The sequence below is a fragment of the Rhipicephalus microplus genome, unplaced genomic scaffold (assembly GCF_043290135.1).
Source record: "Rhipicephalus microplus isolate Deutch F79 unplaced genomic scaffold, USDA_Rmic scaffold_24, whole genome shotgun sequence".
Lineage (NCBI taxonomy): Eukaryota > Metazoa > Arthropoda > Arachnida > Ixodida > Ixodidae > Rhipicephalus > Rhipicephalus microplus.
Window position 1 is genome coordinate 4,436,937 of NW_027464597.1, and position 144,179 is coordinate 4,581,115.

General features: G+C 45.6%; 1 long non-coding RNA gene across 2 annotated transcripts; it reads left to right on the forward strand.

Annotated features, from left to right (window-relative positions):
* Positions 1 to 24,052: 24,052 nt before the first annotated feature.
* On the forward strand, positions 24,053 to 73,435 carry LOC142786459 (uncharacterized). Of its 2 annotated transcripts, XR_012889053.1 has the most exons (4): positions 24,053 to 24,305; positions 27,874 to 27,945; positions 68,764 to 68,975; positions 73,184 to 73,435. It is a non-coding gene; the product is annotated as an uncharacterized LOC142786459 (long non-coding RNA). The 2 variants fall into 2 exon arrangements; XR_012889054.1 differs by lacking the exons at positions 68,764 to 68,975; positions 73,184 to 73,435 and adding an exon at positions 45,625 to 45,772 and having other exon boundaries at positions 24,054 to 24,305.
* The last annotated feature ends 70,744 nt before the right edge of the window (positions 73,436 to 144,179 follow it).

The window sequence follows — 144,179 nt, forward strand, 5'->3', positions numbered from 1 at the left end:
GCGTCGAAGAGCTCTGTATCCCGGGAGTTGTGGCGGTCTGCGGAGTCTCGCGCGACTGGCTCGGCGTCTCTCGCACAGAAGGATCGGCGTTCGTACCGTGGGTCGCGTTTCGTGTTTCCCGGAGGTTTGCCTGTGCTCTGAGGACTTGGGTCCAGTCCCGAGGGTCATACTGGCCTGGGTCCATGTCCGTGCCTTGTACTCGAACCTCCATGCTGGCCTAAGGTGAGGAGGCTGCGGCACAACGCGTCGCAAGGCCTAGGACGGCGGTGGCGCGACGGGGCCTGGTTTTTGGGCTTGGTGGCCCTCCTGGGGCTCGCCGAAACCTCAAGAGGGGTTAGTGGAGAGCGCTCACCTGTATGAAGGCGTTCGTGTTGTTGAGAGCACTCGAGATACCAGCGATTGGCAATTTTCGCTGTCGCGGTACGGAGCCGAAGCGAAGTGCTGCTGCACTCCAAGACCCCTAGTGGCCAATCTCCTGGAAAAGCAAATTTTGTGACGGCAGTAAATTCTGATTTCGAACTAATAAAGGCTGGGAACTCACTGCTTTAGCAAACAGAGCGTTGCATCAAATAAACTGACCATCCTGCTGTCTGTGGCTTCAACGCAAACGTTGGGATGAAAGTATAACACGTAAAAACGCTATCCACAACGGAGAAGTGCTCGAACACCACGCGCTGTAGACGAAAGTACGGAGTCGAAGCCCAACTTCGGTGAAAGATGGTCGTGGCGGCGACCTTTAAAGCCTGTTCGTGGGCCAGGGGTGGCCAAAAATATTTTTAAATCGTAACGTGATACGAAACAAGATACTCGGGCAAGAACTATATAATATACAGATACAAGATACTTCTGAAATAATAGTATCCGATACTTCCCAATTTTGTTCTTAGTGTTTTGCTGGGAATAGGTGTAAGCCCTTATTGCCTCGGCTACTCAATATGAATAAGTTCTGCAGCAAAAAAAAAATAAGCAGAATAATAGTAAATGGTACTCAAAAATCAACAATCAGCAAAAACACATAATAGTACACTGAAACTAGTTGAAATAACATGTCAATGTAAAGTTTGCTTGTATCAGTTCACAATGTCATGAAATGTTTGCATGCACATCTTTCTATTTCTACTCTCAGTATATGCACCAACACATCATTTCACATATGTAAACCTCTAGCTTATCACAAGCGATTATACTGCCCTGTATGTCCACTGTTCGCGTTTTAGGGGCGAAGCTCTTTAAGCCGTGATTCGTGCGTTCGCGACGATGCATGTAGTAGTAGTCGTAGTCGTTGTCGTAGTAGCAGTAGCAGGTAGCCACCTCTCGTTTATTCCTTGGAATGTCCGATGCATAGCGATACTTCCATATGATGAATATATGATGAAAAGATGTGAGATGGCGGTACTCGAAGTGTTCACTAGATGGACGGACGTATGGACGCAAGGACGAACAGACAGTCAAGCAGACGGATGGACGAATGCGCAGACAGACGCACGTACGAACGGACGGTTGCAAGATCGAACGGATGCACGGAAGTGCGGACAGAATGAGGGACGCTTCGCCCCACTGACCATCATTCACTACGTAGAAATTTCGTACTTTTTTTTTCTGAAAATCCATTTCCAGCCACGGTTCGTTAATTTCTCTAATGTGAGGTCTGTCTGTCCTTACTTGCTAGTTTCTTGCTTAACTTTTAGGTTTCGTTTGCGTAGTTTAAGCACTGCAAAAAAAATGATGAACATTTTGTTCTGCATGATCACAATCGCACTCCGGGGAATCGTATCGATGTATTTTGTGCAGGAAGTGGTTTGTGTAAGGTACTTTCAGTCGAAGACTGTGGATTAATGTCTTTAAGTGCCGTGGGAAATCTGTCTTTATTCAAATTTTTTTTCGATTGTATTTCAAGACACCCCTACATACATATACATATCAGCTATTATCGATGCACCTAATGAAGGAGAAAATGCATATGTACGAATGTGTTGAAATGAAAGTTGCTTATTTGCGGTTAACTTTGCTTAAACCAATTTTAACAAAGTACATGTTTATATCCTAATTTTTGTTTTCCTTGGTAATCGTATATTATTTTCATTTTAAAGAGCTTACTGGAACTTGTTTGACTGCTTAACATGACAGCTGATTAACGTCTGCGCTGTTAGCGATTATTGCATGGCACTTGTGTATTTTATACTTTTGTACTTGGCGGCTAACTAGCCGGCTGCTATATGCTTACAAGAGCGTTATTAAGAAGCCTCTGCCCGAGGATGCAAATACCGTTGTGCAGTCTTTCATTGTCTGCAAGTATATTAATATTTTCGTAATACCGAGTCACCCAAAATGTGCACACGAGCGAACACGTTGGTTACTACACTGTTTGTGACGCATCGTGTGAAGACAATGAAATTCATAGTGAGCGCTCAATATTCATTGATGACATAAAATAACATAGATTTTTTTCCTATCCTACGCCTCTGTCAACCTAAAGCTTCCAATCGCGTCGGATTCACTAACGTGCAATATTTTTCTATTTATTCTCCGAGAGAATATGAGCAACCTCTCAGACGAGTTGTAGTCGCACAAGGCACCAACAGGAAATCACTGCTATTCACTACGCGCGCATCATAATATAGAGGAGCCCTCATAATCATATAGTGGTTGCGGTGCGTGTGGCCGCAAGAAACATTATCAATATTACTTGATGATGTTTAATGTTTGCGTTGTGAACAAAAAATATTGCGTTTTTAGGGGAAGGCACTGGCGGCTGTTCTGTCGGCATTTATTGCCTCACTGCGTCTACCAGAGGCACTGTTTCGACTAGTAGTTATTCATCACTCTAAAAAACAATTAGTGCAGATCTAGGAAGTGTATGTTGAAGATTAGGCCAAGCTAGCTCGTAACTTCATATATTCTGCGTTGAAGTCATGTACTAATGTGAAGGACGGACCGATAGATGGGCGGATGAATGAATAGGCGGACAGAGTATGGTCTGCTTTTAGACCTTAAGCGTCTTTGAACGTCCTATGTACGGTATATGTAACACGGATGAATGTTTATAATAATGGCTATACTCAGCAAACAACTAACAAAACGTAGGCATTTCGCCTCAAATGCTGCTTCTAGTTAATCCATCATAATCATGGAATAGTTATCGTTGCCCCCTACCGAATGTTTATGGCAAGACCTATTCTTTCTTCAGACGTTATTTTGGTACTGGAGATGCTACCAAGATAGGTATCGAAATGCCTGCTTTGTCATCTTTGTTGTACAGTAAAGGCAGTGATCAAAAGAGATGAATTTCTCGGGCTTCTGAAATATTTTTTACCTATAGGTATTACGGGTGTCTCCGTCCGACGGGTATACCGAAAGCGACGACGGTGGCAACGGACATTGTGCGAGACTAATGAGCTTCGCTCCCCAAAACAAAACTGTGGTCAGCTTGGAAAAGCAAACACGCTAAAAGTCCAATGTGAGACATCAAACAAGCTTGGTTTTGTTGTTTTATGCATGTAAGAAGTGCTTGAAACGTTAAAAGACCATTCAGCTGCATGCTTGTTGCTTTTTGTATTTTTTTCATTGTGACCACGCCTAAGCATCATGTAGCAGGTGTGGTAAACTCTGCGACTTTTTTTTTTTGGAGCATTTGGCCTTGTCAGGCTCGCGAGACCGAGAAAATCACTATGGTCCGCGTCGTTGGCTGAAAACAGCGCCCGTGAGGTTCCGACCATTCCGTTTCTCTTCTTGTTTTCTCTGTTTTTTTTACTTTTCCCCCTTTTTTGTTATTAAATACCTTGAGCTCCAGAAAGAAATGTCGTTTCTATTCGCGGCCATGTAGTCCCGCGCAAAAGTGACCTTCGCTTTGCTTTATTTATTTATTTTTAGTGAGTTATCATTCTTTCTAAATAATTGTGCACTTGATGGAAAACGCTGCACCTTCTTCCCGTAATTAATGACACGATATTTTAGGGGAGAAGCTTCTTAAGGCGTCACGCGATCGTCCTCTGTAGTAACCACTTCTCTCGGGCATGTGCCACAGCGGAATTTAGTTCTTGGAATTTCCGCTTCATGGTGGTACTTGTATGCCATCAATATATTCTCGCCGTGGTATGGGCGATTACAAAATTTCGTCCGTATTTATATGGCCGCTTCTTCAAAGTAAATAGCGACCACCACTCAGTGTGTTGATTAACAAGTCTTAAAGACACTACAGGGTGATTAGCGCGTTGGAGTCTTAAGCTGCAAGAATTCGATATGGTAGTCATACATGAGTCAGGCAAGCGCCATGTGGACGCTGACTGTCTTTCCCGTTCATCCATTGAGTCGGCAACCTTACCCGAGGATGAGGAAACGGCATTTCTCGGTGTCCTCGACACGACCACCGTTGCGCATCAACAACGGGACGACGCTGAATTACTTGGCTTAATTAACTACTTGGATGGCAAATCTCAGAAGGCACCGAGAGTTTTTGTAATAGTGCTGTGATCGTTTTGTTTACGGGACGGAGTACTCTACAAAAGAAACTTTTCGTCGACGGGATCCGCCTATGTGCTCGTCATCCCAGCAGCCCTTCGCACCAATGTACTCAAAGCATGCCACAACGAGGTGACCTTTGGCCATTTGGGTTACACTAGGGCGTTGGCCAGAGTACTGCAAAGGTATTACTGGCCGAGACTAACCACATCCCTGAAGCACCATGTTCGTACCTGTCTCGACTGCCTGCGCCGCAAGTCACCACCGAATAAACCAGCTGGCCTCCTGCAACCCGTGCAGGTCCCAACAGCTCCAATCTACCAGATTGGCATGGACATTTTGGGCCCACTACCTACTTTTACTGCAGGGAACTGCTGGGTTATCATCGCGACGGATTATCTGACCCGTTATGCCGAGACAAAGGCAATCCAGAGAGGTACAGCAGCGGAGGTGGCAAGATTTTTCATCGAGAATATTGTACTGAGGCATGGTGCACCAATAGTCGAGATCACAGACAGAGTAACCGCATTTACGGCAGCTCTTTTGGATCACGTCCTGATGCTGAGTGGAGCAACGCATCGTAAGACCACCGCCTACCACCCACAAACTAACGGGCTGACAGAGCGTCTAAACAAAGCCAGTGAAGACATGCTTTCGATGTGCTTAGACGTTGAAAACATAAAAATTGGGATGCAATCTTGCCTTACATAACGTTTGCGTACAACACAGCCAAACAAGAAACGACCCGCATGACCCCATTCAGCCTCGTTCATGGGCGAGAAGTACGAACTATGATAGATGCGATGCTACCGCACGAAGGTGACAACATCGACCCAGACGCTGACACGTTTACGGAACGCGCGGAAGAAGCTAGACAACTGGCACGTTTACGGATCCGCCAGCAGCAAGAGTACGATGCAGGCCGCTACAGTGCTCACCGCAGAACAGTCGTCTATCAAACTGGCAACAAAGTCTGGGTTTGGACACCCGTAAGGAAACGATGACTTTCCGAAAAGCTTTTGAGAAGATACTTTGTGACATGCCGTGTGCTGCGACAACTGAGTGATTTCACATACAAAGTTGTTCCCGACAGTTATTGTAGTACGAAGCGTCGCCAACACCATCCTGAACTCGTTCACGTTGTGCGCATGAAGCCTTACGTCAGTGAGTGATTGTGCGAGACTTTCCTTAAAAAAAACTGCTATATTGACTTTACATCGGGTCGATGCTATTTGAGAGGGAGGCAAATGACCCGTGTCTACATGTAAACGAAAACAATGATGGGGGGATTTAGCGGACAATAGGTAGTGGGCCTCTGGCTCGACTCAAAAACTAAGAGGACAATTTTGCGGCTCAGCTGTTCAGAACACGCTGCTTTCGCTGTCTCAAGGCGTACCTGTGCTTTGTTCGCGTTGTACCGCGACAATATCATGAAAAGATGTGAGATGGTGGTACTCGTAGTGTTCATTAGGCAGATAGACATACAGACATACCGACGCACGGACGGACAGATCAACCCATGGTTAGACGGACGGACGGACGCTTCGCCCCACTCATTATCAACCGGCCCGTGAATATGCTGTGATTTTTTTCGTACGCCTAAGGAGACCCCACCTTTCAACGAACGTAGCGTTATGCAGACATCAGTGTAACTGAAATGCAAGCATGTTATCGGCCAGCACATTTCACGACATGCAATGTCAATGCATGCTTTTCACCCTCCACGGTGGTCTATACTGGCTGAGGCACTCGGATGCTGACTTGCAGAGCACGTGATCGAATTCCGACCGCGGTGGCCTCATTTTTGATGGAAGCAGGAATGATTGAGGCGCGTGTGCTTAGATTTAGGTGCATGTTGAAGAACCCCAAGTGGTCGAAATTTCCGGAGCCCTCCACTACGGCGTCTCATATTCATATGGTGATTTTGGGATGTTAAACGCCAACAGTTACTACATTTCGTGTTTTACGCAGTGTGAGCGTATTTTTACTATTGAGCTTCAGCAAATCTTCTAGCGCATTTACGCTTACGCCATGTTTTCCTTTCCATAGAATAATATATTCAATAACGTGAATTATTCTGTCATTTTCAAGAGAAAATGGGAAAAGAGCAATGCAGAAAAATGTCAGCATTCACGACCAAGACTCTTCTCGCACGTCGTCGTAAACTCTGTATTGGATAAATGGAACGAGAAATGAAATAAAATAGTGTACAAAGTAGTTCTACATTGTTTGCGTAGTGTGCGTATTTGTGTGTTCTATTTGTATTGCACATTGTTCTGTGCGTGGCGTTCTATCCAGGGCTCTCGCTTTGTTAATTCACACGTGTATTACAATTCGCTTGTGATCGCGAACAAGCGCACTAAGATGCGCTGTCCTGGTATTTGAGTTTGAGTTTGAGTTTAGTTTATTTACCACGCACAATTCTACAATAAGTGGCTGGGACATGGGAAAAAAGCTGTATAAAACAGCTTGACAAAGCCCCATATCCCCATGGCAACTGTGGCAGCAAAAACGGCAAAATCAAATTAAAAACAGAACAGTTTAAACCAGCAATGCATATGCTTTGCATCAGAACAAAAAGTTATGTTTGTTATTCGAACGTGTATCCGTAAGAGGCACTCGGAATAATATTAACGCTGTTGACCACTAAATTAAACGTATTTTAATCCACGGTGTAGCAGAATGACGTCCATCGCTTCTGGAGTTGTGTGAGGCTACTGGAAGTCAAATGGTACCATTTTTTCCCTTATTTTCAGTCGATTACATTGATCCTCCCTCTCGACCCGGCCACAAAAAGGCTGTGCGCACCCAACGTGAATTCGTATGGACCCCGGGATCGCCGGTATCGGAAGGTTGTTGCACTTCACACGATTTTTTCGGGCCTCCGTGATTGGTGCATTTCTCATCAAGCTGCTTTGCAGTGATGATGTCAGCATATGTCGTCACGTTACATGATGTCAGAGTGCAGCCGTCAAGGAGGTTATACCTCCGTGGGAAGTGCGAAGGCGTCCTGCTGACGTCACAAATGTTGGCGACCTGTGACGTCATGATAATAAGATGTCCTGAAGACGTCATTTTCGTGCAACGAACTCATAATTATGTGTCACGTCACCCACTGCGCTGATCTTGAGGTTATGGTGCTCGACTGCTCACCCGAAAGTCGCGCGATTGAGTATCGGCTACGGAGGTGGGCTTGCGATGAAGGCAAGTCCCAGAGGACCACGTTCTTTTCGATATGAGTCAAATCCAGAACAGAAACTTGCTCAAATAAGGGTCTTTTCATGAATCTGTAGCGCCGCGCTAGTTTCGGCTAAGTGGCCGCGCCGAAAAAGAAGGAGCCGCGTAGCTCGTGTGGCGCGAGCCACGAGAGATTTTTAGAACGGCGTAGCTTCGGAACCTGGCTGAACGCTGCAGTGGTGACTCGGCCTACACCTGCGTCCCGAATAAACCTGTAACCTCGGCACGGGCTCGTCGCCGCCGTCTCACATCTCCTTTCTCTACAAATGCATGCAAGCATCTTTTCTCTAAACCAGTGCTAATGCACTATAATATAAGTGCAAACTTATCCCTACTATTGTAGTGTCGCTCCAGTCTTGGCCAGACCACGGACCATCAACCAAGCAACCAGCGCTGCACTACTGCCACTAAGCTTCGCTGCCATTTTCAGCCAGCTCAAGCCTTGCAGCCGAACTTTGACCCGTCCTCTACCTCTGTTTCAGACCTCATGCATCGAGTCATGGTTCTAAGAGTTCCATGCAGCCTTGGTGCTCAACAGCATATGGCTCCGAGAATTCATGTTTGAGGTACTGGAATACCCTTCCCGCATGACCTCAAATGCCACCTCTCGTACTACGCGTGGAGCTCTCGCCCTTACGATCAAATGCGTGACGCTGTGCTCCAAAATTACGGCATTAAACGTCGCCTTCCCAAAAGCGATACCGTGATGCCTGGCTCATCTTCATTTAAGTCTCCTACACCACGGCCAGTTCAGACTATCGCCCTGACATCAACCCTAGGCTATACAGGTGACGGATATCAACCTGCCGCTACAAGCAGCCCGTCGACCGAAATGCCCGCCACCCCGGTGTCTCCACTTCCTGTCTCCAAGGTGTTGGTTCGGCCACCAGGGCCACTTACATTTCTCTCCGTGGCAGATTCGATGCCGGCTACGGCATTGAACACCACTTGATTCATCGCAGAATCCTGTCCTGCAGCACCGATTCCCGATTTGCCGATTACAGACGAGCTAGCTGATCCGCCTGGAGACTTCTCAGGCGCAGCCGCTGAGCCTCCCACTGGGACGGGGACGACCGCGTACAACGCACCGGGCCAGCGAGGATTGCAACTACCCGCGTATGCTACGACAGCAACGCAAGCAGTCAATCAGCCTGCTTACCCACGCATGTGCTGCTCGTCACCAGACTTTGAAGGGAATCTCACCACCCCTGGTGCAAAGTCCGGTCCTATCGCAGGGTCTGCGCCTCCTCTGCATGACATCCCCTTAACGAGTCTCGGACATGCCAATGGCAAAATCCCGGAAAGGCAAGCACTCGGCTCCCAATACGCCAACACCCGACCACGACTTCAAATGTCTCCCGGCTGGGACTCAAAGACACTGCGAAGTCATCGTACCCTGAGTCAAATTCACTAGCAACAATGCACCCGCCCCTCCGACCTACCCTAGGATGTAGGCCTCCATCACAAAAAGGCGCAGGTACGGCGAAGACACCACCTGACACGTCATTAAATGCGAAAGGCAGACTAGTGTTGCTACTCCCCACATCAGCTGTTGGCATTACGCTGACGACATCATGCGAAGCGCCAGAACTATCAACGCCGCATTTTCAGCGCTGCCCCACCATTTGATGTGCCACCTACCACGTACGGTACGCCTCGTGGGAAAATTACTACACCACGTTGCAACAAATGTCAACCTGTGTGCACATGCCTGCAGCATTGATGCCATGCAAAGTGGCATTTTGGCGACAGGCCATCGACCGAACCCATGCTTCACGCCTGCATTGTGGGCACGCGACTTGCGTCGCCCGCCCATACGGGCGACCATCATTGCTTCTGCCAGCAGTGTCCATCTCTCGCAACCCTCGTCCACTCCACTGCTGTCATGGCCGCCCACCGAAGCTACGACACGGACCCTCAGGCCTTTTTTATGACGACTCGGACTTCCCAACGGACAACCCATGAACTTTCGTTCATGTATAGCATGGCATCTGTTACTCTTGCTTTTTCTTTTGTACAAATGTTTCAAACCGCGCAAAGCGCTAGGGGGGGGGGGGGATGTATCGTCGCGCCAGTCTTGGCCAGCTACCGCGCTATAGAAGTTAGCCACGGCACGCGGCACGTCCCATGAGGAATATAGAAGGGCCTAGCTCCTAGCCTGCTTGGACGCTGCAGCTGCGACCTCGTCTACGCTCGCGTCCGAAATAAAAGCTGCGACCGCGGCACGTCCTCATCGCCGCCGTGTCGTCTCTTGTTTTTCTCCACTATTTTCTATAAAATCTCAGAGTTTGTATGTGCCCTTGCAGTCTTAGTTGAGTTCCGGTTCTAGATTCGGCTCATTTTGAAAAAAAAAACTACTGACTCAGTCAGATTAAACATCGCCTGGTGGTCGAAATTTATCAATTTCTAACGTTCGGTTTCTGTCATAATCACATTATGGTTTTAGGAAAATGAAGCCCAACAATTAGCATTCGTGCTGCCGCCAAAAGTCGAATTCTTTAGCTCGAAAGTGTTTGGTGCCAGGGTCCACCATGGCTCCGTTGACGTATTTCCGTGAGGGATATGACGTTTCGAAAGGCGTCCTAACAGATTGCAAAAAATGAAAGCAAAAGTGCTGTCCAGAAAATGCAACAAGTTTAACACAAGTTGTCTAATAAATAGGTGCACCAACCAGAGACCGCAAACTGGCCTAAAAACGTTGTCTCGTAGGAGTCAAGATTACTAAACACAAGCTTTTTATATACACCATATACTGTTTAGCGGTCTTCAGAGCTCCGCAATCTCAGCGCCTTTTCGTTGGGATTAAAGAGATGGCGCGAATACATTGCCTTGGGACGGGCTAAGCCTTGGGCGCGCACCGAAGGTCGTCGCCTCTCGCGTTTCGGAGAGCGCCGCCACCACGGAGCATGGTCTCTCCTGCGCGTGCGCTTCGTAGACGACTCGCACACCAAGCCACTCGTCAAAAAGTTGGGGCCCCTGAGGGCCATTCTCGTATTCAGCTGGTCCCGGGTAATCAAACTTGTCTTCGTAATGATAAATTTCTGATTATCGGGACTGTCGAATCGTGCCCACAAGTCCATGTCGCTTACGCAGTCGCCCGCACGAAGCGTGAATGGGTCCAGTCAGCAAAGTTTCATCCTTTTCGTACCGCCAGAGGTCTTTTTGGCACAGCGTTGTGGTGTATAGTCTTCCAGTAAGGATGACATTGTGCACGACACTCCTTGGATTTAAACTTGCGTCACGTTTTCACCCGATCACGCCTGAAAGCTACGCCAACGCTCGCAAACATGACTGTGCTGCACTCCCCGGCCGCCTCTGAGTAAAAATGGCTACCTACCCATAGTACATAGCGTCGCCACCGTTTGTGCAAGCTCTCTATGCGCATGTGTAGTTAATGCCGCAGACCTTTCATGTTTTTAGTAGTGTTAGAGACAATATTGTCTTTTATTATCGACCTTACACAAGTAATAATGTACGTTAAGACCCCATGGAAGTAGTCGTCATGAGTACGAACACCTTCCGAATACGGCGCCAGCTGTAGTTGATGCATACCGTTGGGCGCTCATGGGCTTTTTTAGCGCTGCTGACAATATGGCACACAGCCATTTCACTTGAGAAAACGCGGGTCAGCCTTTTAAATAAAGTCACTGTAAGCACCGAGCAATTACCGCTGTGTACCCATCTGAACTGGCTACGTCCAGAACACAAAGGTTCAGTATTACCTCACTTACTACATGATAACGCACCATAATAACAGGAGTAAGCGGCTACGCTGGTTGCCCCCAACGTCGGCGAGGTCAATGACATGCGAATGACACGTGCATACATGATAATCATGACATGCGTGTCATGTAACAACATGACTACATGCTACGCTCATAGCGTGCTCGCAGCCGTTTCACTAGTTACCCATATACCAAATTTGGTATCACGTGACGTGTATGAACGACGAATGTAAATGACTCGTTCAAACATGATAATCAAAATATGCGTGCCATGTAAAACTGAACTACATACTACGCTCATAGCACGCTCGTGATCGTTTCGCCAGCTCCACATATACCAAATTAGGTATCAGGTGACGTGAATAGATTATGAACGTATATGACATGTGCAAACGTGATATACGTCACTTGAAAGGCATATACAGCATATTTTACCTCCGCCTCGTAACGTTGTGCTGATTTTAAAGTGATATATCAACTTTCTTCATTTGTGCTTCGCATATCATCGATTCCCACTGTACGTGGGACCTGCCAACTTTTTTAGATATAAAAAGGAATTCCCCTTGCACCTTGATTAGCGCCGTGTGGTTTATCTCGCTGAACAGCATTAGGGTAAGCTAAATGGTTCCTTAATACAGTCCGAATGCCAGCAAAAAACAACAAGAAGATGGTGTTTATTGAAAAGGAGGAGGAGGGGTCGGCCTGGAAATCGGGTTTCTAGCCTGCTACTTCTCATGAGGGTAAGGGAAAAAGGGAAAGAAGGAGGAGGGTATGATGAGGGGTGATTGTGGTATAGCACAATGAGTCACTGCACACGAAGTCTCGTTCGGTGTAGGACACACACAAAAGTCTCTACATTAGCAGATGCTCCAAAGACGGGAACCTAAACTTGTCTTGCTTAAAAATACGAGCAGGTCCTTTAGGCTTCGTTGGGCGTGATCCACAGTATCCCAAGCACTCAGAAGTTTTTCTTCTGAAAAAGGTCGGCACTCTAGGTCATCTCGGAGACGCTTAATAGATTGTCTTTCGACTACGTATAAAGGGCACATACACAGGATATGAATAATAGCCTCTGGCGTGTGACACAGGTTGCAGTTAGGATTTTGCTCTTCTCCAATCTTGCATAAATGCCCCGCCGCGGTGGTCTAGTGGCTAAGGTACTCGGCTGCTGACCCGCAGGTCGCGGGTTCAAATCCCGGCTGCGGCGGCTGCATTTCCGATGGAGGCGGAAATGTTGAGGCCCGTGTGCTCAGATTTGGGTGCACGTTAAAGAACCCCAGGTGGTCAAAATTTCTGGAGCCCTCCACTACGGCGTCTCTCATAATCATATGGTGGTTTTGAGACGTTAAACCCCAAAAATCAATCAATCTTGCATAAATATCGTCACGCGTATGGAACACACAGCCGCAGTCTGTTATTAGCGTTTCCTTGTCTTAGACGGAACGGAAGGCGAAATGCACGACAAGAGTCAAGCCTATAAATGCGCTCGTGGCGATAATCCGGATCATTCCACAGTCGTCACATAGATGCGTTGATACTTTTAGATGGCAGGGCGTTGATGTCATATCGGGAAAAGTGAACTGATATCCCTTTTCCGCTAGTGCGCGTGCGCCATTTTCGCTTCTGCATCAGCTTGTTCATTCAAAGCTACGCCACAAAGACTGGGAATTCATTGCAACGCAATGATATGTCCGGATTGAAATGCCTCATTCAACATATTCATTGTGTCAAACACCAGAGGACTGTTTGCAGTGTCTTGTTTCATGTGGTTTCTAATTTGCGGAAGTTCCGGCTTGGGGTCGCAAAATGTTTATTTCGCTGGAATCTGCTGTAAGATGTAGCACGCAGCTTGTCGGACGCTGGTCAGCTGAGTGGTAATAGGTGATGTTTGGTGTGCTATTTTGAAGCGTTCGGTTATTCTTATTTGAGGCACAGTGAAAGCTGCTGCTGAGGAAGTCTGCGTGACAGAGCTGACTTCCTCAGCAGACAGAGTATGATAGCATATCACGGGGAGACTTGCCTGGTTTCAGCAATGCCACGATCTTGCTAGCTTTTCAGTATGCCGGTACAGTTCCAGATGCCCAAGAAAGGTTGTACAAAGACAGCAGTTCTTCGGTTTCCCTAGGACCAAGGTGGCGCAGGGTGGCACAAGTAATTCCATCAGGCCCATGCAGGTGCACTGGAACGTTGCGAAGATGACATAGCCGCACGAAGATCTTGTAGCGTAAAAGGATGGTCGAAACGGACGTCCGCCGTAGGAGGTGCGCATCAAAGCAGTGAGCCATTCGTTGTTGCAGACCAAGAGAGGTGCACGCGGGATTCTTTGGCGACCTCTTTCTCGCTGCATGTCCTTATTAGGGCCAATGCACGGAAAGGACGTAGTTGCTGAGGAGAAGGTTGTAGAGCTCGTACGACGTGCCATATCTTAGACAGTGGTTTTCATAGGTTTAGGGTGGTGCAAAATGACTTCCGGTTTCGGCGTTCAAGCTTTTCTAAGCACCTCTGAATTTTCTTTTGCACGTTACGAGAGGTCCTCAGGTCTATGGCCGATTTCGTTAATGCACCTGTGTTTGCGCTTAGCTCGACGACGTACTGCCCGCAGCTCTTCGTATACCACATAAACCGGCTTCCTGGAATTGAATGTTGTGACAACACGTGTAGTGGTCTGTACTGCTGTGGCAATTCTTTCTCCAATTTCAGTCGAAGGAACTGGAGAGCTACAAGGTTTTTCAAGCTCCTCTTGAAAAGCCTCCCAATCTTTGCATCGAACGCTTCCAACGCCGGTATACCATCGTAGTTTTACGTAAGTAGGAAGGTGATCACTATCATATGCCTCAGAGTTTGCGCACTAGGCGGCGGATGTTGAAAGACACTGAGAAGCGATAGCTAAGTCGAGACAGCTGCTGTACGTTGATCCACAAAGATAAGTAGGTGATCTGCCGTTAACAATATGAAGGCCACTGTTGCTTGTGAAGTTTAGAAGTTGTCTTCCCTGAGAACTTTTGACGCTGCTACCCCAAAGATGGTGATGTGCATTGATGTCACCTGTGATGACGTGAGGTCCTTGAATTGAGTCGATGACAAGTTCCAGGTGTCCAGCGTCAAATCTCCCACTCGGTGAAACGTATCCACCAATGATCGATATTGTAGGTTTTTTTAACTTCAACGAGATGGAAACGTACTCATTGCTGCTATACTTAGGTATTTGGTTATGTGAATGCGTGAGGTCACAGCGCACGAATAGTAAAACTCTGCGGGGTTTTTTTTCCACTAGTCTGGGAAGTGAATTGTTCATATCCAGACAGTCTGATTGAAGTCAAATTCGGCTCGCATATTACAGCAACATGGAATTGATATTTCAACATTCTCTGTTTAAAATCTCCGCGGTGACCTCGTGGCCCTCGAGCGTTCCATTGAAATATAACAGAACGACCAATCCTTTCACTTAGTGATGAAGGTGAGGCTGCCGAGGCCATGACTTTTGTTGGTTTTTGGTAGCACCAAGCACTGTTTCTAGTCCATCTATAATTTGCACTGCAGCCTTAGCAACAAGCGTCTTGACACCAAGCAGCATTCTCAAAGCACGGATCAACTGCGTAAGCATTGCTTCGATTCGCACATCCTATGACTAAGTCTCATGTTCGTGCCGGTTCTCTGGTCTTTGCACTTCAGCACTCCGAGGCGGCAGAGAAGGCCATGAGGTATTATCCGTCACGTTCTTCAAAGGAAGTGTGACTCGAGGTTGAGATACCGCTTCAGATATAAGAAGATCTCTCACTGACTCATCAGGCAATACAGGCTATCGTACAATTGTCGATGCTGATCTCCTCCTGCGGTTACGGGAGCGCCTCTGACGATGGTGCAGCTTAGAAGCCGCTACTCTATGCGTAGAGTGATCTCGTACCATCTTCCTAAGTTCAGTCTTTATTTTAGGACAATCTTTCGACCTCGACTCATGCGGGTCATCGCAGCTAGGGCACTTCAGGTTAGGTACCCCGCATGACGACTTTTCATGATCTCCGCTGCAGCGGGGACAAGTCAACTTGTTCACACACACAACGCTAACGTGCCCAAGTTTTTGGCATTTGCGGCACTGTAACGGCCTTGGTACGTACGCGCGGACGGGATGCCTCACACAGCCCACTGTGACATTTCATGATAATGTGTCCCTCTCAAAAAACTATCTTCACACATTTCGACAGTCCAAAACGATTTATGCCTGCGGTAATGACAGCCGAGTATATCAGCGTAGACAGATCCCTATTATCGATGTTCTTATCCACATCAGAAATCACACCAGCAATGGTGCAGCCTTCATTTAAAATGGCCCCGCCGCGGTGGTCTAGTGGATAAGGTACTCGGCTGCTGACCCGCAGGTCGCGGGTTCGAATCCCGGCGGCGGCGGCTGCATTTCTGATGGAGGCGGAAATGGTGTAGGCCCGTGTGCTCAGATTTGGGTGCACGTTAAAGAACCCCAGGTGGTCGAAATTTCCGGAGCCCTCCTCTACGGCGTCTCTCAAAATCATATGGTGGTTTTAGGAAGTCAAACCCCACATATCAATCAATCAATCATTTAAAATGAAGGAGAGCACAGGTATGTTGCCCATCTGAGTCACAGCCTTCAATGTATTGAGGTTCGCTCGTGTAGAAACGTCAACAGCGATTATGTTCCTTCTGGAATTAACGCGGACCTATTTTATTTGTCCTGGAGCTATCCTTACAAAACAGGCCGAGAGAGCGTGTCTATTCAGGGAATTCAGGTTTCCTGTAGCTGTGATAGGGACGTAAACAATCGCCGTGCACGTCTGCGGAGAGAACGATCCATTGTGATTGAGGTCACTCACGCTTGACGTCTTGCGAAGCTTCCCCTAAAATCGGCGGTTTGTGGCCTCAGCATATCCACCGTCAGATTCCATGTCATCCTCATCAGAACAGCTCGATGGCCTTGGTAACGCCATGCTCAGATGCTCAAGCGCACCAGTCTTATTTGACGCTTGCAGGTCACACCTCGGCCTTGATGGAAGAGGGGCATCCATCCTTGCTGCCGCCATCGCACCCGCCATGGAGGCGACAATACGAGAAAATTCGAATAAAAAAGCAGAGACGAACAGTAACAACTTGTTTGTTTGTTTGTCCCTTTTTATCCTGGCGAAACCCACCATGGGGGATAGGCCATGAAACGAACGGTGTCTGGCTGTTTAAAAGAAAATGTTCATAATTTCAAAATGTTAGGTTTTTAATAAATATGCTTCATTTTGATATTTTTAACGATAAAGTTAGCATTTTATTTTATTCGTCTTCCAAAGAAAATCGCAAACGGCTTCGCAAACGCTCCTGTGGCTAAAACCCCGCACGGTAGCCCCAAAGGAGAGAAGAACCGAAAGAGATAAATTTAATCTCAACCTTCGAAGCAGTTCTTCTAGAAGTCTCTTACTCTGATTGATGAATAATCTGCACGTTAGAAAGAAATTGTTAAGAAATTCACACTCATTGCAATGGAGGCATAAAGGTGACTGTACCAGACCAGACCTGTGTAGGTGGAAATTCTGTGGGGGGACTCGGCATCGTATTTTGGTAACTGCAATCTCGGTCCTTCTGGAGCAATTCCATCGATTCTTACAACGATAGTTGAGGTGAGGGAACTCAGAAACTGACAACGCAGACTTTGCGAAGTTGTCCGATACGGCAACTTTTTCAAAACGCCCCGCAGTTACAAACGACAATGTCGGCAAAATAGATATTTATATATTTATTTATTCAAAATACCTTACAGACCCAACAGGGCATTGTGTAAGGAGAGCATAAAAGGAATACATACATGAATTGGTACAATTTCCACATCATCGGACCATTACATGGTAAAAGTGCGAGTGCATCCGCTTGTTCATTTAGAGGTATACTTTTTTGTCCAGGTACGCATACCAAGCCAATAACACGTATATGTCTTGGAATGAGGGAATGAAATATTTCTAAAGAAATTGAAAAATTTGATGCAATTAAGAGGAACAGACGGGTAGGCTGTCTGTCAGAATGACGGCTTCTGATAATGATAGGGATGATTTCCTTAGAGCTAATATAATGGCGAGTGATTCCGCATGAAAAATAGGAGTAAAGTTAGGAAACCGAATTGAAAAAGAGCAATCTAAGTATAATGATGCAATTCCCACCCCTGACTTTTCTTCACAAACTGAAGCGTCAGTTGATATCACTTCAGCCGTGTATCTACTCAGTAAATGTTTGCGATTCTTTGGAACTATGTCATCTAATTCGATTCAACTTGTTTTTACAGATCTGCTTATGATTAGTATCTCACAGAGCTGCACTTGTAATGTTTCCAATTGTGTCTGTGCGAAAATGACTTGGGGATACGGTAATCGTGGCCACCGATGGCCGAAAAATTCCGTCGGATGTTAAAAAAAGTATATTGCGATCTACTCAATGGCGATCCATAGATATTTAGAAATGTACGCAGGTTAGGATGCTAAACCGAGTACGAAGAGAAGGCAGGCGTGCTTCTTTGTATAAAATAGTATTTGATACAAATTTTGAAAGTCCAAGGCATAATCGTAGTGATTCGCATTCTACAAGAACCAGTGGTCGTAATTTGTATGCAGGTGCACCAGAAAACAAGACGCAGCCGAACTATAATATCGGGCGAATATCCATGCAGTAAATCACGATGAGAATATCACGGCGTAAACCTGAACGTTTGCTGCTGAGTCTACGAAGCATCCCCAGCGCACGTGCTCCTTTGGCAGCCATGTTTTCTATATGTGGATTCCAATTAAGTTTTTCAGTATAATTGATCCCTGAATACTTAACAAATTCTACCTGCGAGATAACGTCTTGCCGGTAATTCAAAGCCATATGGACCGGAATACTCAGAGAAAAAACTACCATGGTACTTTTTTTGACATTGTTAAAATAATTTTTTCTAACCACGTTTCTAGAGCATTCAGATATGTCTACAGACTTCGATAAAGTGAATGTATACCTGCAGCTGTAACAAAAAAATGCGATATCGTCGGCATATACATACACTTGCACGCCCATCTGTACAGGAATAGTGCATGTCAAATATTAACAGTGGCGATAACACTGATCCTTGTGGATGACCTATAGCTTTTTTTGTGCCTTAGGGACTACAAACCAGATTGAGAACAGTAAAATTTCCTGTCGTTTATAAAGGAATCTTCCCATGCTACAAAGTATTGTGGTAGACCTATGTTTTAAAGTGAATTTATTAGTTTTGAATGTTCCACGCTGTCATAAGCCTTTGTGATGTCTAGGGTTACTAAGGTGGCATATTGTTTCTTACAACGGGCAAGCTGTATTCTATTCTCTAAATTGACATGGGCACACCAGATTGAGCAACCACGCCTGAAGCCAATTTTGCATGGGCTCAAGACCATGTTTTTATTGAACCAATCATCTATCCTAGTGCGTAAGATCCTTTCAATTAGTTTTACCAGATTAGATGTAAGTGCTATAGGCCTGATGTTATCTATTGTAAACCCAGCACCTTGTTTTTTAAGTAAAGAAATTATCTTAGCGATTCTCCAATCAGGTGGAATCCATTAGTGTCTGATAGAGTGGTTAACTAATGTCAGGAGTTCCTGGGGTAGAACCTTATGGATGATTTTTATTGTCGAAGTAGTTATGCCATCAGGACCTGGCGCAGTATTGGGCGAGTTTCTTATTATTTGTTCTAACTCCGAAGCAGGGATCTGCTCAGAACCGTCACTTTTCTCGGATGATCGCGAGTGTTTTGAGAAGGCAGACGTAAAGTGACCTTCAAGTCCTTTTGCAATATCTTCGAGAAAACTAGACAGTTCACTTGGAGTAGAAACCACTGATTCAATGTTGTTGGATGAAGGTATAAGCTTTTTGGTTCTGAGGAAATGAAAGAGGGATTTCTTGTTGCTAGGTTTTGACAGAAACTGAGAACGCTCACTATCATAGTTGTCTTTCGCAGCGGCAACTGTTCTCTTAAAAAATGGCAGCCGCATATATGTAATCACTCCAATTTTCAGGGCATTGGTTGTAAAGTAGTTTACGCCACGCAGCTCTTCTTAGTCTGCAATCGCGTGCACAAGCTGAATTCCACCAAGGATTAGAAGGACTTTTGTTAGATACCTTTACGTATACGTTGAATTGCGACTTATTTAACTATTCCTTTATCACGTTGCTTAAATTCATGGCCGTTTGCTCTTCACTTTCAACTATTCTGTGTGGCCAGGCGGCCTGCAGTGATTTTTCAAATGTACTAAAATTTACTTATTGAGTGGCTGGTTACAGAGGTAAACGGACATACAATCTCAAAATATATAGGCAAGTAGTCACTACTTGTACAAGTTCAGGGTAGGCCATGTAGAGATTGTGAGGTTAGGACTGTAGAAAGTAAGGTCAATCGTGGAACGAGACCGACTACTAACAAAAGTGGGTGTTCGTGTGTTAATATATGTTAGGTTATACTGTGAAACCAGATTCCACAAACGATTCCCACTCATATCGGTTCTGAAACGCCACGATGTATAGAGAGAATTGAAGTGACCCGCTAATACTATTTGTTTTCTACATGACGAAATTACAAAATTAAGCACAGAGGTATCTTGAACACCCACTGGAAAATAAGCATTCACCAACGAAAAGGTGGGATATCCCGGAAGAGAGATATCTAACGCTAGAATTTCATTGTCTAAATTCATTACTTCACCTGTAACTTTAACTCGATGAGCAATTTTTGAAGTATATAAATACGGCTAAGCCTCCACCCCTAGAGGGCTGGTCTAACCTAAAGATGTGGTAATTTTTTATATAAAAACTCTTTTCTTGTGAAAGCCAAGTTTCTTGCAAAAGACTTACATCAGGAACATATTGATTACAAAGGTAGTACAAATCAGTTGTTGCAGAAAAAATTGACCGGCACTTGCACTGTAATATTTTTAATCTACCTATTTTGACGAAATACCAGCAATATGAACTGCCTTCTCCAAGATACTATCTTTCAAAAAATCCTGTTTTGAAGCGCTTTCCTTCTGATATTTATTACTCTTGATCTTGTGATTCACTGGAGAACCCTGAGTTACAGGCGACGCACGCCGTTTCATGTTTCTAGATTTCGACTCCATTGGCGATTGATGGGAACTTGAGTTGGAACTACAATCCAAGTCCTGCTCACCTGTAATTATTAGCTGATAGTTCATGTTACCTGGGGAGCACACCTCTTCATCGACAGGTATCATTTACTTCCGGCTGGTTACCGTTGAAGCTGATTCTATCGACCGCGCATTAAGCTCCTTAGGTGGTGAGGATGGCAAAGAAGTCATACTCGGTTGTATAACGCTCTGCAGCATTTGTGTCATCTGCGCGTTCACTATTTGTGCCAATGATACGGCTCAAGTTAGGAAAAGATTTTCCATAGCCTTCACCATTGACCTTTCAAAAGTTGATGCAATTACTTGTGGGAGAGAGGAATCTATAGCCTGATTGAGGTGACTCGTAGCACTGGCATATCCCCGAGACCACTCTACAATAATGATTCGAGCTTTGCGTCTGGAAGAATGTTTTTGCTGAACTATTTCCATTATTTGCATTTCCTGTGCCCTTGCAGGACAGTAATGTCGTCAGCTGCGTGAGACTTGTTGCACAGACAACAACGACTTTAATGGGCTGTACATTCTTAAGCGTTATATTGCCCTGCACACATCTGACAACGGATTACCAATTTTCACCCCTTTATGCTGTGACCGTAACGCCAGCATTGCCAGCATTGACGCATTGCAGTGGACGAAGGGTTATCGATTCAACTCGGTATATGAGTGGCCACGCCTTGATTTCGGTTGGTCGAGTTGTACCGGCAAACGTAACTATCACGGACTCGGTCGGGATCTTCTTTTTGTCGATGATACCCGAGCACCAGAACACTGATACGGCTCCTGCTACGGAAAACATTTTTAAAATTTCTGGGAGACTTAAGTCTACCCCGCGACTAGACCTTTGACACATGTCAAGTGTGGAGGTATGAAACAGCTCACCGGTAGAGATGCAAAAGTGTTGCATTTGAGGAGATCTGCTACACAGGACTGGTCCGGCGAACAGCAAAGAATACCTCCACAACCAAACTTTCGCACCTCAATGATCAACTGGTAGCGTTCAGTCTCCTTCCGGAGGTCTTCCTGAATGGTTTTTGGATTTTTCATCCGAATGGAATCTTCGTTAGTGGGAACCAATGCCACTAGAACGCCGCTCACACCGGTGCGTTAGAAAAGACCGATTGGTAACTCATTGGTAGCTGGAGAGGCTGACCAGGCAGCATTTGCCTGGCCGGAAAGAAAGAGAGAGAGACATCACTGCGTGATGTCTTTCTGATTTAGCACCGCTTGATCAGACTGCATTCCCCGGGAGGATGCACCAAGACACCGCTAACGAAGAAAAAGTGGCGACCGTGTCCGAACGAAGGTGACGGCTTGCTTCTAGTTCTGCCCTCGACTCGTCTTTCGCTCAGGCAATAACCGCAACATAGCAGAGGCTCGTTTTCTTTGTCTTCAGCCAGCAAAAAAATTGCGAGTATATGAGATAGACTCGCCTTCTCTCCTTCAGTATTCGTTATTACGCGTTGATCGCAGAAAGAAAGACAGCATGGTTGTGTCATCTTGATCACCATGAACACAATCAAGATTGAAATGTGTTCCGTGCGTCCGCGCATGGTGTCGTTTGCTTCGCCTGGCATAACCGACATGGCGCCGGGGATCGCTACGTCGCCTACTAGATACCACTGCTCATTTCTCATGTCTATTGCGAACCGATTCATAGAGAAAACCCAGATTCATGCACGTCATGTACCTAGGCATTTACACTACATACAGATGCACGTAGTGTGATGAGGTTCACACAGCTAATCAAATGTGTGAGTGTTAGGGCTTCATTAGGGCTTTCTCTTCAGCCAACAACAACAACAACAACAACAACAACAACAACAACAACAACAACAACAACAACAGCAACAACAACAACAACATTAATAATAAAAATAATATTATTATTATTATTATTAATACATAATTATAAAAGCACATGGGTTATGAATATAATTATGAGAGACGCCGCAGTGGAGGGCTCAGGTGATGTTTACCATCTGGTGTTCTTTAACGTGCAGAGACATCGCACAATACACAGGCCTCTACCTTTCGCCTCCATCGAAATTTGACCGCTGTCGTCGGGATACAACCGTTAAATCAGCTTCCGAGCCCTCTCCGCCCCCCACCACCACCACTGCTCCACCGAGGCGGACAAATCTCTTCAGCCGCCAAACCCCGCTGTAACTGGAAGGCCAAACTTATCAGCTCGATTCTGACAGGACAACTCTGGGCCGTTCTCCGTGCAGAGGAAGCCGCTTCCAGACTAGATCTTGGAACCGCGTCCGCAGAGTGTGCTCCAGGCCCACTAAAAGATGCCGGATATAAATCCCATTGATTCGTAATTAATGTGCCTGTTCCTTTTTGAACAACTCAACGTAAATTTTATTAAAGCACATCAGCATTCCCTTTACTTTTGTAGATCATGTATCATCATCAACCCGCATGCGGCCTACGTGGTTGTACTATGCGATCCACGTCTCGGTGCCAAACCCCATCCCCTCATTTCCTTGGCACTGCCTATCTGAAGGCCGACATGTCATTTTTGGCCCAAAATCGGTATTTTCACCCAATATAAACATTTTATTCCAGTTTTTAAAGTTAGCGCCAATTCGCCAAATTTTTACGCTTTGCCCGCAAATGCCCTCCCTCCTTCCTCACCCCAACGCCAATTTTTGTGTGGCCCTCGGCTGTGTCACTGTCATGCAAATAGGCTTTCCACCTCAAAAGGTTTCCGGTCGCTTGTCTCGATGAACGTCTCTCTGGGAATTATGTTTTCGGCCACGAAGTCTTGTATGCGTCTGAACGGCCGTTTATTGTTTTTGATATCCGAATTCAGGATTTTTTTACTTGCTTCACCAGTGCATATGTTCGCTGTTTTACATTGTGTCGTTTTGCTGTGTACGTACGATTTTACTCGTTGATGTTGGCATGCTTCTGCTCTTTTGTACTTTTTTTCCCTCTTTAACTCTATTGGGCCTCGTGCACTTTCAAGCTCCTCTTGACGCTTTCGCTTGAGACTAATTTCCTCCAGTTAACTTAAACCTAAACGTTCGTTCATTCATTTATTCATTGCATATTTGATTCATTGAAAACCAAAAGTAATTGTGAGGGACATCGTACTGGGGAGTTCCAAATTGACGTCGTTCACGTGGGGTTCTTTGACCTAAATCCAGTAACCCGAGTCTACTTTGCGATTCGCGCCTACACAAATGTGACCGCCATTGCCAAGTATCAAACTCTCGCCCTCTAGCTCAGCAGCGTGACACCTTACGTGCTGAGCTGACTCGGTGAGTAAAGCGAAAGCAGGAGAAAAGGACCACCACTTAGGTCTCTCACGTGCTATCATTATATTTGTTTCTGCTATTATGCAGCTGCGGCCTCGTGTTCAGCTGTACGAAAACAAAAAAAATCATACGTGTTAGATTCAAGTGATACTGTTTTCTGTGATTGTGCATTGTTTCGGTGGAAACACGAAGCCCAGTGGAAGAGACGAAAACATTTAGTCATACACTTCCGATGACAATGCGACACGCCTATAGCACCAACGCGCTCATCTTCCTAGTGGCTTTTGCGCTTCTTTGCGCGATAAAATATGAAGGCTCATCATCAGCGCTTCCAGGTCCACTTTTTGGACCAGGCAAGTCACGTGGTAGACCTTCGTCACGCAGCAAAGGGACGCATTTGGGTAGCACTGGAGATCTCGCACATCAGAGTCCACAAAGATTAGACGGACTTGTGAGACAAGGTACGTAATCTTTTATCGCAACGATATCTAATATTAAAATGACGAAAAATTCTTGGGAGCTGGTACTGCCTTGACAAAGACAAATACTATTGTCAGACTTTTGGCAGCAGGAACATTCTGTTTTCAGGGATTGTTGATACCTTCAAGGGGTCATGTTCTCCGCAATATATGTATTTTTTTTGCAGTGGCATTAAAACGACACATGCTAATTAGCATTTACGATAGCTTTGCGAGTAACGAGTGACACTACTGTGTTCACAAGGTGGATTTGATAGTGGCACGTGGGAGCCACGTTTCGATGGGCTCCATGATCAAGAGAACCCTTATTTTCGAACTCTTGTATTGCACATTTTTCAAGGCAATCCAAAGTTCTCACTACAGCTTTCCTAATAATAGTATCGTTGTTTTTATGCATGAAGCTTTATAAAACAGCAGCGGCATATTCGATACATTTCAGATGTCTGAAATGAACAATCCAGCCAAAGATGAATATTTGAACTTGCTATTAATTTTCATTTTCTTAGGTGGCACTGCATAAACGCAATTTCGTTATTGAAACCTATTATGAAATACTTCTACGATATTGGTGACAAAATCAGATACGTTCAACTTGGTGATGAACTTTGATTTTGAGTCTAATAATTTTCATTGGACCTTTCTCAATTAAGTTCCGCATTCATTCATCAATTAGCATATCATTTTTATGAAGATTGCCTTAAGGTATCGCGCTTGCACCACTACGTGCCTGTATGGCAACACGCGAACAACGGTTAGTAACGGGTGGGCCTCTAAAAGAGTACAAACGAAAAAAAACAATTTTTCACGTATTAGTAAAGCACAGTTCGGTAAGCAAAAAAACAACTGAAAACAAAGTGGGAGAGGAGATGACAGTTATTTTATTTTCTCGCACCAAAGTGATTCTCGCACCAAACACCATCACGTCATACATACTGAGGGTGTCTTCTCGGTTCTCTGGTTTTTAGTTGGCAAAAATGAAGTACATTGTCTTCTGAGAGTGCCCTATACGTACCATGCATACCAAGTGCCATGAAACCTCATACAGTTCATGTCGCAAAAAGGCAAAAAAATGGATATTGTATACAGTTTCATATAGTAATACCAAGAGGAGAATATGGCGCTAGGGCCTTCGTGGGCTCCTTCAGCGGCGATGAGACCCCCACGGAAATTATGGGAAGTATAGGCTTCGGGTGTGCTGCGTATTGATCACGGTCTTGATTATAATAATTGTTGGGGTTTAACGTGCCAAAACCGTCCTGTGATAATGAGAGGCACCGTAGTGGAGGACTCCGGAAATTTGTACCACCTTTTAAAACGTGCATTTTAATCTAAGCACAAGCGCGTCAAGCATTTTCGCCCCATCGAAAAAGCGGCAGCCACGGCCGGGATTGGATCCCGCGACCAGTGGGTAAGCAGTCGAGTGCCTTAGCAACTAAACCACCAAGGCAGGCTGGAGCACGTTCTTGAGATTCACGACGCTTCGTTCAGAGTGTAAAACAAGGTGATACGAAATTATTTTTATTCTAAAGGTGCTTCACACTATTTTGTATGTAAAGCTCATTGCAAAAAGTTTTCGTGGCCGTGACATGAAAGTGAAACGTAGACAAATTTAACCACCAGGGTATGCATTGCTCTGCCACTGCGTATACAATTTGGCATCACGATAAAATACATTATTTTTGAAACAATTCAAAATGAGCACTCTTTTTTTAAAACAATACTATACCCTCAAACTATACTATACTACATGAAGTATACTATACTACGCGCTTTTTCGCTAACCATTGTGTATTTTGTTCACAAATATTGCCTAAACTTTGTAGAACTCAGTGTATATTCGCGTGGTACACATGTGAAACTATCTATGGAAATGTTGTAAGGTGTTACAAGCACGAATATAGCGAGTAACACAAACCTGCTGATACTTGCTCGAGTTATTCATGATTTATCAAGTAGATGACGTCAGAGAGTGCATATCATGAATAAAATGCGGAACTATTGGATTGTTCTTGGCATATCATAGCTCACGCTATTTTTGCACGGTGTTTGCGCCACATTTTCTTTTATGAATCGAAATATGTTCTAGTGTGCATTGTTTTACGCCGCCTGTGTTTGCATTGGATTTCTTCGTAGCATAGGTGGCATAGCATTAGTATTTTTTTTGCAATTTTCTACCTTATTCTGCAATATTCTGGCACACAAACTACCAATCAATTTACAGACACATTGCATTCTCTCGTGGACGCTGGTGCATAACGGAAACATTTAGTAAAGTAATGATGTGAAACTATTGAAAGCAGAGCAAGCGCTACAAAACGGAACCTTCTTTACTATTACAATACTTTTAAACCGCTGCCTCGTTTAGCGTCAATTTTAAAACAAGCGCTTATCGATTGCCAACATTTCTGTGTACACACATGCATTTTGTTCACGGTTGTTCTGATACTGTGATTGTGATGTGGTCTTGATTACGTAAGATGATATATTCATTATTGCTTCAAGCCACGCAGTTAAATGAAATTCAAAATATTGAAGATTTGTGTGAGTGTAGTGAACGGAATTGTGTGCTCTAAATAGTCAACGGCTGTCGTATTCATTTCAAGCGTTTTGATAAGAAACGCCCCTTTAGCAGGCCGCCAACATATGCCCCCCCCCCCCCCCCTGCAGACAAGCACAACTCCGTAGCCATTGAAGCCCGCGGATGTGTATGCTTCGCCATAGTTTAGCATCATTGAAATGCGTTTGCTGTCAATATATTTCACAGAATATTTGCCATGGTAACTGATATTAAAATAAGGAAAGTAACTACGAATGGCAGGTCATTTTTCTTTGATGTTATATAGCTCGTTCCGCAGAAGTTCCGGCGTCGGTGTTAACGGTTGTGAGAGAAAAATCGTCTTAAGCGTTACAAAAAAAAAAAGAGAAAAGTCCAAATAAACTAATAAAAACTTCTGAATCCGAGAGCGGACTTGAACGATGCCATTTGCGTGGTGAGCAGGTGTTTCAACAGAAAGCCACACGTCTGCCTAAAAATACATTGAAAATAACGTTCATACTTCACACAAACACATGCGTACGTGTACTCTATACAAGCTTTACAACACAACATGTCGTATTGTAGGGTTCAAGTGTGCATTGCCATCGGGCGTCAGAATATGTCATTAGCATGACTACTTCGTGGTTTAAAGCCTACCAGCCATTAAAAAACGCACCCCCGTTACCGCGTGCTTTCCCTTAAGGCCACGTAGTGGGTGCATAGCAAGTTGGAAAAGATTTCATGCACATAACTGCTCGTGGTTTAAAGCACTCGACCATTACAGAGAATGCAACGATCTGCAAAAATTTCGCTGACACAAGCTACTTTCTACTGAATCGATTACTTGCAGTAGTCCGAAATATAAATTTCACGAGTAAGATCATACAATGAGAAATACGCACTGAGTGGTTGAAGCATGCACTAGTGACAGGGTATTGCTATGGCATTGAACTGTTAAAGGAAAATTTTGAGGTTAACGAAAACCCATCCTTAAATTTACACTTCTTCCCTTAGGTCATCCTTCTCCGACACAACAGGTCAAACGAGGGACTGGGTACAAACCATTAACGAATCGCTCACGAAGCCGTAAGTTAAGTGGTTCTTTTATGTTTTACTTTGTTATACTATTAAGCAGCAGTTCCCTGCCCTCTAGCACAACATGTTTTCAACCTGATATCAGAGCGAGTTTTATGATGCCTTTGTTTCAGCCTCATTGTGTACCTTTATCTGCGTTGTAGAGGGTGAACCAATAACCTTTCCAGCCCTGAATGTGTTTTACAAGTACTGACTTTTGTTTCTAATTAATTTGGCTTTACTACAGCCTGAAAAGCATGAAAATAATGTATTCGGAGCACCTAACTAGTATACAGCAATAGTGACGCCGTGTCCTATATATAGCACACGAGGGCTTAGTGGTTGCACTGGGAAAGATGGTGAGTTAGTGTACTTCTATTTGTTTGAACCCTGTTAGCCCATTTAATAGTTGTGAAACTAGCACTGGTAACCATGTATTGAGTACAGTGCCTAAAAGGCCAACAAGCAGGCTTTTGCGCTCGTGCTACACAGCTTCTTATGTACTTAAATGACCGTCGTCTAATTATTGGGCGCTTTAAAGATTCAACGTCATAAAAGATCACCGAATTTTCCTTCGCAGTGCCGAAATTATTTCCGCCCATGTCCGCAACGATGGTTGGTTGGTTGGTTCCTCGAAAGCTTCGTGCAACCCACTCAGGGGTATAGGCCATGGATCGGACGGTGTCTTGCTTATGAAACTAATTCCCTTCTTAAGAGGGAGAGTCGAATTCATTAGGTCTTTAAGGGCGAGTTGATTGAGGTGCACTTCATTGCCGTCATCTTCTAGCTCCCTCACGCACGATTCATATGGTGCAAAAAATGAATTTAAATTCATTACGCGCTATCTCGCTACTGAAGACACAATACATAGTAACTACAAAATAAAAGCAAGTTTCTCCTCTGGAATAACAAGAAATTGAGTGCCGTCACAAAAGATACAGCCCGGGCTTTGCATGAATGCATTCAGAGCTCTGAAAACCCCTCATTTCTGGTGTCCCATATTTGGGACACGAAGACTGCATATTCCTGCGAGTGACGTGTTAATGTTAAGGAAGACCCACTTGTAAAATAGGAAGTTGGACATCTTAGAAACAACACAAGAAATATGAGAGCTACCGATATAATAATGAATACATAAGGAATCATAAAACATTCGGTTATGGTGAGTGTCGTTTTTTTTTTCTCCTTTCGCCATCTCGCTTTCTCATTGGTCAAGTACCGAAGAAGACGATGACGAAAAAACTACTGCCTAAGTTTTCACAGATGTATTCAGGATACCGCATACACAACTTTCAATTTATGAGCCGATTCTGCCACAATTGGTAGCAAAATTTCTTTGTGACCTTTTTCTACGATACCAAGGCGGAAAAAGGTATTTTAATCTCGGTGCCAATGACTGCATGGCTCTTTGAAGGTCATGAAGTCATGAACCTCCATGTGAGACGAGCTATACCTCACGTCATCATCATCATCATCATTATCATCATCATCATCAGCCCGACTACGTCCACTGAAGGACAAAGGCCTTTCCCATGTTCTGCCAGTTTACCCGGTCCTGTGCTTACTGCTGCCAATTTACGCCCGGAAACTTCTTAATCTCATCTGCCCACCTCACCTTCTGTCTCCCCCTAACCCGCTTGCCTTCTCTGGGAATCCAGTTAGTTACCCCTAATGACCAGCGATTATCCTGTCTACGCGCTACATGCCCGGCCCATGTCCACTTCCTCTTCTTTATATCAACTATGATATCCTTAACCCCCATTTGTTCTCTAATCCACTCTGCTCTCTTCTTGTCTCTTAAGGTTACACCTACCATTTTTCTTTCAGTTGCTCGCTGCGTAGTCCTCAATTTAAGCTGGACCCTCTTTGTAAGTCTCCAGGTTTCTGCTCGGTAGCTAAGTACCGGCAAGATACAGCTGTTATATACCTTCCTCTTGAGGGATAGTGGCAATCTACCCGTCATAATTTCAGAGTGCTTGCCAAATGATACCTCACGTCATCAGGCATTAAACAACTCGTTTCTATGGGAAAGCTTGAGTGTTTCAGGACACCGGAAATGTGGTTTTTCTGAGCCAAGTCTGTAACAATTGGCAGCAAAGTTTCTTCGTGACCTTTTTCTAGAATGACAAGGCGGAAAAAGGTAATCTCGGTGCCAATGACTGCATGGCTCCTTGAAGGTCATGAAGTCTTGAACCTCGATGTGAGACGAGCTATACCTCACGTCATCAGGCATCAAACAACTGGTTTCTGTGGGAAAGCTTAAGTGTTTCAGGACACGGGGAATCTGGTTTTTCAGCAGGTTTTGTCTTTGGTGACAATACTTATCTCAATTTAGCACATGGCCCACACGGTACAAGCTGTGCGTTACCTGCGCTCGCTTCATCGTGGGGGAATGCACGTTAAAAGAAAACTACCACTCGCGTGACGCGGTGTTCTTCTTTGCGATAACACAACACTGATGCAACAAAAAATACAACTCTCACCCATCATATGACAATAAATAAATGAAAAAAAAGTATCTTCACGTGCACATGGACCAAGTTTATGCACATGGATATGCTGAGACAACGAATCCAGAAATTCTGGTGAAATAAAGTGGCACTTTGAACAATGGCAGCTTCTCAAATGACAGTGTTGCCAGACCCCACCGCAAACATTAGTTTGCTGCTCACAAAAGGCGAGTTTATTGCAACATATGCAACTGCTAGCTTTGTATTTTTTTCATTTTTTAGGTTGGTATTGTGTGCTCATTTTCTGTTGAGTAAGACCTTACTATAGGCTGCTACTTCACACCATGCGATTCCTGCCTTCATAGCGATTGATTGATCTGAGTCGGCAAACGAATTATTCAATGAATAAAATAGAAAAAGCATAGTACGACATCCACAGCGTTGCGCAAGCCAGGGTGGCGGCAGAACTGGTGTGCACTTAGCCGTTGCTGGTTTAGGTAGGCTTTTACGGACTCATCTCTCTCATTCTCACCTTTCATATACCCTACTACACTTTTGTGTACTATACTATACTACACTATACTATACCATACACAGATATGCTTGCTTGATGATTACAGGTCGGCTGTTAAAAACTCGTATAGCGCGTATGGGCCACAAAAATTTCCCAAACCTTACTACTCCCCACGAGAGACTACAAGGAGGGCAAATGCCGATTAGGGCGAGTGTTGTCGTGCGCAGGACGGAACAAAAGAAACGTGATAACACAGACGAGGTGCAAGCAATCAACAGTTTATTGGCGAAAGCTAATGAGCCTTTTTTGTACAATTCGGATCCGGTGGTTAGGCTAGGACTAATTGTCCGCACGTGGGAGTGGCCCGCAGTGTCACCCTAAGTGGTGGCACTTCTCCGGATCCTTCGTACCGTACCCTGACAACATAGCACATTGCAGCCGCGAAATTGAACACAAAGCTCCTTACAGTGGTGCAAATTCAAATTAAAACATCGCCATACATGTGATCCACCAACACAATTCCAAAACCATCAGCACACATGTACCATGTCCATCAGATATGTTAATTTCTTCTTAGATAGAGATGGAAGCTGCGCTATGCATCAGTCATGTAGACTTATACTGGTGTGGGCTTCCGTAACGGTGTACCTCACTTCGTTTTTGCGTTTCACTACGAATATGTGCTGGTGGCTCTTTGGCGAAGAACCTCACTTGTTAAGACCATAGATTTTTCTATTTTACTTAAGTACTGACAACTTCCTCGCCTCGCGGCCGCCCCCCACACGCAACCGGCGTCTCCCATCATTTTATTCCTAACTTGGAAGATTTACAAAGCCACGCATTTATAAGTACGCATTATCTCTGCGCACCTTTTGTGAAGAAAAAAATGCATCGTTGGCAAGCAGCATCGCCAACGCTTGGGTACTGGCTTCTTGGCTTGTCTCGCTCGTCTCGCGCTGATCGTAGCCAGAATTTGCCTCAACGCTGCTGTGGGCCCATTGCTTTTTGTTCGTGGAGCCGCGGTCGAAGAACACGTCAATAAACCCCTTTTCAAGTGGTGGGGGGTGCTACTATTCCCCGTCGCCCGAACCTGGGTGCTGCCATTTTCCGTCGCCTGAACCTGGAGCTGCGCAGCTAAACGCATCCTCCCATCATGACCCACCAAGAACACGCAATCTGGCCTTTCCTCTTTGTCCTACAGCACCCACGGGGTTGCTCACCTGCGGGAACCAAAGGCCTTGGCGTTGCTGATGAGACCGACGTCGAAGACTGGTTCACCCACTACGAACTAGGGAGTGCTAGCAAGTGGAATGGCGCGGACAAGTTGACTCACGTCATCTTTTACCTCACTAACGTTGGCGAAATGTGGTATGACAACAACAAAACAATATTCCGACAATGTCCGCCTTCAATACGTCGTTTGCTGCCGTATTTGGCCGACCCGCTGTCCGCAAGTTCCATGTTGAACAACGCTTGCGCACTCGCGCGCAGAAGGCGTCCGAGACATACACTAGTTATATCGAAGACATCGTTGATATTTGTAAGCGTGTCAACACCACCTTGCCTGAGTCTGACAGGATTCAGCACAACCTTAAAGGGATCATCAAAGTACGCTGCATTTCAGATGCTCCTGGCCTGTGGTTCTGGCACCGTTGCGGAACTTTTCACTTTGTATAGACGGTTTGACTAGTTGAAAAAGCAGCGCGCCCTGATTCGACATTTTTTCTCGCATGCCGACTCGCTCTCTAGTCTTAATTTCATCATTCTCGAGCACTCAACGCCCGTGCAAGAGATTAAAGAGTTTGTACGTGAAGAAGTTGTTTGGCAACTTTCCTTCATTTAATAAGACAGCCACCGTACCTCGTCGTTTAGGCCGTTCCCGTCGCTCCCCACCAGCAGCTTGTGGCCACGCCTGTCTTTTATGCGCCGCCTATGCAACCCGTAGCCACGCCTCTTACAGATGTCCAGGTGGTATACGCAGGTCCCGCTAGCAGCATTTTCCACCCATGCATTCACCTGCTCCCCACTCCGCCCCTCTTTCGACACCATGGGCTGCACCGTGACTCAGCGATTTTTGGCGCACTCATGACAATTGCTCCCGGACACGTTGCCCGATATTGTCGCCGTCGCTGCCAACCATTTCATGATGCTACCCGGCTGTTCCCATACGACCAACACCCAAGTGCTCCCTATACCTTACCGCAGTATGGCTACACTGAACTTCTCTAATCTCACTCGCCACGGTTCTCATTTCAGACTCATTCTCCCCGCTCCCAATCTCCTCGCAGGCGATCACCTTCTCCAATGCGTTGCCGACCCGAACCCTCCAACCGGGAAAACTAAACGCCGCAGTTCCAGAGGTAAGAACTGCGCTATCATCGAAATGCCCGAGTCCCCGCACCTCATCTGCTGTCGTAGTCACGATATCTGTCGATGGTGTTTCCACATTTGCCCTCGTCAACACTGGTGCCACCGTTTCAGTTATGGCCGCCAACTCGGCCGCTCCCTGCGCAAAGTGACCACGCCGGTCTGTATTATCGCTTCACACGGCTAGGGCCCAGCCAGTTAGCAAAGTGACCACGCTGGTCTCTGGATTATCACTTCACACAGCTTGCGCCCAGCCAGTTAGACCTCTCGGTGCCTGTACTGCTCGCATATTCATCGAAGGCTCTATGTACGTCATATAATTTATCGCCCTTTCAGTGTTCTCGCACCATATTATCCTCGGGTGGGACTTTGTTTCACATCCTAATGCCGTCATCGACTGAACACGCACTGAAGTTCAATTTTAGTCCCTGTCTGACAAACGATTGCACCAAGATCTTGATCGGCTGCCTAAACTCGTCATACGTGAGACAACATTCGGCCAGCCTCTCTTGCCGTCGTCCGCTGTTTGCTGCGATGACCTTAACGATGTTACTGTGTTGTTTACCCCTTCCAGCATTTTCATGAGCCGCAGAGCCGTCTTCCTCACTTTCGCTACACTTGACGTCACTGCTGGCTAAAGTACGATTTTCGTCCACAACCCACTTTCCACACCGCTTACGCTAGTTCTCGATGAATGTCTCAGCCGTGTGGAGCACCTTGAATCTTCTTTCTACCTTAGTATGCCAGACAAATTGTGCGGTAGTGACTTGATTGAAGTTCATGCCCTTCCCCAGCTGGAATTCCGGTCGAGTGACACCTTAACTTTCATCGCCTATAACCTGAGTGCTACAGAACGCGCCAAGCTTCTTAGCCTCCTCCAGCACTTCATGAATTCATTCGACGTTTCTCAGCCGCAATTGGGTTGTACTTTAAAAGTGCGCACAACTACATGCCTACCGGTTTGCACCAGCCTTTGCGTCAAAGACCGTACCGCATCTCTGCAACGGAATGTCACGTCATCAACGACCATGTAATATAGATGCTACACCGTGGCCTTATTAATCATCACACAGTCCTTGGGCATCTCCTGTCGTTCTAGTTGGGACGGATCCATTCGCTTTTTTGTCACCGTCGATTAAATAAGGTGACGCGGAACGACGTCTCTCAATTACCACGCATCGACGATGCCAGCCTTCAAGGAGCCGAATGCTTCTCCTCGTTAGACTTACGTTCCGGCTACTGACAGGTTCCCATGGTGGAAGCTGATCGCCAGAAAACTGAGTTTATTACACCAGATGGTCTGTATGAATTTAAAGTAATGCCTTTTGGGACTTGTAATGCCCCTGCCACGTTTGAACGACTCATGGACAACACACTGCGCGGACTCATCTGGTCTGTGTGTCTATGCTACCTCGACGAGATTGCCATCTTTTCTCTCGCCTTTTTTACCCTTTTGCCTCGGCTCCGACTGGCTCTGACGTGTTTAACCGACGCTGGGCTCCAGCTGAACCTCAAAAAGTGCTGCTTGGTAATGCGAGAGTGGTCCAAATTATAGGGCACGTCGCGTCCAAGCATGATGTTTTAGCCGACCATACAAAACTTCGTGCAGTCGCCGAGTTCCCGGAATCTGCTACGCTCATAGAACTACGCAGTTTCGTCAGACTATGCTATTACTTCCGGCGCTTCGTCCGAAATTTTGTGGCGATCATGTTACCACTGACCAACGTCCTACGCGGTGACGCAGACCTCTCCTCCTCTTCGCTAGACTGCGACGTCGCCTTTGCCACGCTGCGTTGTCTGCCCACCTCTCCTTCCATTCTTGTGAATTTCGACCCAACAGCTGCAACGGAAGTTTACACAGACGCTAGCGGGAATGGTTTCGGTGCTGTCCTCACTCAAGGTAAGCCGGGCTACTGCGAATACGTCTTGGCTTATGCGAGTCGCACGCTTACTAAAGCTGAAGCCAGTTACAGCCTCACTGAAAAGGAGTGCTTAGCTCTAGTGTGGACGCTTCGCAAGTTCCGCCCTTATTTTTACGGTCACCCGTTCGACCTGGTAATGGATCATCATGAGCTCTGTTGGCTCGCCACATTGAGAGACCCATCTAGCCAGCTAGCCCGCTGGGCACTGCAAATACAGGAGTACGACATGCGCGTCATCTATCGCAGTGAACGCAAGCACTCTGACGCCGACGCCCTGTCTGGAGTTCGCCTTAATCTCCCGGCTCGGCCTGTGGAACCAATGGAACCAACTCTGCCTCATCTCTCGACCTTGACTCGTTTGCCAGGGAACAGCACCAAGACCCATGGATCGCTTCCACTTTTGACTGTATCTCTGCATTGTCGACCACTGTGGTATCACGATCTCTCCGACGTCAAGCAGCTAATTTCGCCATTCGGGATCGGCTACCACACCAACGCAACTACGCACCTGAAGGTCCTAAGTGGCTTTTCGTTGTTCCCCGTAGCTTGCAATCACAAGTATGCGCCTGCTTCCACGATGATACGCATTGTGGCCATGCCGGAGTTTTCGAAACTTACGAATGTATTCGCCGCCGCTTCGACTGGCTCGAAATGTATAATATTGTTCGCAACTTTCTTATATGCCGCCTAGACTGTCAGCTTCGTAAATCACCGCCTTTATTTTCGCCCTGTGCGCTCCAGCTGCTTCCGTGCCCTGCCAAACCTTTCGATCGGGTCGGAATTGATTGCTACGGTCCAATACTGATAACATCAAATGGCAATCGATGGATCATAGTCGCTGTGGACATTTTAACACGCTACCCTGAAACGCCCCCCCCCCCCTTCAAGCGCCCCTATACGTAGGACGTAGCTTCTAGTAGTCCTCCGTCACTTAATACTCCGGCATGGTGCACCTCGAGAACTACTCAGTGACCGAGGTCAAGCATTTCTATCAAAAGTCGTCGCAGCTCTACTTTCCGAATGCCACGTTGTTCATCGCAAGACCACGGCATACCACCCACAGACTAACAGGCTCTCAGGGAGACTTAACCACACCCTCGGCGATATGCTCGCGGTATGTGTGTTGACATCTGATCATACTAACTGGGAGCGCATTCTTTCATTCATCACGTTCGCATACAACATTGCGACGCAGTTTACCACCAGATTTTTCACCTATCTTCTTCCTCTATAAACGCGAACCTTCCCAAATCATCGTCACTATTCTTCCATACCGTTCTTACGCATCCGCATGCCCACCCGTGTCCGAAGCTGCCCAACAAGCGGAAAGCTGTCGCGAATACGCGGGCACTTTTATGTCACAAAAACAGCGCAAGAAAGAAAACAATGTCGACTCTCTACGAAGCACAACTATTCCCCGGGATCTCGTGCATGGTTGGCTGTTACTCACCAAACCCCTCGCCTTTTCTCAAAACTCGTCCCAAAGTACGAGGGCCCTTACCGCGTTTTGGAGCAAACCTCCCCAGTCATGTTCTAATTGAGCTCGTTTGCCCATTTGACGGTATGCGCCAGCGTGGACGTGACATCGTCCACGTGGCTCTTCTCAAGCCATACCATATCCCTCTGCCGCAGGACTCTTGAGGCACCAGGGTGGCTCTTTTTCAGCGGGGGCAAATTGTGAAGAAGACGACGCATCGTTGACAAGCAGCTTCACCATCGCTTGGGTACTAGGTTCGAGGCTCGTCTCGCTCACCTCACGCTGATCGTCGCCGGCATCTGCCTGAACGCTGCTCTGTGCCGATTGCGTTTTGTTCGTGGAGCCGCCGTCACAACCACTTTTCACCTTTATTTATTTCAAAGCCAGTGCAAACGCGCGCTACTAAGCGGGAGCCGTTGGTCTGCCTTAATTCAGGAAGTGGTCATGATGCGGCGCGATATGAAGGGTAGCACTGCTCGCGTCACACGTGCGTCTGAACGCTTTTCCCCGACGATGGAGTAGACGTGTTTCCCACTCCGATATCATACGTCTCTTAGATTTGTTCCTTCAGGCCGCTTCTTCGTGTCTCGAAGCAATGCCACCGCTGCATTACTGTGCTCTTAAAGTCAGCGCATGCAGTAGCGTTGCAGTGATGCTTCCCCATGGTTGCCCTATAGCGCCACGAAAGACGGCAGGCTATTTCAAAAGGCCGTATTTTTTTACAGAGCCAGCGTGACTGCCAACATTATGAACACGAGGAATGCAAGACGACGCCCCATGGATCTGTAAGCAAATGAACAAAAAGTTACTTCATGTGGTTTCCGTAGTGAGGCGCCGCATTATGAGTCCCCCTCACCGAAGCCACAAAGCACTCACGAAGGGCAGGCGATTTGCTAGAGTGGGAAAGGACTGAGGAGATGGTGGTGAACAGCTGGATCAGTAACATCTGGCTGGCGTTGATGAAATAGAGGAAGCGATGATCAGGCACGCATCTTTCACGGACGCCACGGGTCTTTCTCCTTCGATGAGTGTCCCATCGTTTGTGAGCGGGAGACTCGTTTCACCAAGTGCTGGCAAAGGGTTAGGAAGAACATAAATGCCGAAAACGAGCGTTGTTCATTGAGACTCGTCGACAATAGTTCAATGGTAGCCGCTACGTAAGAAAGCAAAAGGAAAATCTAGGGGCTTTAGTTCCTGTGAATTGCCACCCAGCGTCCTTTGTTTTTCACGTCATTTGCGTGCTGACGAAGCTGGTCGTTATATCCAATTCGTATGCTAGTGCAAATAAAGTATGCATAAAAACATGTAACCTGTTTTGCAAAATGTTTCGAAGATGTTGTTTTCCAGATGTCTTTAACAGGCACAAGTTTTTTTGTAGCACCACAGTGGAAGATGAACTACACGCCACAGGCCACATGCCGCAACATATAGCATTCACAGTGGTGAACACAGTGAACCAGCGAGCGCAGGGCCGACAGCACTGTCAGCGCCGTTGGAGACATTGCACATGCCCAGCACATGTTCTACAATACTCTTGCGAGCGCGCCCCACGTCATGCGTGCATGCGTTCGTTCGACGTCCTCTGCTAGCCACCTTTTTTGTCTGATAAGCTGGTGCGTTTCGCCAGCTAAGCGGTGCCTAAATGTATCGCCTACGCCACTACAATGACAGATTGAAAAAAAAACGAGAATACAAGCATCTGCGGCGCCGAATCGAACCAGCAACCTCTAAATTCTCAGGGCGCGGCGCTGACCACTACGTCCCGAAACTTTTTTTTTCTTTATTTCCGGTAAACTTCACAAACCGGTTGCTAAGATATATTACATTTCACTGCGAACAATACAAAAAACTAAGCCTGTCAAGCATAACTATAACACATCACGTCCTAGAATTCCTTCATGGTCAGTAGGGCTTCTACCCTTTTTACCCATAAAGGTACACATTCGTCTGTTCTTACTACCTCAAGTAATCTTGAGATGCTTTCTTCAAAATACTCTCTTGCTGGTCTTCTGTCTGGGTCACAATGAAATCCAGCCATTCCAGAGCGCCATATACTGTGCAAGGCAGTCATCATGATAAAATCGAAAGGTAATCCATCCTCATTCTCTATTGCCAAATACCTGATCCCATGAGGGTCTAACGGAAACTCTTTTTTGATTGTCCTTTGTAATACGTCCCAAAAATAAACTCCTTCCCAACAGTGCAGGAAAACATGGTCGATAGTTTCCGGTTTCTTACAGATTAGACAGTGAGATCCCCAAGGCACTTAAAACCCACGCTCCTCTAGGAAGGTTCTTACAGGAAGTGTTCCAGTGAGTAATTTGAAAAAGAACGTTTTCGCACTTGGAGCTGCTGGCATTTTTTTAACTCGTTTAAGTACGTTCTGACCCTTGCGTGCTGTATATAGCGCTCTGTACAGTGTGACGGGGAGCATCGTATCACATAAATCTTTGTACAGTTTTTTCTTTCCAACAGACCACAGGTAGTCAGTTGAAAAACGAACACACAAAAACCGCACGCTGTTCACTACTTCTTTCATGTATCCTTGCACAGCCCCTGTGGTAACATGGGTGCTCACAACAAACTCGGGCAACAGTCTACTTAGTCTTGTTTGACACACTGTTAGTAGGAAAGGCTCTCTTGTCTCATGAAAAAAGAAAAACCTATTTACTAACTGCTTGATAAACAGATGTCCTAGCCCAAGGCCTCCACACTTCACTCGTCTAAACAAATTCGTGCGACTGTACCTTTCCCAGTTAGACCCCCACACAAATATTGCAAACACCCGATGTAATTTTTGCACATTGACCCAGGAACAGTACAGCACTTGCATCACATACCACAGCTTAGACACAAAAAACCAGTTGCATGCAGTAGCTCTAGCAAACATGGAAAGATAAGTTGCATTCCACCGATTCGCTTTCTCTTTAATTTCTTTCGTTTGCTGTGTCCAATATTCGTCAGTACTTTTGTATGACTCGAGTGGTACTCCGAGATATTTAACTGGCGTTCTTGTACATTTAATGGCTGCAAAAAATTCTGGTGTTGAAGGTCAATATCCATGCCAGAAGCCGAGGCATTTACCCCAGTTTATGTGGCTTCCTGTAACTTCGGCGAAAGATTTAGAAACTCTGATTGATTCTTCAATACCGACATAGGAAGTGCTACAAATCGCAACATCATCAGCGTATGCGAGCAGTTTGACCTCTGAAGATTGTACTCTAAACCCATTAATGATGTCATTGTGCAATATCGACCGACATAAAGTTTCAATATAGATGCAAAACAACAGTGGACTAACAGGGCAACCTTGACGCACTGAGCGCTTCATTCTAATGGGGGGGCCCAATATCTTGTTGATAATTAGTCTCGTACTACCATTCCGATATGCCATGGCTACTCTGTCAATAATTATTTTACCAGCATTAATGTGCTTCAACACTGCAAACAAAAGAGCGTGGGCAACGCAATCAAACGCTTTCTCCAGATCCAGCTGGAGTATGGCCACACAAGCTTGACTGGCGTCAACACATTCGAGCACGGATCGCATTTTATGAACGTTTGTAATTATGGACCGACCTTTGATTCCACACGTTTGGTGTGGACCGACGATATATTTTATTACTGACTGAAGTCTAGCCGCCGAAATTTTTCTTAATATTTTGTAGTCTACGTTTGTCAGTGCTATTGGCCTGTACGCTGGGACGTGCTTGAGCTTTTCAGCCTCGTCTGTTTTCGGAATGAGAACGGTACCCGATTCACCAAAGGATGGTGGTAATTTCTTTTCCTGACATGCCTCATTAAAAACGCCTGCAAGAATAGGAGACAGTTCACTTTTAAGACATTTGTACCACTTGGCACAAAGAACATCTGGTCCTGGAGATTTTCCGGGATTTAACATATCAATCGCCCGTTCCACTTCAGATGCAGATATGGATAATTCCAAAGCGTTTTTCACTTCCTCACTCACTTTCAGCATGCGTCCTAAATATTCTTCTTTAAATCTTTCTAGGTTTACCTGTCTACACGCAAAAAGGTTTTCAAAATGACTTGAAAATACGGATAAAATGCTGTCCGTATCAGTTAATTCGTGACCATCCTTCTCTATTTTTTCGATATGATTCCGTCGAGCGTTCGTTTTCTCCACCCCTAACGCTCTTTTGGTTGGCGTCTCTCCAGCCGCTAATGCCTCAGCCCTAGCACGAACGAGTGCACCGCGGCAGCGTTCCTCGTCATGCAGTGCAAGTTTCTGCTTAATATTGCGCATGTAAATTTTATACTCTCCCGGTTGTTTGCACTCCAAGTCTATTAGTCTTTCCAAAGTCTTTCGGAGTTCTTTCTCTGTCTTTTTCCTTTCGTAACTCAATGCAAGAACGATCAATAGCTTTTATTTTTATTCGCTGCTTGAACTCTTCCCATTGCTCTGCAAGTTTAACTTCATCGTCCATTTTTATTTCATTGATACAGTTCGTTACCTGATCTAAGAAATATTCGTCGGTAATCAAAGTGGAATTCATCTTCCACAGCTCCCATGAGAAAGTTCCACCTTTTGTTTTCTGTCTCATATCACATTTACCTAAACAATGATCACTGAAGTGTATAAGGTAGACAGCATATGTCTTACAGTGGGCTATTAATTCAAGCGACACGTAAATGCGATCAAGGCGCGCATGGCTATTCCCCTGAAAATGTGTGAAATGCACATCCCGCGTTCCCTCCATAGAGCGGCCCACGTCTTCTAACTCTAATTCAGTAATTACGTCCGCTAGCGTCCTACTACCTTTATCGTAAATGGCACGTCCCTTTGCTCGATCTCGCCCATTGAGGACGCAGTTAAAATCACCAAGTAATACATATTTCCTTTTCAAAGTGAAGTGCTGCTTTAGACTTGAAAAAAAAAGTGATCCTTCCTCGCAAATGGTTGGTGCATAAATACACACTATACGCCACTGACATTCATTGAATACAAAATCACAGAAAACCAATCTACCAGATGGGCAAGAGAAAGTATCTTGCACTACCAGACCCGGTAACTTCTTAATGAACAAAACACAGCCTGTAGACGTGCCTATTGCTTGACTTACAATTGCGTAGTAACGCGCCGTAAACCTCAGAACCATGCCCCGGGTCTCCTCCTCACCGTCTACTTTTGTTTCTTGTACAGCTAGTATATCCAGAACATGATCCACGAGCAGCCTGTAGACTTGGCTCTGTTTCCGCTTGGCGGCAAGACCTCGAACATTTAACGTTGCCACTCTAAGTTTCGGTGCAAAAGCCATGTATACACCATGAAGAAGTTAGCCCGGGGCATGATGCTTACCTTCAGCGCCTAGCATAGAGCTAGACATCTTCGGAGCCTCCAGGTGGACCCGTGCCACTGGAGGGCAAATGAGGCCAGTGTTTGTCCAATGTCGGGTTGGGACGCAGCCTTGTTCTGCTGCGTCTGAACGAAGTCGCCTTCACAGGTGGCCCCTCTTCATGCTTTTCACTGAACGCCTCACGCCGTCCTGCAGACTGCTCGTGGGGTCTTTTGCTTGACGCCCCACCACTGATACTCTCGCACGACACTGGAAGTTCGGTTAATTCTACCGGCTCCGGCTCCTTCGATGAGGTACTTGTGAAGCCTTCTTCGGTTTGGCCGGCTGGCTTTTGAGTAAACTCCCCAGATTCTATGTCTGCTTGTACTGTTGGTTCATCACCACCAGTCGGTGTGGCAGTACCTGTTGAAGCTTCTGGTTTCACCACGTCGCCTGCGCCTTTCGCCGCGTCTTCAGCCTCGGTCTCGTCCATCACCAACTCTGCTATGTCTTCACCTTCAGCTGATCCTACAGCCGATGCGTACGTGCGCATGCATGCGTCTTCTCTGTGGCCAAACCGCCGACAACGCGAGCATCGGGGCACTCTCTTCTAACACGGCTGGTACCTTGGCAGCGCAGACACTGCATTGGCCGACCAGGTGCAACCACAAGTGCCAGTTCACCAGCCGCCCTGATTTGATGTGGGAGATATTCAACCTTCACGCCACTCTTGAGCTTACGTAGCACAGTCCGTGTTGTCGACCCCTTGTCCCTGACTCCTTGAACACGCCAATACTCCCTGGTGATTTGTACGACCTTCCCATAAGCCGCCAACGCCGTTCGCACGTCTTCATCGTTGATGCCCACAGCAGCCAATGAAGACGCAGCCGCACCTGCTGATCCTGGGGGTCTACGATGATGCAGCGTCGACCCTTGACTTTCAGTTCCTTCACGTCGAGCAAGCGTCTCGAAGCGTCCGCGTTGTTCATGGTGACTGCCCAGACATGATTTATCTGGTAGGCCCCCAGTGCCAACACCTCCGGCAGTAGTCCTGTAGGTCCGAGCGCATCTCGGAAATCTTCTACTCGATATGGTCTGCCGCGCACATCACCATGTAAATTGATTGATTGATATGTGGGGTTTAACGCCCCAAAACCACTATATGATTATGAGAGACGCCGTAGTGGAGGGCTCCGGAAATTTAGACCACCTGGGGTTCTTTAACGTGCACCCAAATCTGAGCACACGGGCCTACAACATTTCCGCCTCCATCGGAAATGCAGCCGCCGCAGCCGGGATTCGAACCATCACCGTGTAAAAACACAGTGTTTTGCGCGACGCGTTCCTTGGGCAGTGGTGGCAAAATTACTTCGTATCCTGCATCTTGCTCTTCGCTCATCCTGTTACCGCGGCTAGTATGTGCCGCAAACGCCGCTCCTACGTAGCACACGATTCTTGCGTCCGACGCGCGTGAGTGCCGACGAAAGAATGACTACGTCCCGAAACGCACGATGTGTTCAGCGCTAACGGCGAGGAAGTTTTATACACCGTACTCCGTTTGGCATTCCTTCGATCTTTGAATCAATAGTGCGTTTTCGTTATTAGTGATGAAATGGCGTGAAGGGCTTGCATTGGGCGCGCTGTAAATGTCGTCGCCTCCACGAAGCGCCGCATCCACGGACTATGGTCTCTCCTGTGCGTGCGCATATCATACTCGTAATCCGGGTGAGGACGAAGGTTACTTCGCGCGCTGCTACGTCCGCGTTTAAGAAAGGAGTTCTCTGCTGACACACGACGCAGGAAGAATTGTGACGGTTGTTCGCGCTTGTTCTGTGAATATATATATACTTGAGCGCTTGTTTTGTGCGTCTTTCTTTTTGAACAGCTTGCTTTAAATGTCGAGCTGTGATATCTCTCAGTCCGCGCATGTCCAGTGTTCCGCGCGCTTTCTGCTTGAGGTGTGTACTGCAAGTCTCACGCTCCTTGCAATTTCTAACGTGACTTTGTAATCTGTTGCTGTTGCTGAAACAAAGCACAATAAGCGCTCAGCTGCCTTTGTAAAGACGTGTTCCAATTTCGTGTTTTACTGATTCCTGTATAGGGGCATCAGCCACGTTTTTAAATGGTTTCCGTCGCGCACAAAAACGGGCAATTTCTTGGAAATGCTCCTTTTTAATGATAGAATATAGAATATCGTGGCATAAAATTTGAAAAAAAAACAAGGCATTTCACCACCGTCCATCTAAGCTCGTTCAAGCACTGTTCCGCCTGTTTGGCACATGATGTACCACATGAATATATTGTGCATGAATTGGGTGTACGATACAAGACACCCCCAGTACAAACAAGAAATCTGTCTTTGCGCCACTCTTTACACACTATCTCTGTATTTTATAATTCTAACGTAAACTTCCTCAACTTGGTCAGTTTCTATGAGACAAACACCACGACTCTCACAAGTTAGAGCAGGATTCTGCGTATTATGCTGGATGTATGAAACAAGGAACAGAAAACCCTATGTGGTTGTCGTGTCCGCACATACATAATAAAAAGATTTAGGATAAGAAAAGTATGTCTACATATTGCACTAACAAAGGTGTGCGTGCATAGTTATTGCTGCAGAGTATATTCTTGTACAAGGTGAAGCAAATACGTGGGCTGGATGAGTGGCAAAAAACTCAATGGAAAAAGGAAAAAAAAATCATTCTTCATTATATACTCACAAAAATCATCACATAAGCTGAAGAAGAGCGGCCAAATGCAAGTTAAAGTTCCATTAGCAGTTAACCTACTTGCAGATATTAGCGAAGTTGTGTTCATTAAATGAGGAAGAAGTAAAAGCTTTATGCATTCACACGAGGCTGGTTTGCTGATATCTCACCTATGCAGCTTTTGTTCAAAAATGAAAAATATTAGAGAAGTATTTTTTATTATGTCACCATTACATATTGTTAACATCTCATTGTCCTCCCATTAGCTAACCTTGGGCTGACTTTCACTATTGGCAGTATACGCTCCTTTGATGCTTCAGTTTTGGGCTAGAGCCACAGGAACGCCTTTCATGCTGTTTGCAGTGATCTTGATAAAACAAAACGAATGCAACTCTAAATTACCATTTGTATATTTGTTATTTTAGCAGCAATAGGAAAATTTAAAACATCAACTTTAAATGTGTTCGAAATTACTGTAATTTACTTTCAATATATAGACTATACTGTCTGTCCGGAATGGCAAAAAGTAATTATTGCACTAAGTCTGTTCTTACGTGTGCTCTAACCTCCCTTTGTTAGGATTATGTGTCCCTTCAAAAGCATATGATTTCATATCACTAATTCTTGGTCAATACCCCTAAGGAGGCAAAAGCTATAGGAGAGGCATTTTCATCATCAGGACATGTAGGTTTCACTCGCTCGAAAGTACTGCACCCGCAACTGTTCTTGCACGTGACAGCCTTCTGCCCACTTTGGAAATATATGAAGCATCGCGTCACACCAGGAGTGCTGTTAGCTCTTAGTGATAACTATAGGAAACTTTTATCCACAATGAAAGCAAATATATCGCTTGCTACGAGTCAGTTGAGATGTATATAAATATGTGTAACTTTTTTTGTTTAGAAATAATTCTCCAAAAGAGCATAATTCTCATACAATATTTACTGTTGCAGCTGATGACGAAGCGCGGCGGAAAAAACGACTCGAAAGATTGAATAGGATTGCCACTGGCCTAAAGCTTCCCAATATGTAGGTAACATACGTAACGCTAATTGCGAAGACGTTGGTCCCATTAAACATATAATAAAAGAGCATAATTTTTTTCTGTGTCAGTTTCATGCTTTACGTTTACATGTGTCCCAGCACACTCTCACATTCCATTTTGCACACCAGTTTCTATGCTTGCGAAGGATATGCAGATTGCATCACGAATTAAAAAGATTACGTCTGCGCCAAATATTAATCTCATTCTATGATCAGGGGGTCCTACATCATGACAATTTGGCATATTATTACTCATAAATTGGTTATATAAAATCTTCAAATAATTTTTGCTCGGAGTTTCATTAAACGTTTGTTATGTGAGCATGGCTACATGAGCGTTAATGGCAGCGAAGTTGTTAAAATACAAAATTGAGAAGTTGAAGCTTTAGTAAACACGCACTGTTTGTCACGAGGTTATTTAATAAATACGCTTTCATGTGGGTTCGTAATTAAAGCGATGACAGACTGTCATAAAACACACGATATCGTTTGTAGATACGCCCACACAAAACAACATGTATTTATATGATAATTTAAATACAGCAAACCCGCACCTGACAAGGAAAATCAAAACTAAACAAACAAATATTAGATACATTGCGAAATGGGCCAAACACGTGACAGCACAATTCAAAAAGTGTAACCGCTTCCAACGTGAGGCGTGGATGTCATCACGAGAACTTATTACGCTGGAACTTAAATTTACACATGCTGGAGGCAGCGGCATGACAGCCAGTGGAGAATCTCAACCCATGGTGAAGCAGCAGATGAATGAACGCGATCAGTCTGTGTCAATGGCCAGATTACCTGTCAACTTTCGTAAGTCCAACACTGTGGTTTACGGAGGAGACACTAGTATTCCCTGACCAACGCCAGGCGAATAGAATCGTGGGTCTGGCCAACGCCAGAGGCTTGGAGGAAGGTCGGCTATGCGCCCAAGTGAAGGCCAGCAGCGGTAATTGCAATTTTACTCCACTGGCCACCAATCCCGCGCCCTGGACACCTTCACTCCAGCAGGTCTCAACCACGCATTTCGTTCTCACGTTCTGTCCTATTTTACATGGCTTGTGAATCCCCATAGACAATGTTTTTTGACTAAGCCTTGTCTTCCATGTGCTCACGCGCAATATTTCTGCTACTTCTTCCGCAGTTCTCAGCAACGGAGCCCGCATCTGTAGTCCTGGCGTTCATCCTCCTCGTCTTCGGATGTGATTAGATATCCATTGATTGAATAGCCTCGCAACACCGTGGCGAAGTGTATAGCTCACTATACCTAACATATATTCTGCGAATCGTGGAAACGGATATGCCATACCTAATTTGTTACACGCATATTGGTTGCTGTACACGTGACACCCCAAAAACTCCAGGTAATGATGTAAACATCCAGTGAGAACCCCTTCAAAACCACCTGGAGCTATCACTGATACTTCACGTGATTTTTTAAATGCGAGGCAGTTCTTAGCGTACTGCGAGCAATTTTGGCAACTATCAACGTATCTATCTATCTATCTATCTATCTATCTATCTATCTATCTATCTATCTATCTATCTATCTATCTATCTATCTATCTATCTATCTATCTATCTATCTATCTATCTATCTATCTATCTATCTATCTATCTATCTATCTATCTATCTATCTATCTATCTAGCTATCTATCTATCTATCTATCTATCTATCTATCTATCTATCTATCTATCTATCTATCTATCTATCTATCTATCTATATATCTATCTATCTATCTATATAGCCGCCTACGACTTTTAGCTCTCCTGGCCGTTCTAATAATGGTATCGATACCAAACTTAGTATGACCTAACATGGCTGTAGGAAGAACAAACTTGACTTGTCATAACACACACACACACACACACACACACACAGATAGACAGACAGACGGACAGACAGACAGACAGACAGACAAACAGAGAGACAGGCAAACAGATAGATAGATAGATAGATAGATAGATAGATAGATAGATAGATAGATAGATAGATAGATAGATAGATAGATAGATAGATAGATAGATAGATAGATAGATAGATAGATAGATAGATAGATAGATAGATAGATAGATAGATACGTTCAATATCGCTGAAGTTTGTTATAAAATTTTTGGCATTTGAAAACGCCATGCATTTCGACTTGTCGCATTAGGAGTACATCTGTTTTGGCTGAATGGCACATGAATAAGACAAGAACAGCATCAGAAAAAGAGCGGTAAGCAATCAGGCAACTTCAGTACCCCTAAATTGTATCTTGGGCCATCCTAGGTGTGGTTTTTCATTTTTCGATTTGGTTGTTTTGTTGAAGCTATTTCACTAAAGTGTGAACGACCACGTCACGGTCGTGCTTCGATCGCGCCATGTCCAGCGCTCTTTGTTTTAGCCTTAATCAATGTCACCCTTCTCTATGTTTACCTTTGTAACGAAATACTTAAATAACAAAATAGTCACGAGGCTTGCTCATTATAGGCTTTGCAAGGCTTCTGAGAGCTTCACAATGTAAAAAAATACTGCGCAAAAGTCGACACATAAAAGAAGTAGGACACAGGACAAGCACTGAACTAGCAACGCTTTTGTGTGTCGTCTTTAGCACTCGTTTTTTACATCATAAAGTTTAATCAACTCGCCCAGTCTTGTACGCTGCTTCAAAGAGCAGAATGCGACCGTTCTGCCGACTAACTTGTTTGCTTCTGTGTTGTTTATAGGCTTCGGGTACGTGGTGCAAGCTGTTTATTCGTTAATTTATTGTGCAGAGGAAATGATTGTGGGTTGTAACGTCCTTAAACCAATGTATTACTTTGAGAGACGCCGTAGTGGAGGGCTGCGGAAATTTGGACCAGCTGGTGTTCTTTAACGAGCCCCCAAACTTGAGCACATGCACCTACAGCATTTTCGCCTCCGTCCAAAGGGCAGAAGCCGCAGTCGGGAGAAAAAGCCACGACTTGCGGGTTAGCAGGCGAGTACCTTAGCCACTAGACCGGCACGGCGCGGCCAGTGCAGAGAAGTTCGAGCTAAGTCAAAGCCATTCACGGCCACTACATGCATGTTAAGTCTGCAGAGATAGAAGCACGCCTGAAGCCAATCGTTAGCACCTCTGATCTACGGGCAGGCCATTGTTGCTTTAGTTAGGCCTTTCCCCGCTTCGAAGTCTTATCACATCTGCCGTTGCCTTTTCCCGTTCCGCAGTATTCTCGATCTACATACCCGCGGTCGTCGGCTCTCCGCCAATTTGTTGGGCTAACTATTGTATTCGTTATTTTTAGTTGATGAGTGATAAATATTGGGATTCTCCCGATTTTTGCGGCTGAAAATGTGGCGTTAGTAGCAAAATCCACGTAGTCCACACAAACACTGTGTGTGCGCCTTTAGCGTATTGAACAGTGAATAGACGCCATTGTATAACGGCACACGCCATGGAAAAGTAAGCAATCTCATGCGCACAGGTGTCGGTTATTTGTTGTATGAATCAACGGCCACCTCCCCAGCTCAGTCGTTGTGTGGGCTTGCTTCCATCCAGACTCGCTCTTTCTACTGCTCGAGTGGCAGGCCGTACCGGCACCCACCGCGTCTCTCGTCCTGCAGTCGGGCCCTTTTCGTAGGCTACCACCCAACGACACAACATAAACCTATTTGTGGTAGACAAAGATTGCTGATGGCCATAAAAACAGAAGACGTGGAGCAGAAAGCTAAAGTAATTCATTGAGTATCTTTTAAACCATCTATAACATAAGGGACTGCTGTTGAAGAGGGTGTTAAAAGGGAACTACGGTGCATATTCGACTATATTGAAATAATACGATTATCAATTGAAAGCGCTGTAACAGCTATAGTGGTTCAGTTTGCCAAGAGACATGTTGAAAATTTTAATTAAGCCACAAATTATGAGTCAAAACACAAACCAAAGCAGAGAGCTGCTCCACGTAGGTATACGGCGACGCTACGAAACTCCGGCTTCACGCGGCCATGGCTAGCAAAGGTGTTAACATTGCAAACATGCTTCTTCTATCGCGCGAAAAGTAAGCTGGCAATGTCATGCAACGCGAGTGAAAGCTGACGAATTAGAACTGCTCTCGCGTCGCTGTCGCCTCGTAGACGAAAGCGTGTGCTGCATCTATCTGCAGCCGGGGTAGAAAGGCTAAACACGTACGTCACATACGCGAGTTGGCCCACGCTAGCAAAGGCGATTGCGGAATTTGATACCAAATTTACACTTTGGTTTTTAAAGACTAAATCACTTCATCATCATCATCATCATCATCATCATCATCATCATCATCATCATCATCAGCCTGACTACGTCCACTGCAGGACAAAGGCCTCTATCATGTTCCGCCAGTTAACTCGGTCTTGTGCTTGCTGCTGCCAATTTATACCCGCAAACTTCTTAATCTCATCTGCCCACCTAACCTCCTGTCTCCGTCTAACCCGCTTGCCTTCTCCAGGAATCCGTTAGTTACCCTTAATGACAAGCGGTTATCATGTCTACGGGCTACAAGCCCGGCCCATGTCTATTTCCTCTTCTTGATTTCAACTATGGTGCCCTTAACCCCCGTTTGTTCCCTAATCCATTCTGCTCTCTTGTTAACTCTTAAGGTTACACCTACCGTTTTTTCTCCATTGCTGGCTGCGTCGTCCTCAATTAAAGCTGAACCCTCTTTGAAAGTCTCCAGGTTTCTGCTCCGTAGCTAAGTACCGGCAAGATGCAAATGTTATATATTTTCCTCTTGATGGATAGTGGCAATATACCTGTCATAATTTGAGACTGCTTGCCAAATGTGCTCCACCCCATTCTTATTCTTCTAGTTAATTCAATCTCATGGTTCCGCTCAGCGGTTATTACCTGCCCTAAGTAGATATAGTCTTTTACAACTTGAAGTTCACTATTACATACCTCGAAGCGCTGCTCTCTTCTGAGTTTGTTGCATAATAATTTCTTTTTCTGTAGATTAATTTTATGACCCACCTTTGTGCTCTCCTTTTCTAACTCCGTAGTCATGAGTTGCAATTCTTTCCCTGAGTTACTTAGCAATGCAATGTCATCGGTGAAGCGCAGGTTACTAAGGTACTCTCCATTAACTCTTATCCCTAACTGTTCCCATTCTAGGCTTCTGAAAACCTCCTGTAAGCACGTGGTAAACAGCATTGAGGAAATCGTGTCTCCCTGCCTTACACCCTTCTTGATTGGTATTCTGTTCCTTCCTTTATGAAGCACTATGCTAGCAGCTGATCCCCTGTAGATTTCTTCCAGGATGTGTATATATGCTTCATCGACGCCCTGACTCCGCAGTATCTGCATGACTGCTGATATTTCGACTGAATCAAACGCCTTCGCGTAATCCATGGAGGCTATGTATTGGCTGTGTTCTGAGCGTTTCTAGATTCCCTGATTGATAGTATGAATGTGGTCGATCGTTGAGTAAACTTTTCAAAAACCTGCTTGTTCCTTTGGTTGATTGTATTCTAATGTTTTATTAATTCTGCTAACAATTACCTTTGTAAATAGCTTGTATACTACGGAGGACAAGCTGATCGGCCTGTAGTTCAAGTCCTTGTCATCTCCTTTCTTGTGAATTAGGATGATGTTAGCATTTTTCCAAGACTCTGGTACTCTTCCCGTCAGGTGACAGCTCGTAAACAGGGTGGCTAGTTTTTCCAACACGATCTGTCCAACATCTTTCAGCAGATCTGATGTTACCTAATCCTCACCAGCAGCTTTACCCTTTTGCATGCTCTCCATTGATTTTCTGACTTCTATCATTACTGGTTGGGGGTCATCTGGGTTACTGCTAGCTCATATAGTATTAAGGTCATGGTTATCTCGGCTACTGTACAGATCTCTGTAAAACTCCTCCACTATTTTAACTATCCTATCCATATTGGTAGGTATTTTGCCTTCTTTGTCCCTTAGGGCATACATTTGAATTTTGCCTATCCCAAGTTTCCTAATCACCGCTTTGACGCTTCCTCCGTTTTTCAGAGCATGTTAGATTTTCTACAGGTTATACCATATTACATTGGATACCTCACGCTTATTAATCAACTTCGAAAGCTCTGCCAGTTCTATTTTGTCTGTTGTACTTGAGACTTCATGTTTTGACGCTTCTAAATGAGATTCTTGGTTTCCTGGGAAAGCTTGCTAGTGTCCTGTCTAACTACCGTGCCTCCAACTTCCACTGCACACTCCGTAATGATACTCGTCAGATTATACATTCATTGTATCCACGCTAAGGTTGGTTTCCTCAACAAGAGCCGAGTACCTGTTCTGAAGCGAGATCTGAATTCCTGTACATCCCGTCTCAGTGCTAGCTCATTGATTGGCTTCTTGCGTATCAGTTTTTGTCGTTCCTTCTTCAAGTCTTGGTGAATTCGAGACCATACCATTCTATGGTCACTGCATCGTACCTTGCCAACCACTTCCACATCTTGCACGATGCCTGGGTGTGCACTCACTATAAAGTCTATTTAGTTCTTATTTTCGCCTTTAGGGCTCCTCCATGTCCACTTGCGGTTTCATCGTTTTTCTGCAGAAGGTATTCAAAATCCGTAAATTATTGCATTCTGCGAAATCTACTAGTAGCTCTCCTCTGGCATTTCTAGTACCGATGCCATAATCTCCTACTGCCTGGTCTCCAGCCTGCTTCTTCCCTACCATTGAATCAAAGTCTCCCATCAGTGTAGTATGCTGTGTTTTTACCTTATTCACTGCCAATTACACGTCTTCATAGAAGCTTATAGTTGTTTAATTCGGCACAAATTCTCATGATGCCATAGAGAACGTATGCTCAGTTGTTTTTTTTTCAAAATTGATGCAAGTAAAATTTGCCGTTTAGCTCCCCTTTAAAAAATTAAGTTTGTGCATTATTCCTATCTCGCCCCTGAGGAAACCACAATCGAAACTCTTGAAGGGTTCCTAACGATACCTCGTCAGAATGGAAACCGCAGTGAATTGTGTCACGAAATCCTAACAATACACTGCCTGCAAAATAATGATTGATGGCCTCGCAAACATACTTCAATATGTAAGAGGAGCCCTGACCATTATGAAACTCGTTTCTTGTAGTTGCAATACGCAGCCATGTTTTTGTAGAAAGCTGACCATGCGGATTCCATCTATTACCCTGCTCACTGATTGTAGAAATAAAAACTGTTCTCAATCCTCTTGATATATACTGATGAGTAATAAAATGGTAAGTTTCTGACTCCGTACTCGACTGCCTTTAACCGATGCTTTATTGTCCGCCGCAGAGGTGCATCGGTTAAGGTGCTCGGTAGCTAACCCAGAGGTCTTGTGTTAAATTCTGGTTGCGTTGGTCACATAAATGTCAATAAAATGCTAGAGGTTCCTGTACTGTGAGATATCGGTATACGTTAAAGAACACAAACAAAATGTTACAAGCTTCCGGGGCCCTCCTCTGCGGCATCCTTTATATTAAAAGTGAAACAAGCTATGTTCGGTGTTGTTTGTGCCCGTGATAACAAATATTCTATATGTCGCCATCATGTCAAGCATAAATATTTCGCATAGAAATGTGGTGACATGTGATGAATGAGGTGCTATGCCACTCGCGAAAGTCAAATTAAGCTTAGTGTTGTACCTCTAAATTCTGCTATCTCGTGCATATTACTTGGCTTCAGTGGCACAAAAGGGGTTTCTTAAGAGAAATGTTCATGAAATGTGACAAAAATGAAGTGTTATCAATGTATGCAAACAATATTAAAAACTGCAATAGTTTATACTGATTGAAGATATAACAAAATTACAAAGCTTGTATATAGGAAGCAAATTATTCGTTAAAGAAATCACCTGTATTTCTTCAAACTTATCCTATACTGAGATGAAAATGGACAAATGAACAACTTCCTGCCTGTGGAAAACTTAACCTGCTTTCCCCTCAACACTGATCAGTATCACTGAGTTACAGTTACGCTTCCTTCTAATTCTTCAATTCGTTAAAAAAAATCCTTGAAAAGCGAATGTCTCTAGAGTGAAAGCTTCGACAGGTGGATGCATCTTTTTCTAGACAGCAACTGCTTTCGTGGAGGGTGCTTCCTTGGCACATACAGTCCACTAGTGGAAACGTTGCCTCCAGCAACGTTTCATTTTGAGCTGTTTCTCATCTATTTAAACGTTCGTTTCGCCATGGACGTCTGTCTTGCGTGTGTTACTCTGAATTTGTTTCCTATTTATCTATACAAGATTTCACACCGTAAATTTTATGACTTCACTGACTTCATGAAACATCATGAAATAAAGAATCGGGAAATTTTAGGCCTGCACTGGCTTAAGCGAAACGAACAGTGAAAAAAAAACCAGATATTATAATTTTAGATTGCCTATTAGGGTGCTGATTAACTTGGAAAGCTTTGAGTCTGCCTAGTCTGGCATATTTTATAAGATCAGCGTATGTACTAGCACTGGTGACACTTAGCACGCCAGCATTCTGAAACACCAACCATTGCAATGTTGATTGTCCTGCTGCGCTTTAGCACGCGCCGACCTGCCTATAAGTTTCCACGTCAAGTCAACATGTGCCACACGGCAATCACTGCACCTTATATTCTTCTCCTCTTACCTACGTACTTACTAGCATCCCACTCAAGATATTTCCATTTCATCATAGACTACAGTTGTACGCGTCACTGCTTTTACATGCTTCAGTACAGTGACAGCTTCGCCTTGTTCGCAGACGCCTGGCTTAAGCGACTAATGAACAAGAGACTAATTCGCAGCAAGCTAGAATATGTCATTACAACAAGGTATTTCAGTTCAGCTAATAACTGTGATGGTTCGCAATTCATCCTAATAAACTCCGCTTGCTCAATTCTTCATGAATGTAGCCATTAGGCCATGATTACTGCGATGAATAATTGACTCGAACTGCTATCTCTTTTTTATCACCATTATCTTTTAAGCCCGTGTAAGTTTCCGAAATCTATCATTATATTGCGACTATTCGTGACAATCGTTTTGTTCCTTTTTACGTATCGGCTAAAATTGTAATTCAAAGAAAGTTACCTTTACCTCACAACAGAAGAAGCGATCCATTTATCCCCAGAATATGTGTGGACTGGAACTGCCTTATGATGTAACCGAGTAGGTGTCGTGGCTGACACCCATGGTTCAGCGAAGAACCCTTGCGGGGCTTTTTACTTGAATAAAAAAAACACGTTTAATTCACATATTTACAAGATTAACAAACAATGACAAGTTTAACAAACAATCAGACGAGCCTTTAAATGATACACGAGGGGGCCAGTAAAGGCCAGAAAGTGAACGCCCATTTTAAGGCGGAAACTTCTAAGGTTTCATACTCGTGGGGACGGGCAGCGCCTAGGGTTGCCAAGCGTCCCTAGTTTTACGAAAATCTTCTGTCTTTTCACACAGCGTCCCGAGTCTCGCAACGTCCATGTAGCGACAGTAGTGCGTCGCGAATTCATTTGTGACCATTTAGTTTGAAATTTGAAAGCGATTGGTTCAAACAGCTTGTTTCACAGAAATTCCGGCCGCAGCGTCGGCGTTTGCTTCGTTTGTTGTGAGCGCAAAATCATCTTTTGCGTCACTGAAAAATAGCGAAAGATGGAAATAAAATAAATAATGAAAAAACTCCGGGTCCGAGTGAGGATCGAAGCCAGGCCGACTACGGGGCAAGCATGTGTTCGAACACAGAGACACGCCTCTGTTCCAAAGTGCAGTCAGAATAACTTCTTGTGCTTGGAAATGCAGTGAAAGTAACTTTGGTGCTTTACAAACGCACGTGTCCTGTGTGCGAGCTTCACAATAAAAATCAATATATTGCAATAACATTGCATAATACAAGCGTACATTGCCTTTGGGCGTCACAACGTATGTGTAATATAGCTACTTCCTGCTTTAAAGCCAGTCAGTTTTTAAAGGGCACTTAAGACCATGTAGGGGGTGCATAGCAAGTTGGAAAATGTAATATTTAACGCACCTAAGCGCTCGTGGTTTAAAGCATGCTACCCATGACACAGATCGAAGCGATATGCGAAAGATTCAGTGAAACAGGCCACTTTCAACTTTATCGATTATGATGTAGTGATTCACTATTTAAACTTCTCCAGTAGTGCTATACAGTCAAAAGTGTGCACTAACCCCCATATTCAGAAACACTGCTGAATTGAACTTGACTTGCCACCGACTGCAATGCAACACAAACGCGTTTCGTACGCTCTGTCTTTACGTGGTGCCATATAGTTTCATACAATAATATCTAGAGAGGAATCTGGCGCTGCGATCGTGTGCCCTCATGGGAATTATGGGAAGTACAGGCTTCGGATTGGATCGCGTTAGCCAGTAAATTGTCTGCGGATCTTTTTCTACAGTTTCAGTTTCGTTCTTCGTGTAGAGTGAGTAGTGGGGTGGGTGCAAAGGACTGAAGCTGAGTCTTTGTTGTCTCAAGAAGCTGAAAAGTGCTAGGCCTCTCAATTTACTGCAACGCTGGAGTCGTGTTTGACAGTTTAAGCGAAGCGTCGTCCACTCACCGCTGCGCATAGATGTAGCGTCTTATGCCAGTACAGAATAATGCATCGAGTCCGCGTTTGTTGTTTGTGCGTCTTGCCAAAACTACAGGTTTTCCCGCTCACTTTAATCCAAGTGCCTGCCTAAATAATCTGCACGCCATTGAAATAATCTGAGCGCCGAGCTATTTAATCCATGTGCCAAACATTTAATCCAAGCGCCAACTCACTCAGGCCCCGTGCCATTGAGTTTAATCCAAGTGCCCGCGTATTTAATCCAATTGCCAATGACTTTAATTCAGGTACCAGTCAGTTTAATCCATGCGCTAGAAACACACAGTTAGCCACTATATATAGTATAAATGTCAGAATAACGTAAACATGGCGTCACAGCAAGAACTTTTCCCTCGGCTATACTTGGTAGCGCTTATGAAATGAAGTGCGCAGTGCGACTTCTCCTTAACATTTTGGTGTCATAGCTTCAAAAGAAAAAAAAACAGTCAGTAGTAATTGCATTTTTGGGTACCTAAATATATTTGCTCATAGAGTCCATGTTAGTCTTTATTGCATTGCTACTGCTTCATTCCGGTTAACCATCTACACCATCGCATATGTATAGATTCATGTCGTCTGCTGAGCAGACGGCATTTGGCTACTTATGCGCTGAGGCTACCGCAGTCGTCTGCTCAGCCCAGGGAAAACAGTGACCGACAGATGATATTCATTCGTTCTTGGAATCAGAAATAACCACTTAAAAATACCAAACTTGCATTTAATCGGGTTCATGTGGAAATAAGTTGTTATAAAAGCATCAAAATAGATACTTCTACGCTTAGTGTAGCTGAAGCATGTTTACTTGAAACGTGTGTTTTCATACGGGAACATTTGCAGACGAAGAGAGAGCTTTGCTTGAAGCCATGGCTGGACGCAAATGAGGATCACACTTTAAGAACCCCGACGAACCTCGTCGAAAAAACAGCAGAGTATCGGTGGTCGACAGGGCAAGGATTGTGGACGTTTACAGGCGTGGCGGTGACTTAAAGCAATTGGCCAACGCTCTAGGCATCAACATTAAAACAGCAAGATCGATTGCCGCTACCGACAGAGAAACATCAAAGCATGGTGGGGGTTCAAAAAGGAAGTTTGGAGATGACGTCTGAGTATACTTTGAGACGAATTGTCGACGAAAACTGTACATTTACATTGAAGCAAATAAAGGAGGCCATGGAGAAAGAAATGCCAGGAGTAACAATCCATGCAAGCACAGTCGACCGCTTGCTGGATGCCCACTGCTACTCGATGAAGCTAGTGACGCAGAGGCCCACAGATCGCAACCGTGACGATATGAAGCACAGCCACATGCTGTACGCCCAATGGCTGCAGTCTGATGGACAACGTGTTTGCCGCTTCTATTTTGATGAGACTGACTTCAATATCTCGTGTTCCAGGAAATTCGGCAGGGCAGCTAAAGGACAACCATCTTTGCACATGACCTCAGCGACAAAGGGAGTGAACTTGAACATTATAGCATGCATGTCCGCAAATGGAGTTATTCACTGGACTGTGGTGGGCAAAGCTCATTGGGTTGTTTTTAATGACTTCCTCAGTGATGTTTCGGCCCGCGTAGAACGTGATGAGCCAAATGCCGAAGCTGTATTCCTTTTTGATAATGCACCTGCTCACGCTCGAGCAGAACAAGCGGCTTTGGCTAACTTCATGCACTCTATTAAGCGCCTGCCAGCGTACAGTCCCTTCTTTAACCCTATAGAAGAAGCCTTTTCGAAATTCAAGTCACACGTGAAGGCCTACCTGAGCGAACTTCGTAATTTAGTTTTAGTGACACCGCAAGGCATGACGAAAAAGGAGCACAGGCGTTCTTTGCTGCTGGATGCGGCTCGCCACTCCATTCAACAAATACAGCGCGTGGACTGCGCGGCCTTTGATCGGCACAATTTCTCTTTCGTGCCTGCCACTTTGCGTGAAGATGACTTGTGAACATCCGTCTCTGAGCCCTATGAGACAGTTCTGTTTTAATAAATACACTAACCTGTGCCTATGTTGCATTTCTTGAATAATTAGTAGTAATCACTCTTGTTTTCAGGTATATGTATATGTATGTATGTACACACACACACACTCATATATATGTATATATATATATATATATATATATATATATGTATGTGTGTGTGTGTGTGTGTGTGTGTGTGTGTGTGTGTGTGTGTGTGTGTGTGTGTGTGTGTGTGTGTGTGTGTGTGTGTGTGTGTGTGTAGATAGAGATGGTGGACAGAACAAATAATTTAGTGATTGCACTGAATCCGCAAGCTTCCAATGTGCGATGAGAGGCATAATGCCGCGAAAAAAAAACACGTACACACACAAAAAAAGAAAGCTAGGCCCAAGGCCAGTTGCGTGTTATTATCACTTTGTTTCCTCTGTGTTCGTTTCATCGCATTCGTCAAGTACGTCACAGAACTAACAAGCTAAACGAACAATCAGTACTGTTCGTATCATTGGAGACATTTAACTTTGTTTGAATAAAAAAATACGAGCATACAATAATGTAAAATAAAACTTCTATCGCTACATCAGGATGATCAGTTAACGTTTTATGTTCACTACAGGCAAAAAAAAACATTGGAATTATCTCTAATTCACAGTGCGTGCCGCGCGACGGCTTCCTAATTTCTTGATTATGTAGCTGTCTTTGATCCATCCCTGCCCGCGACCATGCTTTTAATCTCTTAGTATGCGTTCCGGCACTCCAATAAACATAGTGTGTCGTTCACATTACATGACCTGTCCTGGTCATGTGACGTTGTAGTGTTTACCAAAGCCAAATATAAGCTTCAGTGACGGATACTGAATTTCATTGCACTGTAAAATATTCAGTAATATGTTCATACGTTTTTTTCGTTTTCATTAAAACTGTTTTCCCTGGGCCAAGCACTCATTATACAAACTGGCGCATAGCAAAGTATAAGCACTCCAAACATGGCTTAAGCGAACCACGGCTGTAATTTTTTTTCAAGAATACTATCGGCGAATACAAATAATAATGATTGATTCTACCTTCCGACTATTGTCTTTTATACTGTAGGAACTGCATTTCAATCGCACTGTCGTTTTTACGCCCCTTATTCTGGTTTTTGTGCGTGGATTAAACTGACTGGCACCTGAATTAAAGTCATTGGCAATTGGATTAAACACGGTGGCACTTGGATTAAACTCAATGGCACGCGGCCTGAGTGAGTTGGCGCTTGGATTAAACATGTTGGGCTTGGATTAAATGTTTGGCACATGGACTAAATAGCTCGGCACTCAGATTATTTCAATGGCGTGCAGATTATTTAAGCTGGCACTTGGATTAAACATGGTGGCACTTGGATTAAACTCAATGGAACGCGGCCTGAGTGAGTTGGCGCTTGGATTAAACATGTTGGGCTTGGATTAAATGTTTGGCACATGAATTAAATAGCTCGGCGCTCAGATTATTTCAATGGCGTGCAGATTATTTAAGCTGGCACTTGGATTAAAGTGAGCGGGAAAACCTGTAGTTGAAATGAACTGCAAAATTACGGTGACGCGAAGTATACGCACCGCCACGTTCTTCCGACTTGACTTCACAACAAAACGAGCGGTGCGTTGGGGGCAGACCACTTGAACAGACGCACCTGCCGTCGCAGCAGACGAAACGATAGGTGTTTCTCACTTAATACTCTGCTGTTATTTCCATAAATAAATAATGCGAAAAAATGTTTCTTTTGAAATATTGTAAACTATAATTCATCAAACCTTCATGCCAAATCCGGAACTCAATATCAGAGCGATGCATACCCTGGTGATTACATTTATCGAGGTTTCACTTCAATCGCCTAGTCACAAAAACCTTTTGCGATAAAGTTTGCGTGCACAAAAATGAAGCAAGTTTTATTAGACATAACTTCATATCACTTTGTTTTACACTCAGCAAACAAGCGCCACAAATGGTCAAATCGTGATTCATCCGAAGCAGATCCGAAGCCTGTACTTCCCATAATTCTCATGGGGGTACAAGCACCGCTAGAAGAGCCCGCATAGACATTAGCGCCAGATTCCCCTCTAGGTAATATTGTGTGAAACTTTATAGGCGGTACCAAGGCAGCACAAGCGCACAGATGTGTTTGAAACGCGCTGCATTGAAGGCGGTTTGAAGTCAAGATAAAGTCAAGGAGCGTTTATGAATAGAGGAAGAGGGGTAAGTGGTAGAAGTGTGCACTACGGACAGGATATTCCTATAGCATTCCACTCTTAAAGGCTAAACTCAAGGATTACCCATTATTTTACGCTATACAATGCACGTGCAAGAACATACGTCATGCTATGAAACATGAAGTTCGCGCGAATCTCTTGACACAAAGAGTGTTGCGGTGGCTAACGGTCTCCGCGAGTAGCTTCTGTCACTTTAACTCAACTTCCACGTGAAACAGGACAACTCTGACGAGTGCTTTCTCTAGAAATAAAAAGTTTCGCGATAATCACGTAGCCAGCTGTAATACCCTTTCCAGAGGCTGCAGCAAAAAACAACAACAACAACAACAACAACAACAATGAATTTATCTTGAAGATTCCGCAAGTAAGTAACTTATTTCAATTGGTGTTCATATTTGTGCACGCCCCCGGCCCTACCCTTCGTCAACTTTTGTCAGATGGCAGCAACGCGCACGTATCTCGCCTGTTGCCCAACCACAATCTGCCCACTCATGCACTGCGTGTAGTAGCGACGCCATTGCGCATTTCTTGCAACACACAAGGTCTAATGGAGAAACAAGCGCAAGAAAATACACACACTCAGGGAGAATACAGACGAGCGCTTTACTAGCAACTGAAAATGTTATTCTGAAGCGAGCACTTATATATGCATAACACGCATGTACGTCAGTTCAAACATTCCCCCCCCCCCCCTTTCATCATGAACAACGTGATATACCAAAAAAAACCGCTCCCATAATCAATGAAACACAACCGGTAACAAACACACGTTAGGCCTCCAAAACTATGGAATTTATTACTAACGTCCCGAAACCACCATATGATTATGAGAGACACCGCAGTGGAGGGCTCCGGAAATTTTGACCACCTGGGCTTCTTTAGCGTGCACTGAAATCTGCGTACACGGGCCTACAACATTCCCGCCTCTATCGGAAATGCAGCCGTCACAGCCGGTATTTGATTCCTCGACCTGCGGGTCAGCAGCCGAGTACCTTAGCCACTAGGCCCCCGTGGCGGCGCCATAAACTAAGGAAAGAAAACGTAAAAAGAAAATGCAATGGGTTATGTTTTGCCCAAAAAGAGAACTCCATGTCTGTTAGTAGAACAGACACTGCTCTGACACAACTGTCATCTTTTTTCCTAACTCGATACGCTTCCATTATTTCTCTCGTTGTACGCTTCTTGTGCCTGTCAATTATTCCTGTGTCTGAAAATTTCGGTTGGCAGGTGCAATCCTTGCAGTGCATCGCTAAGTGTCAGTACTGGGCCCCCTTTAGTGAACCCTCGAGTTCACGAAGGCGCACATTCAGGCATTGTCCTGTCTGACTGAAGTATCCCTTTCCACATGTGCAAGGAGTTCCGTATACAACATCTTTTTTGCACTCATAGTACCTCCTGCCATGTTCTATGCTACATCTGTCCGATTCTCCCGTTGCTTTCTTTTTGGCTACCCTTTCTACTGCTGGGAAAATTTTCGACAATTTGTTTTCAGCTGAAAAAAAAACCTGCACGCCATACCCCAATGCAACTTTTTCAACCAACGTGAAAATTTGTGCAGATACGGGATGACCACTGTCCGCTCTCTTTCACCATCAACTTGTCTCACCCCTTCTCGTGTGCCGATCATTGTCTTTTTCGATTCCCGACCATTCTTTTCACAGACCAATAGGACACAATCACCTCAATAACCAGCTCTCCTCAAGCGCTTGATCTGCTCGGAAACGATCTCATTCATTGAGTGTACGCACTACTTCATGAGGGTGGCTTTGATGCCTGAAGTTACGATCCCATGCTTTACTATCTTCGCATGTGCCGAATGAAACAAAACACCAGCGAATGGTGTTTTGTTTTTGACCGATGCAAATGTCGTCTTATGTCTTGCCTATGTAGCCTACTCCTAATCTTGTCGAGCGATGTTGAAACTAACCCCGGACCGAACACTGATGCTACCCTTGCAAAAGTTTTAGAGACAGTTCAACGAATAGAAACTGGTCAAGACAATATTATGAAGGACTTAAAGGCCCCTAAGCATTGGCAGGCTTCGGTTGATGTGGAAATCAATCAGCTTTCGGCTAGAATTCATGCCATAGAAATCGACGCTGCTGCCCAAAAGGCTAATTCGGTTGCTGCATCGCTTGAATCAGGTGGTTTCACGTACAACTTATCCGACAAGCTGAAACCGATCGATAATCGTTGTGACGATGCCGAGAACAGGCTTCGTCGCTCAAATCTGCTATTCTTTGGAATTTCTGACAACCTTTCAGAAACATGGTCTTCGTCTGAAGGCCATATCATTGATTTGTGCTCGAAGTATCTTGAGATCACGTTGGAATCATCCCAAATAGACTGTGCTCATCCGCTTGGCCGATATCAAGACGGCAAATGCAGGCCTACCATTGCCAAGTTTGTGTTTTATAAGGATAAACAGCGTGTTATAGAAAAAGATTTTAAGCTAAAAGGCAGGACATTTGCCATACGGGAAGACTTTTCACTTCAAACACGTGTCGCAAAAAGAAGGCTGCTGGAATTCATTAAATAAAAAAATGCCACTTGTAAGCTTACCGTCGACAAAATGCGAATCGACAATTCAGTGTACGTGTACGATGCTGGATCGGATACAGTAAGAGCATTATCGCGATAGCTATCGAGAAGCTCGAATTCATGATAACCCAACCAACCCATCGTGTCATGTGACGTAGCAGAAACGAAGCTATATGTATCATTTACAAACATTAGAAGCTTGATTCCAAAGCGCATCGAATTATGCTCATATCTAGATAACAGTGACTGCGACATTTTACTGCTAACTGAAACCTGGCATCATAGTGGCAATACTAACTCAGAAGTGCTAAATGACACCGACAAGTATGTTATATACCAGAAAGACCGCGATATAAGAAGAGGTGGGGGCGTGCTCATCGCGGTCAAAAAGCACATTTCTAGTTTTCTTGTTGATGTAAGCAGTCCATTGGAAACTCCGTGGATCTGTATTGCCTCCCCTTCTTCTAAGTCACTCTTCGGGGTATGCTACAGGCCACCAGACCCTTGCGATTCCTGTGTCTCTGATCTTCATGCCAACCTCGCCTCCATTCGACAAAAGTTCCCAAATGCTGTTATAAACCTTTTTGGTGACTTCAATTTCCCTGACGCTGATTGGATTGACCTAACGTCATGCTCAAGTAGCACTCGCTAATTCATTAACCTGACCCTCGATTTCTCGCTCACGCAGCTGTTTAATCAAGCCACACGAGAAGAGAACATATTAGATCTCATATTTACATCTGCTCCTGATAACCTGAAAATATTATCTTATAACTCTGGATTTAGTGACCACTTGCTTCTGTCTGCTGCGTTCGAGACACCTAGTACAAAGAGACACCTAGTACAAAAACATATATTCAACTAAAATAAAGCTAACTTTGAAGCCATTAACCAAGGCCTTGAAACGTTTTGTGAAAATTTCCTTTTGTCATTCTCCTCTCGCTCAATCACGGAAAATTGGTCTCTTCTTCAACATAAACTAACCGAGTTAGTTTATGCGCACATACCACGTATCTCGCTTAGAGTAACCTTATATAAGCCATGGTTCCACAGATCACTTCACACAATGAGAAATAAGAAAAAACGGCTCTTCAAGGCGGCGAAGCTCAGGGGAACACCACAGTCTCGCGCTAAACACGAAGCTGCGCAAAAGGCCTACTGTCACGCTCTTCGAAACGCTAAACGCAAATTTATGTCCTGTGACCTTCAATCACTCATTAAAAACAACCCTAGAAAGTTCTGGAAATGCATCTCCCCTACTAACGCCATTGACGACATTTCATTGGTGAACGATGACGGGATAAACGTCGACTCCAACGATTGTGCCGTCCTGCTCAATAAGTATTTCACGAGTGTTTTTACTAAGGAAGACCCTTCCAACCTTCCATTAACAGAAGAAGTTGATTACAGATACATGGATACCATAGTCATCAGCACAGCTGTAATTTCGGCACTCATTAAAGATCTGAAAAAATCAACATCTGCAGGAGTCGACTGTATCAATACTAAAATTCTTAAACAGACCGTTACGTTTTCTAGTATCATACTTGACCACATCTTCAATGAATCATTATCAACAGGTGAGATACCTCACGAATGGAAAATTGGCAAAGTTATAGCTGTATTCAAATCCAGGAACAAATGTCACAAATTATCGTCCTATATTTCTAACCAGTGTCCCGTGCAAACTGCTAGAGCATGTCATCGCCTCCAACGTCACTCAGCACCTCGAAGCTAACGATTTTTTCCGGAACCGACATGGGTTTGGAAAAGGTTTTTCATGTGACAGTCAACTAATGGAATTCACGAATGATATATTCACGCTCATGGATAAATACCTTGACATTGACTGCGTAATCATCGATTTTTCTAAAGCTTTTGATCGTGTTCCACATTGTCGCCTTATATCTAAAGTATCATCTGGACTCCTTGACATTATCCTGTATAAGAAAGTTTCTTTCATTCCATAAACAGTATACCGTTGCTAATTCATCTTCATCTCCTCTAACCGATGTCACCTCCGGTGTGCCGCAAGGTAGTGTTCTCAGTTCCTTGTTATTTTTAATCTACATCAATGACCTACCATCGCATATCTCTTCTAACTTACGACTCTTCGCAGACGACTGTATCATCTACCGTAAGATAACTTCAACATCAGATCACCTCGCTCTTCAGGAAAACATAGACCTCATAACTAATTGGTGCTCTTGATGGCAAAAGTCGCTTAACACTGACAAATGCAAGCGCATGAACTTTACCCGTAAAAAATCATTTTCTCTTTTAGGGGCGAAGCTCCTTATGGCGTGGCTTGGGCGTCCCTCATATGTAACCACCAGTGGCACATACCCGAAATAGGTATAACACTTGACCTCCAAGGTGGTGCCAGTGAGAGATTTCTTCTGTGCGTTGTTTAACAATAAAAAATAGTGCTCAATGTACATGTCAATGGCTGCTAACGGGGAATGAGAGACATGAGCATTCGGCTTTTAGTCAACGCGCACGCTGCGATCCCCATTAGCAGCCATTGGCATGTACATTGAGCACTATCGGACAAGAAAGGGATGCTACATTATACTCGCTGGGTGTAACCTCCTTAGCTTTAGAAAGGTTTAGCGAGCGTTGAGCCGCAGTGCCATAAATGCAATGAACTTGTATATACCATGAATGAACTCAAGGTGGTTAAAAATGAGAAGTAGATACGAAGCGCAAGCCGTAAGAAAGTAAAAGCCGAATTCTCCTGTCTCTCATTTCTCATTAGCAGCCATTGGCATGTAAATTGAGCCCTATCTGACAGGGAAAGGTTGCTACGTTATACTCGCTGGGCGTAACCTCCTTGGTTTTCGAAAGGTTTAGCGAGCGTTTGGTCGCAGTGCCATGAATACAGTGAACTAGAATATACCATGAACTCGAGGTGGTTAAAGGTGGGAAGTGGACCCAAAGCGCCGGCCGTAAAAAAGTGTGCGTGTGCCACCTCTCGTTTAGTCCTTGGAATGTCCGCTGGATGGCGGTGCTTCCATATGGGGAATATATGATAAAAAGATGCGAGATGGTGGGACTTGGAGTGTTGAATAGATGAACGAACGGACACACAAACAGATGCATGGATGGACGCATGAACGGACGCAGAGGCGGATGCATGAAAGAACGCAGGGACGGGTGCACAAACAGACGCATGGACGGTCACACAGACGGACGCATGGACGGACGAATGCTTCGCCCCACTCTCCATCATTCACTCTGTGGATATGCTGCCATTTTTTTACTTATACTCTTAACAACTGTCACGTGAAGTGCAAATCATCATAGAAATACCTTGGCGTGCATCTTTCACCCTCACTATCATGGTCCACGCATATAGAGAAAATTTCAGCACAAGCATCTCGCACTCTCAATTACCTCAAACGTAACCTTCATGACGCCCCAACTTCGACCAAAGCATTTGCATATCTAACATTCGTTCGTCCTCAACTTGATTTCGCCTCATCAGTTTGGTCACCTCATCAGGCCTACCAAATTAGTGCCCTCTAACGTGTTCAAAACCGTGCCGCACGCTTCATTGCGAAAGATTACAGCCGACATTGCAGTATCACTCACATTAAATCATCACTATCATTGCCTGACTTAGATCATCGCAGAAAGATTGCCTTGATTTTCCTGTTTCACAAAAAAGCATCCGGTAAGCACGAAACCACCCCCCCCCCCCTCTCATCCAACCAACACGCACTTCTCGCCGTTTGCGCAATAGCCGTTCTTTCAAACGCAATTTCGGGCACACGAACGTATTCAACTCATCAGCATTACCAGTAGCTCTTGAAATATCGAATGGTCTTCCCGATAATGTTGTCAAGATTCATGATCCCGTATTGTTTCGTCACGAAGTAACAGCCATTTTTTCATCGCCAGTGGCATTAACCTTCCACTAAACCATGTATATCGGTCTTCGCTATATATTATAATATTTGTTATATTTATGGGTTGCACGCTTACAGATGAGTTTCTCTGCATTTTGTTTAGTAGTTGCATGTCATGCCTGCTCTCGCTAACAAATATATAACGTTATTTTTATCTTACATAACGAGTATAATCATGTTTTGATATTTCAATTAATGTGAATATGCACTGTATATACACCCCCTCACACAATATTCCTGATGGAGCCTGTAGGGGTTTTGTGAATAAATAAGTAAATAAATAAATAAATAAATAAATAAATAAATAAATAAATAAATAAATAAATAAATAAATAAATAAATAAATAAAGGCTTTTCTGATCTAGTGTAATAAATCCAGCACGTGGGAAAATGAGACAACTTTATTTTTAGGTCCATAAACTGAATCCATCGTGTCTTTGGCACCTCAGAGGTAAACTGCAGGCCGCGCCCGTTCAAAAGTTTTCAAAACATTCACTGACGTGCTCATACCCGGATAGTTTTTTACCAAAACAAGGTAGTCATCCACGAATGTGAACAGCTTCAGATCGTTGCCATCTACTTCTGTGTCGAGTTTGCTAAAAAAAACATTGCTTAAGATCGGGGCGACACTAGAGCCAATGCAAATTCCATCTTTCTGTATGTACGATTTGCCGTTCCACCCCATTAGCATGGAACTGAGATACATTGTCAAGACCTCCACAAAACCTTCTAAGGAGAAACAACTTGCGTTACAAAAAGCCACCTCATCATTTTTGTCTGTGAGGCACTCTTTTACGCTTTGGAGTAAAGGACCATGCGGAACGGAATAATACAGCTCGACCACATGAATACTTAAGACATCAGAGACCCTTACACCATCTCCCTCTACGACTTCCATGGAGTTGGAAACAAAAAACGGGTCAAACAACCAGAGCGCTTCCAAACCAACATGTCCAACTGGCAGTCATCCTAAACACAAGGTATATTACGTCCTTGTGGGGCACAGAGCGCATTGGTGAGGTAAGCGGGTGAGCGTCCCTTGCAAGCCGTGCCCTTGCGTTGCCGGTTATAACAATTGCTAGATCTGAGGTCAACAAGCGTGATCACCACCCTTTTTTGTACTACACTATATAACGTTGTGTAACTAAGCAAACCACTCTTATCTCATCTGTTTGCGCATAACATTTAGAGATTATCTAAACTTGTATAATGTAATAGATATTATGTTTTTATCTCCTCCATAAATCGTTTTCACTGAAGTAGAATAAAATTATACCAATAGTTTAGGTACAACGTTAAGCACACACGAAGGTATACCTATTGTTGCCTTCTATTTATTTAAACTTAGTCATCAAGCTGTAAAGCGTGTCCATGAGAAAGAACATGAGTTGTGCGCGGTGTGCATTGTCATTGAAAGCCCATTGTTTATCACAGTTAAGCGAAGCGGCTCTGAGAAAGAGATTTGTTATACCGTCTTGCGATTTTCTTCACAGTGGCAGGAGCAGCAAAGAAGCCCACAATTGAAGCTCCCTTTGTCGTTGGGTAGTAGTGGTCGCTTAAATACAGGCTTTAACAGTACAATGCATTTGTTTTCGCAGCTTCTCGTTTTGTCAGACATTCCGCCATTCAAGGTGAACGAAAATAAAACTCGGGACTGCAAAGTGACAGTGGGTTGGAAGAAACTGCGGAAAAAAATTCATTTGGGGACTTTTTATGTCTACTGTAGCTTCGTTGGTATAAACGTATCTGCGCTGTCAAAATTTAGGGCTTATTTATGACCCTTCAGCTTGGGAAATTCAAGATCATTCATGATGAAGAAGGCTACTTGCTTAGCCATTTTTGCTTTCGTTGCAGTATTTACACTTTTCCTCCCTAAAAGAGAAGGAACTGAATCCTCTTCCACAATGGTTTTTGGATTGACGGGTGCGAACGCAGCAAAACGCCTTGTAAGACAAGATGCTATTAAAGGGGATCCTCGAAAGACTCAAGCACGTCGTACATGGCGAGGACCGAAGCGGAGAACCCGAATCGGCAAATAAGATTATCTGGTGTTGGGCTGTGCAGCGGTACGTATCTTGAAGCATTCGTTGCATTTCAGCTATAATACGCTGTTCTGAAAACTTGTGAATGGACGTAAACCCTGTTCTTCGTCAACCCATTTTAATTTATCTAAGCGTGCTTCCGTAGCATACATTTTGTATTTTAATGTAAAGGACATGACCGCCAGTTCTAGGCATCGCTCTTAAGAAGACATGCCCCAGAAGTTCCCTTGGCAAGTCTAAACTGGCTTGCTTATAGCTTTCCTGTAGTCTCAACAGTGCAGACAACGTAATGAAACTTCAAACGCTGCAAAATGTTTTTAGTTTCGTAAAAGCCTGACGTTTGTTCACTGGGCTTGTTGACCATGTTTTTGGAACAGACGCCTTCCCTCGTAATCTTTGCGTGTGTAACACTTCAAAGAAATATGATAGCTGTTCATGTCTGCGGTGAACACTGATGTACGCTTTCGCTAATTTTTGAGTAGGTTAAACAATTTACTACCGCTGCAGTCATATACTAATGTTAATAATGAACACACATGCGTACAATTTACTGCTGACTGCTTTTTTACATAGCTCTTTTTTTCTTTTTCGTTTTTTATGTGAAAAGTTTTTTCACCAATAATATCTCAATCATGCGATAGCCAGATCAAGGAAACCCTACTTTTGAAGTTAATGCATATGAAAATAAAGAAAAGCTTCTTCAGAGCAGCCGACTACGTTCAACAGTCTAATATTCTTTATATAACTAGTTTTTTACACATGCTTAACGATGCCAACAGCAAAATTAGTGTTATTTACACCAGAAGCTGTAAGCTGATTTTGTAGCAATTGTGCTCGCGAGGATGATTGCCCTGGACACTGCTACATAAATCCACTGCAGTGAATCACGCTTAATTATCGCTCACGTTAACCTGATGTAATGCCTATATCATATAGGAGCAGACATGTAATGTTTATAAATTTGTATATTCAGCATTTCAACCACAACTGAAGTATCACCAACTTGCGCCTAGCTTCTTTTTGCAAAGCGGTATCGAGACCTAGCGTGGATCAGTGGTACAATACTTGATTGCCACGCAGATTGCTTGGGTTTGATTCCAGCAGCGGTCCTGAGGATCCTTCTTTGTATTCGTCGGGTCAGCGTTGCCTATGTCAATTTTTTTCTTCACGCTCTCGCGTTAAAATTACCTATGCCTGTTCTCGCCGTGCCTTGGTAAACATAAAGTAAAAATAATAAACAAACATACGCTGTGGCACATACCAGCCCGCGGGTGTGTGCCACATGTCTGGCCGAAAGGGTTGGACGACGCAGGCAACGGAATTGCACCGATACTCAAGTTACCACCAGCGAGTCATATTCGCCCAAACCATCTTACCCTCCGATGATTATTTTAGTTCACCCCAAGTTATGAAGGTGATCATGAGAAGAAGAGAGAACACAAGGAGAAGGTGATCATGAGAGAACCCAGACTTAGGCAGTTAGATAGATAGATAGATAGATAGATAGATAGATAGATAGATAGATAGATAGATAGATAGATAGATAGATAGATAGATAGATAGATAGAAAGATGGATAGATAGATAGATAGATAGATAGACAGATGGATAGATAGATAGATAGATAAATAGATAGATAGATAGATAGATAGATAGATAGATAGATAGATAGATAGATAGATAGATAGATAGATAGATAGATAGATAGATAGATAGATAGATAGATAGATAGATAGATAGATAGATAGATAGATAGATAGATAGATAGATAGATAGATAGATAGATAGATAGATAGATAGATGACGGTCCAAGTGCCTGCAGTTCGCAAAGAAGTGCTTCAGTTTTTATACTGTGGCGTATCGCGCTGCACCAAGTTCTTATCACAAGCCCCCATATTTGGGCTTGTTAGTTTTTCATGCACCTAGGGTATACCGGAAAAACAGCATGCACACTTAGAGATGAGTTCTCAACTCACTATGGAGAATTTGTACTGTGAAAAACAGAATACGACAACGTATACCAAAACCACACTTGGTGAGTTCTAACACCGTGCGGAATTCCGGATGATTCCAGAAACAGGATATGTCCCACAGCAATGTGTAAAAGCACCAGCACTATTACACATGCCTAGTGAGATCACGAAAACTGTTTAGCCCCAACGTGTATTTTTTCTATAACACTTTAGGTTTTGGGCTTATATAACAATATACTGCGAAATCTTTTCAGCTTCAGTTGTTTGGCGTCTTAAGTGTTTCCCGTTCGTGCTCACTAGAATTAACATATGAAACCCAAATGAGCACACAGGTGATCACTGTGATGAGCGAGTTTGGCTTTGGTGTGACAGTGCTGTGTTCTCTGTGTTGTGTAGTAGTGTCGCAAGTGAGGCAAACGTAGTGGTGGAGACAGAACAACGGCACTGCGCAACGGACACGTTCGACACATATAAAACGAATACGTTGCTGATTGCACGTGTGAATGGATGAGGACAAAAAAGGCCATGGCCAACGGGAAGGTGGCACGGCTGTGGCTGAGGTGACGATTATGACGACGGACTGGAAGACCGTCAGTTCAACTTCGACAGCTCGGAAGAAGAGACGCTCGTATCAGAGTTCATGCCGTCTGGTTTCTGAATCGAGCATGAAGAGCCCGATAGCGTCTGTTTCCGCGAGTTTTCGGAAATGGGCGATCGTGGGGTCGTTGCGTTCCCACCACCTAAGCAGTTGATCTGGGAAGAAAGACATCCACGCGTAGCAGACTTCGCTATCCCGGTTGCCGAGTGGACTCCTGCAGCCGGTCGTTTACCCCATCTCTAGACCAAAAACCTGCTGCGAGCCTTTACGCAGCGTTGGTGTCAAAGAGGGAACCGGCCTACTGTGCGTGAAGACTTCGTCAGCTACATAGGAGCTCATCCACCCCATAAGTGTAAGCAACGCTAATGACTCAACGTGTCAGTGGCAACAAGTATACCGCTACAATACAGTTAAGTGTCGCAACAACCGGTGACTGTGATCTTCTACATGGGCAATTCATTAAACGATCTGTGGTTTATGTATCATCGGGTACAGTACATTCAAAGCATTGACAGCTTGACTGTTTGCTGCATTTTATTTGTTGGTTTCCTTTCTTCTTGTTCTGTTAATCACAAAGTTATATTTTTGTGTCTAAAAATAACTTTTCTCTTCCTTCGTTGAGGCTTTGCCTCAACGAAAACAAGCGCAACACGAAAACCTGCGTAACAGTCACTCGCATATGACACGCAATGAAGACAGGAGCACTTTCGCGTGATCTTTTCTCTTGCGTTACAGTGCTATGCTATCCAGTCATAAGTACGCCAGCCTGTCTGACCTACCTAAAACCTCCCAAACAGGAGGAGAACGTTGTAATATGCGTACGCTTACCCTCTCAACTAGAAAACAACTTATCACCTTCGTTTAACAGCTGCACTGTAGAAAGGAAGCACACAGATTACGTAACATGCAAACCAGATGAAGCCGATTAGTTAGCGCACATCAATGAAACTTCCGTAAACATGGCGCTAATAGCTTCACCGAATAAAGAGCTAGACTTCCCAACATTTTTAATGTGTTTCATTAGTAATACCACTAGTGGCCTAGTGGCTTTCAATATCACCCTGCACACTTCGTACCTATGGCGCCCCTAGCGATGAAGTACTATGAGGTAGCTTATGAGTTATGATGTGTGCTTGTGTGAACACACACACACACACACACACACACACCACACACACCACACAACACACACACACCACACACACACCACACAACACACACACACACACCACACGCACACCACACAACACACACACACACACACACACACACACACATATATATATATATATATATATATATATATATATATATATATATATATATATATATATATATATATATATATATATATATATATATATTTATATAGTTGTTTTCTTTTTGCGTTGTTTATGTGGGCATGAATTCCTTAACTGGTTTGTAAATTTTATGTATTTGATATGATTGACAAGGTACATCTTTACGGATAATAAATACACTTTGAAAAATGTTCTCCTACAGAAAAATTTGCAATGAAACTGGGGTAGCTTCAACACGTACAATTTGATCAGCCCTTGCTTGCATCGTGAGGATTCTTGGAATTATTGCAGGATCATTTGCTATAAATAAGGATCCACGTGATATAGATCTTGCAATGAATGCTGCACTTTTTTCTAGCAGACGGTGCCCTATGCTGCCAAGAAGCTGAGATATGACAACATGGGATTTTAACATCACGTGTGAGCGTAGCAGCAAACCTGCTTGACGAGGCACCTGAATGGATGAACGCATATCAGTAATCTTCTTTGAAAGATCCCCTGCTATTTCAATCAAAACAGACACGACATGGTCTCACGTGTTGCCTTCTACAGAAATATGTATGAAGAACTTTTAATAAGGCTAAAATGTAATAAACACAACTGCTAGACATTATGAGGTATTTGTTGTTTATTGTTTCGAAAGTTCTTTGTGGACACCAGCACTTGTCATGTATGCTACGATGGCTTTTTAAGCAAATGGCCCACCTGAAACCTTGTAAAACACATATTCTAGCTCCAATATCGATCAATATTTAAGTTCAACTTCTTTTATCTTCTCTAAACAATTTCTCATGTTTCTTTTTGTCATAATAGCTTCACGCAATTCAAGAAATGAGAGAAGCAGTCACCTCGCACGCCTCCATTCGCAAATGCCACTGAGTTGCCAATACGTGGACCCAACTTTACAGAACACGATTGAGGGCATCGGTCCCCAGTTACTCCAGAAAAAGGAACATGCCGATAAGGATGCCAACCCACTGCCTGCGCGGTCTATCTCACTGACCGCAATACCAGGGAAACATGGGAGAGACAAAAATGCAAAAGTTGTTGTCACACTGCGTATTCCAGTATTCCGTATTCCAGTTGACGACACGTGTGGTGAAAGGGCAACAGTGCCGAGTAGCGATGTGCGCAGTAGCTTAACGCACACACCTGCGAACCTTGGCATCTAAGCAATAATGGCATATTTTAATAAACATATAAAGTCGTGAATATTCTACACTAGTAATATTCACTCTACAGATGCGCTAACACCAACACTATTTGGTTACTTACAGCTTACCAATGCTTGCTTTTTTATTGTGATAGCAATTATATGGACACTATCGGCAGGATTTTGCCACCGGCGGCTGCGTCCACGTCGACGTGGGCGTCGCCGTCACTCACCGTATATTTATACGGGTCTATATGTATGAAAACGCAAGTAAGAAAAAAATCGAGGAAATAACTCCAGCACTCGGAATTGAATGTGGTACCTTTCAAACGTGAGTGCGATGTGTTAACCACGGCGCCACGGTAAGCAATTTATATCTACCACTTACGTATGTAACTGCGCGGTAGTAAACACGGACGACAAGAAGATACAAGGACAAGAAGATACAAGGTCCTTGTATCTTCTTGTCGTCCGTGTTTACTACCGCGCAGTTACATACGTCGATCATGAATCACCAACTCGCCCAATCGTCCACCTTGACTACCACTTACCGCATGTCGGGGGGGGGGGGGGGACTATCTTATTTTCAGCATTACCAGGAAGGTGGTGCAATGAGCGCGCATCACCACATCTTCACAACACAGCGGTGCGCGCTCTCATCTCCTACGCGTACTTTGCCCCGCGGAGAGAAGGGAGTGGACGCTCGCTCGCGTGCCCTTATTTCGTGGTGGGGAGGATCATACGTCTTGGCTGGCCTTTGGATTTCACCGGAATGATTTTTCTGTACTTACCAGACGCACAAAAGGCACTGCATTGGTTGCACAGGCCTGAGTTTGCGAAACGAGTTCGGTTTTCAGACAGAGCGAAGTAACAACTGAGGCGGTTATTCGCGTTCATCTGCACCTGTGAGTACGTTTCATACGTTAATTGTTTGTGAGAAACGCGGGGAACGTTACATTCTGCTTGCCATTCTGCGCGTGGCCTTCCAATTTGTTGCTATCGCATTCATTCTTCGCCTTTGCGGGAAAGTTGTGATTTTAGGGGCGAAGCTCCCTAGGGCGTGGGCTGTGCGTCCCCTGTAGCCTGTATGTAGCCACCTCTAGTTTAGTTCTTGCAGTGTTCACTAGATGGCGGTACCGTCCCCTGTATGTAGCCACCTCTCGTTTAGTTCTTGTAGTGTTTACTAGATGGTGGTACTTGTAGCTAATGATGAAAAGATGCAAGATGTTATAAACTAGAAAGCGGTACTTGTAGTTGATGAAAGACGCGAGATCTTATAAAATAGGAATGATGTCACATATGGCGCGTGTCATTGGTTTAAGGCAATCGTTCGATTTAGTGCGGCGACGTACGCTAGGGGGAGCGATGTAATAAAATCTAGTGGGCAAAATGTACAGAGGATTCATGGTTTACCAGGTTTACCTCCGGAGCTTCGCCCACTCATCATCATTCACTTCGTGGATATGGTGGCACTTTTTTTAAGGAACTCCTGCTGAAGCCATTCATATGCGGAAAATGCATCCTTCTGCTCTATTTACACGCGCGTAACACCCTTCCTTTGCATTCAGGCGCACATTTTTTCCTCAGTGATGTTACGATATGAACACAAAAGCTTTTCTATGCTGCTTCTTATCTGTCCACACAACTTCGTGCTTCGATTTGATGACTGAGCCACGTCTGCCAATTCTAATTTGCTAAACGAGTTCTCTAGCAGTATAAATTTCTGAATGAGCTTTGATTTATGCGTACCAAACTCAAACTCCATTACACTCCATTAAAGCTGTTTGATTTTTTCTCTCGTGTGGTTACCAGTTTTTTATCAAAGATGAAACAGCATATATGTCAACAATATCAGAACTCGAAACACTCTAGTAATGCCGGGGGGTTGAAACTACCCATACTTTCCACACCTATACCATACTAAACTTCCATACCAAACTACCTATACCTTTAATGCGCCTTCGCAGGCGATACACTGCGGCAGCGCCGCTTCCACCTCTGGAAGCTGCCAGGTAGCCATTATAGAAAAAATTAACAATGAATACATTTCTTTCATGACGTCTCTGGCGAAGTCATCAAAGAGAGGAAAAGTGGGCGAACTGCGGGTAGGTGTGTTGCAGTGAAAGCTCTTCTTTCCCACCTCACATGCAAGCTGAATGCGTTCGCGTTCTTTAGTACGTCATCTGGCTGCTTGGCAGCGCTGTTCATTCATTAATTTTAGTTGCCCATTTGAAAATGCTGTTCGTGTGTTGTGAAGCGTGCAAACGAAAGCTGACCGATTTTTTAATAATATAAACATGGTCAATATATGTAATATAATGTAAATGCAAGGTGAAAAGCGGTATCAGCGTCGGTACAGAAGCAGCAAGAGCTAGCCGGATGTACGGGCAGCGTCGCAGCAGCAACCAGGCAGTCTTAGCTCGTGCCTCGCGCCAACGTGTCGATGTCGCTGCAGTAGTGGGCATTCCTCTTCACTACACTTCGTCCCCCGTCGGAAAAGGAGCCATCCTGGCGACTCACGGTGAACAGAGTACGAGCGGGTCGTAATAAGGTTTCAGACGCTGTACGTGAAGTTTCACGTCCCCGAAAGCGCTGGTCTGTGGATGGCGTAACTGGTTCGACGATATAGTTTACTGGTGATGTCTGCGAGAGAATGCGGTAGGGTCCCTGGTATTTTGAAAAAAACTTCGAGGAAACGCCTGTAGGCACAGCGGGAACCCAAAGCCACACAAGAGTGTCCGGAACAAAGTTAGGGCGCTGGTGGTTATCGTCACGCCGAGATTTTTGTCTCCATTGTTAGATGGTTGTGAACGACTGGGCGAGCTTACGGCATTCCTCGACGTGGCGGGCACCTTCAGAGATGGGCGTAGACTCGGAGGAATCGGGGTGGTAGGGCAGAATGGTATCTAGTGTGGTGGAACTGTCTCGGCCATATAACAGGAAAAATGGTGAAAAGCCTGTAGTCGCCTGTGGAGCAGTATTGTAGGCGTATGTCACAAAAGGCAGAATGAGGTCCCAGTCGGAGTGGTCTCAGGCAACATACTTTGATATCATATCCCCTGGGGTACGGTTGAATCTTTCCGTCAATCCATTCGTCAGCGGTTGGTAGTGGTGACATTCGGCAAGGAGTGCGTTGACGACTTCAGAGAGGAATACACGTCCTCTGTCGCTGAGAAGTTCACGTGGTGCGCCGTGACGGAGAATGAAGTGCCGCAGGAGAAAAGAAGATACGTCGCGTGCTGTGGCAGCAGGCAAAGCGGCTGTTTCTGCGTATCGCGTCAAATAGTCGACAGCGACAACAATCCAACGGTTTCCGAAAGCCGTGAATGGAAGAGGCCCGTACAGATCGATCCCAATGCCGTCAAAAGGCCTGGCTGGGCAAGGGATTGGCTGGATCGGACCAGAGATATGATGAGGCAGAGCTTTCTGTCGTTGGCACTGCGGGCATGAATGAATGTGCTTGCGCAAAAAGGTGTATATGCTTCGCCAATAAAACCGGGAGGAAAGCCGAGCGTATGTTTTGAAGATGCCCACATGGGCGCACTGAGGGTCAGCGTGGAAGGCTGAACATTGCAGCACGAAGATGGCGAGGTATGACAGTAACCACTTTCGGCCGTCAGACTTGTAATTCCTGCGATAAAGGAGGCGATCGCGGACCTCAAAGTGAGCCGCTTGACAGCGCAACGTTCTAGAAGATGGAGAAGTCGACGGATCTGAAAGTAATCGCAGAAGAGAGCTGATCCAGTCATACTTGCGTAGCTCAGACGCCATGTCACAGTTTTCTGGGAACGCAACCATTTCGTCCAAGGCAGATAAACATGCAGAGCTTTCGGAGGATATAGGTGAGCGTGATAGAGCGTCGGCATCAGTGTGACGTCGGCCAGACCTGTAGACAACACGCATGTCAAACTCTTGCAACTGCAAAGCCCAGCGAGCTAAACGGCCGGAGGGGTCCTTCAACGTGGATAACCAACAAAGCGCATGGTGATCGGTGACTACGTCGAAAGGGCGACCATATAGGTACGGTATAAATTCACCTAGAGCCCATATAATTGCCAGACACTCCTTCTCTGTCACAGAATAGTTCTTCTCCGCTTTGGTGAGGGTATACGGCTTGCGTATGCGACTACGTACTCCTGGAATCCCGATTTGGGCTGCACGAGCGCGGCGCCGAATGCAACACCGCTGGCATCGGTGTGTACCTCCGTCGGAGCAGTCGGTTTGAAATGACGCAAAATTGGCGGCAAGGTTAACAGGCGGCGCCACTTTTCGAAAGCATCGTCACAGGCGGGTGACGAAGCGTAACTTTTCGAGTCACTACGTAGAAGTTCAGTCAAGGGGGCGGTGATCATAGCGAAATTCCAAATAAAGCGGCGGAAATACGAGCAGAGGCCAAGAAAGCTGCGCAGATCCTTCAGAGACGCAGGTTTAGGGAAATGTGCAACTGCCCGAAGCTTGGAGGTGTCAGCAAGAATACCCTCTTTAGATACAACATGACCGAGGATGGTGAGCTGACTTGCGCCGAAGCGGCATTTCTTCAGGTTGAGCTGAAGGCCGGCGTCAGTTAGGCACTGCAGCACTTCATCTAGCCTGCGAAGATGCTTTGGAAAGTCCGGTGAAAATATAATCACGTCAGACAAGTAGCACAGGCATGTTTTCCACTTCAGGCCACGCAAAAGATTGTCCATCATCCGCTCGAATGTTGCGGGTGCGTTGCAAAGACCAAAAGGCATGACACAGAATTCGTAAAGGCCATCAGGTGTGACAAAGGCCGTTTTATGCTGATCTTCAGGTGCCAGAGGGACTTGCCAGTAGCCACTCCGTAAGTCAATAGAAGAGAAGAACTCCGCACCTTGGAGGCAGTCAAGGGCGTCGTCGATTCTCGGTAACGGGTAAACGTCTTTTTGAGTTGTTTTGTTAAGACGATGGTAGTCAACACAGAAGCGAATTGACCCGTCCTTCTTCTTAACGAGAACAACTGGAGATGCCCAGGGGCTGTTCGAAGGCTGGATGACGCCACGCTTGGGCATTTCAGCTACTTGGTCATGGATAACCTGGCGCTTGACTGCGGACACGCGATAGGGTCTTTGACGCAATGGCGCATTGGTACCCGTGTTGATGCGGTGACACACGGCTGACGTGTGGCCGAGGGGAGTATGCTGGCAGTCAAAGGAATAACGGAACTTGTTCAGCAGTCGTAGAAGCTGAGCACGTTGCGAAACGGTTAACGTGTCGGCGATGGAGCTGCTCAGTACGTCCGGCCTAGTAGTCTGCAGCGAAGAGGCACAGGTCACTCCGGCGACTTCGTGTTCGACGGAAGGACCAGCCGGTATGTCGATAATTGCAGAAGGCTCGAGACTGTAAACACACCCGACGCACTCACCCCAAAGTAGTGTTACAGGACATGACAACAGGTTCGAGATGAGCAGTCTGCTGATGCCGTCATGAAGTTATAGAAGGGCATAAGGTAGCGGCGAACACTTGCGACGAACAAAAAGAGCAGATGGCGTGAAAAGGGCACTAGACTCGCCGAGAGAGTTGCAAGACACCATGTTAAGGGCAAAAGAGTGCGGCGGTATGATGACGTCTTCAGCAACGAATAGTGTGTCCCTGGTTTCATGAGCATCATATAATGGAGCGTCGTCAAACACTTCAAATGCCACCTCAGCGTGAGAGGAGTCGATGACGGCCTTATTAGCGGAGAGAAAATCCCGAAATGGGAGCAGGAATCCAACACTAGCAATTCAACGACTTAAATGAGGCCATCAATCACGATGCGAGCAGTACAGGCAGCGGCCGGTGTGACGTGATCTGCGCTGGCTGTATGAAGTGATATACTTGCTAGTGGCGTCCTAACTTTTTTGAGCAAGCGGCAGAGTCTAGCACTTATCACTGAAACTGCGGCACCAGTGTCGACAAGAGCGAGTGCAGCGACGCCGTCCACATGTACGTCCAGAACATTCGTTAGTGAAGTGAGAGGCCTTGGTCTTTTCGCTGGCGACGCAGTTTCTGCCTCTGGAACTGCGGCAATTAGTTTTCCCGCTCCAGCAATGAAGGACGACGACGCATCGGCGATGGCAAGCGGCGTCGAGGTGATGGCGAGCGGCGGTTAACAGGAGGGTGGTGGTCGGCGTACGATGACGTATGGTCGGGGGGCTGAAAGTCTGTGAACGAAGAGCGTGGTGGCACATAAAGGGCCGGGTCGAAGGTCTGGTCATAGCTCTGGCGGTAGACAGGGACGCGCCGACGGCAGTATCGCGATATGCGGCCAGGCAGCCCACAGGCAAGGCATATTGGGCGATTGTCGAGTGTACGCCATTGTCCACTATTCTGGACGGACCTTGGCTGAGCAGACCGAGGAGTGGGTCGGAGCTGCACGGCTGAGGGAAGTGACGTAAAAGTCTGAAGAGGTGGTCGAGCCGCCACTTCAGCATAGCTTAGAGGTGCATTTACCTCGGCACAGGCAACAGGGCTCGGCAATGGGGAAGTGTCACGGGCAGATGGCAGAGCCGCGCAAACTTGCTCCTGGATGACCTGGCGAATGTTTGCTGGCAGAGGTGACGGTGGTTGGCCGACTGTTGATAGCAGCGATAGCTGACGAGCGACCTCAGCACGAACAAACTCCTTGATCTGCGATAGCAGCGACTGAAGGTAAGATGTGGTGGTCAGGCTTGAGAGGGTTTCATCCGGGACGTCAGGGCGTCGCGTGAGAAGACGCTGTCGTCGCAGCTCGTCAAAACTTTGACACAACTCGATGACCTCAGAGACAGTGACAGGGTTCTTGGAGAGCAGCAATTGAAAGGCGTCGCCGGAAATGCCTTTCATGATATGTCGCACCTTGTCAGTTTCTGCCATCGACGGGTCGACACGCCGGCAGAGGTCGAGGATGTCCTCTATGTAGCTGGTGAATGTCTCAACAGTTTGTTGGGACCGGCCTCGTAGGTGTTGTTCTGCGCGAAGTTTGCGCACACCAGGGCGTCCAAAAACATCTGCAATGCAGGTTTTGAAGGTGGTCCAAGTGGGGATATCCGCCTCATGGTTTCTGTACCACAGCTTGGCAACATCCGTTAAATAAAACATCATGGTACCAAGCTTTGTGGGATCGTCCTATTTGTTAGTAGCGCTGGCTCGTTCATAAGATTCCAGCCAATCTTCAACGTCTTTCTCGTCGGTGCCGCTGAAGATGTCGGGTTCTCTCAAGAGCTGGGCACCGGGACAGCTCCTGCGTGGCGAAGCCGGTGGGGGTGTGAAGACAGCGTTGTCAGGCATGACGGACGGCAGCTTTCGGCTACGCAGTTCCAGCACTGCGGAAGATCGCAGCACTCTCCATCAAAATATACTGTAAATCAAGGTGAAAAGCGGTATCAGCGTCGGTGCAGAAGCAGCAAGAGCTAGCCGGATGTACGGGCAGCGTCGCAGCAGCAACCAGACAGTCTTAGCTCGTGCCTCGCGCCAACGTGTCGATGTCACTGCAGTAGTGGGCATTCCTCTTCCCTACGTTAAATTGGTCTCTTTTTATTCACACGTGTCGTACTAAAAACAGGAAGTGTGGAAGTGTCATTCTACAAAAAGATCTTATTTTGCAACTGAAATACGCACATAATGAGCAAGCAATGACCCAGATATATCCGAGCTTATGCAAAATTGCTGTCATTCGCGTGCAGTTCGCATCGTACTTGACTGAATCATGCATTTCGTAAAAGCTAAGATATTTTCTTTCAGATCTTTAGTACCAAACAAGGTAGAAGTTCAGGAGAACATAGAGGCATGAAGCGATGAGAAACTGTTGAACAGTAAGTGCCGCTGCAAATTGTTTTGGGGTAATTGACTTCTTTTTGTCAAAGCAATGTCTCGAGGAAGTAATTGATTGCTATGTGGGGTTCAACGTCCCAAAACCACCATATGATTATGAGAGATGCCGTAGTGAAGGGCTCCAGAAATTTCGACCACCTGGGGTTTTTAACGTGCACCAAAATCTGAGCACACGGGCCTACATTTCCGCCTCCATCGGAAATGCAGCGGCTGCAGCCGAGATTCAATCCCGTGACCTGCCGGTCAGCAGCCGAGTACCTTAGCCACTAGACCACCGCGGCGGGGCTGTCTTGAGGAAGCATTTTCCACATCTAAAAACATTGGCTTCAATGGCATTCCCTGTACAGTTATTTTTCGAAGCACTAATCAATTTGTTACATGTATTTATTTTACAGTATTAGAAGCAAATGTTAACAAAGTTTGTAACTGGCTATATGCATTTTCATGCATATAGTCAGTCTTCTAAAAAATATCTTGTTTTGAGAAAGCGCTCATCTTCCTTTTTGGCCACCACAAATTATTTTGAGAACATTAGACACTTTTTATTCTTGCAGTAACTTTCACCTCATAAAGTGGGCAAGCGCAACGCATGGTATTCACCAGTTAGAAGAGTACCATTACTCTACCGCCCCACCGTGGTGGTCTAGTGGCTGAGGTACAGGGCTGCTGACCCGCAGGTCACGGGATTGAATCCCAGCTGCAGCGGCTGCATTTACGATGGAGGCGGAAATGCTGTAGGCCCGTGTGCTAAGATTTAGGTGCACGTAGAGAACCCCAGGTGGTAGAAACTTCCGGAGTGCTCTACTACAGAGTCTATTATAATCATATGGTGGTTTTGGGAAGTTAAGCCCTATATATCAGTCAATCAAATCAATCTGATACTTTACTAACTGTGTGACCTAAATAAACAATAACGGCTGAAAATTTACAGGACCTACAATATTACCAGAAGGTTTTACGTTGAATCAGGGTTTTCGCCTATTAGATTCACCAAATAGTGACACCCAACAGCATAAACATCATGAAAAAGAACACATATATTTTAGATTTGTAGAATCTTGTGATTGCCAAAAGGCACCATTAATTACTAATAACGAAATTGCGTATGAATTTTGAAGGAAACTATGCATTACATAAAAGAAGATTTATTTCACCATATAGTGTTTAATAGGTAAGCGGAGTGTGCAAAAAATTGTGTATTTAGGTCTTGCGTCTTCTCGCACAGTTACTATGTAACTGTGCAAATACATTACTCCGTAATAGCGTCACTTGAGATGTACCGTTATTCATTAAAAAAACAACAAAAAATGTGTGGCACCTGCAGTACACTCACAGCGAAAGCTGGAACAGCGGCCTTTCAGGGCGTTTTCTAGTCGTTCTTCGGTAAAGTGCTATAGGCACACTTGCTGTGTACCTACCACGCCATAAATATACTTCCTGGATGCTCTCTAATTCCACCCCTTTGTCAAATTTCGTAATGACGACATTTTAGGCCAATCAGAGAGGTCCTAGCAGGCCAGTGTTCCACACAGCGTTGATCAATGGTGGAATGTGAGGACATCGCGAAATTCGACAATGTCAAGAATAGCACACCTGTGTAGTAGGTCGACAATACTATCCTTTCGCCCTTTCGCCATTCTTCGTAGAAGCGTGGGGTCCGATAGACTCTTCCAAAGAATTTCGTGCAAATTCTTTTGTGGAGTGGCTGGCAACGAGGAACAGTCAGGCCTGAAGTGGGTGAATTCGACAATGTCCAGAATAGCACACCTGTGTAGTAGGTCGACAATACTATCCTTTCGCCATTCTTCGTAGAAGCGTGGGGTCCGATAAACTCTTCCAAAGAATTTCGTGCAAATTCTTTTGTGGAGTGGCTGGCAACGAGGAACAGTCAGGCCTGAAGTGGGTATGTGCCACAGTTATTAGGTGATCAAGAACACGATTTTGTAACGGGTTGGAGCATACCAAGATTCACTTGTTATAACGGTGTCACACGACCACCTTTATTCGCGATCAGTGTCAATCTGGATTAACCACAATCCAGATTAGGTGCTGCTACACGGTCACGTTTATTCACGATCAGGTGTGATCTTGATTTCAAGCATCACGATCTGCCCTGAGATATCACGATTTTGCTGACGTCTGTACCCCCTAGCTAGAGCTTGTTAAGGCACAATGAACACAAAAATCGAGCATATAGTTCAATTAGAGCGCTTTAAAACAGCGAGATGTTTATAAAAAAGCAAATTATAAACTGTTTTTTGGAACAATATCTGAAGTATTGCATATTGTAAGATTCGCGTCGACAGCATGTTGTTGCGGGAATAGCAGACGACAAGCAGACGACAAGCAGTCGACCCTGTCCTTCAGCGCTTGTAAGTTCAACTCCCGCCCCGTCGGAGCTGTTGAAGCACCTCGAAGCAAACTGATTATGAGTGACGCAAACTTTTCGACTGCGTCGCAATGTACGCGCACTTCATGGTCGAATGAAGAGATCTGTACAGCAATAGGTGACCGGTAATATGGGCAATCAAAAAGGGTGTAAGGCAGGGGGACACAATCTCCCCAATGCTATTTACCGCGTGCTTACAGGAGGTTTTCAGAAGCCTAGAATGGGAACGGTTAGGGAGAAGAGTTAATGGAGAGTACCATAGTAACCTGCGCTTCGCCGATGACTTTGCATTGCTGAGTAACTCAGGGCACGAATCGCAACTCATGATTACGGAGTTCGACAAGGAGAGCAGAAAGGTGGGTCTTATAATGAATCTGCAGAAAACTAAAGTAATATACAACAACCTCGGAAAATAGCAGCGCTTCGAGAGAGGTAATAGTGCACTTCAAGTTGTAAAAGACTATGTCTACTTAGGGCAGGTAATAACCGCGGAGCCGAACCACGAGATTGAAGTATCTAGAAGAATAAGAATGGGGTGGAGCACATTTGGCAAGCACTCTCAAATTATGATAGGTAGATTGTCACCATCCCTCAAGAGGAAGGTATATAACAGCTGTATCTTGCCGGTATATATGGAGCAGAAACCTGGAGACTTACAAAGAGGGTTCAGCTTAAATTGAGGATGACACAGCGAGCAATGGAAAGAAAAATGGTAGGTGTAACCTTAGAAGACAAGAAGAGAGCAGAGGGGATCAGGGAACAAACTGGGGTTAAGAATATCATAGTTGAAATCAAGAAGAAATGGACATGGGCCGGACATGTAGCGCGTAGACAGGATCGCCAGTGGTCATTAAGGGTAACTAACTGGATTCCCAGAGAAGGGAAGCGGGTTTGGGGGAGACAGAAGGTTAGGTGGGCCGATGAGATTAAGAAGCTTGCGGGTATAAATTGGCAGCAGCAAGCACAGGACCGGGTTAACTGGTGGAACAAGGGAGATGCCTTTGTCCTGCAGTGGACGTAGTCAGGCTGATGATGATAAGGAATATGGGCAATCGCAGGGAACTGTGGGACACGACGGCTTCCGGTTCGACGCACTACGTGGGTTAGCAGCGGCACGTGCGCGATTCGGTACCACTCAAAAAAAAACATCCCCGTGCGACGTCACTGCTTTAGAAGTCGTTTTTTTGTTTTTGCTAACCATAGTACGTGGACGTTAGGCAGGGTTGAAGGGAGACGAAGAGGGAAAAGGTGTTATAAATAAAGATGACTGACACCCCAGCCTAGTACTCTGTACTATTACAAATCGGCGCAGCAGCGTATACCTTCTGTGCGGACATTCAAAACGTGGGTGGACTTCACTATTGGAGCAAATCAAAGCGGTGGCATCCGGATCCTGACCGCAACGCCTCAAGATGAAAAGGAACTAGCTCTTCCTGAAGAATAGAGCACTGACGCATATGTTTCTTATATAAGCACTAAAATGAAACTCATTCCAGACCTCTTACTTCCTAAAAGAACAGTGAGAATCAACATGAAACTTCAGGACTATGAGAATTTTGTGCTGACTCCAGTAAGAAACGATGCAAAGCCTGCTATCGCTGCTTCGCCTGACAGTTCCGTCGAGCTGATCAACAAATCTCTTGAACTGCACCAAGAGCAGAATAGGCACAAAATGATTTAATGCGCTTGCTTGTAAACGCGACGGAAAGATTAAGCAGACCGAGTGGCGAACATGTGAAGCCAGAAGTGTTTTACGGAGAGTCTAGTAGTCCCGAGTCCCGGCTCACGCTTTACGAGTATGCATGCAATTAAAACTACTGGCACAGCGACGAAGATAAAGTGAAAAACATGCGATTATTCCTATCGGGCATAGCCAGAGAGTTCGTACGAATGGCGTATCAACGCTTACAGCAACAAACCATGGATAGAGTGGAAAGCAAGCTTTCTGAGCTCCTTCAGCGAGAACAAGGTGTTGCTATGGGTCAAAGCAATCACGTTCAAATACAGGTCTGGATGAGCACTTAGCTATTTTTATGAGGAAAGGCGCTTGCTACAGCTGGCGGAGTCATCTTTGCCTGAGACGTCTGTGGTTCCGCTTATTATCATCCATGGTTTAAGTTCGGACCTCCAGAAGCAAATACAAATGCAAGGACACAAGACGGTCAAAGAACTGCAGAGAATGCGAAACATCTACCTCCAGGACCTAGGAACCCAGCGTCAACCCATGACACCTGCAGCAAGGAATACCGGGGCCACATGAGCTGTGGAACGACGCCCGCTTGCAAGCTGGAGACCTACTGTAACACCCGTATCCTTTTTGACCGACCAGGTAGGCTCAGACCATGGCTAAGAGCTAGATGACGTAACAAAAAACTAAATAGAGAGGGTGTCGGCTTCCACCCAACGACATCAAGAGAATATGTTTATTTCTCTTATACAAGTCTATTGCACATATCTGTTTTTGTGGCTAGAAAGGAATGGAGTGCGTTAGTTGACAGTGGAGCAAGCGCCATTGTTATTAACGCAAATTTTGTTGAGAGGGCGAAAGTGAAACAGGGAATACCAGTAGAAGTACACGGATACGATGGAAGACAAAATGTTCACGATAAATGAACTTGTATACTCATATCGTGTCTCGGCAACACTGTCACTGCGCAAGCATTGGTACACGACGGAGTGCCATATGAATTACTGCTTTCACGCCCAGTCGTCAGTGCACTTCGCCTTAATATCTACTGGACAGGAGAAATTACCACAGAAGAAAAGCGGTACGCTATCAACGCTGCAGTTTCGCCTTCAAGGACTCCGCGGAAACCATCGTCAGGTGAAGATGTTAGGACGCTTTACCCGGAATTGCTGTGCTTGAAAGGATATCCTACGGCAACTACAAAGTTTGAGGTACCATTCCAGCTCAGGGATACGACGGTGGTGAGAAAAAAAGCCCTATATTATGTCGCGAGAGAAGGTAGTGTGGCGTGAGAACGAGATTCAAAACATGTTAGATGCACAGATCATCCGTCCATCCACGTCTACGTTCGCTTCACCCATCACCATTGCACCAAAGGAAGAAGGAAGTCTTCGACTCTGCACGGACTACAGACAAATTAATAAGCAGACTGAGCTTTTCCTGTTTCCTATGCCACGTATAGACTCTATTATAGATGACACGGGTGGCTGCAGAGTTTTCTCACGCATTGGCCTATGTAAAGGATTTTGGTAAGTTTCGATTTCTGAAACGTGCAAGAAATATTCTGCCTTCATCACGCCCTTTGACATCTATGAGTATAACCGACTTCCATTTAGATAGAAGAAGTCACTCTCTTGGTTCCAGATATTGATGAACGACGTATTGCGACCATTTATCGGGAAGTTTTGTAACGTCTACATAGACGATATAATAGTATACTCCCGCAACGAGGAAGAGCACTCAAACCATCTGGCTAGTGTACTTCAAGCACTTTGTGACGCCGAGCTTAAAATTATTGACAAGAAGAGTGAGTTTTTCCAAAGTGAAGTGGTGTTTCTTGGAAGAGTATTTGACGGCCTAACCAAGACAACAAAACAAAAATCTGCCGAACGAATCGCAAAAATGCAGAAGCCATATGACTTGCACTCTTTGCGGGTATTTATGAGTCTTTCAGGGCGTTTCCTGCCATTCATTAGGGATTATGCGATGAAAACCAAATGCCTCACAGAAATGACTAACAAGAACGTGCCATTTCAGTGGGCAGTAGAGTGTGAATCTGTATATCACAGCCTTGCGACCATTATTTCATCGGATCCGGTGCTGACTCTTCCAGATTTCAAGTTGCCCTTTGAACTGAACACCGATGCTTCTTATTATAGCGCAGACACAGTGCTTTACCAGCGAGATACCAACTCTCCACAGAGCCGCCAACAGAGGGTCGTCGGGTACTATTCGTACACCTTTTCGGAAACGCAACTGAACTACACGACTACAGAGAAGGCAGCCTTGGCAGTCCTAATGGCCGTACGCTATTTTAGACCTTACCTGGATGGCAGGAGCTTCACGCTCTTTACGGATCACCAAGCCTTAACGTATATCCTTAACCTCGCCGAACCTCGAAGAAAAATTGCTTGGTGGGTAGGTGAACTCCAGCACTTTACTTTCGTGGTCCACCACAGGCCTGGAGAACACTTCAAGGACGTAGATGCGCTTTCAAGATTTGCGGTAATTCTTGATCAGGAAAATGTCAACGCGACATTGTTGTGGAACGGAGCTGGAATGGAAAGTTCACAGTCCCTAAAAAAATGGTGCCTCGAATTTCGGAACTCTATCACGACTCCCCGCACTCAGGTGAACATGACGGATTTTGAAGGACATATCACAAGATTCGTCACCGTTTCCAGTGGAAACACATGAAAGAGGACGTTCAACGGTATGCTCAGTCTTGTCATCAATGTCAAGTTCACAAAGCCAAGTAACTTCAGAGAACAGACGAGATGGTTTTGCCTCAACATTCCGACGTACCATTTGAAGTCATTCATCCGGATTTCGCAGAGCTCAAGATGAAGGCTGCAGGAGTTGGAACAATGCAGTCTTTCCTAGTGGCAATAGACCAGTGCACAAGAATACTGGCTGCACGGCCGGGAAGGGAAGACGCAAATAGTGTGATGGGTCTTTTCAGTCAAGAGATGTTCAAGAATACGAAAATAGTAATATCAGACAATGCGCCAGTGATTCTCAGTCAGCGTTTGCAAGATTGGGCGAAGGAACGAGGAGTTGTATTGCGATGCTGCGCTCCATACCATCCTGCAGTATATGGCATGGCTGAAAGAATAATTCGGGATTTGAATCAGTTCACTTCAATGTATCCAGGTTTTCAGGGTGGATGGAAGTGCTGCTTGGAGGCAGATGTCGCTCACCACAATCGGTCGCACACTGCGAGCATCGGCTGTAGCCCACATTTTGCAGCTTTCGGAAAGATACCAGTACTTCCTGCTGATCAAGAACTTTGAATTGCTGACCACCTACGATTGTGCGAAAAACGAAAAACTTCGGAAGCCTACCAGCGATACCGGGAAAATATGAAGAGGAATTTTGACCGCCGCCACAAGACGCGGATACCTCAGATACAATTGAACGATCTGGTGCTCGTCAGAAAAGGCCTTCCCGGCACAAAGCAGGTGAACATGGGACCTTATCGCGTGGTGCAGATTGCAGTGCAACATGACGTTCTCAAAAGAATTGGTTACACCAACGATGACGGTGTGCTAGAGTTTGCGACCATTGTAACGGTAAAGAAAATTCTTTATCACACCAAAATGATCTGCAATGCTTTAATGCTGCTCGGGGGTATAAGTTTGGCTAGCAGATCGTTCGATACAGAAAACAGTTTTCATTGTATACGTTACTGCAGATAAAAAGTCGCAATTTTAAATACCTCAGGAGATGGGGATCACTGTAGCAGTGTGCTAAGACTTCATTTCGGGATCGCTGCTTCGGCCGACATCGTCGGTCGATTGGCATGAAGTGCAGCACTTATTGAGTGCATTGAAATGTCTTTTTTTTTCTCGCCTTCTGCGCGCTATAATATGTATTTCTTAGTCGAAGCCAGATACTTATTTAAACGCTGATCTTGATCAAGCTGCGCGGCACGGCGGCACATAAACAATACAGTCAGACAGAGACGGCGCCGAATAATCTAAACCCTGCGCTTGTTTAACGCACTTCTCTCTCAGGGGTATCAGTATGGCTAGCAGATCGGTCGATACAGGAAACAGTTTTCATTGTATGATACGTTACTGCAGATAAAAAATCACCATTTTAAAAATCTGAGGAGATGGGGATGACTGTAATTTCAATAATCCATCATTCTATAAAATTTTCCTAGCACTTACCTGTATTGCTGTGTGAGATTCTTACCACCGTATTCTAGAATGTCCCTTCACTCAATGCTTCACCTTCACGTGAGAAAGCCGACGGTATCGCCATCATTAAGAACGGGAAGTCACTGCTTATCAAGAATAATCTGCTGTGATTCTTGAGCAGCGCAGCGTCATTTTCAGTCGAGTAGTGGCGCACTGCTCAACTCTGTCAAGTGAAGGGTGAAAGTCGAGTCGAGGAGTGTTTGTGAATGCAGGGGTTAACCTTCGCTGTTATTTTTTACGGCCCCCACTCGTAGCCGTGTAATCGCAGCGAAGCGCCAATCCCGTTGCACGCGCCAGTGTTGCATATCTGGCGCCTCAAGTCATGACGACTTGAGGACAAAGAGAAACGGGCGACCGCGCGCGCGCGCGCGAATCACTAATAATCTTAGGATTGCGGCGAAGTGGTTCACCGTCGTCTAGTCTTCTCGAACCGGAAGCCGGTAGCAGACGTTGCATCGCACAATCTTTCGCTCTTTTACTGGTCACCTATTGACTTTTGAGTGCTGTCCTGGCGCACAGTTCGACCAAAAAAAAAAACTTAAATGCCCTCGTCCAGCGCTTCGTGTAAACGTACTCTCGAGTGAAGTTTTTGCCTTTTTTGTTATATATATATAGGTGCAATGGTCGGCACTAATCTCGTATGGCAAATAGATTTCACCCGCGCGTTCTCATATCTTTGCTAGGCACGCCTGCGCGACAATTCATTTCTCCACATAACAGTTATAGAAAATTCATGCATAAGTTTTTTTTTAGCATGGAATACTCACGTATCTGTGACAAAATTGTTTTCGCACACTCTGTATTCAACGTTTCGTACTCAAAGTCTACCTGTCACCGTGGCTCTCTTCACAGCTGCTGCCCACCTCATTTTTCTTTCTTCGTTTCATGGCAATCAATTCATGCGTTTGCCTTTCATCATCATCATCATCATCATCATCATCAGCCTGACTACGTCCACTGCAGGACAAAGGCCTCTCCCATGTTCCGCCAGTTAACCCGGTCCTGTGCTTGCTGCTGCCAATTTATACCCGCAAACTTCTTAATCTCATCTGCCCACCTAACCTTCTGTCTCCCCCTAACCCGCTTCCCTTCTCTGGGAATCCAGTCAGTTACCCTTAATGACCAGCGGTTATCCTGTCTACGCGCTACATGCCCTGCCCATGTCCATTTCTTCATCTTGATTTCAGCTATGATATCCTTAACCCCCGTTTGTTCCCTAATCCACTCTGCTCTCTTCTTGTCTCTTAAGGTTACACCTACCATTTTTCTTTCCATTGCTCGCTGCGTCGTCTTCAATTTAAGCTGAACCCTCTTTGTAAGTCTCCAGGTTTCTGCTCCGTAGCCAAGTACCGGCAAGATACAGCTGTTATATACCTTCCTCTTGAGGGATAGTGGCAATCTACCTGTCATAATTTGAGAGTGCTTGCCGAATGTGCTCCACCCCATTCTTATTCTTCTAGTTACTTCAATCTCGTGGTTCGGCTGTGCGGTTATTACCTGCCCTAAGTAGACATAGTCTTTTACAACTTCAAGTGCACTATTACCTATCTCAAAGCGCTGCTCCTTGCCGAGGTTGTTGTACATTACTTTCGTTTTCTGCAGATTAATTTTAAGACCCACCTCTCTGCTCTCCTTGTCTAACTCCGTAATCATGAGTTGCAATTCGTCCCCCGAGTTACTCAGCAATGCAATGTCATCGGTGAAGCGCAGGTTACTAAGGTATTCTCCATTGACTCTTATCCCTAACTGCTTCCATTCTAGGCTTCTGAAAACTTCGTGTAAGCACGCGGTAAATAGCATTGGGGAAATTGTGTCCCCCTGCCTTACACCCTTCTTGATTGGTATTCTGTTGCTTTCTTTATGAAGCACTATGGTAGCAGTTGATCCCCTGTAGATTTCTTCCAGAATGTTTATATATACTTCATCTACGCCCTGATTCCGCAGTGTTTGCATGACGGCTGATATTTCTACTGCTGCTTTGCCTTTCAGGCTTGAGTTAAATCAGCCAACGGCTGAACAACCAGCCTTGGTTTGTCAGGACGAAGATAAACGGGCGACCACGCGTGATACACTAATAATCTGAGGATTTTGGCGAAGTGGTTCACCGTCGTCTAGTCTTCTCCAAACGGAATCTGGTAGCAGACGCTGCATTCCACAATCCCTTGCTCTTTTAGTGGTCATTATTGACTGCTGGCAGGAGCGACTGGAACAGACTTCAGGTGCCAGATGTGAAACACCGGCGCGTACAACGAGATTGACGCTTCGCTGCCACTACTCGGCTACGAGCGGGGGCCGTAAGAAATAACAGCGAAAGTTGAGAATCTCACACAGCAATACTGGTAAGTGCTAGGAAAATTTTACCGAACGATAGATTACTGAAAAAAAAACTATTTTAGTGGCATGTAAAATTTTTGATGTTTGAGCGGTTCTTGCACGAATAACATTGCTGATAAAAGGCTCTATAGATACACCGTACGCCGAGTTTTGTCAGTGGCACGTTTTACGGCTCGAAATGCCACATGGAGCATTTCACCTGACCGAAGCTTGTACCGGATTGGCTTGGGCCATGTAGCAGTGGTTATATAGTTGATCGCAATAAAGAAAACTGATCCGGATCTCCCTGATCGCGATTAAAAGTGCCCGTGTGACACCGGTATTACGTAATTGGGATTGTGTGACGCGTGGTTGTTCCTATGCTGTTTTAAAACGCTTTATCATATTAACACGTCTCCTTGGCCGGCATCAAGCTTGCCTAAGGCAAATTTGCAAACGAGTTCCTTGCAGCGGGCTAGTGATGATGTGTTCTACCGTGTGCATGAAATGCGTATACCGCCATCATCGAAAACGTTTTTCTTTAAGCTACACATCTCTACTCTACCTGTAATGAGGTGGCATCATGGAAAAGAGGTACATACGTGTCCTGGTCTCTACATTGCAGACAGTGCAATGAGCACGAAACCATACCGCATTGTTTTATTCATTCTCATGATGCGTGTCATTTTTGGGACGTTCTTCACAGAACCACCAAAAAAGAATTTTCCAATACTGCTCATAGTGTTAAGCTTCTATCATTAAAAATGACCATTAACAACAATGCGCCATACAATTTAATTATGTTAATAAGCATTTATTCATTATAGGGGAGCCGCATGACTGAGAGACATGCTGAGCCACCTCACTCGACAAACTCTAGTTCCGAAAATAATCATGCAATGTGCAGAGCGTTGAAGAGACTTCAGACCCTGTTCCGTAGTTACTCGTACTTTTGTACATGTGTGTTTGTTTACCGGACTTTTGAAGCCTCTTTGGGCTGTATATGAAATTGTGTCTTGCGCATGTGTGCATGCGAGCATAATTTTGAAACGATCGATAAATCGTACACAGATATGTGACAACAATTGATTGCATTATTTTCATGCAGCGTTGTTGCTCAGTTTTTAAAAGAACTGGGCTGGTTTGCAGGGTATCTGGATTCAGATACCCTGCAAACCAGCCCAGTTCAAGGATTCAACCTTGATTTTTTTTACTGCGAAGCGTTTCTCAGCAAACTTCGGCAACTTTGAGCGTATCCATCCATCCATCCATCCATCCATCCATCCATCCATCCATCCATCCATCCATCCATCCGTTCATCCGTCCATCCATCCGTCCGTCCGTCCGTCCGTCCGTCCGTCCGTCCGTCCGTCCGTCCATCCGTCCATCCATCCATCCATCCATCCATCCATCCATCCATCCATCCATCCATCCATCTATCTATCTATCTATCTATCTATCTATCTATCTATCTATCTATCTATCTATCTATCTATCTATCTATCTATCTATCTATCTATCCGCCTACGTCTTCTAGCTCTTCTGGCTGTTCCTATCATGGTATCGTTACCAAAATCGGTATGGCCAAACATCACTGTAAGACAAGCATAAGTGACTAGTCAAAACATGTAAATCGTGACATGTATGTCATGAATGTGTGATTTACATATCGTGGTCTTGCTGCTCTTAAGGTAATTTCGTTCACAAGACATGTTGCAAAAGTGGTATGGTAAGACAAGACTGCACGGAGAACACAAGCGACTGACCCTAACATGAAAATCATGTTACGTTTCATGTAACAACAGGCCTACATGCTCATGATGTGCTCGCGGCCGTTTGGGTAGTTTCACATATACCAAGTTTGGTTAGGGGACGTGAATGGATGACGAAGTTATGTGACCGGTGCAAACATGATAATCATGAGATGCGTGTCACATAACAGCGTGACTACATGCTATTATATGACACGCATCTTATGATGCACTCGCGGCCGTTCCGCCAGCTTCACGTGTACCAAATTCCGCATTACGTCACGTGAATGGATGACGATGGTATGTGACTGCTGCAAACATGATAAATGAGATAAGTGTCCTGTAAGAACATGACTACATGCCACAATCAAGGCGCCAATACACTTCATCGTGACCGGGCGTGCGTGCGCGCCGGCGTTCGTTTTGTCGCGTCACGCCGGTGATGCCACGCCTGGTGTTGATATGCCTGCCATATATATGCAGGCGCGCGCCGCGCTGCGTTACTTTGACGCATGCGCATTTGAACGCACCCGGCGTCCCTCCGTCACGAAGGGCTCAATATACTTCTACCTAACGTTGAATCGCGCGTACGTTGGGCGAAGCGACGCTACGCTAGCAAAACGCGAGCACCATATAGCCTGACACCAGGCGCGACCAAGCGCCCGTAGCGCTGCCCGGCGGCAACCAGCGCAAAATGCGACATGCAGCATTCCGTGCCGACCACGTTACCCAGACAGCAACGCGTCTGCTTCTCTTGGTGACGGCGGGAGGCCAGCCGCGTTCAAACGCGAATGCGCCAAAGCAACGCAGCGCGGCACGCGCCTGCGAGTAAATGGCAGGCAGATCGGCACCTGGCGTGGCATCGCTGGCGTGACACGACGAAATGAACGCCGGCCTTCGCGCGTACTGGGTCAAGTCGAAGTGTATTGGCGCCTGATGAGCGGCAGACGCAGTGGTGTGTGGGTAACCCTGCCGGCACGAAATGCAGCATGTCGCATTTCGCGCCGGTTACTGCCGGGCCGCGCTGACGGACGCTGGTCGCGCCTGGCGTCAGACTACTAAGTGCTCGCGTTTTGCTAGCGTAGTGATGTGGCGCCCAGCGTGCGCAAGCGTCAACGTTACGTCGGAGTATATTGCGCTCTTCATGATGCGCTCGCCGCCGTTTCGCTAGCTTCACATGTACCAAATTCGGTATTGCAGGACGTAAATAGACGACGAAGGTATATGACTGGTGAAAACAAGATACTCATGAGATGCGTGTCATGTAAAGCATGACAACATACCACGCTCATGACGCGCTCGTGGCTGTTTCGCTAGCTCCACATATACCAAATGTGGTATCACGTGATGTGACTAGACGACGAAGGTAAATGACACGTCCAAACATGATAATCATAATATGTCTGGCATGTAAAGCATGACTACATGCTACGCTCTCACTCTCAGCCATTTCACTAGTTGTACATATACCAAATTTGGTGTTACGTTAAGGTAATGGACAACGAACGTAAATGACAGGTCGAAACATAATAATCTTGATATGCGTGTCATGCAAAAACTTGATTATGTGCTACACTCATAGCGTGCTCGCGGCCGTTTTGGTAGCTCAATATTTATCAAATTTGGTATTACGTGACGTAAATAAACGAAGAAAGTAAGCGACACGTCCAAACATGATAGTCACGACATTTTAAAGTGACATAAGAACCTTCTTCATTCTTGCTTAGCATATCATCGATTCCCACTGTACGTGGGATCTGACAATTTTGACTTACTGAGTTTTTTTTCTTGTTTCGTGCGATAGGCATGACGGACACCGGCGACAGTAGCGGTGGTGGCAGTGGTGAACAACTATGACGCCGTGCTTGACCCACGTTGTGATCTCATAACAGCTTTCGCTTCAAAATGAACGCACGCTGGAACACTGTAGCACAAGTGTGTGGGAGCAGTTTATAGAGTTTTTATGTTGCCACTGATGATATATCCTCGATTTTTTTTCATAACTTGAACTAAGATGTTCCACCTAATGCACGTATTGTGAAGCCTTAGATGATACAAATAGATCCTTAGGTATAAGTTTCAATACAAGGACTTGGTTTTAATAAAATCCACATATGCGATACTGCAGCAACAAGACAGCTCCAAAGTGCCGAAAATAATAGAAGGTAGGCTATGCATTACTAATAAGCATACGTAAGGCACATCCAAAGATGCAGATGTATGCCATGATTTCGCGCCAGTGAACCATGAGTGAGGCTCCGTTTTTCGACATTTTTATCCTGCTGTCGATATTTCTTCAAATAGCAAGAAAATAAATGCGATACAGCTGGTGGTCTCCAGACTGGTGCCAGAAATTCAACCAATGGAATCACATGGTGGGCCTAATTGACCCCCTTCTTACCCTGCTCCTTCTTCTCAACCTTCTACTCTATATATTCCAATTTTATTGTCCAATGCTCTGTATAATTAGCGCTCTCAAACTGAAACGAACCTAATTGCGCAGTCGATTAAATTAACGGAGATCATTTTAAGTGGTAATGGACAAGCGAGTGAGCTGATTTGTATATGCACTGTGTGTGGATAAGTTTACCGCTTAGACCCCCCCCCCCTTTTTTTTTTGAGAAACCCAAATTAAGACTACGCCGTGCGGTGACCCTTAAAGGAATATAAAGGCTAAGCCAGCAGAAATTATATCATAATATACAAAAAATGAAGAAAGCAACTTTGTAATATTTGGAGAAAACACTACACAAAATGTTTTCTAGTATGCTTATTAACCATATCCTATATAATAAAAACATATTATTCTGTACAACGTTTTTGTGCAATATCAAACTATACTGCAAATGAGTTCTGCGGAAATCCGAAAGGTGGCTGAGGGATCAAGAGGGGACATAGACAAGTAATGTAGGGGTTGCCTTGTGTCTCCGTGAAATGAATGGGTGGTCGTCTATACTCCCTTTCTTAGCCCTTCCGCCACTTCGCGGGGAGCCGCAGAACTATTTTACATTACTCGTGTCTACGTGCTTCAAGTTGTGGATGAATTCGCCCTCGCTTTCTGGTTAGCGAGGGCCAATTCATCCATTGGCTTCCTGGTAAGCTGACTTAGAATTGGCTTCCTGGTTAGCTAACTTGGTGAAGCGACCATGGACCCCAGAAAGGCGTTGGTGTCGGGTTCGATTCGCGGACCAGGATGAACTTTTCGGCAACTAAAAAGCTTTATTTCTGAGCAATCCATACAGCTTTTTTAAAAGGCGAAGCTTCTAAAGCCGTGCGTCTGTCTATGCTTGTCTCTTTGTGACTGGTTTGTAACCACCCAGTTGTAGGACTCACTCAGCAGGTGACTTTAGTATTAGTGGCGGACAGACGGACAGACAGATGGACAGACAGAGAGCCATACACAGCAGGTAGACAGACAGTTCGAAGTGCCACGTGTGCTTGTCGTTGTGTGTTCCTTTGGTCTGTGTTTGTGATATTTGGTATGTGACCAAAGTATGTTATTAAGACAGACAGACAGACAGACAGACAGACAGACAGACGCATGGGTGGACGCATGGACCTCATTGCCAATGACTGCATCGTGCAGATCAGGCTTCCCAAATACGCACTCAGGTGTATCCATATGCAACCTACTACGATGCGAGGGACGTGCATATAGTTAGTTTGTGCAAATTTCCCGCTGCAGCCAGTACAAGAACCGCTTTTGCTCCATTTCACGGACGATAAAGCCATAATAATGAAGAGACGTCACCATCCAGCCGCCATGACAACGAAGAAATGAAAGAATAAACGGTTGAAACGGCAAACGAACAAGAAAAAAATAAAAGTGGATTTGTATAATACTACGCACAGACTTACGTCTTTCTAATGATGTAATAGGCTAACTATTCACGGGATAGTATTGGTTTACCGATGATCTTCCCTATAGAGCCTCGTCCACTTATCGTCATTCATTCCGAGGATATGGCGTGATATTTTTGGCTTCGTACCACAAGCGTACAGTTGTCTAATTTCCGTTTAGTGACCCTCCCGCAACTGTGGGGGTCTCCGCAAAACTGATTGCATTACTCGTGTCCTTTCAGCTGTGCTTTGAATTCGCGCTGCCAATTGCTAGATTTCTGGCTATCTCAAGAGATTCCTCTTCTAGCCGCTGAAGCGAGTAGATGTGTTATGGCAAGCTCAAACGGAGCGCCGACAGCGGCTGGTTTGAGCCGCGGAACAGGCTTTTAGAAGATGACAAGGACTATGAAGTTGCATTAGCGAGCCCTACCATCTTGAGTCGAAGATTTCCGTGAAACTCTGGCAAGCCTGTGCTTGCTTCAAGGTCTATTCAAATGCGTCGTGAAAGCTTGTGCGGAAATTGATTCACTAGCCATTGCCAGCGACATCAGCATGGGGAGTTATGAGAACTGCGATTCAAGCGCTGCTATACGCATGTGTGGAGGGTACAATTTTAGTGATAACCCAAGTTTGATTCAAAGGCGAATGTATCAATATGTTTTACAAATGACTTTTTTCACCCAGCAAAATTATGTAGGTGCAATGAGTGAAGAATTTAGGTCAGTTTTCGAACGCTAGTAAAATTTTTCTGTGATGACCCTCTCACTGTTGCGAACTTGCTTGCGTTCTGTGCTGTGTGCGAAATTGTTCTGTGCTGTGTGCGAGACGTTCACTCGCTCGTGAACGTCTCGAGTGAAGTATCTAAGGGGCTGCAGCGTAACGATGCGGATTATATTTAACACTGAGTGCTTTCGTCGGTACGTGCGGAAACGATGTGTTGTGAAATAACACAGTAGCAACAAAAGTATGCTTGGTGACCCACGTATTCTGAATAACAAACAAGGGTAATGGTTCGGCATAAAGTGCTCACTGGACTTTCGTCCATCAGTATTCCTGCAGCCCGGTTTCTTTTTTGAGCACGCAGTGCCTACTATTATTCGCGTTATCGGTGAGCAGATCGCCAAGTTATATATCAGGCTACAATTCACATGTCTGCATTCATGTACGCAGAGTTCATTTATCGGAGCATAATGTAAAAAAAAACATAACGTAAGGAGTGTTCGCAGACTTTTTGTGCTTATTATACCATTGTGTACACTGAGCGGTGACGAGAAGTCTACAGCTATCTGCTGAATGAAACACTTCCTGGGCTCCCAGTACGGTATTTTAAGTGTATTAAGGTAGCAAGCTCCACCGCTTTCGCACTATCAAAGGTTGTCTCGGAAAGCCCGAGCCCAATCGCGAAATGTACAGTGATTATCCATTAGCTGTAGTTCCAGTGTACAAACACACGTTGTTTTATTATGCGTCCGGTCACCGATTTTCTTTCCGGTAAACAATCGTTTTTAGTACTGCGCACGACAAAAATTTTCCAAAGTAACGAGACCGCGGAGTGTTGGTGAACTGTCATAATCCACACTTGACGCCTTTGCTTCTCGCATTGCTCTCATGGGAAATGGTAAAGAACTTGACGGGCAGTTTCCAGGTCTTCGTCATGTTTAAACTTTTATAGCAGCTCACAATGCAGCAGTAGTGCGTGCCTGCTTTCCAGATTGACGAAACAGCGCTGTCCATAGCGTGGAAAATGCGAGATAAGCACTACAAAGAACACGTTTTGTGCGCGCGCAATTGGAAAACCCAGCAAGCGCAGCCCGTCCGAGCCACCGGAGCTTTGCCCTCTTTCCACTAGGGCGGTGAACGGCGCTGCGCAAACTTGAGCCTGTCCTCCCTTAAGGATGAGCCATGTGTGGGCGGTAATCCTAAAGCACCTGGGTGCTGTGAAGACGATTCTTTTACTTGGTGATATCAAGGTGAAATATTGCCAATGTCTTGTCACCGATCCGGCAAACGAAGATGTGCGTATGAAGGTGCATTGGCTGCTGCGCAACGTACTTGGTGAAACGCGTTCGAGTGGCATGGTCAGGTGATTAGCGTCAGCAAGCAGTGGTGGCGTGTAAACGACATAATCTAGAAATGCTCTACTACCCGTACCGTGACACATCGATTGAGGGTGGACATGGAATTTGGTAATCTGGCTCATCAAGTGAACGTAAGCAGACAGCAAGCAACCTGTGGTGATTGTTGCGGGCAGAGCGTCAGTGTGCTTGCGTTGTTGAGCAAAGGGGAATATACGGCGTGATTGCCGTGCCGCGCTGTGATAACTGTGGAAGATTTGGCCATGACGAAAACTTCCGCAGGAGAACTACTATGCTAGCGCTACCGGACCCGCAAGCGGCACCGACCAAACTGAACTGTTCATGAATGAACATGAAGCTGAAGAAGCAGCAAGCACGACTTGAAAAAAAAAAAGAGAAATGCGATGCAAGAATTCGATTCTGGGCCATTCAGGAAGCCCACGAGGCTGCGAGGAGACAGGGTCTTCGGTCCTACTCGGGAGCGGGCTAGGCCAATGCCACCTAGATTATTTCAGGTTCTGACGTCACTCCATTTTAATTAGCGTGTTTCGCTGCAGTGCTGCACAGACGTGCCTACGCTTGCTCTCGTCGCTCGACAGACATGGGTTTCCGAGCTCGACGAAAGCTTTCGTGGCGTGCTAGTGTTCTTGTTGGCGACTTCAGAAGACTATCTTTTTCCGTGTCCGTGAACTGGATATTCGCAATCTGTACGTCTGGAAATGCGAACGCTTGGGCGATGCTGCGTGGCGAATTGTCGCGGCAAAAGAACCGATGCTGCGAGTGTTCTCGTTTCCTAAGAGAGAGAAGGAATGTAGAAAAGGTAGGGAGGTTAACTCGACTATGCGTCCAGTTTGCTACCCTACACATGGGTAGGGGTAGAGGGGAGTAAAAGAGAGAGAAGGATAGACACATGTCACATCACACACACAATTCCGAGTTTCACAGGCGGTCCCTCAATGAAGTTGCTGTCAAGTATCTCAGGAGGGCTCGTGTGGCTTTCTGCGCTGATGTGCTGCGCGACCAGGCTCCTAAGATTTTTGCTTCATTAAATGGCCGGTCATCGAGTCTATTCAAGGCACACTGGAGAGTCCGGCGATCTTCATCAATTTGGGCACAGTGGCACAAGAGATGTCCAATAGCCTCTACACAGTTGCAGCTTTCACACATGGATGAATCCGCCATGCCAATGCGATGGCAGAATGACTTAGTAAACGCTACCCCAGTCCACAGCCGGCACAGCATTGTAGCGTCACGTCGAGAAATTTTTTATGGCAGTTGTTTCTGGAGTAATGACTTAGGATTCTTAGGGCGATCATTGGAGTTAGGTGGAGAAATCCAGTGCGCAAGCGTGGCATTATGCGCGATGATACGAAGTTCTCTAGCTGCGTCTACTCTTGACAAGGGTATTAACAGTGTGGGCGCTCTATCGTGGGCACATCGGGCAGCGTCGTCAGCGAGCTGGTTACCACTGAACACAACGAAGAAATTGGGAGCTGGTCGTTCGTCAAGCTGACGTCGACATACGTTATCTTCGTGACTCGAAGGTATGTACGTGTGTTCGTGCTACTAATTTTAAGTAGTTTCAATAAGCCCATTGCCACCATGCTCCGTTCTTGCTCCGAAATAAATATGCCAAGTGTGCTTCTGACTTGTTGGCGTAGGCCCTGGCAATAAATTAATAAACGCGCATTGCAGAACTGTTTCAGAAGAGGTGCTTTTGCTTCAGGGTCAGTAAACACTTGGCTATTGGCCATTAGCGCCACGGACTTGCATCACCTCTGTTCACTTGGGTGATAAAAACGAAAAAAAAGCTGTTGCATTACTTAGTGCATCGGTTTTGTGCATAGTATTTTCTAGCCGGTGTTTATGTCATGTTATGCAGTATTATTGCGGTCAGCACCTTAGTCTAATATGTTTCCTTGAAACTTAGATTTGTGTAGACACGGTTATGCGCTTTCCTAATTGGTTTTCATGTGTGTATTCTCTACTTCAAGCTAGAACAATTAGAAACCGCTGCCACAAATATAGCTATCCAAGAACCGGTATATAGTGCGATAGTAGCACCCACGGGGGCTACATAGTTTAATATAGATAGACCCAGTAATAAGCTTTCCCAGGCCCTAATGCCAGGCCCTAAGTTATATGACCGACTACGCACCGCTGCAAGAGGGGCCAGAGCAAAAAAGGAAACGCCGCTTCTTGTGTCGGTCACAAAAGATTTTTGTCAAACGAAAGATTTTGTTTTCTCTTGCAATGGTCATCACCCTAATATTGTGCTCAATACCATACTTGTGGCAGCAGCACAGCACACTCTCTCCTCATTACCTACATGTCTATGAAGACAGATGTAAAGTGTAGAAATAAACCTGCAGAAAGTTTGCAAGTTAGTTAGGAACAGTTTCTCTGCATGCTACAGATAGTGTGTGTGTGCGTGTGTGTGCATATAAAGAATGAATAAAATTTACCGTATTTATTTTGTCGATTTGTTCGCCCCGGCACGGCGGTCTAGTGGTTAAGGTACTCGGCTGCTGACCCGCAGGTCACGGGATCAAGTCCTGGCTGTGGCGGCTGCATTTCCGATGGAGGCGGAAATGTAGGCCCGTGTGCTCAGATTTGGGTGCACGCTAAAGAACCCCAGGTGGTCGAAATCACCGGAGCCCTGCACTACGGCGTCTCTAATAATCATATGGTGGTTTAGGGAAGTTAAACCCCACAAATCAATCAAATCTATTTCTTGGTCCATCAGATTTTGTTCTTATAGATCGACCACATGTTTGATAGCGTCAGTTTTTGGCTTTTTCGTGGAAGAAATGGCTCGCATAGCAGTCTACAAATGCTTTAAAGCACAATACATTACTTAAATCAGTGCCCTTTTTGACCCAAAAGACAGAATAAAGCTTTTAAGCATGTGAAACCTGTTGCGAACGCTTTATCCTTTAGCGGGAGACAATTGTGGCAACGGATTCATACTCCCGTACGTGCACTCGCTTGGGCAAAACGAGTGACGTCACGGTGGCAGTGAGCAGGCCTGATATCTAGGTGGCATTGCCTAGGCACAGGCCATGAATGTTCCGGAGTTATTAATAACGTTGTTACCACAAAAAATCCAGAATTGGTGGAACTAAGCAAGCCCACTGGAATAGTGACTGAAAAGCTCGTGAACAAGGCGTTCGAGCCACAGAAGCCGGAAGCACTGGACAAGGTGGAAGGCAAGTGCCTGGTTGATATGTGGGGTTTAACGTCCCAAAACCACCATATGATTATGCGAGACGCCGTGGTGGAGGACTCCGGAAATTTCGACCACCTGGGGTTCTTTAACGTGCGTCCAAATCTGAGCACACGGGCCTACAACATTTCGCCTCCATCAGAAACGGAAGGCAAGTGCCTACAGTTAGTACTGTGAAACCTCCTAGTACGTTGAGACATTGGGAGACGACATGGAAGTAAGCGACAGCGCAGGCAGTGGACCGAGAGACGTTGTTGGTGAATACACGTGCACGAGTACGTGCCGGAATGGTGGCGGAGGAGAATCGCCAGCTAAACCCTCGGGAATAAGGCGACCAACGTTGAAGCCGCGCGGCCGAACTTTTAGATGAACTCAAGGGTGAAGGCCAAGCAATCTTCGCGAACGTCACCTGGGACTTCAGATTTTTAAAGACGATAGTCTTTCTTGGGGACCTTCGACGCAAAAAATTTGGTCTGACTGTCTGTACATTCGTTTGTTTGTCCACTCTTAACAGCTTCGGGTATTCGAAACGGCTTACCCCATCCGCAGCGCCCACCTATGTTGCTCAAGATGTAGCGTTAATACTTGTGCAATTGTCGAATAAAAAGCAATCATTGCGCGTGTATGGGGCAGCATAACAACACGTATATATTCTGCATGTGCGCCTTTTACTGGAAAAGGCATACATAAGTAATTTTAAGGACCGTAGCGCTTATCACTCTGCGCTGACCACCAACCGCTTGCACGGAAAGACGAGTTTTTCCAACGCCCCGCCGTGGTGGTCTAGTGGCTAAGGTACTCGGCTGCTGACCCGCAGGGCGCGGGTTCGAATCCCGGCTGCGGCGGCTGCATTTCCGATGGAGGCGGAAATTTTGTAGGCCCGTGGGCTCAGATTTGGGTGCACGTTAAAGAACCACAGGTGGTTTAAATTTCCGGAGCCCTCCACTACGGCGTCTCTCATAATCATATAGTGGTTTTGGGACGTTAAACCCCACATATCTATCAAATCAATCGAGTTTTCACAACGCTTCGCTGAGACGAGACGGTGGTGGCACCTACCTGTCGCCTTGCGTTCTACACCTTGTCACCTCTGGGGCGGGCGCGCACACCCGTCTCAGAGCCACGCGCTTTGTTTTCTGGGAAGACTGCCAGATGGCGCTCTAGTCTCACGTGTGACGCGACTTGATGCGCTCGTTCGCCTCCGCTGCATGCTCGAGGCACTCTAACGCAGCGCCTCCGGAATACCATTCACGAATTTTCTTGCGCAGAACATCAAATAAATGGTTCATTCACTCACTCCATACGCAACACTATCGTCTTTCGACGACATTTGCAGATTAAATGAAGATACAGGGCCATTTTTTTTTTGTCCAGAGGGAAAGATACCGTAGGTAAGTGAGTGTAGGTTGCACAACACATCTCTGTAAAATGTTGAGCGATTGGCGCCAAACTCACAATAAAAAAAATCTCCTTTGATCTGGACACTTTGTTTTCTTCGCTCAAAACGATAAAAAGCATGACTTAAAAAGTGAAGCAGCCTTGCGTGTCGCAACAGTTCAAGTTAGAGGCTTACACTCAAGAACGCGTCATTATGAGTTACGTCGTTTGTTTTCTGAAAATAACGTTGATATTGCTGCCGTGCAGGAAACACTAATTGAATCTTATAGCACATGGATACCACGGATGCATATTTTAGTCTTTTCAATTATATCTACAATATATGAATGAGTCATTTTGTAGGTACATAAGGTGGATGTCTTCTCTTTGTGAAGAATACAATTGCTATTGTAGAAGAAAATGCACACAGTGACAATGAAGAACGATTACATGCATGTGCTTTTTTTTGCTTACGTGAGGTGGCGCGTGGTTTGTGTACACACGCCAAATAGACAAGATATGAAAGTAATCTTTCGAAATCTTGATATGCAGCAATTGTGTGAGAGAGCAGCAGCAATCATAGGAAATTTCAATTGTGTGTGTAATACCGAAGACAGGTTATATGTGAAACCCTTGTACGCGACGACAGTGTTGTAGATATGACGGCTCGTGAGCGAGATTTGAAAAACGTGGAATAGGTATTGCAGGAAAAAGCTGCAATGCAAAATTGAGGACGAAAAACTGGACTGGCACTGGGACTGGCACACAGTTTTTCATCCTAAACGTTGCAGTGCAGCCTTTTTCTGCAGTATGTTCCAACTAGCTCCCACACAAGCTTTTCTGAATATGTATTGCCGCAGGGTACCAACTATATACACATTACCAGTTCAACAGTCAGGCTAGGCTCGACAAAGCCTATGTGTCTACCTCTCTGTTTCCCGCCCCGCCGCGGTGGTCTAGTGGCTAAGGTACTCGGCTGCTGACCCGCAGGTCGCGGGTTCAAGTCCCGGCGGCGGCGGCTGCACTTCCGATGGAGGCGGAAATGTTGTAGGCCCATGTGCTCAGATTTGGGTGCACGTTAAAGAACCCCAGGTGGTTTAAATTTCCGGAGCCCTCCACTACGGCGTCTCTCATAATCATATAGTGGTTTTGGGACGTTAAACCCCCCATATCAATCAGGCACTTGCTTCCACCTTGTCCAGCGCCTTGTCAGCGTAAAAGTTTATTAGCACTACATTGGGAATCGAACCTAAATGTGCTTCATGAGTTCAAATAGTACGTCATCGAGGATGGAATCAAGTGAGCGAAACATCAACACACTCGCATCGATGCAAGGACCGCACATTTTATTCCTGTTTATTGTGCACGTGCCCTTCTTTCACACATGAAGTGTTTGTTCATAATAATAATAATGAAAATGAAGTACGTTTCGCAATCATCATGATCATGAGCCTGGCTACGTCCACAGCTGGACAAAGTCCTCTCCCATGTTCTGCCAGTTAACTCGGTCCTGTACTTGCTGCTGCCAATTTATACCTGCAAACTTTATACCTGTTATACCCGTTTAGCAGTGTTGCAGCTAAAAACTCATTACATACAACTCAGTACAACTGAGCACACTTCTTTTCTATTCATACGTGTTCCCAACATAAATGCTTTAAAGGTGAACATTAGACAACTTCTGTCTGATTGGGAAGCATATAACATTTGAAAAGGGACACCAACTAATGTATTTATTTAAACTAGTGACTTATATTTGTTTTATTATGTGAAATTTCAGTCAAAATTATCACTTATATTTAAATCAAATAATGAGAAATCTCAACATTTAGCGTTCAAAACGAACCCTCCCTAGGGGTGACAGTATAGCGCCAGGAAGCAACAGAGTTTATAACGCTTTCTCATCTTGTCGAGGGGTCACGCTTTATTTGACTATCGTCCGTCCTAGTACACACGTGAATGCGCCAGCAGAGCTGTTCACCTTACAGGTGCTACTAGAATATACGACGAATCCACGAAAAGCCGCTTGTGGAAACTAACCTCAATGTCGACTACACGGGAGTTTTGAAGTGGGGATGGTTCACCGAGCTGTTTTCAACACTCCTTTGTTGATCGAGAATTCGGGCTACATCCCGGTGCTGTCGCAGCCTCCCAGGAAAGTTTTAAATAAAATAGCCTTTCTTGGAATACTTGAACGCTGACATTTTGGTCTCTCTTTTTGTTCCTCTGTCTGTCTGTCTGTCTGTCTGTCTGTCTGTCTGTCCGTCCGTCCGTCCGTCCGTCCGTCCGTCCGTCCGTCCGTCCGTCCGTCCGTCCGTCGACTGGGTTCAACTTGTTAAGAAGACAGACGGCAGCTGGAGATTTTGCATCGATTATCGGCATTTAAGGAAGATCACGAAGAAAGACGTCTACCCTTTGGCACGCATGGACGATACCCTGGATCGCCTTCACGGTCCAAAATATTTCCCTCCATCGACCTTCACTCTGGGTACTGGCAAATTGCCGTTGATATATGGACCGTGAGAAAACAGCATTTATTACTCCCGACGTCTACCAGTTTAAATCGATGCCGTTCCATTTATGCAATGTGCTCGCCACGTTCAAACGTATGATGGACGCCCTCTTGCACAGCTTCAAGTGGTCCATCTGCCCGTGCTACCTGGACGACGTCATCGCTTCTTCTCTACTTTTTTGACGTACCTTGAAATGGTATCGAAAATCTTATCTGTCTTTCATGTGGCAGAACTGGAACATTATTTCTTAAAGTGCCACTTCAGCCATCGTGAAATTTCTGAGCTCGGTCATCCCACAGATTTTGTTGGTGTTCGCCCTGATCAACATAAAATATGGGCAGTAAAAGATTTCTCTTAACCAACCTGTGCCAAAGACGTTCGCTGTTTTTTGCCTTTGTTCTTACTTCCGACGCTTTTTAAAACTTCGCCGACGTTGCAAGCCCTCTCACTCAACTCCTCAAGAAAAAAGCTGGCTTCCTCTGGTGCCCTGAGCAAGCAGATGCGTTCCGAAATCTGGTGCGGCAGCTTACTTTTCCACCTATCGTCGCTCTCTTTTATGTCTAATCTCCAACAAGAGTGCGTGCCGACACAAGCGACTATGGCATCGGTGCCGTCTTGGCCCAGAACCAACAAGTACGCAACCGTGTTGCCTAAGCCAGCCGTCTTTTTTTTTTTGCCTGCTGAGCGGAAATTTTCAATTACTGAAGGCGAATGTTTGGTACTCGTTTGGACAGTCAGGAAATTTCGCCCCTGTCAGTATGGTCTACCATTGACAGTCATCATTGATCACAATGCCTTGTTCTGGCTTTCATCACTGAAAGACCCTTCGGGCCGCCTTGGCCTTTCGGCGCTGCGCCTTCAAAAATTCGACTACTCAGTCCTGTACAAAACTGGCTGCTTGCATCAAGATGCAGACTGCTTGTCCCGATATCCTGTGCACCCACCAGACGACGGCTCACCTACGACGATCCTTTCTACCAACGCTCCCTTTATCCACTTTCCATGACCTTCAAATCGAACAACGACAGAATACTTTCTTGCACGGTATTATCCGCAGGCTAACATCGGCGACCGACTCTTTCCTTCGAATGTTTGAGCTGCATGATGGTGTATTGTACCGTGGCAATATGTGTCCTGACGGCCCTGAAAGACTACTCGTCGTTGTCCTTCAATTGCGTCCGACTGTTCTAGCTCATGCTTCATGATCTACCTATAGCCGGTCTTCTCGGCGTGTCATGGACCTATGACAGAGTTCGCCGACGCTTTGTTTGGCCTGACATGTACCGTTTGGCCTTGCTGCTGTCTGGGTTGAAGGCGTCGCAGAGGCACTTCACATTGACAAACGGAACCTCTTCGCTCATTGAAACCATCACCGTGCTATCGCCATGTTATCGAAACCCACTCGCTCGCGCCGTCGCCACACGGTAGCGATCCATCTAAGGCACCGGAGGGGTGAGGCTACTTCCGCACGGTAGAACAGCCGTAAACACTTCTCTGTGTTTCCGTGACTCTACCATGGCGACAGGGACTGTCGGCGTGTCTTCGAGAGATCAGCGGCTCAGCGCGAATTCAAACCATGTCTTTGCTTCAAACGACCATGAAGGGGCCATTCTTGGGGGGTTAACAATGCCCTCTCCGAGGCTTCCGTGGAATCTGAAAAAGCAGCTCGAGCACCCAATGGAAGTCCTTTCTTCGCTACCCTATTGTATATCACCAACTCCGTCCCTCGTTACCATGGATCATGGCGGGGGCTGCGCTGCTTAGCCGGAGAGGAATAATAGCAGAGCGGGAAGCATAGCTGAAAATGAGGTGCAGGTGTGCAAGTTTAGTCTGTGTCGCAGCGTCACCAGCGCGTGCGTGACCAGCACGTCACCTCCAGAGGCGAACAAATAGCACACGAGCAATCCTGACACTGGCACTGGCGTCCTCCTCGCTTTCTTTCTTTTCTGTATTTCGTGCGATGCGGGACCATCAATTCCAAATGCGCACCCCGCCATCGGTCACACTCACACAGACATAGTACATGTTAAGCGACTCAAGCCATGTCACTTCATTGCCTCCTGATTCGCAATGGGCCGGTGCTGCAGCCGCCGGGGAAATCATGTAACGGGCGAATAAGAACAACGAAGAGGACAGGGAGAACGACGACATGTACAGACTCTGCGAGTCAGCTGGGTGCTATCTTGTCTGCCGCCGAGTTTATTCTGTGTTTTGTCCAGTAAACTTATTTTCCCCGTAAGAATATTCAAGATGCCTAGTGATAATGCTCAGGCGCCCTGGCCTTCAAGATTGCCAGTCGAATCACAGCAAGGGCAGTTGGCAGAAGATACCGAGCAGTTCTACGTCCTGCGTCTTTATTCTCATTCAGTAACAAGCGCCAGCAATCACGTACTACACGCAAGGATACGAGCCTCAGCCAAGCCTTGAAGTAAACTCGCAACAGTTGGCTGTCGTCTGCGCCAGATGGGCATTAGAAATCCTATTTTGACTGGAAGACGGAACTAACGATCCATCAGCGTTGCCTATTGTATGGCACGCGTGTCGCAGTTCCTCAGTGGCAATGAGTCCTCCTATTAAAATAGCTGCATGAGGAGCACCCTGGAATGGCACGAACTCACGCACTTACGTGTGGTGGCCAGGGATCAATGCTGACCTCGAAAAACTTGTAAAAAGTTGTCATGCTTGTCAGGAGCGACGCTCGGCACCCTGAGCGTCAATGCTGCACCCGTGGTTTTCGTAGACATTGCCTTAGTGAACACTTCGCTTAGATTTCGCTGGTCCCATGTGAAATGGGTTGTTTTCTGTGACAGTTGACGGTGATTAAAAAAGGCCTGAATACTTTGTTATGAACGAAACATCCTCAAAGAAACTGATTCAGTGTTTGAAAGCATTGTTTGCTTGTTTCGGTGTCCTTGAGATGGTCGAACAAACAACTACCTGCAGTTCGCCAGCACTGAATTTCAAGCTTTACCCAGACATCTACGAACGAGGCGAGTCACTTGCGCTTCACATCACTCCAGCGCAAACGAACTTTAAGTCATCAAAATCAACCCTACGAAAAGGACTTCCAGAGAATGCCTCGAGATCATATTACGGAGGTTCCTTCTGTAATATAGAATTATCTGTATTAAAGAAATTAAAGAAATATTATGTATCTAAAGAAACGCCGACAACACTGTTACCAGAAAAAACTTCTGGACCAGCATGCATGTGGTCAAGCATGTGGTGGAGGGAAGGGTTCATAAGGAACACTTCAAGCAGATGGCCAGACAACTGAGTCACATGATTGCCATTGGTGACCTTGTTCTCATTCGAAATTATCGAGGCTCACCGCATTGGGTCCAAAGCGTCATCGCAAGACAATCCAGACATGCGTCCTACAACGTCGATGTCTCCACATCATAGGGATTTTTCAGGCTGACCGAAGGCACCGTAACAAGCTGTTTCCCCGTGAGGTGAACATCGGTTTGGAGTTAGTGAACTATCTGGATGAATCAGCTGCCCAGGAAAGCTCAAACATTTAAGAGACTCCTCAGCAACAAGCAGTGGCTGCACCAGCACATTCAGCACCACCCTGTCACACTGAACACGGTCGACTATATCCACAACCGAAACGCTGGCCTCCTTAAAGGTACTGAAGTGGCTCCGTGCAAGCAATGCTTAGTCCTCTCTACCAAAAAAGGAAAGAAAGGTGTCGTGTCTGACTGACCTTAGCGTTACCTCAACACATTATATAGCAACCATTGCCGCTTGCTACGCCACCTATAGAGCGGCATATAAGAAGCTGCAAGACCAAGCCCAGTCGTCAATTAGCTGAGAGCATCCACAACTAGAAAACAGTGCGAAAAAGCGTCAAGAAACAGAGAAGGCACACACACAAGCGCAGACTAGCAACTGGAAATTTATTGAATAATACACATATATAAATAGCAAAACAGACGTAAAACATTAGAGGTTGGCAGTCAGATAATCTATCTCTAGTTGGCGCAATGTGACCGAAGGCCTCGCAACACACGTGTCGCCATACTTTAGATATAAAAAGCTTCAGCAACTTCTCTCACTGTCCTATCTCTGTGCCGGGACACCAACTTTGTTTCACGAAGTAATGCGTGACACTTGCAATCCCTGCAATGTAGGCACAGATTCGATTAGGGAGGGCCTTCAGCGATGCCCCGTGATCTATTAGTCGGTTATTGAAACACCTTCCAGTTTGCCCATTGAGGCACTTACCACATGAGAATTGGATGAGGTACACCGCACCCATTCCACATTTAGCTAACTTTTCCCGTTGATTACCTTCGAATTCACTCCACTTTTTTTCTTTGCTTTAGTTTTCCTCACCGCTGCGCAGACTGGGCCCAGTTTATTCCTGGCTGAAAAAATCACGTTAACACCAAAAAATGTTTTCCACCTTTTTCATACGATGGGACAACGCATGAAGATATGGAATGCACGTGAAAGGCAAAACATTATCCATGCCCACCGTGTCACGACCGCCCTGCATGGGTTTCTTTATTATTCCTTCACTAAGAAGACCCAGATTTCCTTCTGGAAAGTTCGATAACCTAAGCCTATAGTGAGCTGACCATCAAAAGTGTCCGATATTTGATGCGGGCACGACTTGCGCATAGTAGATTCGAGACATGAAGTCGCGGCACCATTCTTGACTAACTTTCAGTTACAGGAATGAAAATGAAGAATGGCCTTAACCGACCTAGGAAATGACCGCAAGCATGTGTGCTCCTGCCAAATCCCAATTTCAAAATGTAGAAACTGAATGCAGTCACAGTTCAGGACCTCAATGATACATTTCAAACCCCGTCCCTTCTTTTTAAACAGTTTCGGCCCATTGACTCTGGAACTCACGCAATTGTTCATTTCAAGAAACACCACATTTTATCAACGTATCTCATTGTCCCAAGCGGTAAACTTTCCAAACCCCCTTCGAGGTCTTGATCAATCCTGCCTAAGTATACCTCACTTAGCATAGGTGCAACTCTAGAACTGATACACACACCCGATCTCTGCCTGTACACACCACCTTTTCAATCTACCAAAGTAGAGCGAAGATACACCGATAATAATTTCAGAAAGGCCGCTACAGAGACTCCGCACTCATTTTGGAACCTTAGCTGGTCGTTATCTTCCTGTATCCACTCTTTTACACTTTTCATCAACGTGTCCTTCTACAACCAGTACAAAAAGTCCTCTACATCTATGCTAAACACTGACATAGGTCCGGGTGGTACCGCACTCAGGAACTGAACGACTTCCTCGGCATTCTTCACATGAAATAAACCCTGGACGCTCACAGAAGAGAGGTGCTTTTTCAAAAATACCGATACCAAACATTTCCAAGTTCCTCGTCCTGAAACAACTACCCTAAAAGGATGAACCTCCTTTTGGGTTTTGACGATGAAGAAAAGGCTCAGCGAATTTCCTTTCTCACCTCGCACCACCGCAGCCAACATTTCAAGCTTCAGTTGTTCCAGTAAGGCGTTGGAATTTTTCTTCACCTCTTTCTTTTTTTTTCAACCTGCTTGAGATTCTTCTGAACAGCTTGCATACACTTCTCAGAAAAAAGTACTCTCACATAAAACCAAGAAGCTACCTTTCTTGTCGGCAACTAAAGGCCTGATGCTGCTGGAAACCAAGTAATCTACTAAGGCATTCACCTTGTACCTCCTTCCACTGCTTCCAATGAGCGTCGTCACCACACCTGCTCCTTCGGCGACGCACCTTCCCCGTTTAACTTCAGGCACCCGTTCAGTGGTGCAATGTGCCACAGCCAAACTTTCTGGATATCCAAGAGTAGGCTCGAAACAGAATTTCGGACCTAGTCCAGGAGTCTTCAGTTGAGCTTCCGGTAACGATACTATCCAGAGAGACGACTTTGGCAGATGCTTCCTGTGCTACCTTCTTTATCTTCTTCGGGAGCGTGGGCTGCAATGTGTTCCAAATGAATTCTTTAATGCAAAACCAAGTGGCACACCATTCTGTGTACCGAGGATACACACTTCTACCTGCCACAACACTGCAGTTCGTCCTAAGACAGTCTCTTTAGAGCATTGCTTGTCTCCACTCTTGCATTTTAGTATCTTGAAAGTGTGCTAAGCATGACCTGGCGAAAGTTCAATCCAACTGAACAACCTGTCAACACCTAGAGTGTACGATCCCACTACGGCGAGCCACGAGGTGGTTTTTGCTAGGCGGCACACACACAATGCATACAGGGCCACCAAAACGGCTGGGTTAGAAATGGGAAAAGTAACACACAAAAAAGAGACCATAGAACTAGTAATATAAGTTAAGAGGACTGAACGCAGGGCGAACTGGTAATTCATCACTGCCAAACTGCGCGAAAAAGCAAGTAACAGAGAATGCACACACACAAACGCAGACTGTCAACTGAATGTTTACTATATATATACATATATATATATATATATATATATATATATATATATATATATATATATATATATATATATATATATATATATATATATATATATATATATATATGTATATATATATTGTGATGCACTAGAAAGAGAACGAGAGACAACACCCGATCCTGGGCCAGCTGTTCTTATTCTGACTTCGTTCTTCTCTTTCTCGCCTAGCATGCGCGTCTGTGCCAGAGTGCCAGTTTCGGTCTTCGTCGTCACACTCGGCCATGACTGCAAACATTGTCGATAGGCCACACGCCAATGTTCATGTGGGTGAGGCTAGCTGCAGCAGTTGACATTGCTTCAGGTGGGAAGGGCTGGCTGCATCGTCGTGGTCGGCCCCGACCACGCTTGAAGTTTGTCGAAATTGGCTCCGGCGGCCGACACTGGCTAGTCACCCGGGTCGTTCGCCATGTCGTGGTGGGGCTGGGTCCTGGTTGGTCCCTTTGTTGATGACTCCATGGGCGACATTGACTGTCGCGTGGCAGTCTGCAGCCACGCTGCGACTTTTCACAGAAAGTAGTTCGACTCCGGTTTTCCTTTGGTGGACCGAGCAGGCATTCTAGTGGTAGAAGTTTCCTGCGGTGGTGTGGTTTTCTTGGAGATGGTTCTGGCTGGCGGCCCCGACTGGATCGACATGGTCGAAGCTTGATCACAGAACGCTTTCCTTTGTCCCACCGCATTTCAGAAAACAGGGCAGGAAATGGTGGATCCGGCAACGAAACGAGTAGCATCTTATGCAGCCGTCTGCGCCATTTTCTGTGGCATGGCTCCTGCGCCGTGACTTGCGTAGTCCGTGACTTGTGCAGCGTTGTCGCTATGGGGCTCCCGGACACTGTAAAGTCAGCGATTCTTGAAGCCACGCTGCGTACTGGCGGGAGATCCTCGACGGAAGCCGTTCCGAAAATCAGAGATTCTACCGATTCAGGCAGTGCATCCGTCGCACGCATATCCTCTTCCGTCTGGTCAGATGGAATGTTATTAGACTCAGCGGAAAGACCTGTCTCATTAGGTGGTAGAATTTCCAGTAGGATGGGGGCCGGTGCCTCTAAGTCGACCGGACGACCTGCGTTGGGGCCTCTTGCAGAGCGTTGCGCAAAGCTTGCCTTCAGGGACCCGCCGGACACAGCTGCACCGTCGTGCCACTGCTCCTCAGGAGCTCTAAATACGACAGCAGAAATGCCTGTGCAAGGCAGAGTTACATGATCGTGATTGTTCCCTACATCTTGGTCACCGAGAGACGACAGGATGGTAGGGGCTCGAATCGCATCCTCTAGGTCGGGCTTTTCCCGAGTTCTGTTCTGAGAGAAGGTCGAGTTACATGGGCAGGTGGCACAGGGAATCGGACCGAAAGCAGCTATGAGCTTAACGCTCCACTCCGCCCATGACTGCTGCTTCCAACCTTCATACCGGTGCCACGCCGCTGCACCTTCCCGAAGACGGTCTATGGCCACATACCATTTCTGATTCTCTGTCCAGGCCACGCGCATTGCTGGCGCGTTGACGGTTGCCACCCAGCTGTTGGCGTCGTTCCGGACCCCGTCGAATTCCGGCAGTTCGTAGGTGGACGGCGATGGTGGGGCGGCACGTGAGAATGCGGATATCACTGAGGCAACGCCGTCGAGCTGGTCTGAGAGCTGCAGGAGGGTGCCCCAAAGCTGCCTGCGTTGCTCCTATGGGCTTGCCTCAAGGTCGTGCGAGGCAGCTACATCCAACACGGCGTTAGTGGCACGCAATTCTGGCAACATTGTAGGAGCTTGCTCGGAGATTGACGCTGTAAGTTTGTAAGTCTTGACGCGGAGTAGCACGATGGTACGCCACAGGTTCGCGGCGCTGTCGTGTGTGAAGTCCGAAGTGTTGGTGATCGCGGTCTTCGAATGAGTAGTGGTTGCAGCACTCACGCCGGTAAGGTTGACGAGCAGAGAAGCCTGGATGGCGTTCCCTGGCAGCTCGTACGTTGAAAGGGTGTGGCAACGGGAATGCAGGCCATGGGAAGCGTGAGCAGCATTCCCAAAGGACAGGAGCCGGTGCGGATCACTGCCGCGAAACGGTAGCAGGGTGTCAATAAGGTCATGCCCTACAACCCTAGGGGAGGCCTGGACACCATCCACTGGTGGTTTGAAGGGTATCTGAAGCGGCGGGTGGGACCCCATTGCAAAGGAAGCGTGAACGGCGTTCCTCGATGGAGAAGCCTGCACTGCCGACGAACCACAAAGACACGTACCGGTGGCTTCCCGCAGAGGGTTCACTTGTCGGCTTGCGCTGACGGCAGAATCTATCGCCAAGGACGCGTGGATGGCGTCCTTGTGAAATGGTACCGGTAACGTGTACTGCAGCCGCCGAGGAGGCCTTGACGCCGTCCCCGAACGGTGGTGGCAGTGGCGGCAGGTGAACAGCTGCCGAGGAGGCCTTGACGCCGTCCTCAAGCGGCGCTTATTGCGGGTGTCCTGGATGACGAAGCCGGGACGTAAGGCTTCTTCTTCTTCGGCTGCGCCATTGTGATGCACTAGAAAGAGAACAAGAGACAACACCCGATCCTGAGCCAGCTGTTCTTATTCTGACTTCGTTCTTCTCTTCCTCGACTAGCATGCGCGTCTGTGTCAGAGTGCCAGTTTTGGTCTTCGTCGTCACAATATATATATATATATATATATATATATATATATATATATATATATATATATATATATATATATATATATATATATATATATATATATGTTGTCAAGTAGATCCTCCGTGAGTGGTCACAACGTGGTTTATTTGGACGTTTCGGCCTAGAGTCGGGCCTTCATCAGGATTAAAGGTACAGTTTGCTGGTGCTCAGCTTTATACAATCTCAAATCAGAGGGAAAGAGCAAAAAAGACAGAAAAAAAGCACAGGAAAAAAGAGAGAAAGGGAAAAAAGAAAGAAAAAAAGAGAAAAAGAATATAAGGTGGACCCCCCCCGGGTGCCCCCATTCCACTCTTCCTTCCATTTCCCCCTTCACCTCCCCCCTCTGTCCCCTTCACCTTTCTGATGTCAGCGGTCTTCGACGAAGGCAGGCCCACCCACCGAAACGTTAGTAAAACTAGTGTTTTTTCGGTTTTTTCGCACGTTTGTCGACCTCTTTTTCTACCGTATATATATATATATATATATATATATATATATATATATATATATATATATATATATATATATATAGCAACAAAGGAACGTAAAAAGTTAAAGGTCGGACAACAAAACTCTAGTTGCTGCAACGTGCCTGCAGACCTCGCGACACCCGCGTCGCCATACTTGTGTATATAAAAAAGCCTCAGTCACTTCTCTCGCTGTCCTATCTCTGTGCCGGGACAACGCCTTTGTTTGGCGAAGTTATGGGTGACATTTGTAATCCTTGCAATGTAGGCACAGATTCGATGACGGAAGGGCCTTCCGGTTCGCCCATTATAGCACTTACCACATGACAAGTGGATGAGATACACCGCACCCATTCCACATTCAACTATCGTTTCCCTGTAATTAACCTCAAATTCATTCCGCTTTTTTTGCCTTTAATATGCCTATCCACCGCTGCGCAGACTCAGCCCAACATATTCCTGGTCGAATAATCACGTTAACGCTAAATCTGTTTGCCACCTTTTTTTCATGGTGGAAGAAGGCATGAAGATATGGAATTCACGTGAAAGGCATACTGTTATCTATGCCCAACATGTCACTACCATCTAGCTCGAGTTTTGAAAATAATATTTCCCTCAGAAGACCCAGCTTTCCTCCTGGCAATTTCAATTACCTAAACCTATAGTGAGCTGGCCATCAAAAGCCTTCGACAATAATGCGGGCACGATTTGCGCCAAGCAGATGCGAGACATGATGTGGTGACACCATTTATGACTTACTTTGAGTGACTAGAACGAAAATCGGGAATGGGCTTAACGGACCTAGGCGAATAACGCCAGCACGAGTACTCCTTCCCAATTGCAGTTTTCAAATCCAAAAACGGAATGCAGTCATCTTTCGGGACCCCATGGGTAAATTTACAACCCCGTCCCTTATCTTTAAACATTTTCAGCACATTGACTGTGGTGCACACGTAATTGTTCATTTGGGCTTGTAAACTTTAGCACTTCAGACAATAAGATACGTTCATGATTATCTGTTGTTTGTTTTAATGAACAATTGCGTGAGTTGCAGAGTCAATGTGCTGAATATGTTTAAAGATAAGGGACGGGATCTGAACTTTACCGATGGGGTCCCGAAAAATTACTGCATTCAGTTTCTGGATTTGAAAATTAGGATTGGGCAGGAGCACACGTGCTTCATGGTATTCACTTAAGTTGAATAAGCCCAATCTTAATTTTCATTCCTGTCACTCAAAGTTAGTCAAGAATGGTGCCGCTACTTTGTCTTGAATCTGCCTTGCGCAAGTCTTGCCCACAAGCTCACTAGGCTTAGTCTATCGAATTTCCCAGAAGGAAAGCTGAGTCTACTTAGTGAAAGTTTATTAGGAAAACTCGAGCAGGGCACTAGTGATATGATGGGCATCGATAAGAGTTTGCCTTTCACGTGTATTCTATGCCTTTATGCGTTCCTTACCGTTTGAAAAAGGTGGGAACAGATTTGGCGTTAACGTGACTTTGTCGTCCGGGAATATGTTGGGCCGAGTCTGCGCAGCAGTGAATATGAACATTAAAGGCAAAGAAAAAAAGGGGAGTGAATTCGAGGTTAATCGTAGGGAAACGTTAGTTGAATGTGGAATGGGTGTGGTGTATTTCATCCCCTTGTCATGTGGTAAGTGCTATAATGGGCAAACGGGAAGGCCCTTCCTTCGTCTAATCTGTGCCTACATTGCAAGGATTACAAGTGTCACCCATAACTTCGCGAAACTAAGGTGTTGTCCCCGCACACAGATAGGACAGCGAGAGAAGTTACTGAGGCTTTTATAGCTAGAAATATGGCGACACGTGTATATGGCGACACGAGGCCTTCGGTCACATTGTACCAACTAGAGATAGATTAACTTCCAATATTTTGCATCCTTTTTTGCTATTTATGTATGTGTATCCTTTAATAAGCTTTCAGTTTCTAGTCTGCGCATGTGTGTGCGCGCCTTCTCTGTTTCTTGTCGCGTTTTCACGCAGTTTTGTTGTTATGAATTACCAACTCGCCCAGCGTTCAGTCTTATTGAGCATCCACAGCATGTAGTCCTATTGTCAATATTAAACACATAAGTTTTTTGTTCCCTACGTCAAGTGCTAGGCTGCCTTCTTTCCTGGACTGCAATTGTTAAGTACACAACACTTCTGAAGAGCTTTATTCAAGTAAAAATTTGTAATATCCTCTTCACGAGCTTCGAATGAGCTGATAGATTGAGTGCCAGGCCTTCTTTCGGCTTACCCTCTGGAATAATTGGTAGATATGGTAGGAAGAATGAGATGTTGCGGAAATAATAGTAAATATCTTGGAACTAGTGTTAGTAATAATACATGATTACGACGAGAGTGATAATCGGTGGCATATATAATGATAGTGGTGGTGGTGGATAGCAAATGGTGGTTACAGTGACAAATGCAGGTGATGGTGAAAAACTTCTTTGGTGAACGGCTTGGTGTACAATATGGATGGTGGTGGCATAATGAAAGCAAAGTGGATGATGGTCGGATAATGAAAAAGCACATGGCAGTTTATGAAACCTCTTATTTCTGATGTTTGCCTCTTGAATGAGCAGAGAAATGGGTTTGCTGTCAAAAGAAGCCAATGCCAATGGTAACGCTTGCAGACACGCGTCTTTTATTTATGCGGCATTAATAACCGCGTCAATTTTTATGGAATGCGGCAGCTGTAACTTGTTACATTTTGTGTACGTATTTGTATCAGTTTGATATGTGCATTTGGTCGCTTTGTTATGATGTTTATAAGAATGGAGGTGTCGGTGAGAACAGCTACAATAACTTTATTAGATCTCTGCGCAGTTGTCGAAATATAAATGAGCTGTCGTTCGCTATTTGCCCTTCGAATATTTTGACCAGAATGCAGTCGCCACTCTATATCGCTACGCTAGAAACGCAACTCGGACAATTCTTCCACACACAACTACATCAGCCGTACTTTAAGTTGAAAGCGAAAGTGCATGTGAAGCTGCATGATCTTCTTTCTACCTTCGACATGCGTCGAGATGGCTTCTACCAAGGATGACTTGTAGACCATCCTATTTTACCGCCATGATTTCTGAGAAAGACTAGGTCTCGTGTACCAACTGAGCCCGTTTGAGGGTCATCAGCACCTCTGGGGGCCGACATACAATGTTCGACAAGTGCAAACTACTTTACAACATGTATGTGACATGAGTTAACCTAAATGGTGAAACAATAATGCTTACGGTGTCTGCCCAATAAGCGACAAGGCCCAATGGGACGCACTTCCAGCGAACGTATACGCCTCCTGTCGCAGACAGCCGCTAGTTGAACTCACCTGCACTTTTCTGACTCGTATGCGAACACACAGACTTGTCAATACCTTACAGAACAAGTGTTGTGGCATATTTTTTTCTTGTGAATTGCATTCGTTTTTGTCGAATACATTATGTAGTTGTAGTTAACGATATAGCTACACCTCAGTGTTCTGGCCGGCTGCACTGTGCATTGCGTGAAAGCGTCACAATACTCAATCAGTTATGCAAGCGTATTTGCGAAATGAATTCTTCGAGGTTGTTAAACCACGTCTTTATATTACTGTAGGGCATACAGATTGAGACACATGGGAGACAGTTAAACATACGCACTGTGACATACAATGTTTGTGTGCGTTCCTTGTCTTGTGCAGATGCACTACAACGCAATTCAACGCGTAACACAGTCACAGCAAAAGCTGGAAAAGTGGCCTTTTAGAGGCTTTCTTTAAAACTCTTTGAGTAATTGTTACAAGCACACTTGTACGGTACCCACTACGTGATAAGTCAGCATATTTTTTGTATAGTTCGAATCGCAAGTTGACGCAAATCTATTGAGATTCTTGATCGGCAGTCAGAGCGTGTGCCTCGAGATCCATTGCGAAAGAGGGACACGATGTTCTTACAAACAGGACCATAAATATGCACACGATAACTTGGTTCCCCGCACACATTGGTCGTAATTTAGATTCGCTCACCAGTCTTAACGACATCGCCTATTCCCAAACACGCAGACTAATTCTCCGCACGGGAGGAGGAGCCTTGTCAGAGTGCAGGGTTCAAAAATTCCGAGACACTTTATTTGCATTTATTGAATTCACGAAGCACTTTCACCTGGAAAAAAGACTATTTCCTCCACCGCACAAAAATCTCACGAGACCACAGGCAACGACCCTTGGGATGTCACGAACTGATTCTTATCCGAATCTGGCTTTCATGCACTGTCTATTCCCAAGTGACTTCAGCTCGCGATGCCCTCACTGCGGGAGTACCTGAGACTTGGAGCACATGCTTTGGCAGTGCTCCTCGTTACGTGTGGATAAACACCTCGTAGAGCAGAAATGGATCTCAGGCATCAAGAGATCCTAATATCAGCGTAATTTGGGGCTGTCCTGAGAGCATGCGATGCGGTGGTTGAGCTTTAGGTATAACTGTCCCCACGTGGGCGCGACCCGAGGTGTCGTCCTGAGGGGTGAGACTTAACTGGGGTTGCAAAATAAGTTCGTCGCGCAAGATGGGGTGGTGATACAATTTATGAAAAGTTGATAGGCGGGAAACTTTTCTTCGAAGTGACAGGGTAGGCAGAGACAGATTATTTTTCATTGCAGATATACTGGCAGTGCGATTGTAGTTCGATAATATGAAGCGTGTGGAATTATTCTGAACTAGCTCAAGCGACGTAAATAAATTAATGTGGCTGGGATCCCAAATCGAAGAAGCATATTCTAGTTTAGGTCGTATTAATGTTTTCTACAGGGCTAATTTCAATGAAGATGGAGCTTTGGAAAAGTTACGGCGTAGGTACCCAAGCGTACGGTTAGCTTTGTTGATTATTTGTTTGACGTGCATTGCCCAAGAGAGATTGGATGTTATGTGGACGCCTAAGTACTTTTACGAGTTAGTAGATTCAAGAGGTATGTCGTTTAAGTAGTAAGTAAATTGACTGCAAACACTGCGGGACACGCACATGACTTTACATTTGTTTATGTTCAATTCCATTAACCATGTACGGCACCAGTTATCAACAGTGTTAAGGTCTGATTGAAGAGTACACGAATCAATTATGTTATTTACCTCACGAAAAATAACGCAATCATCATCAAATAAATGAATTCTGGATATAATGTGGCAGGGGAGGTCATTAATATAAATTAGAAATAAGAGAGGCCCAATTACCGATCCCTGAGGAACACCGCAGTGTACTTCAGTAAAACAAGAATTATACCCGTTAGCGTAAACAAATTGTGAGCGATTTGTGAGAAAACATTCAATCCATTTAAACACGTTATGACCAAGTTTCACTTGGCTTAGTTTGTGAAGTAAAAGTTTATGACATACCTTATCAAATGCTTTGGAAAAATCCAAAAAGATGCACTCAGCTTGTGATGAGTTGTCCAAAATGCGGTGTAATCTGTTAGTAAATGATACCAGTTGTGTATCACAGGAGTATGATTTACGAAACCCGTGCTGAGATGACGTGAAGAACGAATTACTTTCAAGAAAATTTACAAGGTTTGTGAATATAATGTGCTCTAATAGCTTACAGCACGTACTGGTAAGGGAAATGGGACGATAATTAGCAGGGGAACATTTACTACCAGATTTATGAATAGGAACTACTTTCCCGATTTTCCATTCAGATGGGAGAGTAGAAGTGTCGAGTGATTGTTGGAATATCTTGGCTAATATGATGGAACTAATTTCTACAGTATTTCTTAAAAATTTATTATTAATCGAATCATAACCAGGGGAAAAATGGTTGCTTAATTTGTTGATAAGGGAAGCGATACCAGAAATATCTACTAAAATTGGTGGCATGGGGAGGTGATTGTAGCAAAAGGTGGAGATATCTACGTCGTCTCCTGCATCGCCGTGTTGTATGCGAAGGTCACGTACGGAAGAATGGCGTCCCACGTCTTGTGTTCGACATCGACGTACATTGACAGCATGTCGGCGATCGTCTTGTAGAAGCCCGTACTCCGGTGGTAGCCCTTGCTGTCGGCGGCTTGTTCGCTGCTCCTGGTCGGCGTCGGTGTCTTCTCCGCGACGTGGGCTGGGTTCACGGCTTGACGGGGGCGTCCGGTAGATGAACGAAGCAGCACTTCCACCAGATGTCACGGGGTCGTGATATGGCCGAAGACAGGAGACTTCGTGTAGAGATTTAACTGTTTATTTGGGCGAACCTGTGCCCGGTAAACGGAAAGTCCAATTACAGCAGCAGTCTCGCACGGATAGCAGTCTCGGACTGATAGCGGCGAACGGAGCGTCGGCCTTCAATCAACAACTGACAAGTGGCGAAGCGCGTCGGCATTTATACTCTTGCTGTCGAATGTTCTAGCGTTATCGCTGGCGGTGGCGTAGGTTCCAGAACAATCTGTACCGTTCGCACAGTGGGCGTGATCTTATCGAAATGATCTACTACAGTCCGGAACCTTCTCGAAATCTGCAGGCGCGGATTGCGCTGAGAATCGTGTGGTGTTTTGGGACGATAACAAAAACTTGGGAAATGGAACGTGGCACTATTATTTTTGTTTGAACACTAACATGTTTCTTCTACTCACCGAACAATGACCAAAAAACAAACACCAGTGCACTGTAAAAGCTCAAACAATAACATTTTAGTTTTGAATTCATAAATCTTTCCAGAAAAACAGAAATTTATTTCTGTTGTGGAAACCGGGTAAACAAGATATCCAGAAGCACAGTCATGCGCGAAATCAGTGCCTCTTATGTGTCGAAATCCAGAACCTTTTGCCAAAGCTGTCAAGGCGATGAAAAGAAGGAGCCAACACCCCGTGTATATTACCTGATATCATTGTTTTTGTCTTTGAAAATATTACATATAAAAAATGATTTCACACATGCAATATGAAAGCGGATTGTAACTACATATGCCACAACTTGGACTGAGCAGTATGAGCGAAAGAAGTCGGACACATGGCGTTGTCATTAGTTAACGTTCACATTCTGTTCTTTATCGACATGACCTTATTCAAAAATACTGGAATATTCTAGATACGAAAACCATTTAACACGTCAGTTGCATAAATAGAATAAAGTACGTTTCTCAGTACCGTAGTTTGAAATTTATTACATATAACACGTGGGATGAATCTAAGTAGACCTATTGTTGCTTGATCGGCCTTCAAGTGCCTTTGTCTCTATACTATAGAATTAAATTTACAAACACCGAACAAACACAGGGCCCTCTCTCTTCACCTATTCTCACAACCACACATAAATGCGTGCGCACGGGAGGGGGGGGGGGGGTGGCTGGGGCCGCCGCCGCCCAGATACCCTAAGTTGGGGGGTTCACACATACGTAATAGGGAGGGAGGTGCTGCGATGAGCCTTCGCCCCCCCCCCCCTCTGAAGGGGAACCCTGCCCACACCCACCACACCACCGCTTACTGACGAATCGACCACAACATCAAGATGAAAGTGTCAAGTGACCAGGTGAAAATTTTGTCTACTCGTTCCTGCCAATGAAAGCAGCTGCATGCAACCATCGCCCAGCCAGTGTCGCCAACAACAACGACCATTCATTTTTTTGAAGCTACTCTGTTAAAAATTCTGTAGTGTACATGTATTAGTCTCTTATCTCTTTGATAACGTTAAGCAAAATCAGAGTATTTTAAGTACATAACTAAATAAGTAAATAAATTAATCATTTTAAATAGTTGTATATTTCCCGTTCGAAACACACTTTTGCTTTACCAACTGGCTCATATACCGCGCGTGCGATAGGTAAATAAAAACGCATACAGTTTTTGAAAAAGGCTGACAAAATATCATGGATAAAAGATTCAGCCAAATATTTCAAAACGCTACGGCTCTGTTTGAACACAAGCCTTCAACACGTTATCAAGAAAAAAGAATGTGGCTCATTAAAGGGGCATTTCTATCATTTTCTGTGAGATTCCAATTTGTTGTTCCCTATGATATCTACTCTGACATAAATCAAGGTACAGTTATTCTGCACAACGTTTAAAAAACTACAAAAGCCTGTTTTCTCTAAAAATTAAGGCAAATTCACCTAGTTGGTGCCAAGCCTGGAAGGGCAGAGCGACGTGGCCTTTGTTTCTTTTATTTTTTTTTTCTCTCCCATCTTCCTCAATTTTTTGTTCACCTTTCTCTCTTTTTTTTTGCCATTTTGAGTCTGTTTATCTCTATTTTGATTTTTGTTTCTTTCAATATTTTTATATTGATCGCTGTCCATCTTTCTGTTGCCATTGTTTTGCTCTCTCTCTACTTTTTACTTTCTTTGTAATCTTTATTAACGCGATAGAGTTGAATAGCTCGTTTTGCTCAAATTATGGCATGTTTTTCTGCGTCCTTGGTTTTGAGTGAAATATGGTAATCTTGTCCGGGACCGAAAAATCGAGAAAGTGCTCGCGAAAAATATGAGACGAAACTTCTGCGTCCTATTGAGGATGGAACCCGTGTCTTATGCATAGCAAGCAGCCGTTTTCCTACACCGCCCCGCGTCTCATTAGAAATGCAGTGAAATTAACTTCCTCTGCCAGGAAATGCAGTGGAAATGACTTGCATGCTTTACAAAGAGACGCGTTCTTTATACTGTCTTTACAATACAACATGTAATATTGCAGTTACACTGTGTGGTACAAGCAATCCGGCACCAACATATCTACTTACATAATGACTCCGTAGTTTAGAGCCCCCCCCCCTGCATTGCGCAAGGCATGAACATTACGACGCGTACACTCTTGAGACGATGTTGTGTGTGCACAGCAGGCTCGAAAATATTTTACGCGCAATATTGCAAGTGGTTTAAAGCATGCCACCTATTACATAGAATGCAGCCATATGAGAAAGCTTCGCTGACGCTAGCCATGTACCCTTCACCAATCACATTACAGTAATCCACAATTCAAACTTGTTCTGTAAAATCACACAATAAAAAGTATACACTAAGTGGTTTGGTACGCACTAGAGACAGGATGCCGATAATGCGTTCAACTGTCAAAGGCGACACTTTAAAAGACACAAAAGAGAAACATTGAGCTATCTTAGATTGATAATCTGCTCTTGGAAAACTTTGATGTCGTACGTTTAACCATCATATGTTTATTTGCGGAAAAAACGAAGGTTGAAGTTTTATTTTAAGTTTTGGCGCCGTGATCTCTGCGAGTGAGTGGTGTAAGAAAATACACAGGGTATTTTTCGTATTTTACAACATTGACTCGATCAAAATTTTCGATTATTCGTATGCTAAGGCTATGGGATCCGTTATTTACAATGTACTTCAATTTTATCGATTGGAAGCTACATAGGACCCCGTAGACGCCTTCAAATATTGATCACGTCACAGTGTTTCGTGCGGAAATCCCAAGGTGGGATTTCTTCTGTGCGTTGTGTAACAATAAAAAATAGTGCTCAATGTACATGCCAACGGCTGCTAATGGGGAATGAGAGACAGGAGCATTTGGCTTTTAGTTAATGCACACGCTGTGATCTTCATTAGCAGCCATTGGCATGTACATTAAGCACTATCGGACAAGAAAGGGTTGCTACGTTATACTCGCTGGGTGTAACCTGTTTAGTTTTAGAAATGTTTAGCAAGCGTTGAGCCGCAGTACCATGAATATAATGAACTAGTATATGCCATGAATGAACTTGAGGTGGTTAAATGTTGGATGTAGATACGAAGGGCAAGCCGTAAGAAAGTAAAAACCGAATTCTCCTGTCTCTCATTTCCAATTAGTAGCCATTGGCATGTACATTAAGCACTATCTGACAGAAAAGGTTGCTACGTTATACTCGCTGGGCGTAGCCTCCTTGGTTTTAGAAAGGTTTAGCGAGCGTTGGGCCGCAGTGCCGTGAATACAGTGAACAAGTATATACCATGAACTCGAGGTGTGTAAAGGTGGGAAGTAGACCCGAAGCGCAAGCCATAAGAAAGTGTGCGTGTGCCACGGACGAGCGGATGGACGCATGGACGGTCACACAGACGGACGCATGGACGGACGGAAGCAAGAACGAATGGACGGACGAATGCTTCGCCCCACTCTCCATCATTCACTCCGTGGATATTCTGCCAATTTTTTTACTCGGGACGGCTTAATGCTTTTCCATAGTAGAGTACGAAGTACTCTAAATTGTAAACACTTTTTCTAAACACACGTCGTGGAGAGGCCGTGCGTTGTCACTCTGTTTGTCGTAATAAATTTTTGTCGATGGGGCATCCTCAAGTATGAGGCTCACGGGACGGCTACATGCTCTCCCATAGAAAACTCCCATGTACTCTCAACCGTTAGACCTTTATTCTAAACACACACCGTGACAGCTTATGGCTCTCCCATAGCAGAGTGCGCATAGTGCCCGAAAGCGTTCACAATTTATACCGAACCGGTTCCATTGGTGGTAACCGCGTGCTCTTAGCCGAGTTCCAACGTCAGGTGACGACGAGCCGTAATTGTAAATGCAAAGCATTTTATAGCCGCACTTACTCGCAAATAGGGCGGCGGCACCGGCGTCTACACCCCCACTGCGCTTTCTCACGTCTCGCGCCGCATGCTTGCGTCTTGTGCCAACAGTCGCTCCTAGTGGCGTAGGCGAGGGGGGGGGGGGGGGAGCGGTGGTGATGAATCTTCCTCGAAATGTTCTGGCCGCACCCCCGCCACTCCGTAACGCTCAGTCACGTGACATTACCGTACCGCTGTCACGTGAACGTGACATGATGGCTGCTCGGAGGCAACTGTTAAAGCATTGCTGTGTTCGCAGGGGGCGGCTGTCAGAGACGCTCGCCTTCGTACCGAAGGAGGAGCGTAAAATCAGAGGGTTGGGCTGCGTGTTCGCGGCTTACGTTCCAGGCATAATTTTTTTAGGAGGCGTTGTGCAGAGGAGGAGGAGAAAACTTTATTCATCCCAAGAGGCAATGGTGCGGTGGTGGAGTGTCAGAGGAGCCTACCCAGCGTAGGTGTCCACTATCCTCTTGACCTAATCGAAAATCTGGTCCTGGACCTCGGGCGCCGAGCTGCACATAGCAGCCTCCCACTGCTCCTTACTATTAATGTGTTGAGAATTGGGTGGTGGGTTTCGAGTACACCCCCACATGGTATGGTCTAGGTTAGCTCTTTGTTGACAGAAAATGCACAAAGGGGAGGGGTATATCGCACGGTGTATAGGATGGCGAAAAGATGAGGTAGGAAACGTACGGGTCTGTAACTGGCGCCATAGTATTTCATGGTAGCGCGAAGCTCCATGATGTAAAGGGGGGATGGTATATAGTGTGCTGTAGGCGGCAGTGATTTGTTATATTGTGGATGGTCAAAAGACGTTCTCTCGCGCTGAACAAGGCCGCGTGGTCTAAGGCGCCATCAGAGGCCTGCGCTCGGCCGGTCATTCCTCGAGCACAGGTATGAGCCACCTCATTGCCACTCAACCCCGCATGCGCGGGCGTCCATATGAGAGCAACGTCTTGCGTGGGAGGATGTTTCTTAAGAATTGAAAGGGCAGTTGATGAGATGCGACCTGCGCTGAAGTTGCGTATGGCAGTTTTGGAGTCACAATCATAGTGATATTGGGGATGGATAGACCTAAAGCGATGGCAGCCTCCTTTGCCTCCTCCGAAGAGTTGACAGTGATGGATGCCGTTGTGAGCGCCTTGCCGTTATAGTCGACATCGGATAGGACATAGGATGAGGACGATGGGTATTCTGCCGCATCGACATAGAGCACGTCATTGGCTCCATGCAATTTTTTCTGAAGAGCTTTTGCTGTTTGGATTCTACGCTTAGTATGATATGTTGGATGCATGTTTTAGGAAGGGGCGGTATGAGTAATTCTTTGTGTATATTTTGGGGAATGTTGTATTTAGCATTGGTGAGTGAGGTGAAGTTAATTCAGGTAGACGATAAAATGTGGCGACCTGCGCTAGTGGTCACGAGCCTTGCGTTTTGAGCTGTAAATAAGCTTCACGGATTTCACAAAGGGTATTTATGACTCCTGTCTGGTGGAGTATTGCGTTAGAGGTATTGATTGCAACGCCTAGCGCATGCTTGTAGACTCTGCGGAGGGGGGTGTTGACCGATTCCTCCTCTGCTAATTTAAGGTGAAGGTAAGGGATGGTATATGTGATTTTACTAATCACAGAAGCTTTTATTTCACGAAGTAACTCTGACTCTCGGAGCCCTCCATTTTTCCCTGAGATTCTTTTTATCATTCTTAGGGTGTTTACAATGGCATTGCGCAAAGCTTCGAGTGTGTACGTATTAAGTCGGATGTTTTGGATACATAAACCTAGCACACGAATGCGTAATACTCAAGGAATGAGGAACCCATTTATGTGAACTTCGATCATTGGAACGTGTTCGTTCCGACGGTGAGCTGGTAGAAGGAGTAACTCTGATTTACTCGGGGTACAATAGAGATTCATCTGAGATGTAAGTGCTGCTGTTATATCTACAGCTGTTTATAGGGTGTTTTGAATGTGTTCATCTGAGCCTTCTTTCACCCATAACGTGATATCATCAGCATAGATGGAGAAGCTCAAGTCAGAGATACGTTGAAGAGCGTTGGGTATCGGTAGCATAGCCAGGTTAAAAAGGATTGGAGAGAGCACTGACCCTTGAGGTGTTCCCAAGCTGCCTAGTGTACAGGGTGAGAAATGTTCTGGTCCTAATGTTAATGTAGCTTTGCGGTCTGTGAGGAAGCTTTTGATGTTAGAGTAGATTTTAGTGCCATAAAAATTGCAGTTGAGCCAGCATATATAGCTAAGTGGGCTACGTTATTGAATGCTCCATGTATGTCGAGACCAAGGATTGGCTGAGTATCCTTGCTCTGGTTAGGAGTTATGATGTCGTGTTGAAGTCAAAGCATCACATCTTGCGCTGAAAGTGAGGGCCTAAAACGAATCATTTCTGGAGGCAGTAGTCCATTATCCTCCACGTGTCTCTGGAGTCGTGCAAGCACAACATTCTCCATAGTCTTTCCGAGACGCGATGTTAAGGAAATGGGCCTCAGATTTTCAACTAAGGGAGCTTTGTTCGGTTTACGTATAAATATGACTGGCATCTTTCCACGAAGGTGGTGGAAGGGTGCCCGTGTCAAAACAGTCGTTAAAGTACTCAGTCAAAGCTTTAATAGATATAGGGCTAAGATTTCTGAGTAATTTGTTGTTAACGCGGTCGGGGCCTCAAGCCGATGTGGTACGGAGTGTTGCGAGGGTGTGCCTAAGTTCCGCTGCCGTTATCGGCGCATCCAATGACTCATTAGGTTTCCCTGTGTAAGATGGTATAAAATTCTTGCGTCATTGAGGTAAATGCAACGTTCGGAGGTTATCGAAGAGCTGTCCTACATGGTCACCGTGCTCGTATAACAGTTTAGTGATAGCGTGAGAGTGTCGTGCGCGAGAAGGGCTGGGGTCTAGCAGTTGTCTAAGAAGTTGCCACGCTCGTTTATTACTGAGGTGGTCATGCCTTCCTTCACAAAGCTGACCCAATTGTTGTGCCGCCAATTGAGTCGTGTATCGCTCGATTTGTTGGTCTGGCTTCGCTATCCTAATGCAGAGTTTCCTGTTGTGGCGCTCATGTTTCCACCGTCGCAGAAGTGAATGTTTTGCTTCCCACATATGGAGAAGCTAGGAGTCGAGAGTAGTTATCAGGGTGTCGGATGCGTAGAGTTTTCGTGTGAATTTCAACATCTCTTTGAAGCTATTGAGTCCACTTTGTAAGGTCTGCAATACGTGAGGTAGCGGTGCTGTTGCGGGTCTCTCAAAATTTGTCACATTCTGTGAGCATCAGTGGTTTAGGTGCAATGGGTCTGTGTTTTAGTTGTAAAGTAATGCTAATAATGTAATGATCACTGCCAAGATTAGTTTGGGTGTTAGTCCAAACCATTGTGGGGGCATTGTGAGTGAGGGTAAGATCGGGGGATGTATCTGTGTTCACACTGTTCCCCATACGAGTAGGCTCCTCTGGGTCATTGTGCAGTGTAAAACGATGTGCCTGAATATGGGACCAGAGGTCTCTACCTTTCGGTGTAGATGCGGTGTAACCTCACGCTGGGTGGGAGGCGTTGAAATCCCCCCTATGAGGAGGGTGTGGTTGCCTGCCGAGGATGCAGCTCGGGCAAATAGGGAATCGAAGCAGTGCCTCTGCTCTTGTGGTCTACTATATACGTTTACAGTGTATAAGAATGGTGAGTTAAGTTTACAAGGTAGTATTTGGAGAAAGTCGTGCTCAATGTTGATATCAGCTAATTCTGAATAGGTAACTGTAAGGTACTTCTCTGTTAAGACAGCAGTATTTGGTTTAGTATCAGCCGGGTTTTGATGCGTTCTGTAACCTGGCAGCTGCACTACAGCAATTGTTTCTTGTAACGCAATGACTGGGGGAGGGGTAGTTTGTGATTTGATGTACTGCAGGAGGTTTGCCTTTTTTCGGCGAAACCCCCTGCCTTACCATTGCCATACGCAAAGTTCAGTGCGGTTACGAGGAGTCATTTTCGCTAGGTTGATTTGGCTTAGGTTAGGCAAGCTCTGGATGGTTAGCGTGGACCGTGTCGATCCACTCCATGACTCTATCTAGCGTGTGTTGCATCGGTAACATGGCTTGTTGTATCGAGGCCACGGACTCGTGTAGCTTCTGCAAGGAAGCTGTGGAGAAGGTAATAAAATTGTCTAGTTTTTTCTCAAGTTTGGTTACTTCTTCCTTTTGGTCAACCTTCTCTAGTTTTGCTTCGACTTGGTCTACTCGCTCATCGAATGACAATGTGGGAGTCGAGACTTTTCGTTTTTGCGCAGGTGGTTGAGCGGGGCGCCTAGCTATAAGGGTGGCTGAGAAAGGTGCTGGTGCTGGTGAGATAGGTATAGGGGTGAAAGATGAGGCGGGGAGGTGTGGGGAGGTAGATGGTTGTTTGAAGGACTGAAACTCTAGGCGTAGTTTTACATTTTCTGCCCTCAATTTAGCCATCTCATCCTGCAATAGTTTGAGCTGCTTTTGAATGGAGCTTTCAGGGGAGGCTGCATCAGCCCAGCTCACCTCGTGTCCAGGGCCAGCCCGACGATTGGGGTCTTGATGAATGCTTTTGTTGCGGCTTCGGATGCGGCTGCGACTTTTTCGGCTTTGCTGTCTTGTGATACTGGGTGAGCGTTCTCTAGGGGCGTTATTGAACAATGGGCTTGGGTCGAGGAATGAAGCTGCATATTGCTGGAAAGTTGAGGGTGCGTGCTTTGCTTTGGGCTTGTAGAGCTGTGGGCAGTGGGGCGAGCCGGTGGGGTGGTCACTGTTGCACACAACACACTTAGGTTCGCATTCATGATCAAGGAGTGAGTTCGGAATGCCACACATTGAAGATAAAGGCTGAGGGGTGCCTGCACATACGTCTGGTCTGTGGCCAAGCTTGCGGCAGAGATTACAGGCTTCCGTTTTATGACGATAGGGTACGCATCTGGTGATGCCACCCTGATAACTTATGTAGAAAGGCATGTGCGTACCTCTGAAGGTGACCAAGATTGGCATTGTGAAACCCATGCGACGTCCGGTCAGGATGAGGCCTAGTCTGTCATTGTCCAATTGACTTGACAAGATGATTTCAGATGTGTGTTCCATAGGAATATTACGAATGAACCCTCGGCAGGTATTCGATGGATCGGTAATGTGGGGAAATACTTCAAAGCTGCGCTCGTCTATTTTTATGGATTTGATACGGTGGTATGCTTTGGTGTGTTCCGAGTCCGGTGTGCTCATGAGCAGAATGTAGCTTATATAGTTGCTGCGATATTGGTCATGTAGGGAGCTTGTTAGCGCTGCCGCTTTTAGGACGGAATGTGTGAGCTTCGTAAGTAGAGTGTCAGCACAGCTGAGGCCTCCACCTATTCGCAGAACTATTTTGAAGTCGTCAGCTGGAAGTTTAGGGGGTCTGGGGGCACTGCGACGAGTCAATGGGAGAGCTTTCTGTGACTCTTTTTGCGAGGTGTTGATGGCAGGCGTCGATTTTTTTCGGGGATGAAGCAGGCTTTCTGGCCCTGGCATACACTTGACGCCAGCTGCCTTCATTATCGTCGAGAGCTTCGGCGGCGGGAAGCTCCTCTCCCTCTGTTTCGTGGATGAACATGTTGGTAGGCCTAGCCGGTAGGCCCACCGAGGTAGTCGAACGCTGCGAAAAAGTCTATCTTCGTTGATGCGAACTGCAAAGCACTCACTTGAAATCACTTCAGATGATGCGGTCGATTCCGTAGAAAGCTTCACATTTGTTCAAGTTGCCATTGAATGACTTAAACAGTCAGAAACAGGAGTTTTGCCGGAGCGCTTGCGAAACGCGGCCGCTCCCGGTGGCGTCTATGGCACGTATTGGGCAGAGACGCCGATTAGCGTCCGTTGTGGCACACATGTTATCGGAGTGAATCAAAGAATCGAGACTGCGCGTGCCTTCATGATCATCGCATTATTCGCCAATGCTGTCGTATTAGCACAGAGCATAAGCAGTCCAAACTTTTCTGAGAGAGGAACAGCTTCGGATATTCTGTTTTCGAGATTCCTTCCTGAAAATGTTACCTTCGTTTTCGAAAACTGTATCTGCAAAATTGTGGGCCAAATATGTTAAAGTGCTCTGTTAAAAATGCTTGTAAGAGAACCAAGATTGTCAGTTGGTGGTTGCTGCATTGAAAAATACGGTGATACAAATTCTTTCACGAAATTCCGCGAGAACGTAAGCAGCCATTTCCTCAATTTCGTTGCTCGTAGGGACTTTTCTGAATGCGCTAGCTTTCACCAGCTCACGTTATGGGGGCAGGGAACGTGTGGAGTAAACGAGAAGATGCAGCCTTATCGACGGCATGTTGTGATCGTGCGTGACACGATATCATTTCCAAGTGAACGAAACGCGCTCCACAGCTGTGGCGAACAAGAAAGCTATTTTCCGCCAACAACAGCATAATCAGATCAATGTGTCCAGTGGCCCAGAACTTCGCATCCTCTAATTTTAATAATTGGAGGACGCGTTGCATGGTGGAATTCTCACACGGGCGATTGCACCATTATAGAGCACGCACTCATAGTCACGCTTTCATAAATGTATACGCTCCAGGTGTCACAATAGGCGATGTTCGTATCAGCCACAGTGACCAACCGAAGATGCTTATCCTCTAGTCAAGGAAGTAACGAAACGCGTTACTTCTGTCAGCATGACAGGCCCCGGAAACTCAGCTCTAGTTTGGGTTTCAAGAAACATGCACGCTTGTAGCGGTTGCTGGGCGTCGTAAGATCCGGTAAGAGCAGATTGAGGTTGATGTGAATGTTCGCACTTATAGGCTTTCATATGCTTTTACCATTAGAAAAATGCAATACTCCTGTAAAGAACTTCTTTTTTTGTTTATATGTCTCTTCTTATTCCTCATTTTGTGAATTTCAAATCAGCCTGGGGGCCTCCGAGTCACTGCTGGATATTCGGTGGCGCCATGGTGCCAAGGCTCTTGAGCGAAGTTTGTACAAACGCGTCCAGACTGTCCGGCTGATATCGCTTGGAGTACTGTCGTAGTCTATCTGCAGGGCCATGTCACTCATAGTGCTGTTTGAATCCTCGTGGATGGAAACCTCGTCACCTTGTGACAAAGTCTCTTCAATGATAGGAGGACTATATAACAGAGTACCGGGCAGCCATGGGGTGAGCGTCAGATATCGCGTTACCATCTGCGACGCTTTCATTAAGAGGCACCTCCTCTGGCGAGGGCTTGACCAGTGGTTCTGTGGGGATCACCATTGGTCGCGGGCCACGGTATGGATCATCTGCACCTTGAGGGGCTGCCAGTTCCGGGCTGGCTGGAGACACTGCGGGCATTTGGTGTGGCGTCTGGTGGGGTGTCGCAATCCACTCAACTTCGTCCTTCCAAATACCTGGTCCTGGCGTCGATGTATGACGTCCTTGTTCTTGGACTGCGTTCCTGGTTGAATTTCCGGGTAATTCTGGGACGGCGCCTCGGCATTCGATGACCTGACGGTGCAGGTGCCAGTTGCTTGCGGGTCACCACAACAGCGACACGGCAGTGAACAGCCCCTCCCATCGTCGCCATAAACACCGCATCTTCCAACAAATGGGGCTGTGCAGTTCATATCGGAAGTGCCCACTGTCTCCACATCGACGGCACACTCGCTGGATCCCTTTATAGTCAAAGGTCACTCGATGGCTTGTGACCTTAAGGTAGTTGGGCACCGGCGACGATGTCATCATTTGCATCCGGACGAATCGTGTTCCAGTGGTCACGATTGCGCGCGACCTCATGAGTCCTCTGCTGATGTGCAGCACCTTCCCGTAGGGAGACAATGCTTGCACGAGGACCTCGCTTGGGACACGGCACGGCGGGAACAGAACGGTGACTAGAGTGACTTGGGGTCCCAAGGGCACGACCGCAACGCGCTCTCTTCTGATGATGAGGTGGGACGCGTCAACGATTTGAGCCAGAGTGGCTTTACTGTTACTGCAAAATAACTACCAATATGGATAGGATAGTTAAAATAGCGGAGAAGTTTTACAGAGATCTGTACAGTAGCCGAGACAACCACGACCTTAATACTATAAGAACTAGCAGTAACCCAGATGACAACCCACCAGTAATGATAGAAAAAGTCAGAAAAGCTTTGGAGAGCATGCAAAGAGGCAAAGCTGCTGGTGAGGATCAGGTAACATCAGATCTGCTGAAAGATAGAGGACAGATTGTGTTAGAAAAACTAGCCACTCTGTTTACGAAGTGTCTCCTGACGGGAAGAGTGCCAGAGTCTTAGAAAAACGCTAACATCATCTTAATACATAAGAAAGGAGATGACAAGGACTCGAAGAATTACAGGCCGATTTGCTTGCTCTCTGTAGTATACAAGCTATTTAAAAAGGTAATTGCTAACAGAGTAAAGAAAACATTAGAATTCAATCAACCAAAGGAACAAGCAGGATTTCGAACAGGCTACTCAACAATCGACCACATTAATACTATCAATCAGGTAATAGAGAAATGCTCAGAGTATAACCAACCACTATACATAGCCTTCATAGATTACGAGAAGGCGTTTGATTCAGTAGAAATATCAGCCGTCATGCAGACACTGCGGAATCAGGGCGTCGATAAAGCATATATAAACATCCTGGAAGAAATCTACACGGGATCAACTGCTACCATAGTGCTTCATAAAGAAAGCAACAGAATACCAATCAAGAAGGGTGTAAGGCAGGGGGACACAATCTCCCCAATGCTATTCACCGCGTGCTTACAGGAGGTTTTCAGAAGCCTAGAATGGGAACAGTTAGGGATAAGAGTTAATGGAGAGTACCTTAGTAACCTGCGCTTCGCCGATGACATTGCATTGCTGAGTAACTCAGGGGACGAATTGCAACTTATGATTACGGAGTTAGACAAGGAGAGCAGAAAGGTGGGTCTTAAAATTAATCTGCAGAAAACGAAAGTAATGTACAACAACCTCGGAAAAGAGCAGTGCTTCGAGATAGGTAATAGTGCACTTCAAGTTGTAAAAGACTATGTCTACTTAGGGCAGGTAATAACTGCGGAGCCGAACCACGAGATTGAAGTGACTAGAAGAATAAGAATGGGGTGGAGCACATTTGGCAAGCACACTCAAATAATGAAAGGTAGATTACCACTATCCCTCAAGAGGAAGGTATATAACAGCTGTATCTTGCCGGTACTTAGCTACGGAGCAGAAACCTGGAGACTTACAAAGAAGGTTCAGCTTAAATTGAGGACGACGCAGCGAGCAATGGAAAGAAAAATGGTAGGTGTAACCTTAAGAGACAAGAAGAGAGCAGAGTGGATTAGGGAACAAACGGGGGTTAAGGATATCATAGCTGAAATCAAGAAGAAGAAATGGACATGGTCCGGGCATGTAGCGCGTAGACAGGATAACCGCTGGTCGTTAAGGGTAACTGACTGGATTCCCAGAGAAGGCAAGCGGGTTAGAGGGAGACAGAAGGTTAGGTGGGCAGATGAGATTAAGAAGTTTGCGGGTGTAAATTGGCAGCAGCAGGCACAGGACCGGGTTAACTGGCGGAACATGGGAGAGCCCTGTGTCCTGCAGTGGACGTAGTCAGGATGATGATGATGATGATGATGATGATGATGATGATGATGGCTTTACTTTTAACTGTGACTTATAAATTCCGGCCTCAAAAGTGCTGTACATAGTAGACCTTCTCGATTCCTACTATCGAAGACGTCGCGTCAACGACGTCCTCGGGACTAGTCCCCTGGGGGACGACTACGTCGAATGCTAGTGCCTTATTCGGGGGCTGGCTTGCCATGACGGGCGTCCGCCAGCCCAGCGACGCCCTGAGAAGCTAGCGAAGATGCCGAGGCAACGTGACCAACCAAGAGGACGGATAACGTTATTACGCAGCAATTGAGTGACGAAGACATCGACGTGCAGCTGTAAATGAAGCCGAATGTAAGAGCTTCGGAACAATGGTCTTCATTTTCAACGCAGACTATGGCGCAAGTTTCTTAGCTAGCATTTTCTGAAATTTTCGTTTGGACTGTATGTGGCGTCAACTACAATTAAAGGTTGGCCTATCCTGCCTAAAAGACGCAAAGCCTTGTTTTGAAGCGTTTGATTACAAGAGTAAAGGGTAGCCACAAAGGCACAATACCGCAACAGCCGCTGTCTGCCTGCACCAGCGTCACGTGGCTGTGTCTGACACAAACAGCTTCGCTGAAAAAATAAAAAAAATAACACATTGGTTTAGCGAAAGGAAGGCACAGTTTCACCGCAAGGGTGAAGCAGTTAATGCAATTTCAACAAATTTTAACGCCACACGAACAAAAACAGGTAGCTCGATACTTGCGGCACCTTGCCTAACCACCAAGGACGCACAAAAATGACGTACACTGGACCAGAGCAAACTAACTGTGGTGACAGCTTTACACCTGCAGTGCTCAAACAAAAGAAATAATGTACGAAAAGAATGCACAAGTACACACATGACGGGCACGTAGCAACAGCTACCAAAGCTGTTACTTATTGTTTGAGCACCTCGCTGCAAGGGTTGTCTGCGTAGAAACAAGGGGAAACTTGGCTTTTCTAGCTAGCAGCTCACTATTTTCACAAACGCAGGCTCTGCAGTAATGCACCACCAACGCAAACATTGCGGTAAAAGCAAGAAAAGTCAAGTCTAGATATAAGCGCAAGCACGGAGGATGCGCCTTGTAGGGCTAAGTAAAAGTCGGACGCGCGCAACGTTACTAGAAACACTCGACGCGCATCTCAACTCCTCCGAAACTTGAGCGGGGTGACGACAACTCTTCTTCTATGTGGGGGGGGGGGCGATAACTCGTTGTACAAGGTGAACGCGCTTTGATGTATTAGTCTTAGAAAAATTAATAGATTTACACTTAGCCAAAAGGCACATACTCTACCACTGGCGTGCCTTCGGTGTCCTTCTACTTAGTTTTGTTTGTGCAACAATCGATGTATCTAACATATAGCTACAACCTCGTATAATGAAGATGATGATTTGTGGCTTTTTCCTTTGTAAGGGGTGAACACATAAGTTGTGTTCCAACCTAGGTATGTAATAGTAAGAAAAAAGATTGAAAGCACAAAGAAGAGTTCCCTTTTAGCACTACTGCCATCACTGTTGGAGCCTTTTCCTTGTGGTAGAAACTGCTTTCACATTTGTTCGTCAAGGTCAGCGCCTGAGGTAGCGTAGTGGCCTCTGGTGGGCAGGGGATGAGTTTTTAGCATTGTAGTACCAAGTGCTCTACTGTCTCCTGCTTGACTCCGCACGCTCTGCATAGCGTCTAGTGGCTGTTGCCTAGTAACGTCGCCTAGGCATCCTTCATAAACAATCTTGCTTGTGGCTTCCCGCGCATCTTACTTAGACCAACCTACGTACCCCTAGATGGCCTCCTCTGCAACCCTTTCATGGCAGTGCAATGCCAAATGGGCCACCTCCGTTTGGCCTCGCTCCAGTCACTCACGGGTGTTGCTGGACAGGCATATATTAACGTTTGCAAAGGTCAGACATAGTACATGGATTGTTTTCCACAGACCTCGCACCAATACATATTTGTTGCAGCCCCAAAGGCTTCTCCGGCGCAGAATGCAGCTCACACGCTGGGAGGTCAGTCGAAATCGATCCTCGTGCCCCGAGAATAGGTCTTTTCCCATGGCTATGGTCACCCCCCAGATACCGGTATTTTATTGAGAAAGGCAACTTGCCTCCATTCGGAAGTTCTGACGGGAGGTTTGTGTTCACTTCTCCAGCGAATTGGACAACAGCCAACTTCTGAGGGTTAAACTGAAGGCCTAGGTCTGCCGAAGGGAGAGCTGACATTACCACCAGCTATTGTAGCTGATGTTGGTTTTCTGCAAGAAGAAACATATCGTTATGTGCCGCTCACCTAGAGGACGAAGACTTGAAGGACTAGGTGTGCCTGCTCTCTCCACCTTGGTTGTTTTGGGCTGCACTATGTATACTGTGGACTGTGAATTTTGTAAATAACCCACCCGTTTTCTCTCATTCCCCCACGTAACAATATCATCAGCAAAAACTGCAGCCCTGGAATTGTCCACACTTCGGGCTGCCCTTCTGACAGAAATTTCATCTGGAAACTGATATTTGACTGAATGAGCGCACTTTTTAAACCTGATGCATATAGCATGTAGAGGAGTGGCGAGAGTGGGCACCCCTGCTTGAGACCTCTGCGGACCGTTACTGGCTCAGAGGACGTATCTGCAGAACGTTACACCACAGAGCTATCGGCATAGAAGCAACGCAGAAGGTCTATCCGTTTTTTTATGCATGTCCAGCTGGGTCATGCGCCGCAGCATTTAGTCATGTTGAGCACTGTCGTGTGCCTTTGAAACATCTAGGAAGCATGTGAGTCGATTTCGGTATTGTTTACGCGCAACCTCAATGCCGATTGGGTAACCACGAAAAGATTATCCTCCAGGCGTCTGTTTGGGCCGAAGCCATTTTGGAGTTCTGTAAAGTGTCCGCTATATTCAGCCCATCTACTCTTTAACTACTTCTGCAAATAGCATGTACAGCACACTGGCCACAGTTATTGGCCTGTAGCTACTCAGGAAACTGCTGTCAGCACCTTTCTTGAGGACTAGACATACGTGACTTCGTAACCAGTCTTCGGGGATCTAGTCTTCGAAACATCTAGGAAGCATGTGAGTCGATTTCGGTATTGTTTACGTGCAACCTCAATGCCAATTGGGTAACCACGAAAAGATTATCCTCTAGGCGTTTGTTTGGGTGGAAGCCATTTCGGAGTTCTGTGAAGTATCCGCTATATTCAGCCCATCTACTCGTTAACTACTTGTGCAAATAGCATGTACAGAACACTGGCCACAGTTATTGGCCTGTAGCTGCTGAGGAAACTGCTGTCAACACCTTTCTTGGGGAATAGACATACGTGGCTTCGTAACCAGTCTTCGGGGATGGGGTTTTCTTCTATAATACCAGTGAACATAGCAGCAACACGTTTCCTCGCTATCCGTTCCAGGCGCTTTACAGTACAAGATTACAAGAATACAAGAGAACACAAGAATGCCTCCACCGTGAAGCCTCTCTCCCCTGAAGACTGGCCGGTGATTGCGAACACACGGCCTTTCGAGCAGCCTTCCCGCTCTCTGCTCCCAATGCAAGCCAATGCTGCTGATGACGAGGCTCCAACAGCAGATCGTCAAATTATTCCTATGCTGTTATCCATTGTGAGTGTCACCAGAAGTCTTCTGACAAGCATCGATACGCCAACTGCTAGGAGCGGCCTACAGGTGCTGGACGCATTGAGCCCGGTCCTTGCAAGCCTCCAGTAAAGCCATGGCCGACAATCACAAGTCGTTCCGACAGGAGGTCAGAGAAGCGTCGATTTTTCAGTGGAACGCAAGAGGTCTGAGATCTCGCATATTTGATTTTCGCCAGTTCGTTCATCTGTACCGATTTACTATCACGATTATAGGTGAACCGAAATTATCGCACCCAATCAGATTATCCGGCTACGAGTCATTTGTCTCCTCAAGTGAGATCGAAAGTAGCAAGGTTGTTGTATCTATTTACCGGGAGCTTACTTACGTCGTCCAGCCAGTGCAACCTCACGACGGCAATCAGCATGTGTGCTTATCTGTTAAAAAAGGAAAGGTGACATTCGCACTTCTAGGTGTGTATACATCCCCATCAAGTCAATTCGACGCCAACAAACTAGATGGCATATTAAGAGCACATCCGGGTTCATGGGTTATCACCGGAAATTTCAATGTGCATCATCCCATCTGCGGAAGCTCAAGGCTTAATTTAACGGGACGACGTCTAGCATCATTGGTTTCCAGCCATGGTCTCGTCCTGAATGACGCCAGTCCTACGTTTTTGCGAGGCACTACATATAGCAGCTGCCTTGATTTGTCCTTTTTTTCACGCCGATTTGCTACACGGGTAAAGTGGTTTTTGGACATTGAAACACACGGAAGCGACCACATCCCCACTTACCTGAAGATTAAAGGTATTTCGAGCACGTACTCCTCTACCACAACACAAAGAATAGATTGGAGTGTGTTCAAAACTCAACTTGGGGATGCTTGTGAAGAAGGCCTGTCCAATGGTCTTCAGCAAGCTATTAAGAAGACTGCACATGCGGCTATGCGCACAATAATATGCTCTTCGAAGTACTATGAATTTGACCTCGAGCTGGAGCGACTTCGTGCGATCCGCCGTCGTGCCGAAAGACGATACCGACGCACCAATTTCACAGACGATCTACGAACAGCCCGGCGCATCCTAAAGAAGATACAACGGCTCCTCGACAAATTAGACACCCAACGATGGAGGAAATTTTGTGCGTCGCTAGATCCTCATAAACCACTGTCTAAGATATCAAGAATTGTGCGAAGCCTACGTTCTGTTCCAGAGCAGCGTTTTCCCTTCAAATCCTTTGCACTTTTTCATCGCCGGGACGACATTGAGGTAGCAGAAGATTTCTGCGCTATGACCGTGGGCCAGACAGCGCACACAAGCCTACATACAGTGAATCATATCCCTCACTCATGGGACCCGCACATGGATCTACCGTTTACATTACAGGAGCTCGATGTGGTGCTCGTCTTATGTAATAAGTCGTCGTCAACTGGCCCGGATGACATCTCATACAGGATGCTGTGCAAACTTGGTAAACGGGCACGAGAAGCACTCTTTACCATCTTCAACGATTCCTGGCAGGCTGGCGTTGTTCCGCAAGATTGGAAGATTAGCCGCTTGGTACCGATTCTTAAGCCTGCCAATCTCCCCTGGACATTGCCTCTTGCCGACCGATCGCACTCTTAAGTTGCGTAGGAAAGGTAATGGAGGGAATGATCTTGGCCAGGCTCGAATGGTACGTGGAATACTATGGGATATATCCGAACGCCATGGCTGGTTTTCGCCGTCACCGATGTTCGATCGACAATGTTATAGATCTTGTCACATATGTCCAGCAACAAAAGGCATGTAAACGACTATCTGCTGCCATGTTCCTTGACGTAAAAGGAGCACACGACAACGTTCTACATGATGCCATCCTCGAAGCCATTGAGTCAGTGGGCCTAGGCGGGCAACTGTATTGTTGAACACGCAGTTATTTACAAGGACAGACTTTATTTGTGAACACTGCAGATGGTCCAACCTCACAACACCCAACGCATCGTGGAGTCCTGCAAGGTGGCGTCTTGAGTCCAACTCTCTTCAACCTCGTTCTCATTGGTCTTGTAGAACGACTACCAAGTGTGGTCAAGTTACTCATGTACGCTGACGACATCTGCGTCTGGGCATCTCACGTGACAAGACCTCAGGTACGTGCAAGACTTCAGAAAGCTGTGATGTTGGTATCAGTGTACCTCAAGGACCAGGGTCTGAAAATCTCGCCAGCGAAATGCGCATTGATTGCTTTTAGTCGAAAGCCAATGAGACCATACGCTATATCAATCAATGGCCAAGTCATACCATATGTCAGGACGCACAGATTTCTAGGCGTATACAATAATAGAGTCCTCTTCTAGGGCCCACATGTGGCCCACCTGAAGAAGAGGCTGACAGAAATTGCTAACTTATTCAGGTATCTCGGAAGAAAAACCTGGGGGCTTCAGTACATGCAATGATGAAATTGTACAAGACGCTTTTTCTTGGCTATTTGCGCTACAGTCTGCCTGTGTTGACCAACACCTGTAGAACTAACGTTCGGACTCTCGAAAGCATCCAGGCTATGGCTCTGCGAGTTTGTCTAAGGCCACCACGATGTTCATCAACAGCTGAGACAATCGAGATCGCTAATGACTACCCGCTAAAGACGCATAACATGATGGAAGTGCTCAGAGCACGCGTGAGGCATCTTACTCGTGTCCCTGCCCATCATCTAGCTTCACTGCCAGAAGCCCGACCTCGTGCCTCATTTTGCCAGACAGTCTTGTCATATCGCACACGCATTCGTACGGGATATACAACTCCATCGAGGATTTCAACTCTCCCGTGGAGTATGACCTATGCACATGTTGAACTCACGGTTCCAGGCATAGGGTCAAAAGCCCGGCTTTCGTCTCCAGCGCTAAAGCAGCTTTCTCTTCTCTTGTTATATGAGAACTACAGTGAGCATACTAATCTACATACTGACACTTCAACTAAAGTGGATGGGTCTGCAGGGTCGGTGATCTTTCCTGCAACAGCGACAACGGTGAAGTTTCGTTTATCCCACCAGACATCATTGACAGCTGCAGAACTTGCTGCTCTACGTAGCGCAATTCAAGTCATTAAACACCAAGAAGCCAAGAAATGGAGCGTGTTCACAGACTCTAAGGCAGCACTACAATGTTCGATATTCGCCTTACGCCGGGGACCTCATGAACAACTAGTGCTGGAAATTAGAGAGCTGCTTCACCACCTCTTCAACGAAGGACACAGAATCACGTTTCAGTGGCTTCCAAGTCACTGCGGCACATTGGGCAACGAACATGCCGATGCAGCTGCCCGATCTGCCTACGAAGATGGTGAAGGAGAATCTATACCATTTTCAAGAACTGATGCTGCAATGACCATCCAAAAAATTGCTAATGCAGAATTAAAATCCCTGTGGAACGCCGAGTGCTTACGGCACACGCGACTGCATAGACTGGACGCGTCTCGTCGACTCCGGCCTCCGTCTGGACTCTCTCGACTCGAGACAACGGTGCTTTGCCGACTATGGCTTGGTGTCGCCTTCACCAAAGCTTTCGCCTTCCGAATCGGCATGGAATACAGTGCTGCTTGCGGTCATTGCGGCAGCGATGAAACTATAGAGCACATTCTCTGTCACTGCCCTCGTTACAGCGTGCAAAAACGGCAACTCGCTGCTGCGTTAGCTCGCCTTGACGACAGACCTTTGTCTGAACAATCAGTGCTGGAAATACGACATGATTTGTGTGCTCACAGAAAATCAGTAAAG